Source organism: Ictidomys tridecemlineatus, chromosome 9, assembly GCF_052094955.1.
Source record: "Ictidomys tridecemlineatus isolate mIctTri1 chromosome 9, mIctTri1.hap1, whole genome shotgun sequence".
Lineage (NCBI taxonomy): Eukaryota > Metazoa > Chordata > Mammalia > Rodentia > Sciuridae > Ictidomys > Ictidomys tridecemlineatus.
In genome coordinates, this window is record NC_135485.1 from 117,506,963 (window position 1) to 117,651,141 (window position 144,179).

General features: G+C 35.4%; 2 protein-coding genes and 1 pseudogene across 3 annotated transcripts; 2 read left to right on the forward strand and 1 right to left on the reverse strand.

The window, feature by feature from the left end:
* Positions 1 to 6,396: 6,396 nt before the first annotated feature.
* On the reverse strand, positions 6,397 to 12,096 carry LOC101958119 (cyclic AMP-dependent transcription factor ATF-4). Its single transcript, XM_078020748.1, is given in 3 exon segments — positions 6,397 to 6,594; positions 6,596 to 7,126; positions 12,043 to 12,096. Coding segments are annotated over 3 exon segments (783 nt in total).
* A 6,888-nt stretch (positions 12,097 to 18,984) lies between these two features.
* Positions 18,985 to 78,836, forward strand: Gask1b (golgi associated kinase 1B). Of its 2 annotated transcripts, none has more exons than XM_005330932.5 (5): positions 18,985 to 19,155; positions 20,371 to 21,514; positions 44,866 to 45,080; positions 71,520 to 71,746; positions 75,940 to 78,836. In XM_005330932.5, exons 2-5 carry the CDS (start codon positions 20,605 to 20,607, stop codon positions 76,145 to 76,147), a joined length of 1,560 nt encoding a protein of 519 aa, XP_005330989.2. In that variant the 5' UTR covers positions 18,985 to 19,155; positions 20,371 to 20,604; the 3' UTR covers positions 76,148 to 78,836. The 2 variants fall into 2 exon arrangements, with proteins under 2 accessions (XP_005330989.2, XP_013216467.2); XM_013361013.4 differs by lacking the exon at positions 18,985 to 19,155 and adding an exon at positions 19,453 to 19,688.
* A 44,040-nt stretch (positions 78,837 to 122,876) lies between these two features.
* LOC101957834 (rRNA-processing protein FCF1 homolog pseudogene) lies at positions 122,877 to 123,515 on the forward strand (annotated as a pseudogene).
* Positions 123,516 to 144,179: the final 20,664 nt, after the last annotated feature.

Consider the following 144,179-nt stretch of genomic DNA (forward strand, 5'->3'; position numbering starts at 1 on the left):
TGCCTCATCCAGTGTTGATTGGTAAACTACTTTGTCTTTCCCTCATTAGTCCACCCGGATAAGATTTCAAATCCCAATTTTTGTGCATGGTAAAAATGGAGGAAAAGATACTTCCTGCCACAAAATCACCATACATGGTTCTGGAAGAAGGGATACTCGTCTGTGGCTTTGTGCTTTTGAGTGGTACCAAATAAAATTATTCTCCCTCCAACCTTTCAATAACATCTACCTTGTGACTGCGTTTTTAGTCAATTCAAGCATTAAAATATTTCTCCCCCTCTGATTAAAGCATTATTTCCAGATGGGAGCTCTGATACATTTTCTCAGACAAGCTGTCAAACCTATGCTTCATCAAGTATGCCTTCCTCCAGTAATGACTTGCATCTTTTTTGAGTAACATATCTGCAGACTTGTGAAGTACAGGTAGGAGGTAATATGTTAGTTCCTCTCATCAAACTGCATTGATGTGAGGCTCTAGAGAGGCATTGGATTCTGTTTCCATGGCAACTGCTTCACTGCTCAAGGGGAAAACAGGACAGCAATTGAAGTCTGTGTTAATGGCAGCTCTAAAAATAATCAGTAATGTGTTGAAATCAAGTGAAAGACCTAGGAAGCAATAGGTAAAAATTATAACCATGCAAGGTGGGATTGAACAATAAGGTATTGTACAAATATTATTACAAGTATACTATGCTTCAGGAATTACAGGAATGGTTGGTGACAAATATATTTTCAAAGAGAATCAAGTATTCTTCTATTTTTTTCATTCATTCAGATGACTGTTGAATATGGATTACATGCCAGCCATGAAGAAGGACCTGAGAATGTAGAGCTGAGTCAGTACTGTCTCAGTCTTCCAGAATCTCATGGTTTTATTGGTGCACTATGCAAGAAAATCCACTGTGATTACTATAGACATTTTGTTTGCCTATCCAAGAGATATTCTAGCCATTCTCTATTGTTTAGCAAGTAGGAAATTAAGGATTTGTGTGGGATTGATCACACAGTAAGCTCCAGGGATTATTAAAAATCATTTCTAGCAGGTAAGTCGTATAGCAGTGAGAATGTAGACCAAAGTACAAACCTGGATGACACTCTTATCTGTAGAACTGACTTTGGCACAAAGCTCATAAACCTTTGGGGCTTGTGAAATATTTATCATCTCCTTTGCCTGAACATGAAAGAAGGAGACTACAGTGTCTGCTGCCTCAGGAAGTCACTGTGTGATCAAGATGTAAGTCAGTCTAGGGATGAAGCCAGAACTTGGACAAAGGGCGAAGCCAAGAAAATCACAGAGAAACATAGTAAGACTTAACTGCATGGAAACTTACTGTGCTTCTGGATGGTCTTGTGACATTAAACCAGTAAAATTGATTTTGGTGGAGACTTGAGTTGAGATTCATATGTTTTCTGTTGCCTGAAACAAGCAAAACAAAAAGCTTTCAACTAATAACCTTAGAATAGCTTCCTGTGTTGTGAAACTGAGAATTCAGCTTAGCTGTCTAGCATAGCTCCTGATTGTCCAACTCTATATAATTGTCAGGCTGCTGGTAAAATGGGCCCCTTTTAATCCAAGCTCTTTGCATAAGTAGATTTATTATGAATCTAAGAAAGGTTAAGTTCAAATGCTCCTTGGTCACTCTGCATCTTTTGGTTTGGTGTGGGAGCAGCAGCTATAGTTGCAAAGTAGCTTCTGGGCTGTGCCAGCTTACAGGTCAGTCTTAAAGGTGCAGTGGTATCCCCAGGGTGTGAATTGAGTGAGAGTGTATCTTTAGCACTATTTCTACATTTGACTGACCTCCAGTAACAGCCCCTTGTATACCCAACTGAGTATTTGTGCCTTGTCTTTAACCCCAAAAAGTAGGATACGAAATCCTCCTTGCTCTCCTCTCTGGGAACTAATAACAAGATCTCATAACTAATCTAACATCACAAATCCCAAACCTAAAAGAGTGAAGAAAATAGATGAAACCTTGATGAGCTGGACCAGCTGCTGGAGGAGCCATTAATATGTGTGTGTATGTACATATGTGTGTTTGTATGTGTGTATGTGTGTGTATGTGTATGTGTGTTTGTTGGGGACAAGCATACTGAGCTATATCATAAAGCTACAATTTTCTGGGGGCTTAATCTCTGACCAAAAAGTCACCTGGTTGAGAAACTGGAGGAATTTAGAAGAAGCAAAATTCTATAATTAGTTGTGAAAGTGAAAGGAAAACTTCTAAACCTCAAAAAATAGTAAAAAAATAGATTGCAATAAGCTATATTAAAAGCCAGATTATTTTTCTATCCTCTTTAGAGGTATTAAAAATCATTGCCATATTAAGAACTTATCAAAGAATACCTGTCAAAAATATAGGATAGATATTAGCTGTATCAGGGAGTTATTTGATAATATTAATAACAATAATTTTAAAAGTGTGTGAATTGATGTTGTTCGTAGCATTTGTCAACTTCTAAAAACGTGTAATTGATTTTTTATGTTTTTTCTAGTATTCATTTTAAGATACAATTTTGTATTCTTTTAAATTTAAATATAATCTCCTAACTTGTGTAACTGTCAGACCCACAAAATCTGAATATGCCCCTTGTTTGTATGATTAGGTTATCTTTAGTCTTCTTCAGATGAGTAGGTTTGAACTAAAACTTCTCTTTCTAGAATTTTCCTGCAGTCTTTAGGAAGTAGGAACATGATCAAGTACTTGTATATGTTTTATTTCAATTTTCAAAACCATCTGCCTTGTTAGGTACATGGTCTGACTCCTAAAATGCATTAGGCAATGTTTTTACCCACAGCTTTATTACTGCATGCATTAGTTTCCTGGAGCTGCTATTACAACTTACCACAAGGTAAGCAGCTAACAACATTCTGTCACGTTTTTCAGATGTCAAAACATCAAGGTGTCAGCAAGACTATGCTCCTGATGAAGGCTCTAGGGAAGAATCCTTACTTGCCTCTTCATAGCTTTTGGTGGCTCTAGCAATCCTTTGCATTCCTTGGCTTGTAGTTGCACTACTTTGATTTTACATTGGCTTCTTTCTTGTGTCTCTGTACGTTCTCTTTTTATAAGGGTATCAGTCATTGGATTTTGGACCATTCCAATCCAGTATGACCTTAATTTGCAAAGGCCCTCTTTGCTAATATGGTCACATTATGAGATTCCAGGTGGACAAGAGTTTTTAGGAGACATTATTTAAACCAATACAGTACATAACAGGGATGTTAAATACCCAGATGGAGATGGAGGAATTTCACTGTTCCTATTCCATCTTGGACTCAGCCAGTTCCACATAGTAGGGCCTACATTCCACAGGGTTTCAGTTTTAAGTATAAATCTTTGCATCAGATGAAAATTTCTGAATTTCAAGGGATTAAAACTCAATTTGAGCTTATCAGGCAAAAGTGTATATTTATAGGCTTACCTTAATAGTGGAAAAGGCAGGGAAGATGGAACATAGAACTTTAATCTGTGTCATTTATCCTCTTCCTTTTCCCTTACTTATTTTTGAATACTGGCTTCATTTTTCTAAACTGGTTGAGATATGGCCATTATCAGTTTCTGGCTTCATGACTAGAAACTCATGACTTCATGACTAAAGAGTGAACATTTTGAACTTAAAGGCCATAATGAGAAGCCTAATATTACAAGCTTGAATGAGGTTCCCAACCCTGGACCAATGGCTGAATAAGAGTGAGGTCTATGGTTTTTGTCATAGCCGAGTCATGTCATCTTTCTCACATCCAGGGGTGCAGTGGAATCTGTTTCCAAAATAAAGGAGGAAAAGTGTTAGGTCAACAAAAGTTAGACGGCTGCTATCAATAAATTACAGTTCCTTTCTCCATTCTCTCCTTAGTCCTTCCCCTTTCAGAGTACAGGGACTGGATTAGAAATTGCATGGATCTCAAAACAAGTAATTGTTAAAGCTAACACAAAGTGAAAGAACGGTGGTTTTGCAGTGCTCAAAAGCCTTTTGTAAACAAAAACAACAAAAAACAAAACAAAACTGAAAAAGCTGAATAAGAAAAACATTGTCACTTGAAAGTTGAGTGACCTAAATTTTAATCCTTGTTATATCTCTAAAATTATGTGATCTTGTACAAGTGACTCACCTAATACTCCTTTTTCTCACTGTCAACATGTTAGGCAATATATAAAGGTCAGCAGGAACACTTTAAAAATAGTTTAGGAAAATCTATCTTTGAAATGATAGAATGATCTATATCATCTGATAATGATTCTGAGATAATAAAATCAAATGAGAGAAAATTTTGAAGTGAAAAGGTCATTAATTTGAATTCAAGGGTTCTGATTCTGGATGTGCCTGATCTGACTTTCCTTAGGTAATTTACCTGTGTAACTCTCAAGCTGTTCCCTCTATAAAAATCACTGAATTTTATTAATTTATTTCCCAGAACTCATCCAGTTCTAAGATCTTTATTTTTTTTAAACTACAATTATACCTCAATTGTTCAAATTTTATTTTGTTTCCATTTTACAAAATGTTTGCTTGTGGCATTTTTTGAACATGAAATATTCTTGGCCATTTTCTTTTCAAATATTATTGTTGTTCCACTTTTTCCTCTCCTTTCTCTCTGTGTCACATATAGATCTTTTCACCATGTATGATGTCTCTAATGCTCCTTTCTCTTAACATACTCTTAACTGTTCATGTGTCAATTTGGATGTTTTTCTTTTGGGCAACTTTTCAGATTACAATTCTTGTTCTAGCTATATTGATTTTGGTTTTTAGAAAGTTAAAAATACGAGGTGTTTAGTGGTAGTGTTATTTGTAGTTGATCTTACATTGACTCTGATGATTGTCTTGCATCTTTGATATCTTTTAATGTTGGAAAATTTTTTGTCATTGTCTTTTCAAATGTTTCTGCCATGTTGTTTTTCTTGTTTCTTTTGGACATCTAATCACACATACCATTGACCTTTCAACTGTATCCAGTGCTTTTCTGCAACATCAGGTTCTATTTTTTCTCACACACAGTGCTATTTATTTTTCTCCTTGATATTTAACTTTTATATTTTCTAGATCTTGTTTTTGATATCATAAACCTTGTATTCTGCTTTGTCAACTTTGCCAAATTTTCAATTTTAGATTTTTAAACAATTTTTCAGATTTCGAATGTCCATTTGATGATGTTTCACAAGTTCAATATCCTGTTGAAATTCTTTCACTCCTTATTTTTTGTCCATACTTTCATAATTTTTATATATTAAACATATTATTTTAAAGTCTGAGTTACCTGGGCATCTCTATCTCTCTGTTTAAGCTATTATTTCTATTTTATAGAATGTGAAAACTAAGAAATTTCATGAAAAAATAAATCCTTTGTAGAATACATAGTATAGTTTAAAATCTTGAAAAAGAACTCCTATCTCAACCATATATCTCACATATAGTCAATGAGCATTATTTCTCATTTTTGTTGAAGAAAATTACCTGTATTAAATGTACTGAAAAGAAACATCATTAAGCACCATTAAATGAAGAATAACTCTAAATCTCTTTAATCTATTTGCATTCATTAACTAGCACTCTAGGGTAAAAATAATTATGGCTATTGTTATGGCTTTAAATTCCTTTAAAATACTGACTAAAGTAAATTTCCAATTTGGGGACAGATAAGAACTAATGCCATTTAGTTTTAACAGGATTCTAATCATAAAGCTAAAGACATAAATGACATTATCACTTAAAAGTTACCCCACTTTACTTCCTTTTTACCATTGAATCAGACACTCTTACATTAATTCCAACAGAAAATCTAAGAAATTCTTGGATCCACCTCCAAAACACATTAGGTAATACCCTGAAAAGTCAGAATAATGGCAGAAGAACATCTTATTTTAACTTTTGAGATAATAGCACAAAAATATACTTTTTGCTAAATAGATCATTACTACTTTTAACTGTGGCATACTATAATATTTGAAAATTAAAATAAGCAAGAGAAAACCACAGTACGCTCGAAATAAGACTATATTGAATTTTCACAGGCACAGTTTCAAGCAAGACTAATTAACCCTCATTATTCACCAGGACTATTTCATTTAGGGCAGCTTACAAATAAGGAAGACTTTACAAACAGCTCTCACTTCAATAGGTCTTAAGATAAACATTCTAGTTTTTCAATAGTTATATGGATACCACAAAGATACTTCTTATCACTACTACTTGAAATTTCTTGCTGTTCTTCATGATTTCTTCAACTTTTTTTAAATAGTGGATAAACGATTTTCTAAAAAGTCTGAATATTTTCAGTATAGCTCATCTCTTTTTTTTACTATTATTTTAACTACAAAATAATTTATTCCAACACAGCTTCAGCACGAGAGACATATGTACAGGCACAGCACTCCTGACTACCCTACTGAGGGACCCTTATTTCCCCTTTGCCTTTCGGACCTCTCCTATCAAATCTTTCAGATACTGGATCTCCTTGGCCAGAGAATCTGCCTTCTCTTTCAGAGCCTCATTCTTGTTTTCTAGCTCTTTACACTCACCGGTAAGAGCTTCCTGTTCTGCCCTCTTCTTCTGGCAGTACCCAGTAGTTGCTGTCTTGGTTTGCTCCATTTTTTTTCAATTTTTTATCCATCTTCTTACCTTTTACTTTTGCTATAACCATTTTATCTCCAGGAAGGTCATAAGCTTTGGGGCAGTTAGACCCACAAGGACCACTTGGAGATGGCAGGCTGACATTAGCAGAGCCTCTGGAGGTGGAAGGGCTATGCTGAGGAGAGCCCAGGTCGGACTCTGGGCTCATACAGATGTCACTGTCATTATCTGGGGGGGCATCTTCCTCCTTGACACACTGAGGGATCATAGTACCATGAGCAGCAGAGTTGGGCTTCCTCTCTCCTTCAGAGATATCCACTTTGCTGCCTAGCTCTAAGCTAAAGGAATAGTCTTGAGAAAGAGCCCCAGGGGAAAGGGAAAGAGGTTGAAAGAATTTGAAAGGGGCAACCTGATCTGTTTTTGTTAAACTTTCTGGGAGATGGCCAATTAGATTCACCATCTCGGGGGGCTCCTTATTAGTCTCCTGGAGTAGGGGGGCAAAGAGATCACTGAGCTTCCTGAGCAGCAAGGTGTTGGCCGGGGACTTGATTTCCCTCTTTGACCAGTCGGGTTTGGGGGCTCAAGAAAGCCTAGGTCTCCTAGATGACTACCTGGAGGTGGCCAACCACTTCAAACCTCATGGGTTCTCCGGTGACAAGGCGAGCTCTTCCGAATGGCTGGCTGTGGATGGGTTGGTCAATGCCTCAGTACAACTCTCTCTACATAAAAATTGGAGTTCTCCACAAATTAATAATATACTTGGCAATCATCCTTTCCTTTCTAGTGTATAATCAAGTAAAGTTGTGCAAGTCAGAAATGGGGGGGAAGTTTTCATATTTCACATAACTTTAAATAAATTTATTTCATAGAACTGTAGGGGTGCCAGCAAGATATCTTTTGAATGATACTTTCAGATGATCACTGGCATCCCTCCACCTCTGCCATATCCTGGGAGATGTCAGCAACTTTCACAGGTAGCACAAAAATGAGAGCCTTTCAATAGAGGTGGCCTATGGTGCTGGAAAATGGTAGGACCCTGGGAGTCCAGTAGCTCAGTGCTGGAAGTTGGCCTGAAAGTCAAGGTGCATGCACAGGAATAGGAAGTGATGCAACAGGAAGTGACACAAATCTCTGTGGAGGCTGATGCACAAGATTCATGTGCAGGCTGAAGGGCAGTATGCTGACCTCCTGGAAGACATGGCAGATGACACATTGGTGGTTTTTTTTTATTTATTTAAAATATCCTTTCCTTTCTGTTTATTTTGGTTATTTGCTTTTGCTATTTTAAGCTTGTTTTATAATCAGTTTTCAGATTACAGATGATAAGATGTAAAGACTCTGATATTCCCACAAAAAAATGTTAATTTTTGTTTTTTTAGTAATAAAGGGTTTCAGTGGATGACCTGATCCAGTCAAGACTTGATTTTAAGCTTTGTTATGTCTGACCTATTTCATTTTTGCTAATTATAGGATGTGATCATTTCTAGGACATGTCTTTTCCCAAGTCTCTGGGTTTGGCAAGTCTTCTCCACCTTGATTTCTATTCTTGAATTTCCCCAGGGTCCTTCAGCTGCGGAAATCATGGCATTAGCGTTATCTGTTTGCTGTTTTCTATATGTTTCTTAGAGGCTTGCTTTGTCATAGCTTAGATGTTGACTAACAATTTGAGGGTAAGCTGAGTGCAGAGATTTGGGTGCTTTTCCAAGTTCCTTTCACTTCAACAGTTTGTTCCTTAAAACTCAGCTCTGTTAGAATCCTTAACTCCAGCTCCTTTCCTTAGATGTATGGGACTGCTGCTTTCTTCTTGGGTTTTCCTCACTTTCACTACAATTTGGAAAATGCCCTGAGGAAAATTCCAAGGTCAAGGTTAATACATGTTGTATGCTTTCCTTTCTCAAGAATTCTAGCTGCTCAGTGTTACTTGGCACAAGTCTCTAATGCCTTCAGAGGATTGTTTATATGTTTTTCCAACTTTTAAAGTTATTTTTGGTAGAAGAGTTAATTCAGTATATGTTACACTCATGGATCCAGAACCCAGCATTTTATTCACTGAATTTTAATTTCAACAGTTACTTTTATCATTTCTAAATGTTATTTTTACTGAAGGAAGACAAAGTGAACATGCAAAAAGAATTAAAAAATGACATGGCACATGTTGCAAGCATCCTTTGTCTTCCTTTAAATATTGTATATGTACATCTGTAGTCGAATTCTGTTTCTCTTTTTCTTTGTACAGATTTTTATAGTGATTTTTTTATGTTCATCTCATATAAACTGATGCCAATTTGTGGAAGTTTTAAATTTGAGAATCTTTAGGATCTTGCAAATGATTGATTAGATGCATTTTTCCTTATTCATTATGAGTCTAGGCTTAAAATAACAGAGCTTTTGAGAATTTCAAGACTGGCACACTGAAGCAAAATTTATACATTTTAATTTTGAATTGTTTTCTCCATGGTAAACTTGAAAAGTAATAAAAATGTTTAATAACCTTAGATTCACCAAGTTTCTCCCTTATAAGCTATACCTACAGAAATTCCAAGCCCATCTTATTAAACATTTTTGTTTATTTTTTAAAATATGGATTTTAGAAGGAAAGCTGTTAACTCAAGTTCAACCAAATTTAAAGACTTTTTTCTCCCCCCACCCCCCCTTTTTTTTTGTACCAGGAATTGAACCCAGGAGTGTTTAACCACTGAGCCAAGTCCCCAGACACCCCCCTTCTTTTTTGCATTTTATTTAAAAACAGATCCTCTCTAAGTTGCCTAGGGTGGCTTTGAACTCATAATCCTCCTGCCTCAGTATCCTGAGCTGCTGGGATTACATGCATGCACCCCATGTCTGACTAGGATTTCTTTTTTCCTTTTTGAGGAAAAGGAGAATGACTTTTTTCCCCTAAGATCCAGTGAGCAATATGTGAAAATAACCTTTGGTTCATTTAAAACTTATGACAGATTGATGAATGAATTATTTATCAACTAAAGTGAATTATCTACACAACTGTTTAAACCATTCCAGTACTGTCCCTTGGTAGATGACAAATTGGTTATGATTAAAATTATTGTATTTGAGGCTGTATATAGGTATGATGTACTGAATTAAAATGAAATAAAAGGAATTGAGACCTGAAATGGGACATTTCTGTTAGGTATGGGCTCATTCTAAGGGTAGTAGATGGGGGAGAAGTTGGGGAATAGAGTAGAGTAGAAAGTGTTAGCAGAAAGAGACCACAAATCCCTTGACTGTTAGGCCATTGTTTATCTTTTTTACTGCTACATCCAAAGTAACTTGACAGTCTATCACACAGTAGTTGCTCCAAAAATATTTTTAAAATTCTTTTTTAGCTGTAGATGGACATAATACCTTTATTTTATTTATTTTATGTGGTTCTGAGGGTTAAACCCAGTGCCTCACACAAGTGAGAGGAGCACTCTACCATTGAGCTACAACTCCAGTTCCACCCTCTCCAAAAATATTTGAACTGAAAATATTAAAGATGGACTTCAAGACATAACAACAAATACCTCTGTCTGTGATAGGCTGCCACATGTTTCTCCATAATAGGAAGAGATATTTCTAGGAGAACTGGCTAACTAAAAAGATCTAATAATTGGTTGACCTCTCCCCTTATCAATGGACTTGAACAACTGTGGATCTCTTATTTTTTGGTCATAATAAATGAATATTTATGAATCCTAACTTTCCCTTCACAGTGTTCTTTCTGATAATGACAAAGTTAACTTCTTTTTTGTATGATGAGGGCTTTCAAGTATGCATGAATTTCATGTATTCATAATAAGGGCTTTTATATATTAATTTATACAACATTCATATAAACCTATGAGATAGGTGCTACTTAAGAATAGTAAAGAATAGTAAAATTAGTATTAATCAACCTAATTTACTATTGTTGTACTAAATATTTTTTGTTCTGGTAATATTGTCAGAGGCCTAGGGAAGTGTGTACAATCAGCCTGAAGAGGTCAAACCACCCCAGAGGAAATTGTCTAATTTCTGATCTACACTTAATATCTTTTTAAACAAATTCCCTGGCTTTCCATTATATTGCCACGGATTCACTTTACTGTAGTTTCATGTACTTTACTTTACCATATACCAGTTCTAAATTTCAAAAGCAAATAACCAAAGATTTACATTCAAATTAGCATGCAAAATACACTTCTGATTATCTTTTAAGTCTTTTAAGTATAGAAGAAGATGGTGAAGCAAGTTCTGGATAATTTTCTGCCTAAGTAATTTAGTAAGTTGACAACTATTTCATGAACCGGAAATTGTGTGCCGATCAATTAGTTTTATCTGTCAATGCCTTCTTGTGGTTTCCTTAGAGAGTACTTAGGTATCAGCAGCATCTTTGCAAGAAAATGAGGACAAGTGAATGAGCAATTTCTTACACACTATCAAACACTGCAGAAAGTGTTTAATATGTAATGAGTAATTTAATTATTAGAATCACTCTGTGAACTAGATATAACCCTAATTTTTCAGATGAGAAAACTGAGCAGAATGTAGCATATTGTGACAAGCACCAAGCTAAGAATTTTTTTTTTTGTTTACAGATTCTCAATTGAATTGAATTGAATGCAAATTTATGGTCATAAAGACTACATTGTCTGGCTATTTCTATGTGGTAAGCAATTAGTGCCAAAATAAAACAAGGAGTTGCCTCTGAACTGGTGATTACCTTAGTCACGAATGGCTTCATTCCCTAAAGAACTGAAATCCAATGTGCATTCTTTACTAAAGCATTGGTCATTTCCTGTGGAAAACTAATTGGGGTGTGTTCTATTTAGAAAAGTGATATATTCATTCTTACAAAAATATTTAATTTTCTTCTGTTGTACTCTTTTGTATATTTTCTTCTTTTTCATTTGAGAACCTACTCTAGGCTTCTAACCAAAAGCTTTTAGGCTTATAATTTTTGGCTATGCTACAGGCTTCATGACCATGGGAACCTGATGACTGCCCTTTGGAAAACAGTGTGATTTTACTATAAAAGGCATCTTTATGGAGGCATAACTGGTGATGGCCAGTAGAGGTTTGATTTCTTCTGGCAGTTTTCCTGAGGTAGTTCCTCCACCCAGCCACAGTGCTCCAGGTTTTTATTCCACAAGCTGTGAATTGTAGTCTATCTTAAATTTCTTCTTTCCCAAGTATCTACACACCATGAACTTGCTCTAATAAAGGGGCTTAAGTCTGTAGGGCTGGGTATGTGAGGGTGGGTGGCTGGACAGAGTATGTGATATTGACACATTGCATTTTTGTCAATCCAATGGCTGAAATGTCAGCAAAGAGATGGAACTCTCACAAAGAGGGTTAGGTTTAGAACAACAATAGATAAATTGCACATGCGACTTTAAATATTCTTCTTCTTCTTCTTCTTTTTCTTCTTCTTCTTCTTCTTCTTCTTCTTCTTCTTCTTCTTCTTCTTCTTCTTCTTCGTCTTCTTTTTACTTCTTCTGTCCTTCCTCTTTTGGCATCTTCCTGTTTTCCTTTGGCTGGCCCCATTCTTCTTGGGTTTTCTCATTTAGGTAGCTGTTTTCATACTTTTGATCACCTGGAGGGCTTTAGACAATATAGGTTGTTGTCTCCTTCAGTGTTTCCTTCAGAATTTCTAATTTAGTAGATCTGAGGTGGTGATGGAAGATTTGCACATCTTACAAATATCTAGGTGCCTGGACCCAAAGCATCAGCACTACTGATGCCTTGAGACCCACTGGTCTAGGAATTAGGCTTTATCTCTTAAAATTTTCATTCATTCATTCATTCATTCATTCATTCATTCATTCAGTATTTATTGGGATACTACTGAGCTAAGCAGTGCCTTTTAGACATTGAATACCTTTCATGGAACCCACCTTTAGTGATTGGCATTTAATAAAATTTTAATAAATGTTAAATGGCTTTTCCATCTGTATTTCCCCAAATCTGACTAGCTTATGGATTCCAAGAACTCTTTAGTAGGAATGATTCAAATTGCGCTGACTCTTTCTCTTGCATGAAATGAGACCTCTAGCATCTCAATAAAACATTCAATTTTATCTCAGGGGTGTCAGAGCTTGTCACTCATGTGTTTATAACCCTAGTTCTAGTTCCCATGCATAAGCCTCCCTCATGGCATGTTTTCTGTCTGTGCACCTACTTCAGGGCAATTTAACTACTGTACCTGCTGTTGCTGCTGCTGCCTTCTGTGGGACCATGACTTTCATGTCAGAGTGCTACCCAGCATGCTCCCAAAGAAGCACACATAACAGTGCCTGGATAGCGATGGAGGGAATAAGATGCTGCCTGATGCTGCATTCCACTTCCTCACCTGAAAATTAAAGTATGATGCTGGTTCCTCGGTATCTCACAGAATAATAGATGAAAGTATCTTCCTCACTGTCTTTCTATATTTCGTGGTACTTGAACCTGTTAGGTCTGGGTAGGTGGGAATGGGTGGTTGGAATGGGTATGTGATATTAACCCATTCTTTATTTTCTAACCAGTTTCCCTGTTGGTTCATAAAATATGTGCATGGTTAACATACTCCAAAAAGTTATCTGATATGCCATGTAGTTTGAATCCTACAGGGTGACACAAAGGAGTCTCAAAACTTCTCTTCACTTTTATGGTATTTATTTATAACTCCAAGGCATTTCTAATGTGCCAGATTTAATCTGGTACAACCAGGGGTCTGTTTTAGTCCGTTTTTTTCACTTCTGTGACTACAAGGACTCAACCAGAACAACAGAGGAGGTAAGTTTATTTAGAGGCTCACGATTTCAGAGGTCTCAGTTCATAAGTGGCTGGCTGTCTTCCTTGGGGCTCAAGGCCTCATGGTGGAAGAGTGTGGCAAAGGGAAGCAGCTAACATGAGGATCAGACAGCAGAGAGAGAAATTTCCACTTGCCAGATACAAATGTATACCCCAAAGCCATGACCCCAATGTCCCACTTCTTCCAGCCACACCCCACCTGCCTTCAGTTACTACTCAGTTATTCCCACCAGGGGATTAATTCACTGATTGGGTTAAGTCTTTCACAGCTCAATCACTTCTCCTCTGAACCTTCTTGCATTGTCTCACATATGAACTTCTGGGGGACACCTCACATCTAAACCCTAACAGGGGCCTCTCTTCCTTGGAATGTAACATGACAGCTTATTTTGTTTCATATAAACTGCACCTTAAGTGAAGAGAAAAGAGAGAATTTGCTGCTTTGTGCTAGCGAAGATCCCAAGGACTGAGACAGATTTGTCTACTGCAATACAAAGGCACAAAACACTGCTGCACGTGTTATTCTCTCTAGACCAAAAATGACCAGGGACCAGCATGTCCTCTGTGTGCAGTTTGGTGGCAAGAATGGCAGACAGGGGTTTAAGGCCTCAGTGCCCTCTTCTGCCCACTCGCTTAGTTGTCTAGATTGTTTGGGGGCGCTGAGTGGAAGCTCAGGCCAACCACCAATCTACCTATTTTACTTTTAACTCTGTGATGGCTGTATGAATTATTCTCAGAACTATGAGAAAATGCTAATTATCCTAATGTGAATAAGTTGTGTAATTTATTAAGAGATGATCAATAACCTTAAAATACTTGTCATCTCAAATATAAGTCAAATTGTTTGTTACACTTTTTGTCTATTTATTGTTTTACCCTCTGTTCAGTTTCTGGTCATGTGGCAGAATCATCCTTACACACATTTTTAAGGAAATTGAACAGACATTCCTAGGGAGATGAGGCTAAATGGTTTATTGCAGGAGATTTCCATACTGGTAAAAGGCAAGGAGCCTCAGTATTCTTTTAAGAGTAGAGAGGAAAGAACACCCACACAAGCAAATGCAGGCTCTCATCCCCTGGAGTCATTCCTACTTGGTGCTTTCTTGGTCACATATCAGAGATTAAGCTATGGCCCTCAGTGTTGCTTCATGGATTTATAGCTCTGAAATAGGTGAACTTCTAAAGTGTTTCTCCTACTGCAAATGTATGCATAGATCAACAGGAAAGATGTCCTTAGGGTGAACAATCATGAGTCATATGAATATGCACATATTTTAATAAAACAATGCTATATGAATTCTTTTACATACAGTTTAAATACATAAACCAGGGAGTATTATTTGAAGCATTGAAAACTCCTTGGTATCATTTAAACATCCTTATGACAAAAGATTATTAGGAGAAGGGCTTTTCAGTGGCAGGATAGGGCAGTTTGGTGCTATCCAGGCCATATGTTAGAATGAATAGCAGAAGTATTAGCAAATTTCATATGGCAAACAGGACAGAGGTTATATTAGGCTAAAGCTGGGATAATTGTTCTAGAAAGGGGTGTGGGTTTAGAGGTCAGTAGGGTGGTGAACTAGGGTCAGGGACACAGTGAAAGTTTTTGATCAGCCTAGAACCAGGTTTCCATCTGCAGGTTTGTAATATGCATAGCAAGCATGGTCCACAACAAGGGAGAACTTAGTACTCAGCTTTCCAACAATTGGAGAACTTATATATTTTTTCTCACTTTCGGAATGGCTTTCAGCAGGTGGGTAAACTTGAGCCACACAGCAAGTTTTACCCATGACAGGAGAGGGGGGAAGTAAGGTGCAATCGGTGGGGAATATGAAGGCTTACTGTCTACCAGTCTAGGACTTTTTCCAGGCTGAAAGCAAAACAGCCTTTACCACACTTGAGTCTTAAAATTGGAAGTCTTGAAAGATTTACAGATTTCATTGCCAGTGAAACCTAAGACTTATCATTTTACTGTAAAAAGATGCTTTGGGAACAAGCTATTTTAGCTCTTAGAATAGTGAACCATCACCCTGAACATTGTAAGTTTTTTTTTTTTTTTTTTGATGTATATGAAGACCAGGCACTTTATTTATTTATTTATTTATTTGAATTTTTTTTTATTGGTTGTTCACAACATTACAAAGCTCTTGACATATCATATTTCATACATTAGATTGAAGTGGGTTATGAACTCCCAATTTTACTCCAAATGCAGATTGCAGAATCACGTCAGTTACACATCCACAATTTTACATGATGCCCTATTAGTAATTGTTGTATTCTGCTACCTTTCCTATCCCCTGCTATCCCCCCTCCCCTTCCCTCACATCTTCTCTCTCTACCCCATCTACTGTAATTCATTTCTCTCCTTGTTTATTTTCCCATCCCCCTCACAACCTCTTATATGTAATTTTGTATAGCAATGAGTGTCTCCCTTCATTTCCATGCAATTTCCCTTTTCTCTCCCTTTCCCTCCCATCTCATGTCTCTGTTTAATGTTAATCTTTTCTTCCTGCTCTTCCTCCCTGCTCTGTTCATAGTTGCTCTCATTATATCAAAGAAGACATTTGATATTTGTTTTTTAGGGATTGGCTAGCTCCACTAAGCATAATCTGCTCTAGTGCCATCCATTTCCCTGCAAATTCCATGATTTTGTCATTTTTTAGTGTTGTGTAATATTCCATGGTATATAAATGCCACATTTTTTTTTTTATCCATTCATCTATTGAAGGGCATCTGGCTTGGTTCCACAGTCTAGCTATTGTGAATTGTGCTGCTATGAACATCAATGTGGCAGTATCCCTGTAGCATGCTCTTTTAAGGTCTTCAGGGAATAGTCCGAGAAGGGCAATAGCAGGGTCAAATGGTGGTTCCATTCCCAGCTTTCCCAGGAATCTCCAAACTGCTTTCCAAATTGGCCGCACCAATTTGCAGTCCCACCAGCAATGTACAAGTGTACCCTTTTCTCCACATCCTCACCAGCACTTGTTGTTGTTTGACTTCATAGTGGTTGCCAATCTTACTGGAGTGAGATGGTATCTTAGGGTGGTTTTGATTTGCATTTCTCTGACTGCTAGAGATGGTGAGCATTTTTTCATGTACTTATTGATTGATTGTATATCCTCCTCTGAGAAGTGTCTGTTCAGGTCCTTGGCCCATTTGTTGATTGGGTTATTTGTTATCTTATTGTCTAATTTTTTGAGTTCTTTGTATACTCTGGATAGAACATTGTAAGTTTTTAAAACTATGAATTCCTGGGGTCCACTCAGATCAATTTAATTTGAATCTCTGGGAAAGTATGTGGCCTATGCAACCATATATTTTAAAAGTTTTAAGTGATTTTATCGTTCTGTATCTCTAAAATTTAATTTTAAAACAATAAAACTAATATGGAGTCTCCATAGCAAATAAAAGATATAGAAGATTTTATTCTCTTCTCCTCTTATAAACATAAATAAAATTCATGGAGTATAAACATTATAATATGAATACTGGTTTATCCACGAAATCTTTAAATTTTATTGAATGAAAAGATATATAAAAAAATATGTAAATGTGAAGAAATAGCTTATTACCACAACCCCCAGTCCTCACTCATATTGCTTCTTTGTGACTATTCATTCCTTCCTATTAAGATGTATTCAAAACTCCCCAGGTAAGTATAATGAGCTTTACCCTCGTCTTCTTATATTTATTTATTTATTTTTGTATAGGGGCACTTAACCACTGAGCCACATCCCTAGCCCTTTTCATTTTTGATTTTGAGACAGATGTGTTAAGTTGCTTAGGGTCTCGCTAAGTTAATTGTGTACTTTTTGACCCTTTTTTTTTTGGTAGATAATTTTTATAGAAAGTTAATCTAATCATTTTACCTCTGAACATTCCTGTATTAGCACAGGAGCTTTTGAGAGACACCTCATATCCAAAGCGTAATATGGGTATACATGTATTTATATGCCTATAACAATGACTGAAGAACCTAGAAGAAATCTAAGTGTAACTAGAAAAGTCAGGTAACCTATCTGAGATTGCATCCAAGGGGACTGAAAGAGCTACTAGGGACTGGGGATTTAGCTCAGTAGCACAGCATTTGGTAATCACTTGTGAGGCCTTGGGTTCAATTCTCCAGTAAATCACACTTCAAATCAGGTTTGGGCAGCGGGAGGAGTGATAAAATTGGATGAATTCCATTCTTTTTCTCAATTCTACCAAAATACCTTGGTGTAGGGAGGGTCTTTGAGAAGTTTGATAAGGTGAGTGGATTGTGGGGGAGATAAACACTTTGCTGACTATTCCAAACGACCACTCCCTTGCCATTATCTTATTTTAATCATTACGAGAAATCCACCACGGGCTGAGTGCTATTATTCTTCTTCCCTTAAAGATACGGAGACAAAAGCTCAGACAATATAATTACATGTCCCAGGGCACCACCTATAGCAAATGAAGGGGGAAGGAGAACTTGAAGCTGGGCCTTCTCCTCTGCAGCCCATTTTCCAATCATCATATGCTTTAGCCTCCTCTGTAGGAGGAGGAGGCAATGTATTTCTTTTTTTTTCTAATAGAGACATTTCTGAGGGGATTCAATCAAATTTACCAACTCAGACAAATCTACTTGCTTTCCAGTCATTTCTCTACTTAAAAAGTTGCTTTAAAAATAGTTGGAGGAGACTTCTGCTTATCATCATCTGGCCTTTACCAAAGACTCTTTATTTTTTATCTTTTGTGGCGCTAGGAGTGGAACCAGGACCCCCACCTACTAGGTAAGTGCTTCACCACTGTACTATAACCCCAGCCCCCCCACCTTTTTAGTTATAGGTGGAAACAATGTCTTTTATATTTATGTGTTGCTGAGGATCGAACCCAGTGCCTCACGCATGCTAGGCGAGCGCTCTACCTCTGAGCCCTTTTAATTTTAAAAGATTCAGGTCATTTCTTCTAAATATGTGAAAATTATTAGCTACTTATGAGAAGCAGGTGTGCCATGGTTTCCTTTTAAGAAGTTCATATTTACTTTCTAGAAAATAATTCTGTGCTTATGGAAGTGTGTGCTTTAAGAGTTTGGGCTCATACAGAAAATGGCTCTGATACCTGCCTTCTCTTGAAGTTAGTAAAAACCTCCAGGTACTTCTAGGCTACTGTCAATATTGGAATTGTTCTTTCCCTTTTCAGTAGGAGAATTTTTAAAAAGGAAAAAGGTCTGAGTTTAAAAAAGCTGAAATAACAGTCCTGTTATAATTTGTGGTTTTTTTTTAAACCACTTTGACATTTTCTCTTTCCTTCTCTACCTATTCCAACTTCCTAGCACTTCTTCTTCTTCTTCTTTTTTTCATTGTAAAATATAGAACTTTTAAAACCTTACACCATGCTGTAATCTCTTTCCCACTTTACTTCCCAGTGTCACAACCTTTTTTTTTTTTTTTTAGTAGGGAGAAAAAAGTCCTTTGTGCCTTTTTGACTTCTGATTCCCTTTGCCATACAAGCAAATAAAATAAGCCAAAGTGAGAGCCCAAGGTCATCAGCTCCCCCGGCTTTGTACCAAGACTTGCAAACAACCTAGGCCAATCCCTAACCTGTTTTTTTTTTTTTTAAAAAGCCTCCAATCAGAGAGGCCCCATGACTGCTTTTTGTGAACTGCTGCACCATGTAACTGCTCACTATAAATGTCTCTCCCTATCTCTGCACTCTTATCTCACTGTTCTATTTCTCTCTCATTCATAGTAACCCTTTCTTAGCTTTTCTGATCTTCTAGGCCTTCTCTTCCCAGAACTGGGAGACAAGTGCTATTCTGCAAATGGCCAGGATGGTGAGGTAAGTGCTAGGTCCTGGAACCCTGGTGCTCCACTCTCCAGATACGTGGGATGGACAGAGGGGCAGTGGCATTCTTTATTTTACAAGGTATTTATTCAGCATGGGCTGCTCCACCAAACTAAACAAACACTCCAGATACTTTTTAACCTCACAAGGCTGACATTTCTGAGTCTGTTTGCAAACAGGACACTAGAGGGCTCCCAGGGGTTAAAAATAAGCGGAAAGTTGTTTGAATGAAAACTGATTCTGTACGGCATTTGTTTTTTTAGAATATAAAACTGAAGTTTATTTTTCAAATCTTCTTTACCAAATCCCTGGATGTCTGAAAAACGTCAGTAGCTAGTTTACAAGTATCCATTTTGCCTTGCCGTCGGTGATTTTTGAGGGAGTTTTAAAGCTGAGCTGAAATGTTTGAACTGTGGAACACTCTTGACCATGAAATATGTTCTACTTACATGCCTCAGCCTTTAGAAGTTCTTTGCATTAGAGTCAGGGATTACATTCTTCCTGGAGCCAAGCTTGAGTCCAGCTGTGTAAGTAAGATTGCTTACGAGTTTCTTCTTTTCTAATAATGTGAAGAGATTGTACTAGAGATTCTTTTGTTTTCTTTCAGCTGACTTTGGTGGAAAGAAAATAAATGAAAAGTAGTTGGATTTGTGTTTGGTGTGTTTGTGTGTGACTGAATAAATGTAAGTGCTCCCGTGCTGTATAGACATTTATGGCTTTATATTATAGTAACATTTAAAATAAGATAATGGAACACATTGTGAAGAAAAATCTGTATACCATTAGATTAAGATAATATGTTCCTGAGTTTGAATGTTAATACTTTGTGCTCCTGCCTAATTAGTTAATGCATGATTTTTGAAAATAATGTAGGATAGCTATAAATTTTTAAAAGCCATCTGTCTTAAGTTATTTCTGCTGTGAAAAAAGGAAAAGCCCAGGTTGGTCAAATTTTACTGCTTTGCTTCAGAATCAAATTAAAAGACTCTAGCTACAAGTCATAAATATTCTTGGATTTTTCGTGGCTTATTTTCACAGCTTTAAACTGAATATAAACCTACACATCTATTTTGCTTTCATTTTTTAAACTTTACGTATTTAGTGGTAAAATTTATGGAAGGAAAGGGTTACTTTTTTTCTTTCCTCCTGTAGAGGAACTGAAACGGTTTGAGATGTGACTCAGTTAACTCTGTTTCCATTCATTCCCAGAATCAACTCTCATTTCTCCTTGGGGAGGTTGATAGAAGTTTAAAAGGTTTGTTGTGGCGAGTGTCAAAAACATTCTCAGCTCTATCACCAAGACTTCCCTTCCACTTCAACCCACTGGAGACCACTTAGATAACCAACCGGACACGACAGCTGAATTCAGGAAACCATGCATCGTATCAGCAGGAGCCAACTGCAGACCTTAAACTCTGTTCAACATGTGGATACAGCAGAGAAATGACCTGTCCAGACAAGCCAGGGCAGCTCATAAACTGGTTCATCTGCTCCTTGTGCGTCCCGAGGGCGCGTAAACTCTGGAGCAGCCGGCGTCCCAGGACCCGGAGGAACCTTCTGCTGGGCACTGCCTGTGCCATCTACCTGGGCTTTCTGGTTAGCCAGGTGGGGCGGACCTCAATCCAGCACGGACAAGCAACCGACAAGAGGCCACCCCGCAACCGCGACTCTGCAGAGGCATCCTTTCCTGAGATCCCCTTGGATGGCACCCTGGCTCCTCCTGAGTCCCAGGGCAATGGGACCACTTTGCAGCCCAACGTGGTGTACATTACCCTACGCTCCAAGCGCAGCAAGCCTGCCAATATCCGTGGGACTGTGAAACCCAAGCGCAGGAAGAAATATGCAGTTGCATCTGGTATCCCTGGTCAGCAAGCATTGGTTGGACCGTCCTTTCAGACACAGGACGCTGCAAGGGCAGCTGATGCTGAAGTGCTTGGGTATGCTCAGGGAGGAAACCTGGCCAAGATTGGAGAACCATCCTGGAGGCTGGTGCGGGGCCCTGGAGTCCGAGTTGGGGTCTTAGACTTCCAGTTGCCCAAGGCCAGAGAGAGCAACATCAGGATCTACAGCGAGAGCGCCCCCTCGTGGCTGAGCAGAGAAGACATCCGCAGAATGCGCCTGTTGGCAGATGGTGCGGTGGCGGGCGTCCAGCCTGTGTCCTCAAGGAGTGGTGCCCGCCTGCTGGTGCTGGAGGAGAGCACAGCTGGCTCATTGCCTCGCTGTGGCTCTAGCCCCTGTGGTTTGCTCAAGCAGCCATTGGACATGAGTGAGGTGTTTGCCTTCCACCTGGATAGGATCTTGGGGCTCAACAGGACCCTGCCGTCTGTGAGCAGGAAATCAGAGTTCATCCGAGGTAACAGATTCACGTGTTTCGTTATTTGCAGCTGTTGGGGATTCGGGTTCCTTTTCCCTTTTCCCTTACTTTTTTTTTTTTTTTTTTTTTTAATGATTTCTCTCCACCCACGTTTCACATTTGGACAGCAGCAGCAGCAACAGCATGTCTTTCCATACGCTTGGCATTCATTATTTTCCCAGCCTGGGAGGATATGAGAGTTCCAGAGAAATGCTGTGCTGGACATGCAAGAGTAAGCCCACACTGTGTAATCTTTGCTCTCCATTTCCCTGCTGCACTTCCCAGTGGCTTATTAAATCTAATTAAAGCCAATGGCAATTTGCATGATGAGGAGAGGAAGCCAGGGTGGAGCGGTGGAGGTAGAGAACTTGCTGACAGTCAGGCATGTTATTATAAGATACTGTGAAAGTAGAATTTTTTTTCCCCCCTTTGGAAGTTTTTAAAAGTAAGAAGGAAATGAGTTATCTTTCTTCAGTAGACAGAATCTTTTCAAGAGGTCCAGAGCCAGACCATGTTAGTCTCAATGGCTTGATGTTTTTTTTCTCCAATGGATTTAAACACTTTTATTTAACAAATAAAGAAAAAGAAGCAAAGACATTTGATGTTGTTCAGCATGGATACTAACTAGCCACTGGTTTCTTCAAGCTTCATGATGTGGTTTATTGAGTCTGATTTACCAGATTATCTCTACCTGGGAGACAAATGTTTTGATACATTATAGGATAGTTAGCCTATTAACTACAGTTGTAGATGAAAGTATTGATCTGTGGTCATGCCACACCACATAAAGGATATTCTCTGAATGTTGAGGTTATTCCAGGATTTGAATCCAAAATACAGCAAATCAGTGGCTTGTGTTTGAATGCAGAATCACCTCAGAAGTTCTACCTGTGAATCCAGGTTGACCTAAGAGGCTGAGAAGGGCCCCAAAGAGATTGTAAACTCGAAGGATGCTCCTTTCTTCCTGTTAGCATTACCTTTAGCTTTTCAGGAAGGTTCCCAGGGAGCTTGGAATGGAACAAATTAAAGTTATTGGGGGTAGCTGAAACCAAACCACTATTCCTTTAGCTTTGGGATTATAATTTAGTTTTAGAATGGATATTTCTTGACGTACTAATGATTTGCTTACTGGCCTTCCTTACACTGCTTCATGGCTAAATGTTCAGGATTTACAGGTACATTTTGATATCTCAAGTTCATAAAGTGGTTTCCATAATTATGTCAATGTTGCTCACATCAAATATTTAATTTAATGTTGGTAAAAGCTAAATTTTGTTGAGTGCACCATTTACTATGCTCTATGCAAATTGATTCATGTAATTCATACAATCATGGATCCCTATAATTCTCATAATGATTCTATGAGGTAAGTGTTATTGTTATTCCCACTTAATTGATAAGAAAATTGAGACTTATTCAGGCAAAATAGTTGGCCTCAATTTACACACCTAGTACATGGCTTCACTGCAATTCAAACAAGGCCAACAAACTTCAGAACATAACCTCTTAACCAGTAGACTTAGGTGACTGTATAATTTGTTTATCAGAAAAAACATTTAGCATTTGGTTTTTAGGGATTGGCTAACTTCACCTAGTATTATATTCTTCAACTCCATTCATTTACCTGCAAATGCCATGATTTTATCTTATCTTTTAATGCTGAATAGTATTATATTGTGTATATATACCACATATTTTTATCCATTCATCTACTGAAGGGCATCTAGGTTGGCTCCACAGTTTAGGTGTTGTGAATTGTGCTGCTATAAACATTGATGTGGCTGTGACCCTGTAGTATGCTGTTTTAAGTCCTTTGGGTATAGACTGAGGAGAGGGATAGCTGGGTCAAATGGTGGTTCCATTCCAGTTTTCCAAGGAATCTCCATACTGCTTTCCATATTGGCTGCACCAATTTGCAGTTCCACCAGCAATATGAGGGTGCCTTTTCCTCCACATCCTCACCAACATTTATTGTTATTTGTATTCTTTATAGCTACCATTCTGATTGGAATGAGATGAAATCTTAGAATATTTTGGTTTGTATTTCTCTAATTGCTAGAGATGTTGAACATTTCTTTCATATATTTGTTGATTTTTTATTGATTTTATTTTTTAAATACACGATAGCAGAATGCATTACAATTCTTATTACACATATAGAGCACAATTTTTCATATCTTTGTATATAAAGTATGTTCATGCCAATTCATGCCTTTATACATGTACTTTGGGTTTTTTTGCATTACAATTCCTTTTATACATCTATACCACAATTTTTCATATCGCTGTTTGTATATAAAGTATGTAGACACCCAATTTGAGTCTTCATACATGAACTTTGGATAATGATGTCCATCACATTCCACCATCCTTGCTAATACCCTGTCCCCTCCCTTTGCCTCCCACCCCTCTTCTCTATCTAGAATTCATCTAATCCTCCCATCCTCCCCCTCCCTACCCCACTATGAGTCAGTCACCTTATATCAGAGAAAACATTCAGCATTTGTTTTTTTGGGATTGGCTAACTTCACTTAGAATTATCTTCTCCAGTGCCATCCATTTACCTGCAAATGCCATGATTTTATTCTCTTTTATTGCTGAGTAAAATTCCATTGTGTATATAGGCAACTTTTCTTTTATCCATTCATCTACTGAAGGGCATCTAGGTTGGCTCCACAGTTTAGGTGTTGTAAATTGTGCTGCTATAAACATTGATGTGGCTGTGTCCCTGTAGTATCCTGTTTTTAAGTCCTTTGGGTATAGTCTGAGGAGAGGGATAGCTGGGTCAAATGGTGGTTCCATTCCCAGATTTACAAGGAATCTCCATACTGCTTTCCATATTGGCTGCACCAATTTGCAGTCCCACCAGCTATATGAGTGTACCTTTTCCCCCACATCTTCTCCAACACTTATTGTTGTTTGTCTTCATAATACCTGCCATTCTGACTGGAGAGAGATGACATCTTAGAGTACTTTTGATTTGCATTTCTCTGATTGCTAGAGATAATGAGCATTTTTTCATATATTTGTTGATTGATTGTATATTCTCTTCTGAGAAATGTCTGTTCAGGTCCTTGGCCCATTTATTGATTGGATTCTTTGTTTTTTCAATGTTTAACTTTTTGAGTTCTTTATATACCCTAGAGATTTCTATCTGCTGTGTGAGGGGTAAATATTTGCTCCCAGGATGCAGGCTCTCTGTTCACCTCACAGATTGTTTCTTTTGCTGAGAAGAAACTTTTTAGTTTGATTCCATCCCATTTATTGATTCTTGGTTTTAATTCTTGCACTATAGGAGTCTTATTAAGGAAGTTGGGGCCTAATCCAACATGATGAAGATTAGGGCCTACTTTTTCTTCTATTAGACTCAGAGTCTCTGGTTTAATTCCTATGTCCTTGATCTATTTTAAGTTAAGTTTTGTGCATGGTGAGAGATAGAGGTTTAATTTCATTTTGTTGCAAATGGAGTTCCAGTTTTCCCAACACCATTTGTTGAAGATGCTATCTTTTCTCCAGTGGATGGTTTTGGCACCTTTGTCAAATATAAGATAATTTTAATTTTGTGGGTTAGTCTTTGTGTCCTTTATTCTGTACTATTGCTCTACCAGTCTGTTTCAGTGCCAATACCATGTTTTTTTGTTTTTTTGTTTTTTGTTTTTTTACTATTGTTCTGTAGTGTAGTTGAAAATCTGGTATAGTGATGCCACCTGCTTCACTCTTCCTGCTAAGGATTGTTTTAGCTATTCTGAGTGTCTTATTTTTCCAGATGAATTTCACTCTTGCTTTTACTATTTCAATGAGGAATGCCATTGGGATTTTGATTGGAATTGCATTAAATCTGTGTAGTGCTTTGGTAGTATGGTCATTTTGATAATATTAATTCTGCCTATTCAAGAGCAGAATCTTTCCATTTCTAAGGTCTTCTTTGATTTCTCTCTTTAGAGTTCTGTAGTTTTCATTGTATAGATCTTTTACCTCTTTCATTAAGTTGATTCCCAAGTATCTTATTTTGTTTTGAGGGTATTGTGAATGGGGTAGTTTTCCTCTTTGCTTCTCAGAAGATTTGTCACTGATATACAGAAATTTTGATTGATTGTATATCTTCTTCTGAGAAGTGTCTGTTCAGTTCCTTAGCCCGTTTATTGATTGGGTTATTTTCTTTTGGTGTTTATCTTTTTGAGTTCTTTATATACCCTAGAGATTAGAGCTCTGTCTGATTTGTGAGTGGTGAAAATTTGCTCCCAAAATGTAAGCTCTCTATTCACCTCATGGACTGTTTCTTTTGCTGAACAGAAGCTTTTTAGTTTGAATCCATTCCATTTATTGATTCTTGATTTTTATCTTGTGCTAAAGGAGTCTTATTAAGGAAGTCGGTGCCTAATTTGACATGATGGAGATTTGGGCCTATTTTTTCTTCTAATAGGTGCAGTGTCTCTGATTTAATTCCTAGGTCTTTGATCCATTTTGAGTTGAGTTTTGTGTATGGTGAGAGATAGGGGTTTAATTTTATTTTGTTGCATATGGATTTCCAGTTTTCCCAGCACCATTGTTGAAGAGGCTGTCTTTTCTCCAATGCATGTTTTGGTGCCTTTGCCTAATATAAGATAACTGTAATTACATGGGTTAGTTTCTGTGTCCTCTGTTCTGTACCATTAGTCTACCAGTGTATTTTGGTGACAATACCATGCTGTTTTTGTTACTATTTCTCTGTAGGATAGTTTAAGGTCTGATATTGTGATGCTACCTGCTTCACTCTTCTTGCTAAGGATTGCTTTAGCTATTCTGTGTCTCTTACTTTTCCAGATGAATTTCATGATTGATTTTTCTATTTCTACGAGGAATGTCATTGGGATTTTGATTGGAATTGCATTAAATCTGTATGGTGCTTATGGTACTATGGTCATTTTGATAATATTAAATCTGCTTATCCAAGAACAAGGGAGATCTTTCTATCTTCTAAGGTCTTCTTTAATTTCTTTATTTAGCATTCTGTATTTTTCATTGTAGAGGTTTTTGTTAGGTTGATTCCCAAGTATTTTATTGTTTTTGAGGCTATTGTAAATGGTGTACTTTTCCTTGTTTCCCTTTCAGAGTGTTGTCACTGATGATATACAGAAATGCTTTTGCTTTATGGGTGTTGATTTCATATTCTAGTTCTTTACTGAATTCATTTCTTAATCTAGAAGTTTTCTGGTGAAATTTTTCGGATCTTCTAGGTATAGAATTATATTATTGGCAAATAGTGCTAATTTGAATTCTTCTTTTCCTTGTTCGTATCCCTTTAATTTTTTGGTCTGTCTAATTGCTCTAGCCAGTGTTTCAAGAACTATGTTAAATAGAAGAGGTGAAAGAGGATATTCCTGTCTTGTTCTAGTTTTTAGAGGGCATGATTTCAATTTTTCTCCATTTAGAATGATGATGGCCTGGGGTTTAGCATTGATAGCTTTAACCATGTTGATATATGTTCCTATTATTCCTAGTTTTTCTAGTGTTTTGAACATGAACGGTGCTGTATTTTGTTGAATGCTTTCTCTGCATCTTTTGAGATGATCATATGATTCTCATCTTTAAGTCTGTTGATGTGATGAATTACATTTTTGATTTCCATATATTAAATAAACCTTGCATCCCTGGGAAGAACCCCACTTGATTATGGTGCACTATCATTTTGATATGTTTTTGTATCTGATTTGCCAGAATTTTATTGAGAATTTTTTGCATCTATGTTCATTAGAGGTATTGGTCTGAAGTTTTCATGTGTCTTTGTGTGTCTTTGTGTCTTTGCATGGTTTTGGAATCAGGGTGATACTGGCCTCATAGAATCAGTTTGGAAGTGCTCCTTTTTTTCTATTTCATGAAATAATTTGAGGAGTATTGGTATTAGTTCTTCACTAAAGGTCTTGTAGAACTCAGCTGTGTATCCATCTGGGCCAGGGCTTTTCTTGGTTGGTAGGCTTCTGATGGCATCTTCTATTTCATTGCTTGAAATTCATCTGTTTAAATTGTGTATATCATCTTAATTCAATTTGGGCAAATCATATGACTCTAGGAATTTTTTGATGTCTTCGATATTTTTATTGGAATATAAGTTTTCAAAATAATTTCTATTTATCTTCTGTATTTTTGTAGTGTCTGCTGTGATATTTCCTTTTTCATCATGTATGTTAGTAATTTGATTTTTCTCTTTCCTTCTCTTCATTAGCATGGCTAAGGCCTGTCAATTTTATTTATCTTTTTCAAAGAATCAAGTTTTTTTATCAATTTTTTCTTTTGATTCAATTTCATTGATTCAGCTCTGATTTTAATTATTTCCTGTCTTCTATTAATTTTGGTGTTGGTTTGTTTTTCTTTTTTTGGGGTTGAGATGTAATGTTAGGTAATTTATTTGTTGACTTTTTCTTCTTTTAAGGAATGAGCTCCATGCAATGAACTTTCCTCTTAGTACTGCCTTCATGTCCTAGAGATTTTGATATGTTGTATCAGTGTTCTCATTTACCTCTAAGAATTTTGTAATCTCCTCCTTGAAATATTTTGCAACTTATTGTTCATTCAGTAGAACATTATTGAGTCTCCAGGTGTTGGAGTACCTTCTATTTTTAATTTTTATTTTATCATTGATTTCTAATTTCATTCCATTATGACCTGATAGAATGCAAGGTAGTATCTCTACATTTTTATATTTTCTAAAAGTTGCTTTGTGGTATAATATATAGTCTATTTTAGAGAATGATCCATGTGCTGCTGAGAAGAAAGTGTATTCATTCATTGAAGGATAAAATATTCTATATATATCAGTTACATCTAAGTTATTGATTGTATATTGAGTTCTAGGTTGTATATTGAGTCTCTTTGTTCAGCTTTTGTTTGGATGATCTATCCATTAGTGAAAGAGATGTGTTAAAGTCACCCAGAATTATTTTCTTGTGTTCTATTTGATTCTTGAACTTGAGAAGAGTTTGTTTGATGAATGTAGATGCTCCATTGTTTGGGGAATATATATTTATAATTGTTATGTCTTGTTGGTGTATGGTTCCCTTTAGCAGTATGTAGTCTCCTTCTTTATCCCTTTTGATTAATTTTAGCTTGTAGTTTACTTTATTTGATATGAGGATGGAAACCCTTGCTTGCTTCAGCAATCCAAATAAATGCTGTGATTTTTCCCAACCTTTCACCTTCAGTCTGTGGATGTCTTTTCCAATGAGATGAATCTCTGGGAGGTAGCATTTTGTTGGGTCTTTTTTTTTTTTTTTTTTGGATCCAGTGTGCTAGTCTATGTCTTTTGATTGGTGAGTTTAGTCCATTAACATTTAGGGTCATTATTGAGACAAGATTGTATTCCCAGCCATTTTTGTTTATTTTTGGTATTTAACATGACTTGGTTTCTCCTCTGATTAGGTTTTTCTTTAGTGCAATCCCTCCCTCTGCTGATTTTCATCATTGTTTTTCATTTCCTCTTCATGGAATATTTTGCCGAGGATGTTCGATAGTGCAGACTTTCTAGTTGTAACTTCTTTTAACTTTTGTTTATAATGAAGGTTTTTATTTCTTCATCAAATCTAAAGCTTAATTTTGCTAGATTTAAGATTCTTGGTTTGCATTTATTTTCTTTCAGAGCTTGGTATATGTTGTTCCCTGATATCCTGGCTTTGAGGGTCTGAGTTGAAAAATCTGCTGAGATATGAATTGGTCTCCCCCTATACGTGATTTGATTCTTTATTGCGTCCTTTAGGATTCTAACCTTATTCTGTATGCTAGGTATTTTCATTATCATATGCCTAGGCATAGATCTGTTGTAATTTTGTACATTTGGTGTCTTGTAAGCCTCATTTGATTTCCAATTCATTTTTAATGTTTGGGAAATTTTCTGATATTATCTCATTGAAGAGATTGTGCATTCCTTTGGTTTGAAACTCGGTGCCTTCCTCTATCTCAATAACTCTTAGATTTTGTCTTTTAATGCTGTCCCATAATTCTTGGATGTTCTGTTCATAGTTTCTTACTATCTTCACTGTGTGGTCAACTTTATTTTCCAGATTGTATACTTTGTCTTCATTATCTGACATTCTTTCTTCCAAGTGATCTAGTCTGTTGGTGATGGTTTCTGTTGAGTTTTTTTTTTTATTTGGTTTATTGTTTCTCTTATTTCAAGGAATTCTGATTTTTTTCAGAGTGTGTATCTCTTTCTTGAAGTAATCTATTGCTACCTGTATTTGCTCTCTTATTTCTTTGTTGGAGTGATCAATTTTTGCCTGTATTTGTTCATTTAGGTCATTCTTTGATTCAGAGATCATTTTAATTAGGAACATTCTGAACTCCTTTTCTGACATTTCATCAACTTCACTGTCCATAGGTTCTGTTATTATAGTGTCCTTGTTTATTTTGGGCATTTTCCTCCTTTGATTTTTCATGTTGCTTATGTGTCTTCCTTTCTTGCAGTGTGTATCTGAGATATTATAGTTTCTACCCTGTAATCTTGTAGTTATCCATGCAGATTATCTGTATCACACCTCAATTCTGGGCTTCCAGACCCTGCAGGTGTCCCATGATGGATGCTACTGTAACTGAAGGTGGTGGTGGCAATAGGGGAGGTAACATGAGATAGCAGTGGAGGTGCCCCAAGATGAATGCAAGATCTTTCAGAGATGGGGTTAAAAGGGTTGGCATTACACTGGTTTTGGGATGCCTGCTCCAAGATGCAATTGCTTCTAGGCCCAGTCTGTTGTCAAAAGGTAGAGGCTATTATGTGGGAAAGTCTATGGCAATGTCTGCAGTGGCCTAAGATGGAAGTGGGTTAGGCCTAGGCTCCCAGGTTGGGGAGTGGTGATGAACCTGGACCTACCCTGGGTCTGGCTCACACACAGGTAGGCAGAGGCAGATCTGGGCTGGGCCTGAGCTCCAGCAGGTGTCTACTGGTCAGAGAAGGTGGTCCTGTGCCAGAGCCTGAGCTCCAGCAGGTGTCTGACTGTGATGGGATGGACCTGGGCTTGCCATTCATTTTTATATTATAAAATTTTCAAAGAAGAAAAGGTGAACTTTTGGATATACCTCAAGGCTAAATACACTGATATATCTTTTGAGCTTCCTGAGGACCCATTTCTTGGATAGAAATTGGGAGAATAAAGTAGTAGCTAGGAGCCTGACTCTGGACCTGGATTGCCTGGGCTTGTGTTTTCCAGCTGTATTACCTGGAAATGTCAGTTTCTCTCTTTGCCTCAGTTTCCTCAGCTTGACAAAACTGCCTACCCTGTGAGGTTTTTATTCAGCTCAGACATGGACAACACTTAGTTCTTGGCACAGAGTTAATCTTCAATAACTCTTGGTTAGGGTTGTTACTATACTAAGCACAGAAAGGACCAAGTTAATTAAATTTCTCACATAGCCTTCAAACCTCAAAGACTATTTCTTTATGTTAAAAAAAGACTGAAGCCTTTGTTTCTTGACTGCTTAATTAAGATTTTTGTTACCAATATTCCTTTTAGATTTCAGATATTTAATTCTGTGCTCTTAATTTTACAGCATCTTAGAGAATAAAAATTCAATTTGAAGAAGGGGTTTATAAATGGAGCGTTCCTCTTTCCATTCATAAAGTAATGGAAATGATGGAAATAAATCAATAAAGTCACAGTGATGTGACTGAATTTGAGTTAAATCTTCAAGATTACACGTCAAACAATATCAGACCTTCCTTAGTTTTCTTTTTGGCATCTTCTCCCATTTAGTTATTTAGAGTCATGAACTCAGGCCAGTTTCCTCAAGAACCTATGATGATTTACCTACAGTTTTAAACACTTTGCATAATATAATTCTATTCATTTAGACTGTTACTGTTAGGCAAAGTACACAAATAGACCATTTCTGGTCACTATGTAGACAATCATAGGTTCTCAGTACCTCTCTCTACCCACTTTTTCCTGGACTCTTCTTGATTTGTGTCTTTTTTTCTCCTAATTTGCATGAAAGTATGATTTTTTTTTCCAGAGCCCTCCTACTTTTCTCTTAGTCCAAGCTTAGCTTTTTTTTTTTTTTTGAGCCTCTCTGTCCACCCAAACAGGAGATCGATCTTATCTATCACCTATTTGTGGCTCATTCTGTATCATCATATTGCATAATACACATTTTTTATCATATTTGCTTGTTTAGTCATCTTTTCCTTGCCACTAGTCTCCAAGTACGGAGATATTACCTGTATTCTTTATTGTTGTAATTCTGGATCCTCATGGAGAATCTGGTACATAGTAGGTGAGATAGATATATGGGTTTTTTGGGGGGAGAGGTTACCAGGGTTTGAACTCAGGGACACTCAACCAGAGCCACACACTAGCCCTGGCTTTGAACTTGCAATCTTTCTGTCTCAGCCTCCCTAACTTCTGGGATTACAGGCATGTGCCACCATGACCGGTTCAATAAATATTTCAAAGAAATGCAGAAATGGATTCCATCTCCCAATACTCAGAACAAGTACTATCATTTTTAGTCTGAAATCCAGACTGGGATTTCTCCTAGAGTACCCATGAAAATCATTCAACATTGTGGAGGTAATTACAAATGTCCTTGGCTGCCTCCTTATAATGCTATGGTCTGTTGGCATTGTACTGTAGTATAATTTGATAATGGGCTTTCTGTAGGAGGAACAGTAGGATTTAATTTAGTATATATTTATTTGATGATCTGGCTTGATGTTAAAGTATATCTTTTAATATCAGGGAGAACAGGGAGCCAGCAAATTCTATAAGTGATATGGACTACATGTTGTTTCTGTTCTTTGGCTTTTAATGTTTAGAGAAAATCAATTCATGACCATTACAAAAAAGGTAGCTGATCTAAATTGCAAAATGAACATTAACTGTTTGAGATACCTCAGTTTATCTTTCTAAAATCTTATGCAGTAGACATGTAAAATCGTGTCATTTAGAGATAAGAGAATGGCAAGCAGACTGCTCACATTCACACAATGAGTTCAAATTCTTGAGTCCATCAAACACTTATTTTCTAACTTCCAAGTCTTTCCTCTTTTTTTTTTTTTTAAAATCAATTTGCTTCTCACAACACATCTTTTAAGGGGCCATGGAGTGTGTCTTCTTTCTCCATGATCACAGCCTGTTTGTATATCTGATTATTAATATAGTGATCCAGGTAACTAACAATGATGCACAGACACAGGATATGGGCACCTCTCTTCTCAAGGAGACAACAACCTTGGTCATAACTGAGAGCTACTGAATGCTATGATGTACAGGCACCGTTCTGTTCTAAGATCTTTGTTTCTATTATCTTGTTAAATCTTCATAAAATTCTGGAAGGTGTACCTAGGTATCCGAGAGCCTGGAGGCTCTATGACAGGCATTTTGTGGAAATAGAAATTGAGGCCTGGAAGAATTAGGCACCTTGCTCAAGATCTTACAAATTGCCTGCATATTAAAGGGATATATGTGATATAAATAGAAATATGGGAGAGAATCAAATGCTACCATCTGAGTGTCTGGTTTGACCTCTGCTTCTCAGGTTAAACTTTTCTCCATTGACTCAATCTAAAGACCAAGAATCAGATGCTTCTCTACTTATCTTGGGTTATGACTTGATAAGTTTTGGAAGTCGAAAATGCACTTAATGTACCTAATGTTTTAGTCAGCTTTTTTTTTTTTTTTTGTTCTGTCACCAAAAGACCTGACAAAAGCAACTTTAGAGGAGGAAAAGTTTTTTGGCGGGTCTCATGGTTTTAGAAGTCTTAGTCCATAGATGGTCAACTCCATTCCTGGGGGCCTGAGGTAAGGCAGAATGTCATGGAGGAAGGGTGTGGCAGAGGAAAGCAGCTAGGATCATGGCACTAGGAAGCAGAGAGAGCTCCTCTCACCATAGACAAAATGTATATTCCAAAGGCACACCCTAAGGGGCCCACCTCCTCCAGTCATCTCCTACCTGTGTGCAGTTACCACCCAGTTAATCCCTATTAACAGATTATTTCACTGATTGGGTTAAGACTTTCATAACCTAATCATTTCACTGATAAACTTTCTTTCATTGTCTCATACATGAGCTTTTGGGGGACATCTTATATCTAAACCATAACACCTAACTTACTGAATAGTGTAGCTTAGCCTATCTGATCTTAAAAATGATCAGGCAGCTAGCACATGAGCCTAGAAGGGCAAAATCATCTAACACAAAGCCTGTTTTATAATACAGGCTTAGGTACACACAGAGAGGGGCATTTTGTGTGCATTATGGGATATGGAAATCAACACACAGTATGCAGAAATGCTGGCAATGCAGAACACTGTGGAGTATCTGCTGTCTGTCCTGGTGATTGTGTGGCAGAATGGGGTGCATTGCCACTGCCCAGAATCACAGCGGAATATACATGATGTATCATCATCCCAGGGAAAGATCAACATTCAAAATTTAAAGCACACTTTCTACTGAAATTTGTAAGCTGGATCATGGTAAGCTGGGAACTGTCAGTATGCAGTCCATCTTCAGGTTTTTTTTCTTAATTGATAAAACTTATATAGGTGATCCAGTTATCACAGTGTCTCTAGCTAAGGTTAGTCTGGGGCAAGTAATTGGTTTTATGATGATGAATTCTAGATGATCTTCTGAATATACAAATAGACATTTGAAATTGGTGGTCTAACTAGGTTCATACTATGTACCAGATCATTTTCTAACAGGTGTTACACCAAAGATATCCTGGAAAAGAAATGTATACTTGGGGAAGGACAAGGTTGTAATTAGGTAGGGAGTGACAGCAGTGTACCACAGTACAAAAGCCAGCAATTATCACTGGTGCAGATTCTCAAGCTCTGTGTATCTGTAAGGCACATGCAATACTGAAATAAAGCATCAAGTGTCCTTTGTTTAAAAACAATTCCATATTTTTTTGCAATTGGATTCAGTTGTGAATCTATAAAGAATATAATGTTATGCATCAGATAGTGACTATACTATATTTGATATCTTTTGTCTATTATGCTCTAATAAATCTGTATAGCAGACGTTACTATTATTTTAAATTACTGGAATGCTAAGGCTCAACAAAACCATGAAAATATCCCCATAACCTAGCTAATGAGCAGAGGAATGGCAATTTGTATTCTACTCTTTCATACACTAATGTCTCAACCTGTTGCTTCTATTAGCCCACACCATTTCTCAAATATAATGTGGTGTAATTATGGGATACTGACCAAAATGGCCACATTTTAGCATGGTGGATTTTGATTTTACCAGTATGCCAAGATTTCTTTTCAATTTCTTTTTTCAACTCAACAATATAACTTTGCTAATTTTCTTACTCAAGGGACTCTGAACACTGCTACAAGTAATTTTTTTTTAATGCAAGCCAGTGCTCCAAGACTTAACAGATTTCTTTGTTTTACCATAAACAACCATATGTATGCAAATGTGACTGAATATATCAGTTTGTTTTCTGCCTTTCTGTACTTGTACGAGTCTCAAATCATTGCAAAAGCCACCAGACATTGTGTGGTGCTGATACATTTGGATAATCTTTTTGAACAAAATAGATGAAAGTATTTGTTTAGGAGAAGACAAAGCAGACTATGTCCATGTAAAAGTCAAGAGCATGAGAAAAGAAAATCAAGTACCCTTCTGTGATCTTTGATTTAGTATCTTTGCCAAAGCTTCCTTTATCGTTTTCATAGTCACAGTAATGTGAATGAATCTCGGGGGACACCATTTGGGTAGCATTTAAGCATTGGTACTATTTTTCATGCCCAGCATGGAAGATGCATTATGTATGCTTTTATTTTTAGGAGACTGCTTTATAGCCACAGAACTGTCATACTGAATTAAGGTAGCCTAGTTCCAGGAATTCTGTGTGGCAGGCTGCTTTGATGACAAACTACAGGCACCCCACAAACTTCCATTTAAATTCATTGTAGATCCCAAGTCGCTCACTGTTTTCCAACTTGCATTGCCTCTTCTTATTATAGAGTAGGAAAAAGACACTGTGTATTTTTCACCGTTTTTTCAAGTCCATTTGAGCAGCATTGTGAATTCTGGATGGAGCAGTTGCTAAGGCCAAGGGATGGGATGGCAGCTTGGCAGTTTATAGTTTCTGTCTTTCAGGTAAGGAGAGAGTCCAAAAGGGAGCAGGGAGTTTTGAGAATAACTCAGATGCCCCTACTACTTAGAAACATGCTGGCTTCCAAATCTTAGAAATCTTTGACGCATCTGCAAACTTTCTTAAAATATTTGTTTGGGGGTATATAAACATGCTTAATTTTGAAAATTGGGATTGAAAGCATATTGTATTCTTTATCAGAGAGGCCCCAAGGCTATTTCTTTAGCAATCAAATTGAGCTGGTCTGCTTAATACTTGCATTCATCAGTGAACAAAGGTCTACTGAGCATCCATTCTCAGCAGCCTCTGCCGCAGTGAAATCTTGTTTGCTCACTACATACCTTCATGGACAAACTGCGGGAGCCAAGCAACCTTCTCTGCTGTGCCTCTGGAATTTGTCCCTTGATCTCACACATGGCTGGGAGAGAAGGGGCAATGAATGGTTGTCACAGTACCCACAGTGTAGAGAATGTTTGTGCCTTAACTCCACACAATTTGTTTTTTCTATACATCACATTTATCTTTATTACTTTAACATATATTTATTGAGCACCTGCTATGTCCCAGCCACTCTTCTAGTCACCAGGATTGCATAAATGAACAGAATAGTCAAGAATCCCCACCCTCATGGAACTGACAATAATGGGTGCTTAGAGAGTTCAATGGCCTGAGGGGAATCTTACTGTCACTGATTTCAGAATTTACTCAGTACATCTTGAGCTCAAGGACATGACCTCTATCAAAGAGGACTGACTCTGCTGCAGATCTGGCTTAGTCTAAAGACCAGGAGACTGCTTTATTGCCACAGAACTGTCATACTGTGCAGTAGGACTTCCTTCCTAAGTTAATGGGCAAATATTACATCATACTGTGCAGTAGGACTTCCTTTCTAAGTTAATGGGCAAATATTACAGTTTCAATCCAATTCTGTTGCAATCAATTTAAGGAATAATGGCATTTACTTCTATGTGTTAGTAGAAACCACTGTAGTTTCTAATTTATATATAGTTATGTAGTTAAAGGTGTTAACTCGCAATGTAGGCTCCCTGAGTTTGAATACTGATTCTGTCACTTCTACTTTGTGACCAGAAGCAAGTTACTTAACTTTGTACTTTTGTTTTCTTCATTGGTCTAATAGGGATGGTGATAATAACCCTCCTTAGATGTGTTGTGAGAATTGAGTTGGTATGTATAAAATATTTGTAACAGGGCCTAACACATATTCATAAGAGTTGCCTTTCATTTTCATTCAGTTTGAAGCTGATTTAGCTCTTTGTGATATGTTTCTTTAGGTTTTATTAGTTTATTTATCTAAATTGATGTTTACTTGCACTAAATAAATGGGCACCAAAATGTTTTATTTAAACAAAGTTCTTGGAATAATGAATAGCAATCTCTCAGTTGTTGAGTGCTAAGCACTTTACATTCATTATCTCATTTAATTTCACAACAGTCCCATACATCAGATATTCTTGTATAGATTTCTGGTAGGAAACCTGAGGCTTGAAGATTTATATATGACCTCCAAAGGCCCACAGGTGGTGCACAGTGGGGCTGCGCTACAGACCTGAGTTGGGGGGAGTCAGTAGTCTTACTCTTTTTCACTGTGCCTTACTGCCTCCCATTGTCCCTCACATCCAAGAATTGTACCTGTGGCCTTTCCCTGTTAATCAGACACCCAGATTACAACCTGGTTTCCCTCATTTCTGTAGTCTAATTCCTGAATATGTCTCTGATGTCTTTAACTCTTCTCTGATAGTGACCTTGGGTCAGGAGGTGAGGCAGGAGGGATGCTCCTACCTCTTTAATTTTCCTTGTTCTAAGTCTTATAGAATTATGGATGAACATGGGAATGAATAGTTGAGCACAAGCTGGACTGAATGAGGACACGGAAACATCTCTACATTCCTGGATAAGTTTTTCAATTTTTTTTCTCTAATCCTTCTCAATTTATTTACAGTAAGACCATTGAAGTCACAGATTTCCAGGATGTCACAACAACGAAATTTTTATTCTGGGTCAACTGGTCACTGCCAAGAACATTGTGGAGTTCTGAAAATTTTATTCATCCATTTATCAAATACTTTGAATGTTCTCTCTGGTTTAGATATTGCTCAGGACTTAGAGATGCAAAGATGACTAAGCAGTGGTGTCTGTTTTTACAGGGCTCCCAGCTTGGAAGACAAGAGACAGCTAAGCAAACCCACCATCCTAGAAGGGTATGATAAACTCCTCAATGGAGATATTTTTAGGAAGGCCTGCATGCCCAGAGAGCAAGCAAGATAATTTAACCTAGATTGTATAAATAGAATTTTGGAAGAGGTAATTGGCTCTTAAAGAACAATGTGGGTGGAGTATGAGATGTGACAGTGTAGGCAGAGGAGAGAGAATAGATTGGAAAACTTGTGAAGGAAGTATGCGTTCAAAACTGCAAATATTTCTGAAAAACTGGAAATTGAGGTTTGTGGGAATGAAGTGAGATAAATCTATGGTAAGTGGAGAGTGAGTTATGTTTTATTTTTATGTAAGGAGTACGAACTTCATCTTGCAGATGATGAGGAATCACTGAAGGGTTTGAAGAGGGGAGTGATGTAATTGGGCTTTGCATTGTAGAAGGTTGCTCTGGTCAGGAATTCATGGCTCCTTGAACTACAGTAATATGTACTAAATCCTGAAGGAATAAATCATTCTAATATACCCATGACTTTGTCTGCAAAGATTGCTTGTTTCTGTATTCTGGCATAGTCATCACATTGTCACCACCCGAAGTCAAATTTGATTCCTGTTTTTTTTTTTTTTTTTTTTTTAATGGAACATTGAGACAGGAAGAGTGTGGAAGTTTCCATTTATATAGCAGAAGTCTTTTGTAGCGGATGTCCAGGTCAGGCCTAGAAAGTTAGAAGTTCCTGCCCATTAGTCAAAAGTTCAGAACAAAGAAGGACACTCTGGTCAGGTGTGGTGGTGCAAGCCTGTAATCCCAGCGGGCTGGGGAGGTTGACACAGGAGAATGGCAAGTTCAAAGCCAAAGGAGAATCGCAAGTTCAAAGCCAGCCTCAGCAAAGGCGAGGTACTAAGCAACTAAATGAGACCCTGTCTCTAAATAAAATACAGAATAGGGGTGGCTCAGTGGTCGAGTGCCCCTGAATCCAATCCCTGGTTCCAAAATAAATAAATAAGTAAATAAATAGAAGGGCACTCTGTTTTTAAGGTAGAACTGATGGTTTAAGCATTTCACTGTTTCACTAGGTCGTCAAAAGAGCCTGCCCAGGTAGATTTGAAAGATACTTTTGTTTCATCTTGGGAAAATTAGTGCCTTTGTGGGGACCAGTAATAATACCAGGAATAGAATCAATGACTTGTGACTCCTTTCTTAACTCCACTCACCCCAAACCAACTCTCAGTTCTCTTTCAGCAAATGTTCTTCCCCTTATGAACCCTGGCTTCTGACCACATTCTTGAGACACAGCGTTTCTGGATCTCTTGGTTTAATCACAAGAGCTCCATCTTTAGTTCTTCACATTTCCTTCAAAACATTTGTTCACCTGGTGGACATCTGTGTGTACCTGTCTATTCCTATTCAACTCAAAGGCTTTGAACTTGACTGAGAGTAGGACCTTATAAGGCCACATTTTTAACACAGCTGTCTGAATTTTTTCTATCCCAAACCTGAGAACCAAACAGGCCCAGACAGGTAGCAAGGAATGCTTGTCTATCCTTACAAATCTATAATACCTAATGAATAAATGAATAATACCTAATAAATAAGTGAATTAACAATACATAAAATACTGAGAATATATAAAATTTCCATCTAATTTTCAAACTCACTCCTCACAAACCTTGCATTAGTCTTCTGCTCTCCCTCATACTTACTAATTTGCTTATGTTCACCAACCTCATGCCAAGAGATCTTACTCTGCTTGTTCATACTTCAGTCTAATACTTCTTTAATTGCCAAAATCCTATCATGGTTAATGTTTTAGTTAGAGATTTTTTTTTTTTTTTTTTGCTACAGTGACTGAAAGACCTAATAAGAATAATAAAGAGGAGAAAAAGCTTACTATGGCTCAGGTTTGAGAGGTTCAGTCCATGGATGTTTGACTCTATAGCTCTGGGCCTGCATGAGGCCATGAACAGAAGGTTATGGTGAAGCAGAGCAGCTAAAGATGGGGCTACAGGAAGCAGAAAGAGAGAGCTCCCCTCACCAGGGACAAAATATATACCCCCAAGGCATGCCCTAGTGACCTATTTCCTGTAGACACACCCTTCTTGTCTGCAGTTATCATCTGGTTAATCCATGTCAGTGGATTAATCTACTGATGAGGTTACAGCTGTTGTAATCTAATCATTTTTACCTCTGAAATTTCTTGCATTGTTTCAAAAATGAGCTTTTGGGGGACACAACATATTCAAACCATAATATAACAAACATAGTAGAAAAGGAGAGCTGATCCCTTAAGGGATCCCTTAACACTTAGATGCCTGCCACAGTATCGTGAGGGTTGATTCAATGTTAATAATTGCCTTTTCCAAAAGGAGACCTGTAGCATGAAAAATGTCCCTCAAAGCATTGTTGATAGTTGTGATGGAGCCCAACAGAATTTGTTTCCTATAGCAAAGATGCTCCTCATTTTGTCTAGTCTTTGTTTTCTTTAATGAGTTTTAGAAAGTTGTTTTCAGAGAAGGTGAACCATCTGAGCTGGAACGTCACTTCCTTTACATCTTGGTCAGGGGAAGTCTTGGAAATTGGTCCATACAATAAAAAGGACTTTTGATTTCAGAGCTCAGTAAATTTTTACTTATTTTTTCAAAGTAACAAATACTGATAGACATTTAGCCCTCTGCCCAACATGCTTAGCATTCACCTATAGTGCAACGAAACCAGTCAGCCAGTGTTCAAAGTGAAGGGCATTTAATAAATCTAGACAAAGAAGATTGTGCAAAGCATTTATTCTTGGTTAATTTTCATGTTCATCTTTTCAGAAGGATGTCTTCTTTGTGCTTTTGAATAGAAACATGACTTGAGAGAACATCAAAATTCAAGGGAAATATTCAGATATCGGATAAAAGTTTTACTTGCAAATCTCATTTTTTAAGACAGCTGTGTAACCTTTAATTCACATGAGCACTCACGTATCTTTTAAAACCTGCTTTCTCACCAAACTGACAGTTAGAATTTTATCTCTTCACTGTTAAAATTTCTCCAGAGAGTACAGTACTGCATCATTTTGACAAACCCGAATGTGAAGAGATGAATGGTCCTTATTCCCCAAACACTTCAGGGCAAGTTGCTTTAACCAGATACCTGTTTTCAGAGGTGATTTTTCTGTCATCAGTTTAAATCTATCAAAGTTCATTTAATTCTTTTAAATGCCATATTTCATATAAAGTGGAGTTCTCCTCACAGTAGTGAGTACTTCTCTGAGATCCTGAGCCATTCTGACTACTACTATTCCCTGCAAAGGCCACACACTCTCTCACACATAGCAAGAAGACCTGGGAATGAATGTGAAAAAGAACCTCATCATCTTGGATTCAAAAGTCTGCACATTGCTGTTCTCTCCACGTTCTTCATATGCTTTGGAAATCCCCTTTCCTGAGGTGCACGGATTCCTGCCAGGCCAGGAAAGAATGTCTTTATGTGGTCGTCAGCATTCAAAATATTTTGCTGAGGGGACATGGATGGTTATAGAGAAAAACCACAGGATATTAATTGAAAAGCAGTTATTCTTTCAGTTGAACATCAGCTTTGGCAGTTTGAGAACAATTTTTAATTGCTAGTACAAAAACTGTACCACTCAAAGGATCTAATGAAGGCTGGGTGTGTAGCTTAGAAATAGAATGCTTGCCTATGTGCATAAGGCCCTGGGTTTGATCTCCAGCACCCACTTTTCCCCCCAAAAGAAATTTGCTGTTCTAAAGTAGAGAAATGGTAAAGGAACCATAGTAAACTCATGTCTAGCAGGGAATGTAGGCTAAAGATGGCCTAGTCTGTATTTTTATTTTATGAATTAAGAGTGGTTTCTGTAATTTTAAATGATTGAAACATATCAAGAAAGTAACATTACTATGACACTTGAAAACCATATGAACTTTCAGTTTCAGTGTTCATAATAAAATTTTATAATTCCAAATGGTATTTTTTTCTTTGCATATATTTTGTTTCTTTTCCTTGGTAGAAATGTACACTCCATGAAAGCAAATATGTATTGACATTTATCTTATTTATGCATTTAAATTTGGGTTTTAGAACACTGATGGAGAAAATACTCAAGAAGCAATAAAGATCAGTTGAAGACTGATGCATTATATGACTGTATAATGTATGTATGTGGTAATAATCACCACAGGATATTTCTGGGGATGCATTTATGTTAGGCACCAGGTTGAAAGCTTTATGTATTCTTTTTTATGTTTTTCTTCTTATTTGATACATAAAACATAAAAATTATACATATTAATAATAACCATGTAGTGTTTTGATACATTTGTACATGACAAAATGTTCAAACCAGGTAAAATGTATCTATCATATCTGCCTTTGCACAGCTGGTTGACTATAGGTAACAATTATATACTTCAACAAGTTAGAACAAAAGAATTCTGAATGTTTCCACCATGAAGAAATGAAAAAAAAAAGTTAGAGGAGAGAATTTTAAATGCATGAACTCATTTAATTTCAACAAATCAGTTATCAGCCCCATTTTACAGAAGAAGGGAGCAAGGGTTAGAGGAATTATATAACTCATTTGATGTGACAAATCTAAGTAACCATAATTCAAAAAGTCTGTTGGTTTCCAGAATTTGAGCTCCAATCATAAGCTATTCCTTTTTCTTAAATTTCTAAAAGCTTTTTACATATTCAGGTGAAAAAGAAAAAGATAGGAAAATACTGGAGGTAAATATACACATAATAGAACCAATTACTGGGTTGTAGATGGTTTTGGTTTTCTTAGCTGTACATTTTTATGTTTTTCCACATTTCCTAAAATGAGGGTATTTATGTTTAGTTACTTTTACAATAAAAACTGGATATTTCTAAAGGGAGAAAAAGCCAAGGCTTAAACTGTTTATGCAGAGCATTTCCTGTTCAGCTGAGGGTCTTGTGTGAATTGCTCAGGAAACTCTGTGATCCTGTCTGTCCTGTGTATTGATCTGTGTTGTTGAAGTTCAGTATTGGGTTTCAATTCCTTTTGAGTACTTCCTAGCCCCTAGAATAGAAAGCACTTTTGGAGTATAACTTTGGTGGAAAGACACTGATGGAACTTCTTGGTAATTATTTATCTATCCGTGCTGGGGATCACAGAAGGGTTAGAGAAACTTTTTTTTTTTTTTTTCATTGCTAAACTGTATAAAGAATGAGAAGCCTTATTGAAGTCATCATAAACAAGAAAGACCATCATGGGGCACACTGAATAAATACTTTAGGCTTCAAACCAGTAATGTCATTCCCAAGGCCCTGTTTTAGCCAAATAAAGTCACAGAGATGGAGTTGAGAGGGTAGGGCTCTACCACTGTGTCCTAGCCCCCACCCCCACTCACTGGTTCTCATCTTCAGACATCCCAAGCACAAGTCTTGGAAAGCTGAGTTGTGTTTTCTATTCATATTTAGTCACAGTGATCCAGACCTGTCTGCAACCACACGCTGTGGGCTGATTTCACCTGGAATTTATTCTTTCTCCCTTTTCACTGGCACGGTATTTGAGGTCCACGTATTTAACATGATTTCATATAAGAAAACAATTAGATCCCAGAAGCTCTGAATCACTTAATCAGGTACAAAGACATAGAAAGGAGAAAAAAGAATCTTATAAGTGAAATTCCCTAGTGATGGCTCATGTTTCTTTCTCTGTTTTCTCTTAATTGTGTGTTGGCATATTTTGTGCAATTCAAGGGATGTTTCACATGCCCTGGCCTCAATTGCAAAGTGAAGGGAGAGCAAACTTCCTTTTAAATAAAGCTGGAATGCAGGTGATTAGAACGATTAAGTGAATGCAATTAAAATTATGGAGGGTAGTATGGCCCCTAATGCAAGAATGGTTAGTGAACAAGACTGTTTCTTGTAGATAAGAATGTCAGAATAAGGCCCAAAGGTGGCGAATTAAAAGTTTCTAGCAAACAATGAATGAAGTTATAGGTTGAGAACATCTGAGGCTATTTAAAAGGGCTTTTAAAAATTCCTGGGGCATGTCTGGACATTCCAGTCACAATTTCAGACACCTCTGTTGTTCAGACCTGTTAAGTATGCTTTTTCAGTTCTTTGTAACTCAGTTTTTTTTTTTCTTCCAAGAGCATCATACTGATTTTTGAGTTGTAAGCAGAGCTGTTCAACTCCATCTCTTTGTGACTTTATTTAGCAGAAATGGGGCCTTGGGAATGATGTTATTGTTTTAAGACTGAAGTGTTGTTCAGTGTGACCCATCATGGTCTTTCTTGTTTATGATGACTTAACTGGGGCTTATCATTCTTTATACAGTTTAGCTGTGAAAGAGATTGCATCTCTTCTATGAGGAATGAGTGAGCCTGACACAATTTGACACATTTGAGAAAAAATCGTGTGTGTGTATACACATGAAAAAAATGACATTTAAAAAAATATACTTTATGAGATTATGTGTGGATAAATGATCCATTACCCAGAGCACCATCTGGCTTACACTATTTCTATCAGAAAAGAATAAAAAATAAATAAAATTCTTGCTTCTTTTTTTTTTTTTTCCTTCTCTGGAGATTATAGTGATTGGTGTGGACCATACAATTTCACTTGGAAATTTTTGACTTCTAAAAATTCTTTTTCTTCCACAAAAAAAATTCTTTTTTTGTGGCCTCAGAAAAATCAGACAGTTGTTATTACAAATAGAGAACAGCTCCACTCAGACATTGAATAGACAATTATAAATGTCTGGATTCTTTCCTTTTCTGTGGTGGCTGCTTTTAGATGTGGAATAAAACCACATTAGCCAGAGGACGTTGTTATTGGTGGTTAGTGACCTATTCCTGCCACATCTATAAAATATCTTGTTTAAAAATTTTTTTTCATTGTCTAACAATAATTTTCCACTTTGTAAGATTTGTAATAGGAAGCATCATTGCGGTATAAAAAATATTGAAATTTTAGAAGACAAAGGGACCATAAAATATGATGAATCAATCTCTTGCATTGGACAGGTGAGAGAGTGAGGCAGTGTGAGGGAATATCCTGCCCCAAGGGCAGCCACAGAGTCGATAACAGAATGCTGAAAGTGTATTTGTCCATCTGATTCCACAGATGGCCGTCCATGTCCTATCACTCTCTGGGACTCATCTTTATCTCCAGCAAGTAATGATACCCATTCTTCAGTCAAGCTCACCTGGGGAACTTATCAGCAGTTGCTGAAACAGAAATGCTGGCTGAATGGCCGGGTACCCAAACCTGAATGGGGCTGCACTGAAATCCATCACCATGAGTGGTCTAAGATGGCGCTCTTTGATTTTTTGCTACAGGTAAGTTTATCAAGCCAGCGATTGGTTATCTAAGACTGACACTTAGTTATATATAAGCCTGACCCTAAGAAATTTTCAGTGCCAGGAGTTTTTATGAAGCCAGAGCTTCAGTTCTATAATGCTGTATTTGGCGAGTGTAGTATGCCCATTATGAAATCTTACATTCTTTTGGGACATAATCATAAATGTGCCTTGGTCTTTTTATGAGTTTGTGAAGAGGCAATTTACTGATCATCCTGCAATAGTCATGCTCATCATAGCTACAATTTATAAGACTATAGGGAGTAGTCTTATCCATTTGGAAGGTGAGTAAACTGATGTTTGGTGCCATTCATTACCTCATCTAAGTTCTCACAAGTACAGAAAGCTAGAGCTGGGATTCCCTGGGACCTGTTGGTGGTATCAGTTTATCTGCTTTCCATCATCCCACACTGTGTTTCAGCAGCCATCTAGCTTACAACCACCTGTTCCCTTATTTTCTTTTCAATATTATTTTTTTGGAAATATTTTATTAATATTTGACATTGGAAAATGATAAATGTTGACCGTCTATTTAACTGGGTGACTCTTCACATATAATATGTTACTTGTAACTATTCTCTGTTTCGATGAAGATTTCATGACTCTCTCTCTACTCCCTCATTTTGATTACTGTCTTTCCCTTCTCCTAGTTTTTAAAAACTGGTTTTTCTGTTGTTGTTCTGTTAATGAGTATCCCTGGAAATTTAGGACTGTAGGACATTTGCAAAACATTCTCCTTCTGATAGTTCAGTGTGTGTGTGTGTGTGTGTGTGTGTGTGTGTGTAAAAGGAAGGGATACAGAGGACCAAAACTTAAGGAGAAAGCTAGCATAGTGCAGAGTCTAGGAAATAGGAACTTTGATGAAGGAGAGAAGGACCTCTGGAGTCAGTGTTGCAGAGTGACCCATGAGAAGTGAGCTGGGAAGCAGGTGAGGAGGCAGCCAGTGGTCACCAAATACTTTCCCCTTGAAGAGCAATTGGAGACCAAGTGTGAGGCTTAGACTGGTTTTAAATATTTCACATGAATCATCTCATTTTTCTATTTTATTAACATATTAGCTCGGTGATCTAGTATCTTCTCTCCTTTTTACATGTAGGGAAACTGAGGCATAAGTTATTATCAAGAACTATGAAGAGTGGGGTTTTATTTGGTTTGCAGGTTAACAGCCTACCATAGCCTACCACAACTTAATAGATGGTATCCTGGGTTGGAAACGCATGACTTTATTACTCATGACACAGTGAGTGGTATGAGCCTTATGCTTCCTTGCCCTTCTAGTTCCATGGGGATGATGCAGAATGGTTGTGGTGAGTGTTTCATATAACGTGTTTGTGTCAGTGATGAGGAATCTGAAGCAGAAATGCCACAGAGAAATACCTTTCAGTAGTTACCTAACTTGTTTTGTGTTATATAACCAGGAATATCCTAAATAAGATCTCAGCAAGTCTAGCTAACTTTAGATTATGTATTCACCTTCATTGCATAATAATTACTAAATTATCCTTGGGTTAATGAAACAAATTGGTATGATAAAATATAATAACAATAAAATGTGGTACAAATGAAGAGACTGAGGGTTAAGTAGGTAAACAAACTGACTCTGAGGTCAGATATTTGGGGAAGAAGTTAGCATAAATGTTACAGTTCCTGAAAATGATGACTGGAGGTATAAAGGAGAAGAAGTCCATGAATCAAGTAGCAAAGTCTATGGAAAGTAATGGCCTTGAAGTTTGAAACTGATGAACATAAGAACTAACCTATAATGAATAGATAGCAAACTCTGGCTGAAATACTTTAATGACATGTGTTTTTATTCTGAGACCCTCAATTAAATCTATCCTACTGCCTTCATAATTCTCCTTTCTATCAGAGGAAATTATTACTCAACCAATAAAATATATTTATGCAATGTTTACTATGCATAATAAGGGCCAGGGGTGTAGAACATTAACCAAAGTCAAATATGATGATTATTCTCTCTACCACACTCCAGGGTTTTTAAAAAAGTATTCAGTTGGGAAAATATAATATATGAATCAAATGATAGCTCCATTTAAGAATGATTGGCTGCATATAAGTTTTAATTGTCCTGAGGTCAAAAGGGGAAAAATACTTTGCCATCAAATAGCTAGTGAAGAAGAGGAATTAGAGTAGGATCACAGGGCTCTCATAGATAGAATAGGGAAAGCAAGAGGGAGAATATAGGATTGGTGATGCCCATTTAGTGTTTAAGACATTCTAAATATAACATTTGAGGTGGAGAGTTGCTTAAGGGAGCAACAGTGCTTCCTGCCTCAAAGGCTTATGATGGAACATGAAGGAAGAGACCTATTTTCACAAGATGGGTGTTTACCTGGTCATTCTTCTGTTCATTACATGGACTGTGCAGGAATAAATTCCAGGTAATCTCATGGATAGATATGGGCATGTGAAATCACTATGATGAATTTTTAACAAAGAAAAATATTTCAAATCTCTTGAAATAATACTACTAATAATCTAATATTCATAGAACGTTTGCTATGTGCCAGGCACTCTCATAGGCACTTAGATTCTAAACACTAAAATGATAACATGTAGGATCCTTCTATCCACCCTATGATATTAGTACTATCATTGTTAATATTATAAAGTTGTAGAACCTGAGGCAAAAAAGAAATAGGTAATCTGATCAGGGTTACACAGGTAATGTGCAGTAGTCGTAGAACTTTGGCTTAAGAATCGAACTCCCTTGTGCATGTATGAATATGTAAAAATGAATCCTATTCTTATGTGTAATTATAATGCACCAGTAAAAAAAAAAAGAAAAGAAAAACTAAAACAAAACAAGAATCAAGCTCCCAAGCAATGCTGCCCTTTGTTCATTTCACGGGGGAATAATAACTTTATCATTGAATTTTCCAAGTCAAAAACTTTGGAATCTTGGGCATTATGTAAAATTGTGGATGTGTAACCGACGTGATTCTGCAATCTGCATTTGGGGTAAAATTGGGAGTTCATAACCCACTTCAATCTAATGTATGAAATATGATATGTCAAGAGCTTTGTAATGTTGTGAACAACCAATAAAAAAATAAAAAATTAAAAAAAAAACAACAAACAAACTTTGGAATCATATAGGTAGTCCTGTGATACCCCTTCATCTATTTGGTGACCAAAGTCTTGATATCTCTTACCTCCTTTTGTTGTGGGGCAGGTCACTCAGAAAACACACCAAGTCCCAGTCTTTATTTAGCCTGCCAGCTGGTGACTGCCCCCTACAAGATCCATAACTGTCTCTGCAAGGAATGGCCCAGAGCCTGAACATTTTAGGATATTTACTGACAAAAACCACATCTGGGTTGACGTAGCTGCAAGCAAACAGGTACAGAAACTGAATTGGGCAGTTAGCAAGACAATGCAATGGGTACCTTGATATTTCCCATGGGACTTTCCAGGTTGACATAGCAGCAAGCAAGCAGAAGAGAAGTGGGTTAAAATGACCCAGTTCAGTACAAGTTAGAGAATGGTTACTAACATCTAGACAATCAATCTCTGACAAGGTACATTGCCCAAGAAAAATGGAAACCAAAGAGAACAGTTTTACAGTGTATAAGAATTGCTCTTTTGTGTTGCCAAGTATGTTATGCTAGGTAACTATTAATGGATAAAGAGGTGGGGCTTTCCCAAGGGAGAAACATTTCTTACATGATATGGAGTCTCAGGGTAAAATGGAGTCTGTTTGGTCATTGCCCATATAGCCTGGCCCATAACACTTTTATGTTTAGATATGCTCCTGTCTTATTTTATGTGTTGCCCTTTCTTACCTGGATGACTCCCTCCAATTCACTCAAACTGGGAGCATTTTCTAATTCCATGAGTAAGGTATGAAAGTGCCTGTTTCCCTCTTTTTTTGCCAACTCAGGGAAGTGGAAGGAAAATTAATGTTTTTGTTAATCTTATGGACCAGGGGTTTGAGGTCTTGTTTATAAACTTTTAGTTTTTCATGATGAGTGAGATTGAGAATATCATTTTTCAAATACGTATTTTGTTTTCAGTGAACTGTTGGTTCAAACCATTGCCATTTTTATTTCATTTTATAACTTTTTCTTATTGTTTAACAAAAAGGTTTTATATCTTATGAAAATCAGCCTTGATAGTCCTATAGGTCTTCAGGAGTCTGCTTTTTGTCACTATAACAAATACTTGAAAAAAATCAACTTATGAAGAGATAAAGTTGATTTTGGCTGACAGTTTTACAGATTCCAGTCTATGATTGATGGGCCCTGTTGTGTTGGGCCTTTAGTGAGGCAGCACATTATGGGAGAAATGAGTGGTAGAACTTGTCTCATGGCTAAGAAGTTAAAGAGAAAGAGGAAGAGCCTGGGGTACCTAATCCCTTTGGATTCACATACCCAGTGACTTGAAGACCTCCCACTAGGCCCCACCTTTTAAAGGTTCTACCTTCTCCAAGTAGCACCACCCTGGAGACCAAGACTTTAACATATGGGCCTTTAGCCCGTATTCCAGATCCAAACTCTAGTGATACCCCAGAAATAATTTTTCTTAATTTGTTGTTTATCTTTTGACTCATAGATTTTACTCCAAGGTGTTGCACCATTATATAAGACCACATCTTATTTGTATTTGTTTTGCCTCTATATTTAGCATTATAAAATGTTCATAGAAATATACTAATTGAAAAAGTTTATTGGAAAAATGAGTGCATCAACAAATAGGTCATTTTTCATGGTTTCATAGTACATAGTTATTTTTTTTTTTTTTTTACAAAATACTCTGTCTCATCACTGACACTGATATTCAGGAATGTATTGGGTGGATTTTGTGAACAATCTTAGACAAATTATCCTCATAGCAAAGTAAAATCACTTCCTCTGTGATACTCGAAAGGGCTGGGGAATACAGAACCCAGTTGTTACTTTTCTGTATACAGCATTCTTTTTGTTTCACCCAATTAATGAATCTACATTCACAAAGGCTATGCATGCCATTTACTGGCTCTGTAAAATGTGAGAGACAAGTAGTCTTTTATTCTTGAAGCTTGGGGGGTATGAACTGCATAGATTAAAATTCTCCACTGTTAGGAAGACAAACAGAAGGATTCTAGAGAATGTTTGAGTTTCTAAGATTTGGTCAAATTTCTCAAGATTATATAAATTGACAGGAACAAATTTGAGATGAAGACAATTGTATTTTGATCTAAGGGACATTGTAGTATGATAGTTAATGTAGACTCTGGAGCTGGTCTATAAGTTTGAATCCTGAGTCTGTGCTAGTAATTCCTTACTTGAGAAGTTGCTGTAACTTCTTTCTGCCTTGGTTTCCTCATCTGTAAAAATAGGATGGTTATAATGCATATATACAAGGTTATTGGGAGGATTAAATACTTTTTTTTTTTACACATAAAGCATTTAGAATAATGCTTGGTACATAAGGTTGCAAATAAATTTTAACATTTCTTAAGCAAATTGGTCATCCAGAAACAAGAGTAGCAGTAAATAAAAATTAAATAAACTATTACTTTAATTTTGTAAATTGTAAGTCATTCCCAAATAATTTCATTTTTTAATTCTCTTATGGTCTTTTATACTTATATGATAGGTCTAAGTCCATTAAGATTTAATTATATTTGACTAGTTTGTCTTTTCCAGTAAGCTGTGAATTTCTCAAAGGTAAGGCCCTGTCTTATTCAACTTTGTAACATTTCTGTTAGCAGTAGAAAGTCTGAAAATGTCATAAGTACTCAGGGCATTATTTTTTGATCAAAAAATTTACCTAGTTATATTAAAATATTAAACCCCAGATGCCAGATATGAAATATTAAAAACTGAAGAAATAAAAGTATACTTGTAATATAGGAGTAAGTAATTTTTGTTAAAAGGAGAGAATTAGAATATTAGAAAATAAAAGACTGAAATGAATAGACATTGTTTTTACTATTTAATGGAGTAAGTAAAATATAAGTAAATGTACTTATATTTTCCAAGAATACATTATTATTCAATGAGAAATTAATGGCTGTTCACAGAGGGGATAACAAATCCATATCTTGGAAAATATTTGCTTCTACCATCAGCAAAGAGAATTACATAGTTCTTTCCACTTGAATTTAATAAACTCTTTTAGGTTCTTATTGTTCTAGATACTGAGTAGTTTTACTTCTGGTGATAAAAATACGAATGAGACCATCTCTCTGCCTTCAAGAGTTATACAATCTAGGTATAAGAGACAAATAATGACACACTATATCAAGCACCATAATTAAGTCTAAAATTTTGCAGAAAGAAATAAGGTGCTGTCAATTCTTGTGGAATTAGAGGTTAGAGAATGTGAACTGAGAATATAACACTTATGACACTTAGCGTGAAAATGAAAGAACACATGGAAATTATGTGAGTCCAAGGGACAGGAAAAGATTTTAAGAGAGAAGGATCCTAGCAAAGGGCTAAAAGTGTGAAAAAGTTCATTGAATGGGGAAAAAAAACCCAAAAAAACGATGTTTACAGAAACTTCCTGTTTCCAAAAGGTAGTTTTGTCTCAGATGGTTGTGAGTAATAAACTTATGTTCATATATTCAGCAAGAAACCACAATATGAACTGGTATGCCTTGTCCCCTAGAGTGGTCTCTTTTCTGTTACCTCTACCTTTCTTTTAACATGGCTTGTAAAGATTATTTCCTGAATCTAATGAATTTGATTAAGGAGTGTTAATCTTTGACCTCTTCCCTTCTCCTTTGATCCTATGGGTTATTTTTCTCATTTAATACTATGATAAAAATAAAAGTTAAGATTTCAACCAACTCTTTTTTAAATATGAGGAAATATTATTTTTTTCCTAAAAGGATATTTGTTTCTTTAGGAACATTCTATATGTTAGTTAAAGAAAAATTCTGATTATGGCCTTCTTGGTACATTATGAAATTCTCCCAAGCAACCCTCCCTTTCTCCCTTCTGCTTCATGATAAGAGTCTCACTTCTAGCTTTCAAAAGCCAGTGAAGAAAAACACAGCCAGGGGCTCTGTCAGCAAGAGGCATACTGCTTCAGAGTCTTGGACATTGGTATTTCAAATAGTTGGGTCAGTCTTATTGTTTCACAGAACTAGAATATTGCCAATCTAGATGACCTCCAGCTATGTACTTATTGATCAATCCAAGAAAGAAACTGATATCATTGCTCATTTATTTCCTAGTGAACAATGAGAGATGAGGTAGTCAGATAATTTCTTGACTCCGAGTATCGAAGAGATTCTGGATTTAGCTTTGGCAATATTGGTCAGCATGATGAAATGGCTGGGATCCGATGAGCAAAGATTACTGAGGATCAGAGGGTTTAGAGAATGAAATATTTCTGCTTTTTATTTTTTTGTTGAGATATCTTCCCAATTTCTTTGTGTGGAGAGAATCAGAGAATCTAGTGGTTTGCTTGGTTACAGGGAGTTTTTTACTAAGGTAAAGGATCTGGGGACTGTGTGATTCTAGACATCACAAATGATAAACTTAAAACTTTGCAGGTGTGGCCATGCTAAGCACTGAAATGTATTTTATATGTTATAGAATTTTCATTGTATACAACAAACTTTGTCCTTTGTCATAAGTGAAATTGAACATCATTTCAATATTGATGATGCTAGTTAATAAGATCAAGTTATTTCATCTAAAAAGGCCTAAGAAGACTTTTAAAATTATGACACCATCATTTCATTCTTCTGAGTATTGCTTACAATAACTGAGCAAATTGGCCAAAAACTTTGATATTTATTGGGTACTAGAATGTGTTTCTTGCTTTTTATGTTTAAGTATATAGAGATAAGGAAGTGATGGAGAAGAAGTATACAGATCTACTTATGAGACAAGGAAACAGATTATTGCAAAGAAAAGGGTATAAATGAAAGGGCTACAACATGCCCAAGAAATTGTTGTTATTAGAGAAAGATTTGAACTATTTTAATTTTAAATCCAAGATTTGTCTCACTTTTTATTTAATTACATTTATTTCAGTAAGTTTAATATATGATACTTCATTTTAAAATGAGTCATCACTTTTGAGTAAAAAGCCACAAAAGTTATTATTTCTATGCATGTATAGCTAAACAATTTCCTTTAAATAGCATTTGGTCATTTCAGCTGCTTCAAATTGATGTCTGGAAGCAAATCTGTCACCCCATCCCCTAATGATTTGCCCTCTTGACTTACCTATTTCTATTCATGACATTTCTATTTTTAAATTTGCCAGGTATGAAAATTAGAGTCACCTTTTAATCTTCCCTTGCTTAGTGCCTCATATTCAAGTAGCAGCAGACTTTGACAGCTCCTCATAATCACCCCTGTCATATTTTCCTTTTCATTCTTATTAATGCTACTGGAATTAATAAGACTTTCATCAATACAGTCAGAATGTTGTAGGAGACTCATAATGGATCTCCTTGGCTGTAGTCTTCCTCATCTGTCATTTAATGTGCAAATCATTGCTCAGTTGATCTTTCCTACTTCCCTTTTAATCACTTTGCCTTTGTCAAAACAGACAAAGGCTACTGGAATTAATAAGACTTTCATCAATACAGTCAGAATGTTGTAGGAGACTCATAATGGATCTCCTTGGCTGTAGTCTTCCTCATCTGTCATTTAATGTGCAAATCATTGCTCAGTTGATCTTTCCTACTTCCCTTTTAATCACTTTGCCTTTGTCAAAACAGAATCTCCAAAGACTTCCATTTGTTTGGAAAATAATGCATTAAAATTATTATAGAGGCTTAGTGTTAGAGCATGTGCTTAGCATGTGCAAGACCCTGGGTTCAATCCCAAACACCACCCCCCAAAAAAAGTGGAAAAATTAAACATAACAAGATATTATGATGAGCTCTAATGTACCTATCATCCAATTGTAACAATCATCAGCTCATTACCAGTCTTGTTTCATCTCTACCCTGTCTAATTCCTGTGCCCATGTTAATTTGAAGCAAGTCATTGACATCAGGTTATTTTATCTGAAAATATTTCAATATGTATCACTAGAGGATGAAACATATGAGTACATTATTACACATAAGCACATTATAATACCCTAAAGAAAATGTATCAACAATTCCAGTCAAATATGTACTTAGTGGTCAGATTCTTAATTATTTCATAAATGCTATATATTTCAGTTTATCTGAATCAGAATCAAATTAAGCCTACCCCTGTGATTGGCTGGTCTGTTTTTTAATTTATAGACTCCACTTCTCTTACTTTCCCCCCATTCCATTTACTTATTGAAGAAACTAGACCTTTGTTTTGTGGAGGTCACACACTTGATTTTTCTGGTTGCACTTCTTTGGTGACTTTGTTTTATTCTCATGTACTATATTCCGATATTTTTTCCATGTACTATATTTTTGTCTTTATTCCATGGACATTGGTGTTAAATTTAGAGACTTGATAAGATTTGCCTTTATTTTGTCAAAACTTCATTATAGCTAGTGCTGCATTCTTTTATTGGGACACAGTTAATATCCAGTTAATCATTTTCATGATATTAGCAGTGACAGATACTCACAGTGATCCATCAGTTCATTCAGGCATTGGGAAATGGTGATAGCCTCATTCTATCCTACTTCTTTACATATTAGTTCATTTATTATTTTCCTTTGAAGATAAATTTCCCCTAATCTCCTGTTTGATTATCCAGTAGAACTGTTTATACAGAAAAAAAGACAATTGCTTTTAAGAAATGCTATAACCTGACCTTCTCACTTCCTTTCCATCCTGTCACCATTCCTTTTCACTGTGTGCATGTGTGTGTGTGTGTGTGTGTGTGTGTGTGTGTGTGTGTGTATTGTAGAGCATGGTCTATCTGCTGTCACATTCCTGACGTATTCTTCACTGCAGCACTACTCCTGCAAAGCTTTCTGGGACTCACTTAACTGGATTAAGTGCCCTTCTTCTTCTGGACATCTCATATAATTTTAAAATAAGTTTATATTGTATTTAACTTACAGAGAAGTGACAGAATATTGCACATGTAAAACAGATTTGAGTTCAAATTCCAGCTTGTTTAATAGTAGAGAGTTCATAATTTTTCTGAACTTTAATTTATTATTATTATTTATTTATTTATTTTTGGTGCTGCAGATAGGACCCAGGGCCTTATTAATACTAAACTACTAACTCTAAATGGATCAAGGAGCTTGATATCAAATCAGAGACTCTGCGTCTGATAGAAGAAAAAGTTGGCTCCGATCTACATATTGTGGGATTGGGCTCCAAATTCCTTAATAGGACACCCATAGCACAAGAGTTAATAACAAGAATCAACAAATGGGACTTACTTAAACTAAAAAGTTTTTTCTCAGCAAGAGAAACAATAAGAGATGTAAATAGGGAGCCTACATCCTGGGAACAAATTTTTACTCCTCACACTTCAGATAGAGCCCTAATATCCAGAGTATACAAAGAACTCAAAAAATTAGACAATAAGATAACAAATAACCCAATCAACAAGTGGGCCAAGGATCTGAACAGACACTTCTCAGAGGAGGACATACAATCAATCAACAAGTACATGAAAAAATGCTCACTATCTCTAGCAGTCAGAGAAATGCAAATCAAAACCACCCTAAGATACCATCTCACTCCAGTAAGATTGGCAGCCACTATGAAGTCAAACAACAACAAGTGCTGGCGAGGATGTGGAGAAAAGGGTACTCTTGTACATTGCTGGTGGGACTGCAAATTGGTGCAGCCAATTTGGAAAGCAGTTTGGAGATTCCTGGGAAAGCTGGGAATGGAACCACCATTTGACCCTGCTATTGCCCTTCTCAGGCTATTCCCTGAAGACCTTAAAAGAGCATGCTACAGGGATGCTGCCACATCGATGTTCATAGCAGCACAATTCACAATAGCTAGACTGTGGAACCAACCCAGATGCCCTTCAATAGATGAATGGATAAAAAAAAATGTGGCATCTATACACAATGGAGTACTATGCAGCAATAAAAAATGACAAAATCATAGAATTTGCAGGGAAATGGATGGCACTAGAGCAGATTATGCTTAGTGAAGCTATTCAATCCCTAAAAAACAAATATCAAATGTCTTCTTTGATATAATGAGAGCAACTATGAACAGAGCAAGGAGGAAGAGCAGGAAGAAAAGACTAACATTAAACAGAGTCATGAGATGGGAGGGAAAGGAAGAGTAAAGGGAAATTGCATGGAAATGAAGGGAGACCCTCATTGCTATACAAAATTACATATAAGAGGTTGTGAGGGGAATGGGAAAATAAACAAGGAGAGAAATGAATTACAGTAGATGGGGTAGAGAGAGAAGATGGGAGGGGAGGGGAGGGGGGATAGTAGGGGATAGGAAAGGTAGCAGAATACAACAGTTACTAATTGGGCATTATGTAAAATTGTGGATGTGTAACCGACGTGATTCTGCAATCTGCATTTGGGGTAAAATTGGGAGTTCATAACCCACTTCAATTTAATGTATGAAATATGACATGTCAAGAGCTTTGTAATGTTGTGAACAACCAATAAAAAAATAAAAAATTAAAAAAAAATACTAAACTACACTCTACCACTAAGCTACAATCTATTCTTTTAGTGGGAGAATAATTCTATCTCCTTTACATATTTATTATGAAAATAATATAAAATAATGCACATAAAGTACTTAAAATGCCTGGCAGATATCAAGAACTCAACCAGCATATCTACAACTGCTCCATGTATAAAGATTTGAATTGCATATATGTATATATAACTATCATAGCTATGATTTTCTGAGTCTTCAAATATGGCAAGCCCCTAATAGTAGGGATTATATTGGTATTTCTTTGAATTTTCTACAGTGTAGGGATTCCTATTACAGCAACTGGTGCTGAAAGAATCCACAAGACCACATAAGACCAGTTTCCTTGGACCTGTCATTCAGGTCAGATTGGGACAGAGACTATCATTTTTATATAGACAAAGGAACTGCAGAATACCTCCTAAAGTATTTATTAACTGTGGGGTTCTCAGCCTACAGAATTTGCAAACTCATTTGAGATTTTATTCCTAGATTCTGTTCCAAGGTTTCTATTCCTTTTATTCAATCATAAAAAATACCAAAGCATAAAGAGTAACAAAACAAATACCATATTTCTCCTATCCAGAATTATTCTGTCAATGTTTTTTTTTCATTCTTGCATTCAGAGATAGAAAAATAAGTTGAAGTTCCCTTTGACTCATGTCACCCTCTACTCTTCTCCTGCATTTTCTCCCCACAAGTCATCCCTCTAATGAACTCAGTACACATCTTTCCAGTCAATTTAAAGATCATTTTGCATGCATGTATGCATGAATCCATGCATAATAAGTGGATATCTGTGTGTATTTTAAAAATTTACCTACTGTAAAGGCAATTGTCTATGTATTTTTCTTCAACTTGCTGCTCCTAGGAAAATACTTAGTCTAGCCAATATTTAGTTTGGTTATGGCAGAAATAAAGGTGTGGTAGGAGGTAGATAATAGAGAAAATCTATTCCTGAGAACATATGTCTATAAGGCAGCAGCCAAGAATTATTCTCCAGACTATAACCAGAGTCTTAATGTGACAGATACTACAGATTATATATTTCTTGGTTTTGGACATTTTAACATCATATAAAAAGCTTTGTTTGGCTTTGTAGGTGTTTAATTTGAGTAGTTTGCTTTATAGTTATTTGTTCTTTTTTTCTGTTGGCATAATTCAGTACTTCTTATTTTACTTTATAAACAAAACCAGGAATTATAGACATACAGGAAATTGTTTAAGGGATTCAATTAAATTAAACACATCTGAATGGAGGGATTTCTATGTTCTATCTGGACAATTTCCACTTAGTCTGTGGGCCTGTGTCATTATTTGAGATTTTTGTAACTTGTCTTTTGAATCTGACAAAATGTCATTTTCATGCCTGGGAACCAGTGTTTCTCAGTGGGGTTCCTTCCCAGCTGTTTTCTTTATTGATCTGCACATCTAATTCCACTTTAACTGTCTACAGAACACATTCTGTTTCCACGTGGGAATTCCTTTGGATTTAACCTTTCAAACAGCATCTGATCTAGGAATTCTGAAATATCTCCCTTTGCAGAAGTTGACCTGTTTCCTTCTGAGTGTTAGGCCTTCTCAAAACCTTGGGGAGATTAGGAAACCAACATTAGAAATATATGGTCCTATACTTCAAAAGGCAAATGGTTTTCCTTTTTTATGAGCATTAATGGAATCTTCTTCTCTGGTGCTCGAATTCCCTTCCAAAATATCACAGTTTTGGAAAGTAAATACAAAGGCCAATACCTATGAATCGCCCTTTTGGGCTTTGACATTATTTTTCTAGTTGAGATATGACATTTGGGGACCATGTTCTCTCATTTCACAGATTTTAGCTATTTATTTGAGTTTTCATGTCCGTAACTTCGAAGAGAAAAGGTGGTTCAGCCCCACTGAGCTATATTTGACATAGAGGCATAGCTTTGCTATCTAACTGGTCTCTGCAATCAAAATGTACTTCTCTGGAGGCCAGCACACTTTCTTTTAAAAGTTGCCTGTGAATCAATGCATATCTCTCTTGTTAAGGAGCACACAATTCTTCAGATATTGGCTTCCACCATGGAATCCTTTAGAACGTTGTGCATTCCTTTTTAAAAACATTTTCCTAAAATTTTTAATTGACACATAATACATGTTTGTACATTTTTGGATATAGAGTGTGATATTTCAAAAAAATATGTAGTGATCAAGTAAGGTACATGGAATATCCATTGACCTTGAACATTTATCATTTGCTTCTACTAGCTATTTTGAAATGTATGATTAATTGTTGTCAACCATAGTTAAACCCTACTGTGGTAGAGAACATTATAAGTTATTCCTCCTATCAGTCTTTACACCCTGTACCTATTAATCATCTTCTCTCCATTTTTCCTTCCCCCCGCAACACTTCCTAGCTTCTGGTAAATATTAGTCTACTCTCAACTTCTATGACACCACCTCTTTGACCTCCAGATATGAGTGTGACCAAATGGTGTTTTTCTTTTCATGTCTGACTTATTTCACTTGCTATCACATCCTCCAGTCTATCCATATTTTGAAAAATGGAAAATGACAGAATTTAATTTTGTATGGTTGGATAATGTTCCATTATGAATGTGCACCAAATTTTCCTTATCCATTCATCCATCAGACACCTCAGTTTGTTTCACACTTGGCTATTGTGAATAGTGAGGTCATAAACATGGGAGTGCAGATTCTCTTTGGCATACTGATACCATTTCCTTTGGACATATATCCACTGGTGGGATTATTAGATCATATTGTTATAAAGATTAATATATTTTTTCACTTACTGTTTACATTCATTTTCAGAGATTATTGGCATTGATTGTTCTAAAGCCTCATCTATATAAAAAGTAGACCAGAAAACTGGTTGACCTTGGTCTTTGCTCTTGTCTCTGTCAAAGGAATAATTAAAGTGGGATAATATAATATAATAAATCAAAGTGGAGCACATATTATTTAACTATATATTATTTTTGTTTATTTCCACTCTTCCACAAATATTTCAGGATGATCAGTGCATAGTTAGTACATATTAGTCAGTAAGTCTAAATACATATAGCTGTTGGAGAGATCACAGATTTGAGAATGCCTGTAAGATTCTATGTACAACCATTTGAGATTCAAAGATTGTTTAATACATTACTTAAACTAGCTTTGGAACTGGCTTTCTCACTACCTGTGCCATTAAACCATAGACTGAAACCAACCATGGGCTGAAACCAACTTTACTGGTATGTTCCAGGGAAACAGGAGTTTAGTGCATTGCCCCTCTAAGTACATCTGCAAGGAAGCAAATTAAATGATGGGAAAAACTGACTTGATAGTGTTTCCACAGGAATACCTGGGAGGGCACACAGATATTCCTTAGGTTTTTTTTTTTTCCTTCTCTCTTTTCTCCTTCTATATATATTTGGCTACTTTTTAAAAAATTATGGTTCATTATTGGCTAATGAAGAAGTAGACTCAGAATGTGAAGAGTTAACTGAAAGTTCACCCAGTGCAAAAGTGGGATAAGGATTCTGTTAGTCTCATTCTCTTCCCAATCACATTTATATTGTTTATGGACACAATTTACTAAGAGATATATGAACTTTAAGGAATCATTACTGTTGCATGGGCAAATTGAATGGGACTGTTTGTAGCAGTGTGTGTATGTGTGTGTGTGTGCGTGTGTGTGTGTGTGTGTGTGTGTGTGTGTATATGTGTGTTTGCCTTTTTTGGGATTCCATGAAGTCAAAATTATTTTCATAATAATACTGAAAGCCTTTTTTTTCTATTTCCATTGTACTGATAGTTGCACTAGTGGGTCAATCTGTTGATGTTTTAGCATGAATTAAGACAGACACTAAACTACTACTAGTAAGTACAGTCTTGTTTACCACTCTACTCACAGGGAAAAAACACATGAGCTAAATGACAGATTCACTTAGAAGTGTCCTTTATGAAGCAATAAAAAACATTAATATCACTAAATGTTTACCATAAGTATATATCATTTTAATATCCACAGTGATGAGAGGAATGTATGAAGCATATGTATTGCATCTCTTAGTGCAATGTTTGAATTGAAAAAAAGCACTCATGTGATTATTGGAATTTAGAGCTTATATTCCATTGTAACTTGAAATAAAAATTTTGTTTCTCTTAAATTTTCTTTGGAAAGTATAGCAATTTCCTCTTGAATATGTTAATTATGATGAAATATAATGTTTTTTTAAAATATCTTTTAAAATTCTGTTTATTCTTAACATGCCAAATAACCCCCATAAATAAATTCTCTTTAGGAGTCCTTAATGATTTTAAAAGTGTCCTGAAGTCAAGAGTTATAAACCACTGCCCTCGGTTGACTTTTTATGAATAGGATCCCCTTTGTCTGTACAGTAAGTTCTTTGTTACTTCAAAGGTATTACATTTCTGTGATTTTAAGATTCTGCAATTTTAAGATTTTTGAGATTTGTTTGATTTTATTTTTTACAAGAGACTGTACAGGGGGAAGCATGGCTTATGGCCTAATTAGACACCTTTTAGTAGTTAGCTATTTGAACTATGTGAGTGAGCTCCCAATAAGTGAGCCAAATAAAGCCAGTATTCATTCTTTCATTTTCTTTTTTTTAAATATACCTACTAAGTTTGTTAGTTAGTTCAAATTCCTACTAAGTTTGTTCACTTTGCGAAATATGATGCTGGTCACTGGAAAGGAAACATAGAGAAACATAATTGGAGGCATTAGTCTGTAATCTCCATGAAAGCAAGAACACTGTCTGGTCTACCCAGGGAGGCAGCAGGGTAGGTGACCCGGGTGTCTGTAAAGTCCTCATTGGTCACTTGTTTCTTCCTCTAGGCAGGCTGCTTACCCTCTCTGAACTTTTTCTTCATTTGAAATATGGTTAAAAAAAGATACATGCCAGTTTAGATTATTTTGATGATTAGAGGCTTTATATTATGAAGTACATCAGCATTTTTTCTGGAATGTCTTAGCAGGTTACCTAAAGGACTTTATTTTATAGCAACCTGTTAATTCAAGGAACATATAAACAAGTACATCTGAGAATGGGAAATTCTATATGATATGTAAAATAATTTTTGAAAAAAGTTTAAAATTTATTTTTAATGACCAAAAACTAATCAGTGTCAGAATTAATTTGTTTATTAAGAGAACTGAGTTCCATGAAAATGCATGCATTTAAATAGTTGTTAGATTTGTTATATTAGATTTGGTTAACTATAAACAGAGTTGCATTTTGCTATAATCATTCAGTTTGTCTTACTTTTGTTAATTTCCTTTTAATAAAATCCCTATTATAGGAGAAAATAAAACTGATGAAAATTCTATGTAAAACCTATGTAAAAAATTGGTATGTTTTTTTAACTCACAGTAATGTCAATTTTTTAACTCACAGTAAGTTAAACAAAAGATAAGTTTTCAGGGATAATTTCCTTTCAGATATAAATGAACATGATTTTTAGCTTATTTATAAACTTATTTAATGAAAAGTTAAAAATAATGTTTTACTATATTGAAAGGAAACATTTTATTATGATAAGCTTGTTTCATTCACATTTAATATTTATTTGCATAGTATAAATTCATTATAAAATCAGAATTTCATAGAATGTAAAAATTATTGTTTTAGTCTGCACACTCTTAAAATCTTTACAGGAAGGTGGATGTGCCTTTGGCAAGAGGTTATTTTCATGCAGTTCTGTTTGTTCAAATTATAGAACATGAACTTTCCTTCCTTAAAAATAGATTGCCACTTGCTTAGTGATTCTATCTAGAGTCTGTGATATAGTGATGCTTGACTGCATCCAGATGAGGTGTGGTGTATGGGTTTAAGTACTGTGTCCACAAACCAGATCCCCAGATCCAAATATATTGTAGCATTAAAAATATTTGTACTTATCCACAAAGAAATACCACTGTGACTTGACTTGTGATTCAGTAATATGAAAGACAGTAGAGATTCTTCCTTGAATTCGTGCATATTGATATTTATTTTTAAATGTGGAATCTAGAGATAGAGCAGCGCAATGATTGCTGTTTACATCAGAGGCATGGGAGCCTGTGGTTTTTGCTAGATGTATATATGGGAAGTAGATTATTTTTACTTTTCTCTTTGTTCATCAACTGCTCTGCCAGTCACATTTGCATGGTTACTACTGTAACAGGCACCCGTTGTCATGGCAGCACGGAACAAAAATGATATCCATTATTTCATGAGGTGAGCATTCCCAAGTGATCCAGGTGTAGGCGGATCTGTGGGCTTTTGCTCTGTGTAGCTCACAGAGTGGCTACATCTGTATTGACAAGCACAGGGGACTGTGGGACTTGTCCAAGGTTGCTCTTCCCTATGACCTGGTGTACTTTAAACATTCATTAGACTACCAGGATTCAGCTCCAATTCCATTAGTAACCTTGTAACCATACACTGATGTACATCCAGAAAAACTCGTGTACAAGGATTTTCTACTCTGAGTGATTAGCTGATAAACAAACAAACCTATGTGGTTTTGCATCTCTACATGCCTGAGGTGGTGCTGAAGAGAGGATTGTGTTTTTGATTTTTTGGCTTTGTCTTTTTGAAATAATTAGGATAACTATTGAAAAAGTAACTATTTTCTGCATACATTCTTAAAACCAAATGAGATGTCCAGTGAGGTAACTTGGATTCAAAGGAGTTTTCCAGAAAACTGCTAATTAGAGAGAAGAATTTCCTTTTGTTATTTCTGTTACACCTGCCTGTTGTGTTTTTATCAGATGCTTTTTCATGCAAGGCATTATGTTGGACTCTCCTCAAGATATGAGAATTCATAATCCATGGTTGGTGAAATTAAACCCACACAAAAAAAGCTAACTAAGTTAAGTGATAAGCATAGGCAGTTCCATTGATTACCCTGTTTATTTTTTTTTAAATGTTTTTTGCTCCATTTGCTGGAATCTACTTTAAAAAAAAAATCTATGCTTTAGATGGGTGTGGTGGTGCACGCCTATAATCTCAGATGCTTGGGAGGCTGAGGCACGATGATCATGAGTTCAAAGCCAGCCTCAGCAAAAGGGAGACACTAAGCAACTCAGTGAGACCCTGTCTTTAAATAAAATACAAAGTAGGGGTGGGATGTGGCTCAGTGGTTGGGTGCCCATGAGTTCTATCTCTGATGTGCCCCACAAAACAAACAAAAAATCTATGTATACCACCATCATTTTGTTAGTCTGACCCTTCCCCATAAAAGATGATGCTTTGGAAAAAACTTTGTAGATAGGCAAAGATAATGTGACTTCTACCTTTCACTAGATTTTATTCAGTAAAATACACATTTATTGAATGCTTAGTATATGCTAGGTTTTGGATGAATTGTTAGATTCTACCAATTACATATTTTATCTAGTACTTAAATTTTTTAAAGTACAACTTTCTTTCTGAAGGTGTAATTTTTTTTCAGGTAAATGTTTAACATCGTTTATAATGAATTTTACTTTTTTTTAATTTCCTCATCTTTTGACTGATGCATTATAGTTGTACATATTGATGGGATTTGTTAGATATTCATATATGCACAATATTACAATATAACTTGGCCAATATGACTCCCCAACATTTCTCCTCTTCTCCCTGTCTCCCACCCCTTGGTCCCTTTCCCTACTGGTCTCCCTTTGATTTTTAGCAGATCCATCCCCACCTTTGTTTTCCTTTTTCCTCTCTAGCTTTTGCCTATGAGAGAAAACATGCCACCCTTAACCTTCTGAGTTTAACTTTTTTGCTTAACCAGCCCTCTCGTTCCATCTGTTTTACTGCAGCTGCCATAATTTCATTTTTCTTTTTGGATGAATATTTTCCATTGTGTATATACACCAGATTTTCATTATCTATTCATCCATTGATGGACACCTAAGCTGATTCCATAGTTCGGCTGTTGGGAATTGTGTTCTGAAGGTGCAATTTTTAATAGTAAAAACAAATTGGAAAAAGAAATGTGTAGAATCTTAATATACTGACTTAGCAAACTGGAAATTCACCTACTTACGTAAACTCCCATGTACATGCACTCACTCAGAACTTAAGGAGGCACAGAAAAACACAGGCACAAAAAATATACAGGTTTATCTAATTTTAACCAATATAATGAAAAACATTTCAATAATGGAAATTTGCTGTTAACAAGAATATCCTCATTTTGTTCTATCTTCATCTTCCAAGTACGTTCTCCTTTAGTTTTCATTTTTTAAATTATTTTTATTTTTATTTTGAGAGAGAGAGAGAGAGAGAGAGAGAGAGAGAGAGAGAGAGAGAGAGAGAGAGAATTTTTAATATTTATTTTTTAGTTTTGGTGGACACAACATCTTTACCCTATTTTTATATGGTGCTAAGGATCGAACCCAGTGCTCTGCGCATGACAGGTGAGCACATTACCACTTGAGCCACATCCCCAGCCCTAGTTTTCATTTTTTTAAAATGTTTTCACCTGACTCCCACTCCCTTGCTTTCTCCTTTTCTTCAAATTCTACAGGAGAAAATGAGGAAACTTGCAGATATAATTATTGTTAAATTTTTCTTATGGGCACAATGCTCACAATCATCTTTTGCTCTGCCTGCCTGCCTTCACGTCCCTTACTCCTGGCACCATTAGTCTTATGTTGTGCTGTGCAAAGTGTGAACCAAGGATGCAAGCCACTTCACACCAGTCCAAGATAAGATAAATACTCATACTGCAAGTAAGCATTCAGAAACTTCAATACCAGTTTGGTAGAGCAATTTTTGTTGACTGAGTCTATTTTTTTTAGTGTTTTGTATTGTTGAACATTTTATTTCTCTTTTTTTTTTGTACTAGGGATTGAACTCAGGGACACTCTACCACTGAGGCACATCACTAGCCCTATTTCGTATATTATTTAGAGACAGGGCCTCAGTGAGTTGCTTAGCTCCTTGCTTTTTACTGAGGCTGGCTTTGAACTTGTGATTCTCCTGTCTTGGTCTCCTGAGCCACTGGGATTACAGACTTGCACCACTGCACCTGGCCTCATTGCTCTAATTTTTACTGATTAATTTGTTAAAACAAATTAATAGTCCACGCGGAGAAGCATCGGTCTAACATACTATGTCTACAGATTTCTTACCTTTATGCTTTTACCTGTTTTCTAGCTAATACTTAATACTCAACTGTAAACCTGTCCTTCCTGAGTTTTTCCTTGAATGCCCACACTGAAGTTCTTTGTGTTTCTACTAAACCCTGTACAACCATATTTACTGAATGTAGTATCATTTAACATTCAGTACGAATGTACTTGCTTTTTTTGGCAGTATTGCCTGAGAGACTCCAACTGAGAGATATAGTCAGGATGGATAAATGCATGGACCTCAAAGTCATGTGCATCTGGGTTTGAATCCTGAGTTCTGTCCTTTAAGAGTTGAGATTTCTTGGGGAAGTCAACTAGCCTCTTTGCACCTTAGTTTCCTCGTTTATCAAATGGGACTATCTGTAGGACCTATTTGTTAAGTTTACAATGAAGATTAAAAGAAACAATACATGTGATACTTTAAGTATATGGTTTCTGTCCATACTCAGCACTTGATATATGGCCACTATATTTTCCATTATTAATATTAATGGCACAGTTTGTATATTTTCTTTTCATTTGAGTAGTTTTTAATTGAAAGTTGTATATAAGATGCAGTTATTCATACTCATCTCAATGGTTTCTTCCTTATACCTGCTCTTTCCCTTTCCTATTTGGTGAGATTTGGCTTTCCATTCAAGGATCTTCTTGCATCTTTGTCCAGTTTTAGCCTGGTGACAACCACCTTGCTGGGATGAATGCATACATGGATGGCTGTACCATTAACCTTTTCCCACTACACCTATTCAATATTCATGCCATATTTCTTCCTGTAAACCTGGACTACTTGCCAATCTGCTGACCTTTATAGTGTCCTCCAACAACATAAACTTCACCATCCTTTCAGACGGGCAAGGACGAAGCCCTGTACTTCTGCTTCAGTTCTTTGGACAAGGGAGAAGATCTATCTTCCTGCAAGTGTTAGGAGGTATATTGAAATGTCTCCTTTGGCTCTTGCTTTTTTTCATAAGTCACAAAGCCATTGAACTTTATTTTGGTTGTTGCTATTTTGGTTATGGCCACAAAGGGAAGAGCTAATATATTTTATTACCTTTATTCAGGCATTGCCTGAAGTTAGTTGTTTAATCACATTGTCTTGAGGAAAAAGAAGCTATAAAGAAACTAACACAATTACTTGATTGACTGATTTTTGAAAACACAGCTAGAATAGGTGGTGTGCATATAGTTTGAAAGATATAGGTTCTGCAGATTTCTAATGGGTCTTGTTGAGCCAACTCCTTAGAGCATGGGTGCCCTCATTTTGACACTACAAGAAAAACATGAATCACTTATAAGATACTTTTTTCCTATAGGCAAAACTGGGACTACCAAAGGAAATTTGGATTAAGAAAAATAAATTTCAGAAGGAAATATATCTAAAAATATTCCACTAGGCTCCTCCACCCCAATTGGCTGGAACACCTGGATTTTTATAAGTATACTTTTAGCTAGAGAAACACTGAAAAGATACATTTTACTAAAAGAGAAAAGAATGATTTTCTGGAAAATTGTGGTTGGCAGTCTTCTTCAGATGTGGAAGAGCAATTTTGCAAAAATATGTATTTGTTTTAAAGAATAAGTTGTAAATTCAAGTACTGCCATGCTGGTGACTAAAATTCACAATTGCTTAAGTGACAAAATTTATACCCAAATTTCCTTCTTTGTAGGATAATTAACAGATAATAGAGGCACAAAGATATGAACTACAGTGCTTACTCTTGTAATAATTAAATGAAATGATTGTTTTAATGTGTGCACTAAACAAGTATATTAAAACTATATTATGGATTCATAGCTATGTAGGATGTGCTTTATTAGGCTTTAAAAAATAGGTAAGCCATCTTAAATGGAAACAGGGATATGTTCAATATATAGCCAAAACAACTGCCAACCAAAATGGCACTGAATTTAAGGAAGTGGATTATAGTTTTGTGGTGTTCATTTCTGGTGTATTGAATGGGAATTCAGAGGAAGACTATTAAAAATTCTAAGAAGAGTTAGCATGATTTAAGAGGCAGACAAGCCTCTTGCTGGACCATGGCAATAATATAAAGACATAATTTAGTATAGTTGGAGGATAAGATAAACAAAGTAAGATTATTTGAGACCTCACAGTCTTATTCTATATCTCTCAGTGTGCGCACACACACACTCACACTCAACATGTGAGCATTAACATTTTGTAGAAGAGAAGTTGAGCTGAACACACAAACTCATTTTTTGTGATAATGTCTGTTAGACATGAATGTCACAACAGTTGGCCAGACAAATGGTAAAATCATCACAGACTGTTGAGTGATTCAAAAGTAGATCACAGAAAGAACTTTACAACATACTGTAGGAAACAATGTAATGTTGGTGAAGCAAAAAAAATATAAATAAATAAATAAAAACCTGACATCAGTCTTTTCCACTGATAACTTTTAATATTTTCATGTAGTTCAAAGTTAGAAATTTACAGCATTTATAAAATTATTAAAGGTTAGGACCTAAATGCTAAACCTATTGTTTAACATCAATATATTTACTATACATGGCTTTTGCTAGTTTGGGCCTGAAATACTCCATAAAGACCCATGTGTTGAAGGGTTGGTCCTCAGCTTGGTACTTTTGGAAAGTGGTGAAACCTTTAGGAGAGGGACCCTAGTGGTGGGAATTTAGGTCATTGGGGTTGTGCCATTGAAGGGGATATTAGGACTCGGTTACTTCTTCTTTCTCTCTTTTGCTTCCTGGCCCTGAGGAGAGTGGTTTTGCTTTACTACATTCTCTTGCTATAATATGCCACCACAGGCTAAAAGCAGTAGGTTCAACAGACAGTGGACTAAAATCTCTAAAACTATGAACCAAAATAAACCTTTTATTTTTATAAATTGATTATTCCTGGTATTTGTCATAGTGATGAAAAATAGACTAACACAGCTTTTTTGTAGAAACAAAATTAGCTATGTGTCCTACTTCTTTCTCCACCACCATTAACTCAACAATAAAGGAGATTAGGGTTCAGAGCTGTTGTAAAAAATTTGGCAGATTTTGTCCTTAAGAGTTAAATTCTAAACCCATACATTTAATGTAATAGATCTTGTTGTTTTGATCAAAATTTTAAAAGATTTTTCTTCATTTACAGATGTCAAATATAATTGAACATAAACATATGGTGATGGAAAAATTCTATAAAGATTCTTTGGTAATGATTATTAATGTTTATTTAAAAAGGCAGAATTGGGTAAGAAGTTGCTTTTAGAAAAGTTATTTTTTTTATGTTCTCCCTGACCTTAAAGAGTTGTCAATCAGATGCAGTCTCTTTTATAATTTGATTTCTCTTTTATTGAAAAGCCATGGTACTACGTGTAATGAATGAATCATTTGAAGATAAGAGGCTAAATAAATTTTCCTAATAGTTTTAAATTTATGCTTTTGTTTTTCAGTCCATATGCTCTTCTAACCTACAGTGATTTGCTTGGGAAACCCTGGCTCACCCTGTGTAGGCTCATGTCAAACAAATGCACTTTAATCAATGGTGGTGACTTATTGTTCCCTGGAGTGGTTATTTAATTTTGCAAACTTCAAAAACTGGGCAAATGACCTTTCTCTGTTTTCTAGATGTAAATGAATTTTTTTTATCAAGTGCCATCCTTTGAGAACAGTAACTGTGACCTTTTGGTTAGGTTTATGGCCCTATAGATGAGCTGCTTGGAAACAATCTCTTATTACTTCTAAACAAGCAGTGTACCCTCTAAGCTTTCCAAATGCTCATTTGCTCATTGACCACCTCTGCCATATATGATAAGCTTTACTTAAGCTTTGTAGAAAATTGGTCTATAATAGCTTCTCTTCCAGTCCCTGCTCTTCAAAGCATGAAATTTGATACAAAATTTATTTACATTCAGAAAACAGAGAGGAAGGTCATTTGCCCAATTTTTGCAGATTGCTGTCGTAGCAAAGGAAAAGTAAATGACCACTTCATTTTCTTTGCAAGTATGAAGGTGAGGAGGTGCTGGCCATAGGGAACTTTGGCCTTGTTGTCCTGTCCACTGATGAACTGTAGTAGATGTTCAATCCTTGTTTATTGAGTTTTAATGTAAGATCATTCCAAAGTAGGCTAAATTTTGGCACTCTATTTCTGTGTCACTTTCTAAGTAGCTGGCCTCCCACAGGAACCAGCCCCATGGGAGCTGCAAAAACACAGAAAGAGGAGAGAAGCATGGGAATTAACTATCCAAAGAATAAAAGTCAGTGTCTGTGTCTACACATCTTTTGAATTATGAGCACAGATAGAATCTTTGGTCTCAAACATTCAACAGAATGTGCTAGGGGAAAATTGTGGCATTTTGGAAATAAACAGATCTGTGCCTATAGCTTAACTCTGTTACTTACTAATATTGTACCCTGGGCAGGTTACTTAACCTCTCTGAGGTTCAGTTCTTCTTATAAGATGGATGTATTGCACTTTATTTTGGAATCTTGTTATCTATGAGTTCTTCAACAATAGTAGAGTTTCAATTTTTTTTTCTCCAGGTTTGCTTTAGTCAGACTTCCAATACTGTAACAAATACCTGAAGCTTATAAGAAAAAACGTTTATTTGGACTCACAGGTTTGGAAGTTTTAGTCCATGGCCAGTTGGTCTTTTGCTTTTGGGGTTATGGTAAAGCAGTAAATCATGGATATTGCATGGCGAGGAAGGGTCTGGAGTCCCAATATCCCCTTTAAGGGTCCACCCTTATTGACTTAAGACCTCCACTAGGCCCATCTCCTAAAGGTTCTACCTCCTCCCAATAGTGCCATGCTGGGGACTAAGTCATTGACACATGAGTCTTTGAGGCCACTCAGAGTCCAAACTACAGCAGGTGTCTCCTAGATGCTTGCATCAGGGCTGGAAGGTATACAACATTTTCATTAGTCTTCCTACCAACTATGCAATGCAGATTGTACCATTTCCTTTATATAACGATTAAATGGAGAGATAGTGTATAGAGGAATCTGTACAAGATTGTGGAGCTAAGTGTGAGAGCAGAGAATTGATTTTAAATTTACTTAATTTGTAGATTTAGGCTTTATTTTACCCTGATTCATAAAGATTTATTTTTCTTTTCATTCCCCAAATGGAATTACACAGTTTTCTAATTAATCTGTTTATCCTCTTCTGAAAGGTGGCAGTCCTGTTACCCATAACGAACTCCAAGTATCTCAATAGTTTTCATTATTGCTCACTTATTCAGAATCTACCACCACATAGGTAATGGTTTTAGTTTTCATTATTGGATCTAAGATCTTTCCAATAGGTTTCTTCTAAATTATTTCAGATTAGCTACTTTAATACTGAAGTCCAATGCAATTTAGGTCAGTGAGATTTTGAATAATCCTACCTGAGGAAGAAAGCAAGATGTTACCTCCTGGATAAGTAAAAAGTACAATAGTGTCTTGTCTTTTCTGAATAGTCAAAATCCTGCTGGCCATAAGTCTACATGTGATGTCAGTGGGAACTTTGAATACTCAGGGTGGAGATTCCTAACTTGGATGATCTGACTCTGGAGCTATTAGCAGAAGCTGGAAATGCTTACAGCCATGGATGAGTCAGAAGGCTGTGAACCCTGGACTTATTCTGACAGTTGTCTTTAATTGAAGGATTCTGGCAAGTCAGCTATTCAGACAGCACCAGCTCTATGGAAATCTTCTGACTTTCCCAAGTTTTATTTTATTTCTTACTCAGCGTCTTGGATTTTGTTTCTGTTTTCCATTTTCAGATTTATAATCGCTTAGATACAAATTGTTGTGGATTCAGACCACGCAAGGAAGATGCCTGTGTACAGAATGGATTGAGGCCAAATTGTGATGACCAAAATTCTGCGACTCTAGCACACATTATCCAGCGAAAGCATGACCCGAGGCATTTGGTCTTTATAGACAATAAGGGTTTCTTCGACAGAAGTGAAGATAACTTAAACTTCAAATTGTTAGAAGGCATCAAAGAGTAAGTTTGTTGTGGGAATAACATCCTCTGGATGTGGCATTTATGTTAAGTAAGTGGTAAGGTTAGGAGAAAACTCACCATATGTCTGATAGCTTTAACCCTTGAAAGGAACTGTGAATGTGAATCTGGGAGTGGTGAACTGGAGAAAGGACGGATGTCTAGAGTGCATTGGGGCATCAATTAACAACCTGCACGGGTGTGTTGCTTGGTCCTCATTATGAAAATCCACATGGGTTAAGTTGGAAGACCGCAGGATGCCTGGAATAAGAAATGGCCAAAGAGGAATAAGCAGGTGGCAGAGGCTGTGTTATTAGGGCATGTAATAGGACATGGTGGGAACTAACAGATATGCAGATATTGCGATGGCAGGATGTCCAGATTCATAATAAACTCAAGTGACTTTTATGAAGGCTGTGTAAAATTAAAGCCAATCTGGTGTGTAAGGTACAATATCCAAGGGACAGCTGGATATTTAAGTTTAGGTAGGAAGCTTTTTTGGGGGTGGGGGGAGTTGGTACCAGGGATTAAACCCAGGGGTGCTTAACCACTGAGCAACCTCCCCAGTCCTTTTTATTTTTGATTTTGAGACAGGGTCTTGCTAAGTTGCTCAGGGCCTTGCTAAATTGCTAATGCTGGCTTTGATCAGGTAGGACGGTTTTGGGGACACTTGAAAATCATTTAAATAGACAAAGATTTTGGAGCAAAGTGTTTGAAATCTAAAAGGGAGGGCTGATGAGAACCGGATAAGAGAACAAGTATAGCTGCACTCAGGAATGACCAAGAATTTAGGGGAGACCTCAAAAATCTGGTGACATTTGGCGGGACTTAGAAAGAATGCAGGGTAGAGTGGGGACATATGTGGAACTAGAGAAAATGAATTCTGCTTTGCAGAAGTTAAAGTTAAAATACAATAGGAAGGTGGGTATAAGCAAAGCATATAATACACACGTGTGAAAATGTCACAATAAAACCCATTATTTTCTACAATTATTATGCACTATTCATAGTAAGTAACAACATGATGGGCGCTTATGGAATACTTGATCTTACATTTATTTAAAACGAGGAATGTACATACTTAATAGTGGCAGGAACTAGCTATAAAGTTTGAGCTATTCAACCCTAGCATGGAAACTGACTATATTTCAAGGTGATGAAAGATTTCAAAGAGAACCATCTTCTCTTTGCTTCCTACCTTGGTCTAAAATCAGATTGACTAGGACACTGAGGTAAGTTGGAGACTTACAAATACAATGATACTTTAGTACAATAGTAATTCTGTGAAGTTAAGTGACTGCTGGAAAGCATACCAGCAAGTCTGAAATTGTCAAAGTGGTACATGACTGAATCCCAGCTATTCTAGATGCGGAGGCAGGAGGATATTAAGTTTGAGGCTAGCCTGGATCACAGTGAGATATCACCTAAAAAAAAAAAAAATACAGTTGAAGTTAAAACTCAGTTCTTCCAAATCCAAGCCCAATATTTTTTTCTTGTAATAATATGTGGTGTTCATGCTTGGTTACTATTACTTTTCTCAATAAAGGTTAAATGGAGCTCACTGATAGAGAGCTTGCCTACCATACATGAGACCCTGGGTTCAATCACCAGCACTGCAGAAAACAAAAGCCGAAATAAAACAAAACAAAAACACCTAAAATTTCTTGTTTGTAATACTCTGAAGCATATTTTGATTATTCTTCTGAACTCTAATACTTAGGTAATGTGGATTTTATATACTTTAAAGATTAAAAGATTTTATATACTTCAAAGATTAAAAAGTGAGTTTTGTGAGACCAATTTCATGACGTTTTGTCATGTTACCTATCCTATTGACTATTGATACTTGTTCTTCAAGTTATTTTATTTTATTTTATTTTATTTTATTTTGCACCAGGATATGAACTCAGGGGCACTTAACCACGGAACCACATTCCCAGCCTTTTTAAAATTTTATGTTTGGAAACAGGATCTTGCTAATTTGGCTAGGACCTTGCTAAGTTGCTGAGGTTGGCTTTGAACTTATGATCCTCCTGCCTCAGCATCCTGAGCTTCTGGGATCACAGGCATGGGACACCTTGCCCAGCTTCATGTTCTGTTTTTGTATTGAAGGTAGAATATATGACAGATTCTATTTTTTGAGTGTCTAAACTAGGGAAATTTTATATGTAGGAAAATTTACATTCCTAAGACATCCCTTACTTAATTGATATTACAGGACCTGAAATTTCTTCTCAGAATTAAAAGTTCCAGCAGAATATACTCCATCCACTTTAAACATTCATGTAGATATAATAGTCTTATTTGTTTTTTCAGAGAAAATTCAACTTCAAGTATATTGTGAGGAACATTGGGTTTAAAGCTAAATCTTTGAAATATAATTCACACATTGAGAAGTTAAATGAAGACTTCACTAATTCCAGATTTATGCATTGAATATTCCTGTTAATCAGTGTATTGCAAAGACCAGTGATATTTTTGTTTTCCTTTATGAAGAGGATTAGTCACTAAAGAGACTTATGGTTTTAACAGTTTCATCTCTCATATTCTGCCACAACTAAATTAGTTGAAGGGCTATAGAATTTATAAATGGATTATTAATACTTCATAGAGTAAAAAGGCTACTCAATTAATATTGTAGCCTACTAGATCATATAATAAATGTCTCAGGAAACTCAGAGCATCTTGTAAGCATTATGTCATTCATTCCACATGTCTCAGAATTATTAAACATGCTTAGCTCTGGGGCCTTTGATTTTCAGGTAGGATCAGAATGGCTAGAGCCCCTAGATCCCTTGAATCCATACTTCCCATGTGCCATTCCTCCTGTGACTCATCAAAAAGAGGTGGCCGGGCATGGTCGTGTATGCCTGAAATCCCAGCGCCTGAGGCAGGAGTATCGCCAATTCAAAGTCAGCCCCAGCAACTTAGTAAGAAAAGGAAAGGGCTGAGGATGTGGCTCAGTGGTTAGGTGCCCTGAGTTCAATCTCTGGTATTAAAATGGAAGAGGTGCTTAGAAGGTCTGAAATTTCTGGCAGTGTGTACCCTTTAAGCGAGTAAGTATTCTTGCTATAGTTTTAAAGGTACAACTGAATTTATTTTAAAATTAGTATTAATCCTAATATTTTATAATACTTCTGTCAAGATTTTAGTGAAAGCTGGGAAAGACCAAATGGTATTTTGTACCCTCTTAAGGTAATGCAACAAAGACCCTTCCAAGCTGGCCTTAGGTTTACCCAGAGAGATGTCGTATGCAGTGATTTGGCTCTAAAACTTGTGTCACTAAATTTATTTGAAAAACATTTGTGCAAGTCAGCTTTCCATGACGGTAGCAAATACCAGAGATAATCAATTTATTAAAATGAAAATTTTCTTTTGGTGTATAGTTTTGTAGCTTTCAATCGATAACCAACTGGCTCTGTTGTTTTGGGTCTGTGGTAGCCCAGTATATCATGGAGGGAGTGCATGGAAGCGTAGTCCCATCTACCTCATGGCTAAGAATCTTAAGAGAGAGGAAAAGGAAGCGGGCAGGACCCCACTATCTCCTTCAAGGTAGCAATCTAAAACCTCCCACTAGGCCCACCTTTTAAAGGTTTTACTGTCTCCCAATAGTACTACCCTGAGGACCAAGCTCTTAACAAATGGGTCTCTTAGGGGACATTCTAGATCAAAACTGTGTCCAACGTTAACAATCCACTAAATATAATGCTCCCAGAAATCCCAAATGTATGTAGTAAAATGAGAAATTTTCCTCTCTCAGTTGTATAACTTCTACTCTTTGAGAACACTTTACTGAAACTGTCAGCACTTTGTTCTCACATTTTCATACATAAAATCCCACCTTGTCACTGGTGAGGATGTTGATGAAATGGAGCTCAAGACTGAAGAAAGTATTTTTGCTTGTCTCAAGGAAACCTAATTCTTTGCCACTCTTTGCCTACATACAAATGACCTTAAATAAGACATTAGTATGTCAGGTTCTCAATGGGTTAGGAAATTCAGTTCATTCGAAACACATGCTTCTACTATATTATTATTAAGAGAAGTGTCATCTTGGCAGTGACAAAAATGTTTTGGTTCTCAAGGTATCATTTAATTACGTGATCTATGCGGGATGAATGAATGGCAGGGCAGTTGGGAAAGGACTCATATTTCTAAGCAATTACTAAGGATGAAATATCACGTTGTCTTTTCAGGTTTCCAGAATCTGCAGTTTCTGTTCTGAAGAGCCAGCATTTACGGCAGAAACTCCTTCAGTCTCTGTTTCTTGATAAGGTTTACTGGGAAAGTCAAGGTGGTAGACAAGGAATCGAAAAGCTTATTGATGTAATAGAACAGAGAGCCAAAATTCTTATCACTTACATCAATGCACATGGGGTCAAAGTGCTACCTATGAATGAATGACAAAAGGGTCTTCTGTGTACACTGCTGGATATGTTTATGCATTTTTGTTTGTTTTGAAATCAAGTACATCAACCTCAAGTCCTCCTAGGAATGAGACAGTATATCTGAATATAAAAACATAAAATTAATTTAACCTGAGCACTATATGCAGACGTTAAAATGGTTTAAAAATGCATACAGCTCAAAAATATTCATTTATATTTTTGTCTAACATGGCATGTGTATATCAACATCTGGCTATGGGAGAGTTCTAATTATTATTCCAACTAATTTGGAAAAGCATTTGTCATGTCACTTAACAGAGCAGTATAAACCAGAAATACTGACTCCTTTAATAAAATATATTTTATGCCGTTTGACTTATCTGACCAACTACAAATGGGAATGGTTCTTGAGGTTATTCTGTCTCTGATAGATGACAATCCTGGCACTGCCCAGAGGCAATTCTACATTGGGAAACTGAAGCACATGATCTGTGAAAGCAGAGGAGGCTCTAAATGTATTCTAAATAGAATTGATGGATGAATTCCAAAACTACCAGTATATTTTCTATAGTATCTAAATAATCAGCCATCATTGAGAAGTAAGAATAACATTCAATTGTTTTTTTTTTTAAAAACTTACTTTGTTGTCAGTATGGAAACATCCATATCTGACAGTGTTATATGTTGGTTAGCTTTGCTTTCTCAGTTTTGACCCAATTTATGTTTAGTGTTTTAGAAATTAAACAATTCTAAAGTCTGATGTTACCTATTTGAAAATACACTTAGTATTTTTTCAATGAATACTTTAAAAAACTTTGTCATTTTACCAAGAATATAATTACTGTATGTTTTATTAATAATAATGGTTTTGTTCTATGTAATTATATTTAATCAGATTTAATTGATTTTGCCCAGATAGTGACAATAGGTCTAAAAACAGAGTGAGTTTAAATTTATTGTCTATTTTATTTCAATATGAGAAGTACAAGCAAAATAAATTAAAACTTTACTCTGATCAGTTCTTCTCAATGAGAACACATAACCACAACTAAAACAATGAACTTGGACAATGTTAACCCACAAATAATTACCCCAAACTTCCTCTGTGAACTCTGTAATGAGTTTGGAAGGACTTTGACATAATTGTATCCATCTGTTGGGTCTTCATGTTCCTGGAAGATACCCAAGATCATCTTGTATCATAGGTACTCATAAAGAGGCTTCAAATCTAGAACAAATCATCATTTCCCTCCCACTCTCCCCATCCTGCTCCTTACGTAAAAATTGATTTACTGACTGGGATATAGTTCAGTGGTACAGCCCTTGCCTTGGGTTCTATCCCACAATGTCAAAAACAAACAAACAAACAAACAAAATCAGAAAACAAAGCCAAAAAAAAAAAGCAAATAAAACTAATACTAAAAGTTGGTTTATGGGGTATTTCTTTCCCCAAATATTTCAATATACAAATTATGAATGTTTACAATAAATTGTCTCTTTTCTCAGTTCTCTTATTCTAACATACAGGATGTTTTCTGTATTCTCATCAAGGATAACTCAATATCATTATGAATTAAAACCATTAAAGATATTAGAATATAGGCTGGATTTTAAAAGAAGAACATATGTATAGATTTTAATTTATAAAAATCTATAGAGTAAATTATCAAAATAGGATGTTAAGCACAAAGAGAAGATGGACCAAGGGAGAGGGATCATTTGATTATCAATTTATAACTTGTTTAGGCTCATCTTCAAGTAGTACACTTAGCATCCTTATTTGCTGTATCTGTCCTCTGAAAGTTGCAGAGGGAGTACCTCTCTCTGTTCCCACAAATTCATAGTACTTGTTGGTCCACTGAGTTCTTACTCTGTCTGTTCTGACCCTGCTGTCTATAAATCTTCTCTCATAAATCATTCTCTTAATAGAAGAATTAGCCTAACACAAGTTTGGAGACATTGATGTGAAATAACTATTTTTTTCAATTTGTCTTTATACCTAGTCTTATCAAAGTGAAATATCTGCAAATAGGGTTTTTAAAAATATAATTTACCATCTTAACCTAAATTTGTGATATTGATGGTATGAATTCCAAGCTCCTTAGAAGCTATTGGTCTCAAGCTACACTGCTGCTTTCCTCCCATATGTGAACCTGACTGTATTTGCCTTTAGTTATTCTAAAATATCTAATACAAAATGAAAGGTCCAAGAACACATCTATTTTAGCAACATTAGAATTTTAACAGTGTATTGTGCTTTATAATCAGTGAATAATTCATGATGTATTATTTTTGAATAATGGATAGCTAAAGGCTAAGCTGTTAATTCTAATAGGTAACTTTCTTCTTTAATTGAAACAATGAGAACACTTTGTGCATTTCAGATGCATTCAGATTATGCTGTAATTTGGTTCTCATAAGCAATTATGTGGTTTATTTATAACACTATAACAAATTTAAAATAGAATAATTTACCATGGAAGACATGCAAAAACTTACTCTGTATGACATTTCTTTAAACTGATGATAAGAAAGTAAATATGTAGCTTAAAAATCTGTAATAAAACATTAGATAGTAAATATGTGTGCTATTTTTGGTAAGTGGGTTCATTTTCTTTTCTGTAGATGGGTTAATTTTCAAATGCTGAATATAGAAGAATCTTTGTTACCTTTACCCATGAATAAAGAAATGATTGAACAATTAAGATCTGTACTGAATAATATTTGTGTGTGGATATATTTGATATCATCATTAATGATCATTATACTTTCTCTTGGTGTGTGTGTGTGTGTGTGTGTGTGTGTGTGTGTGTGTGTATACTGAGGCATAATATGGCAAAGTGACTTTCCCCAATTTATACAGATGTTGACCTAGAATCTACAGTGCTGGAAATGACATAGAAAGTTAGAACACCAAAACTTTCTCAAGAGATTTCATTATCTACCAAGACAAAATAAAAAAATTCTAACTTCAAGCATAAGGGTAATACAAATACACACTCATAAGTAGTGATAAATTTAGGCTATATTTTTGGGAACCTGCTGAGAATGAAATAAATAAGGAAGCTACCCATTCTTTGAAACTTGTGAAAATCATATTGTCCAGTTGACTGAACATCTCCCACGTGTTATGCTCTGTGCTAGACAGTACAGATGTTCAAATGAACCAGGAAAGTTTTAATACAGTAGCCATCAGATAAGAACTGTAGTTAGGTTTTAAGTTACACTCTTAGTGGCAAAAGTATAGGAAAGCAATTCTTTTGAGGAATGTCCAGGAATAGAAATCGCTTAAGTCAGGTTTTAGTCACTGTTGGCAGACTGCATAGCTCTGGGTCCAAGGTAAGGAAGAATATCATGGTGGAAGGGCATGGTAGAGGAAAGCAATTCAGAATATGACAACCAAAATGCAGAGAGAGAGAGAGAGGTGGAAGCCTCCACGACCCCAACTTTATAACTTTGCATTCCTATAGAACCAAGACTTCTTGGTTGATGTTAAGATCTGTCATCATATTGAGCTATATCCAAGTCTCCTGGGACTATGACTCAGCACCCTCTAAGTACCTGGGCAACCAAGCACAGTGAAATAACTTCCTGGGTCCCTGTGTAGGGTGTTCAAATTCCTAAAGGAATTTTTACTTTTATACTCTTGAGCCTGAGATGGATAAGGTCTTGCCAATTCCTCAGGTGCCTTCAAGCCATCTTTCCTATTGTTTCTTGTAAAGTACCTAGCATTTTTATTGACTATAATTTCTTCAACAACCACAGCTATTTAGTTCCAGTTTTACTTGCATTTTTTTCTGATCAAACTTCAAGTTTTTCAAATCCTTCTACTCTGCTTTTTTGCTCCTGTTTATTACGGTAAACTTGACTAGGAGCTGCCAGCAATTACATGTCATGGTCTGAATGCTGTACTGCCCTGAAATTTCCTCTGCCAGGTCAATTAGTTCATCACTTTTAAATTCAGTCACACAGAAAGTCTCAGGACATGGGAAAAAATGTAGACAAATTCTTTACCAGAATGAAATTTAAGTGGCCTTTAGTCCAATTTCCAATAGATTCCTTTTTCTCATCTGAAACTTCATGAGCCCAATCATTACTATCCACAGTCCTACTGGCATTGACATTCAGGTTTTTGAACCCCCACTTGAATCACACATTAAACTTTTCTTATAACAATCTAAAGCTTTTACAGCTTACATCTCTAAACTTGTCACAATTCGTATCTCCACAAATCAGGTCCCAAGGTTTTTGAACCACATAGTCAGGTTAGTCATAGCAATGGTCCCACTCCTGGTACCAATTTCTGTTTTAGTCTGTTTCTCATTACTGAGACCAAGAGATATGACAAGAACAATTTAGAGGTGGATAAGTTTATTTTGTCTTGTGATTTCAGAGGTTCAGTGCATGGTCAGTTGACTCCACAGTTCTGGGCCTAAGGTGAGGAAGTACATCAAGGTGGAAGGGTGTGGAGGAGTAAAGCAACTCAGAACTTAGTAATGAGGAAGCAGATTGAGAGAAAGAAAGAGAGAGCTCTGTTTGCCAAGGATAAAATATTAACACCCCTGTGATCTACTTCTTCCAGTCAAATCCTACCTGCCTTGGGTTACCACCCAGTTAATTCATATGGGTGGATTAATCCATCAATTAAATCATACCTTTCATAATCTGATCATTTCACCTCAAAATTCTTGCATTGTCTCACATTTGAGATTTGTGGGGACACCTCATATCTAAACCACAACAGAAATTATAAGACTAGAGGGTTTTTTTTCTTTTGTACTCAGATTAGGAATTTCACTGTATCTGTAGTCTATTTTTTACTACTATTATTCAAAGTGATAATTCCAAGTCATTTTGTGGCTGAACAAATTGACCTAATCACTTTAATATCTTGTGTGCATCTCTGTGTTCCAGTATGATAGGAATGGGAGACAAAAGTAGATATTTGTAATGAATACCATGATTAGTCAAAAATGCGTTAACTTAAGTTCTGTGTTGTACCAGTGGCACTAAACTTTTTATGAGCTCTGATTCACTGAGAAGCTGATTAAAAGTATAGCCTGTCTATATAATTCTCCATATAATTTCAAGGATTCCTCAGATTTGTGGATATCCATTTATGGAAATCTTTCTTGCAGGATCTTTGGTTTCCCAGGTTAACCATGCTTGCTTTCCAGTGTAGTTAAGAGGATGGGAAATTTTATTATGCACTCTAGAAAAATTTTTGCTTAATATATTTTGTTTTTATACCAAGCTGGAAACTTAAGTTTGGGCAAATAATATTTAATTAAAATACTTTATTCACCAGTAGAATTTGAAGGATCATTCACTTTATTGATACTTAAACATTGGCAGCCCATGCTATTAGTGCCCAAACTACTTCCATTTATTCAATATGGAATCCTTTCAAATTTATTTTTGATTAATGCTTTAAGTTATTAAAAAAATTATCAGCTGACTTATTTCCTCTGATTTATATATTGGTTTAGAGTGTGGAAGAAGTTAATGTATAGTATTAAAAGAAGTTACTTCATTTACTGCTTGGAGTTTACTATTACCATAAAGTTCCCACTTTTTATAAAACAATTTCCTAAATAAATACATGAACTTTTGCCAATGGTTTACTACCTTGATATTTATGCAAAGAAGTATATGTAACCCTTTCTTACTGTGGCCTTTTAAAAAAAAAAAACCTTCACTCTTAAAGGAGTTGAGTGTCTATACTCATTTCACCTTTTGCCCCTTTCCCATTTACACACAGCTGTCTTATGTCAAAATATGGCATCTTCCCTACTTTTTAAGCTCTTTAGTCTCCTGGGATAGGGCCCTGCTGTACGAAAAGTCTGATTCAGAGTTGTTGGCAGACTTTTGTTTCAGAATCTAAAAATGCACATGGTCATTGAATGAAGTCACATAAATTCTTTCTTGCAACACCATTGCATGTGGTTACATTAGTGTAATTCTTTTTTTCTTTATGGAAGGACACCTTTTTACCCTAATGATTTAAACACGTATTTAGTTTGTGGATAAAAATATGCACAATTATGGGCACATTAAGAAATCCCTATGTATCTTGTTTCTAAAAAAGTAATCTGTATTTCTTAACAGCACTTGTCAAGATTTTCTAAAGCTTTTGTGACAGAGTTAAAAAATAAAGAAAACCTCCCTTGTCAGTGGCTGTAATCACATACTGCAGAATAGCTAGCTGTGCTATATTTCAAAAGGCAAAATGGGCTTCAGAGACTGGGACCAGTCACTAAATGAGACTGAAACAGCTGTGATTTTGTTGAATGTGCCAACAGTTTCTTTAGCTCCAGGACACCAGACATTACTTCCTTTATAAAGTACCCTATGTTATTGGCTCAACTTCTGTTTTGGGGAATAAGAGATTATGTTCTGTATCCTCAGTTTGGGCCCCCAGGACTATTAAAAATTGAGGTCAGTGCTTTTTTTTTTTGAAATTTGATAGTACTTTATAAAAACTAGATCATGATCCAGATATCCTTTCTAACTTTGTGAGAATATGTTCTGATTAAGCTTGCAAATTTAGTTTTTTTAAGACAACAATGGAATAATTTATAGTTTCTCTTAGATGGATTCAATAGTCCTGTGTTTGAATCAGGTAACAAATCACCCTTAAAGTGTAAGACATTCCCAAGAGTTTTGATGACTATTGTGACAGTGCTTATTTGTAGCTAGTAGTGTGTCATTTCTTTGTCTTACTGTATCATTTCCTTTGCTGGTTGCAACACCAAAATTATTATCTCAAATACAGGAAATGTATAGTATTAATTTATGGAGGAGGAGTATGATAGCATCCAAAGTGACAAATTCATATTAAAGACAAAATTCCTAATTAAACCTTTAGCACAGACTTTCTCAATATCAATCAGTAGAGATATTTTGGATCAGATAATTCTTTGTCATGGGCAGTTCTTGTGCATTGCAGGATGTTTAGTGGCATCTCTGCCATTTACCCATTAGATGCCAGTAGCCACAACCTGTCTAGATGTGACAAATGAAACAGTCTCTAGACCATGCAGAATATCACCCGGAAGGCAAAATCATCCCCCAGTGAGAACTCAGTGTGATAGTTTAGATATGAGGTGTTCCCCAAAAGCATACGTGTGAGGCAATACAATAGAGTTCAGAATGAATGAATTATAAGAGTCTCAACCCAATTGCAGTGCCTTAATCCACTGGTAGGGACTAATTGGAGGTAGCTGTACACAGGTACGGTGTGACTAGAGGAGATAGGTTGCTGGGTGTATGCTTTTGGGACATATATTTTTGCCCTGGTGAATGAACACTCTCTCTGTTTCATGATTGCCATGTTCTAAGATGCTTTCCTCCTCCACATTCTTCTGCCATGATGTTCTGCCTCACCTGGAGCCCAGAGAAATGGAGTTGGCTGTCTGTTGACAGAGAACTCTGAAACCACGACTTCCAAATAAACTTTGCCTCCTCTAACCTTGTTTTTGTAAGTTCTTGTGGTCATAGAAGGAAAAAAAAATAAAAACAAACCAAAAAAAACCCAAAAAACAAAAAAACACCTCCAAACCTAATTAAAACACCTGGCCCATTGAGTCCCCCATAAAAGGTTAACTTTTTGCTTTCTTTCTTTCCCCTTACATTTAGTTTATGCAGATTTTCTCTGTCATATTCCTTTCATTAGGATTTATTGTCACATTGAGGGACAGCAGCAAAAGCCCTGGGAAACCTGATGGTTTAAGAAAATGGATCATTGGGAAAAGTCAACTAAGGAGCATTTTGGACTCTGAAAGAAGATTTTTAAGTGAGGAATAAATGTGGGAGCACATAATAAAATAAATGACAGGGGCTAAAATTTTTTAATAGATTATAGTTGCTGATAAGAATGATTGCAAATCTGTGCTTTATCATCCTCCATCCCAGGGCCCAGCATCTGCCTTTTTTGAGAATATGCCTTAAACATAAAAAAGCTATACTTTCGTCAGGGTCTCAACAACCTTGTAGAAACCTCTTATGAAAAAGGATCAAAGAAGTGGAGGGTATTTCTCTACTATCCAGAGAGTAAGAGAGCAGCAAAATATAGCAAAATAGAATTGTTCTGCCATGATATAGTTAACAGCTGATGGGCCCTGCAGAATCACACTAATTAATGAAAAGGAAGGATGGATGAGTAGCCATAACAGGTTTTAAGTCAGTTTTCTGTCACTGTAATGAAATACTTAGGCAATTAACTTACAAAGAGAAAAGGTTTATTTTGGCTGCTAGTTATGAAGTTTCCAGTTCAAGATTGAGTGGTCCCATAACTTTGGGCCTCAGGCAAGGGAGACTCATCATGGTGGCAGTATGTGTCAGAGAAGAACTACTTATACCCTGAGAGAATAAGAGGAAGAGAAGATGAAGAAGAGATTGGGGTCTCACAAACCTCCCCAAGGGCGTGTAACTTAAGAGGTCCCATTAAGCCCCACCTGCTCAAGGTTCCATCACCTCATTCTAGCACCAATAGCACATTCTAGGGACCAAGTCTTTAATACATGGTCCTTTTAACAGTAAGTTAAATAATTCTTCAGTGACAAAATGAAATCACATCTCAGTGGCTTAAAACAACAAAGTAGATATCTAATGGTACATGTTCATCATAGGTTAACAGGAAAGATTTGTTCTTTTGTGAACACCCAGCTATCCAAGCCTATGGAACAGCCTGGATGTTTCTATCTCTGTGCCTGAACTCAAATACAGTCTGAAGGCACTTCCACCCACTCGACAGAAGGAGCCTTGAAAGAAGCAAAATAAACTAGAAATATCTTGTGCATAACATTAGTAATTATAGCATAAGGTGGAAGTTACAGGTGGTGTCTCAGATTATATTTGAGAGAAATGTAACTTAAACTTGTGTTTTCCCTATAGATTTTTTTCTTGCAGGAGTCCTCTACCCTCACTTCTAATCTCACTTCTGTCCTGGCTTCCAGGCCATAGTTGATAGGGTCAGTGATACACATGTGACTTAAGCTGGGAAAATCAGGTTTTTATTTATCCTTGTTTATTATAATTAGCTGATATTCTCTTAATGTATTTTGCTGGCAGCCATTTTGTAATGTAATAAATACATCATTATCATTCTTCCATTGTTAGTATTCTTAATATTGACCTTTTGTTTTTAACTTTGCCATAGGTATTTTAATTTTATTGGAACAGGTTTCCTGCCTACAATCAATTATAGCTTCTTCATTTCTAAATATTTTGTTTTTCTTCATTTATCTCATTGTTGACTGACTTTGTCATCAAGTGATTTTTTACAAACATACTAATGAGTACCATATTTACTGAGCCTTGCTCATTTGGGAATATCATTTGGTTATCTTTATGTATGTAAACAATAGTTTAGCTGGTACAAAGTTTGGAGTCCATATTTTTATTCTGTAGCCATTGTAGCACTGTCATCTGGCATAGAACATTTCAGATAAAGATTTCAGAGTTTGGGGTTGGTGGTGTAGCTTAATGGAAGAGTGCTTACCTGGCATGCAAGAAGCCCTGGGCCAGTTCCTAACACTGAAACACACCTGTGTGCTCACACACACACACTCACAATTTTCAGAGGTCATCCTCATTTCCTCCACTCCAACATTTCACATGATTGTTTCAGGCTTTAGATATATTTAGATATATTTTCTTCAGTTATGGCTAAGTCTCTAAAAAGCGTATCTTAAGGAGGTGACCTGAGAACAAATCATTGAAAAAGTGTAAGAAGGACCTAGACACACACACACACACACACACACACACACACACACACACACACACCAAATTCAAATGAGGAGTTAAATTGTTTGTTTTTCCTTTTTTAAAAAAATAATAAATAAGTTAATATCTTTCCACTGTTGAGTATAAACCAAATTACTTACTGTATTGAAATTGGAGATCTGAATTCAGGTTGAGATGCCCCACAGCCTCAGAAAAGATTCTGAAAAGATTTCTACCTCAGGATTGTGTGGACCAAGTAGCTCTCAGCTAACTCAAAAGAGTTTACTTGCTAATTGATTTCTCTAGGGCTTTATCACTTCATTTGTGTAACAAATGTTTACTGAGCGCCAACTATGTGTCAGGATTGCTTTAGGTCCTGTGGTTTGTCAGGGAGCAAGCAGTAAGAGAATTTATCTTTAGCCACTTCTTTTCTTCAGGTTAATGTCTGTGTATCTGTGGGATAACAGAAATCAGGAGCATTTGCCAAAAATCATGCAAACCCAAGACCACGTTTATTATATAGAGTTCCCTTACCATTCTTTAAATATTCTTGTTTTAAACAAGAAACATTAATTTTCAGACATCTTTATGTATAAAATCAAAATTTCTCAAACATTATAAAATATCTATAGTGGCTCTGGCCAACACATTTTATTATCAGGAGTTGTGTGTTTTGTACAGTTTTACATCCTGGTCTTCTTCCCATTTTATCTTTGGTAAGAAAAACTACCCTATAAATCATGATAAAGACTACAGAAAGAAAGAGTTTGGATTTTTGCCCATCTTGGTAGCAAACTTTCAAATCAAGGAAATGTTCTCCAAATCAATATTTAAATAGCAAAATGTTCTTCCCTGAATGAAACGGATGGCATTTTTTGAAGAGGAAGACTAATGGAAACTAGAGAACAACGTTCAGGAAGCCATCCTCTTTGAGCTGGCGTCTCTTTCTGGCAACATAATCCATTTCAAGGGCCTTCACATCCCAGATCTCTTTCTCCATGACTCGCCATCCTCTTTTCTTTCCACTTCATTTTTAAGTGCATTGCAAAACTGCTACTTCCATTTTATTTATTTTTTCTAGAAGCTTCTTTAATGCAATTTTTAACTACTTTTTGAAGCAACTTTTTGACAATGTCTCATCATTTCATTTCTGTAAAATTGCTTGCTTTCCCCCCCACCTCTTTTCAATAAATGCAGTGTTTTCTTCTCTTTACTGGAACACCGAGAGATATAGCCTTTAATAGTTTGACCATTCTCATGTTTTCCCCACTTCCCTTCATATTCTGGAAAAACTTTCACCCTGTATTAGTGCTCTCAAACAAATGTATAACTTTGTTTTTACTTCTGAGGCAAATGACAGCCATGCCCTTACTGAACACCTCCACTATCTTTCAACCCTTTAAGAGTTTCTTGTATAAACATTGGATTTCATTTAATCAAAGAGAGAGAGAGAGAGAGAGAGAGAGACAGAGACAGAGACAGAGACAGAGAGAGACAGAGAGAAAGAGGAGAAAATAATAGAAACCTGGATATAATTGGAAACCTACTTAATTGGGCTCATCTTGCATATATTTTTTATTCACATTCTAAAAATAATTGCATATGCACTCTAGACAGTTGTGGCATGGAAAAATGTGGTATATACCCTACCTTAATAATATCAGATACTCATATCAGGGAGGCATAGTATGATGCATGATGCACTCCCAAAATATTATTTACTTTAAAAAATATATTCATAAATTATAGCTTTACATATTTATGGGTTACAAGGTGATGTTGTGGTTTTTAAATACTATGCTGAATGATCCAATTAGGTCAACTAACCTATCAATCACCTCAAACTTTAATCTTCACAATTACTGTCTGACAAATGAAAAAAAAAAAAAAAGTGGAAGCACGGAGAAGTTAATTATTTGCCTGAAAACAAACAGCCAGAAAGTGACCAAACTGATTTGAAGTCAGATCCAAATCTGCTTGACTTCATCCCTTATGCTTATGATGATGAGGATACGTAAGTTTCCCAAGTGCTTTCTCTACCCCATCACACTGGCTTCCCTGAAAGAGTTTGTGTTTCTTACACATTGTAAGATAAAATGAAGCCAGGTGTTTCAGTGAATGAATAGGCATCTGATAGAGTCATCTGCAATGTCACACGATTGGCTCTAATCAAGTATGTGAGATGATGATCTTCAAGGTTCCTCAAAACCAATACCCGATATTTAAAAGGATTATCATATTAGGCCATGTATTTGGGCTTCATAATTCATAGGAGACGAAGAGAGTTTCCACTCTCAATTGCAATCCCAATCCATTTGTCATGATGCTGAGTTACGCAGAACTAGGGCGCATGTAAAATAAATACCTCTTTCTGTTCCAAGCCTCAATGAGCATTTTTCTTGATGCATTTGGATTCCTCGGGTAAGAAAATCACAATGTAAAGCCGTTCTTTACATTTGAGGTTGTGAGTTTGAACAAAGGGCTGTGGGACTGCTATGGTGTGAAAGCTGGCAAAGTTCACAGAACAAAGGCAGGCAAAGCCCCCTTAAAATCACAGCATTCCACTTCATTTTACTTTGTGTTGTTATATTGAAAGTTGAATTTGCTAGTTTGCAAGTAGATATAATGGCCAGTAGAGCTTTGGTCAACTGATTAGTTAGTGTGTTTTAAAGCAAGCTATTGGCCAAAACAAAGAACAGATTTAAACTCATAAAACATCAGTGCTGTAAAGGGAAAGAATTCTCACTTTCATATATGTATGTATATATATAAATAAATAAATATATATATATAAGCACATATATATATATATGCTTATTCTCATGATCAAAAAAGTGATATTTTATAAAATTTGATATTGCTGCTTTGATTGGAATTTTTACTTTTTACTTTTTGGTATTGTCTTTGTTACAAGTTGTAGGAGTGATACCACCCTTAAAAATAGCATTTCATTCTCGATACACATTCAGCCACCAATATCTATTTGCATTCTTATTTAAAATTTCAGAAATTTTATATTAAAAAAATTAAGGAAGATTTGGAGGAAAAAATACATAGATCTCCTTTTTTAGGCAAGCAGAATTTTTAAAGAATACTGGGATTCCCATACAAACATCGCATTATGAGCAGAAAGTAGTATGAAAGCTTAATGTTGACAGGCTTTCTGTGTTTACTTTGTGACACACAGAGCAATATGAAAACCGTGTCTGTAATCCAGTTCTCTGTGGGGAGAGAAGATTCTTTTTCAGAATACTATGTTTATTTCTACAAAGCCACTTTACAGGCAGTAATTTTTGGAAGAGAAAGCTCCATATATTCTGTCTTACCAGACATGTCCTTGGATAGTAATTGATTTATTCTTATTATTAATGTTCTTTCCAATGTCATCCAAAAAAGATTTGACACACCTGGTTTCCAGCTAAAAGTAGCAAAACATTTAAGCTATAAAAATGTTAATGATGATCACTGAAGACCTAAATTCTGGACAATGGAAAGAAAAGAAACTAAGGAATAAAATAATTATTCTGAAGACATTTGGTATTGGATATGGGAACTCATAAAACATACGGGAAAAAAATTGAGCACATCACTCAGGACTAGAACAATAAATATGATGAACATCTGGGGAGAAAATGTCTCCCATATTTCAGTTACACAAAAGTTTCACCAGTTTTTTTTTTTTAAAAAGAGAGAGAGAGAGAGAGAGAGAGAGAGACAGACAGACAGACAGACAGAGAGAGACAGAGAGAATTTTTTAATATTTATTTTTTAGTTATCAGCAGACACAACTTCTTTGTTTGTATGTGCTGAGGATCGAACCTGGGCCGCAAGCATGGCAGGCGAGCACGCTACCGCTTGAGCCACATCCCCAGCCCCAGTTTCACCAGTTTTAACCTTTCTTTTGGATATAGAACAAAATTATATTATGTATTCATATAATAAGATATATAAATTTTACTGTATTATATAATATATACTATTAAACATGCACATTTTGTGTTTATATATTAAATATACTTATATATGCCTAATATATATATGCATATATATTTAAGTGTATATGTATATAAAAATGTATATAATATGTATGTATACGTATTTATATATGTCTACATTTTAACATATATTAATTATTTAGTTATTGCATGTAGCTTATTCCATATTATATGTTTAATTCTTTCCACCTAAAACTTGAAGTCCTTATAAATTCAATTTAATATTGAAACTTTTTGGCTATTAATTACTTATATTAAATTTCTGGAGGCTATTAGCCAATTTTTTCAACAAATATTTATTGAACAACTGCCATATTTCAGTCCCCCCAAAACAGATATAGTTCTTGATTTTTTTGAAGCTTCCATTTGAATTAGAATATGTATAATCAAATAGAAAATTACAGTTGAGTATCATGAGAGATAACAAGAAGGAATGCTACACATGGGAAAGAGGGCATATTTAAATTGAGCTCTGAAGCCTGAGAAGTAATTGCTCTGAGACGTGGAAGAAGAGCATTGTAGGAAGAAGAAATGGCTGAGGGAGAGTCCTGGGGGAGGAAAATGTTTCCATGTCTTTCAAAAAACATAAGAAGGCTGATTTTTGAAAGCATCATGAGTGAAAGAGTGTCACAAAAGGTAGTTTAAGGAATTGGGGGGACCCAGGTCATGACACCCTGCTAAGGAATTTGAATTTTGTCAAACATTCAATGACAGAATTACTCTGAGAGCAGTGTTGAGGATGATCTGGTGATGGTGAGATTGGAAAGAGGGGAGACAGCCTAGAAGACCATTCAGTGAGAGATGACAGACTAGGATAGAGAAAGTAGAGTGGATAAATGGGGTCATACTTAGTGGTTCTTATCAATCAGTCTGGACTATCAAGAATTCAAGAGTGACCACCAAATTTCTGACTTGAACAACTGTTTCATAATGATGCCATTAAGTGAGATGGGAAAGAGGAGGTGAAAAATGGGTTTGTGACTCAGAACATCTGCCATCACATGACAATATGCATTCAAATGGATATGTCAAAAATAAATGAGCAGTGTAGGGTGGGTAGCATCTCTCAGCCTTACACTATTAACATTTTGATAAAAGATAAGTCTTTGAGCTGGATGCTGGTCGCAGGCCTTGTAGGATATTTACCTACCCACTAGGACAAACCAAAATAGCTCCAGACATTGCTAAATAACCTCTGAAGAGTACAACTACTACCCATTGAGAACCACTGGTTTAGGACTATAATTCAGGAGTTGAAGATACATGAAATTTAAAATCCATGGAAGTAGAAAAATAAACCTATGGAGTTTGATTTACTTTAAATGATGTACTAAATAAATGCAGAATTGCTTCATCTTTAAAATACTTGATAATATATAATAATATTAAAAATTTAACAGAGAGCAAAGTAAAGAAAGATAATCCCTAGAAAAATAGAATAATAATGTTTTTTTAAAAGGAGTGGAGTTTAAATTAATAAGCATGGAGCAGACACTGCTGTACCTTTGATAGAGGAGATGGAGAGGTATCTACACATAGAAATATGGGGGTTGAATTTCTGCATAAGGCAAATATTCAGAACTCTTCATGAAAAAAATTCTTCAATAAAGACTGAACCATAGAAATTTTAAGCTTCAATGACAGGGAGCATTAAATATCTGCCCTTTCATACAGAGTTTTAAATTTATTAATTTATTTTATTTTAAATTTTTTCTTAATTTTTATATTTGCTTTTATACTCTCTCTATTGCCTTTCCACTTACTTCTTTCCCCCAAATCACTTTCTCTCTTTTCTCCTGCTGCTAGCCAACTTCTTTAGATTCCTCTTTCATGCTTCCTCAGATCTAATAACTCTAATCCTCACCTCCTACCTCATTAACGTCTCATCCTAAAACCCATTCTCAGTTCTCTTTTTGTCCACATCAGACACCGTAGACCCTTTTGCAAACCTACTGTTTATATGGTAGATAATAATTAAATTCACCATTTCTATATATTGTGACAAAGCTGTAAATGTCTTAATAGGAGCTATTTGGCTTAAGGCTGTATATTGTTTGTATTGGGCTCTTTTAATATTGATATCCCCCTTATTAGAAACCTGCAGGGACACTATAAGCCTATAGGGTAAAAAATGTAACACCTTGGATCTGAAGTGCTAGAAGGGAAGACACACGAACAATATGAAAAATGCAAGGAAAGAAAATGCCCCAAACAAACCAAGATACTACATTATTAGAATCCATGGCCAGTACAGCAAGAGAAATTACAGAGAAGGAGTTCAGGATGTACATAATTAAGGTGTTCTGTGAATTAAAGGATGATATAAGAGAGCAAATACAGGCAGCAAAAGATCATTTTGATAAAGAGCTACATAAGCAAATATAGGAAGCAAAAGATTACTTCAATAAAAAATAGAGGTTCCTCAACTATCCCCCCTCCCCTCCCATCTTCTCTCTCTATCCCATCTAATGTAATTCATTTCTCTCCTTGTTTATTTTCCCATTCCCCTCACAACCTCTTATATGTAATTTTGTATAACAATGAAGGTCTCCTTCCATTTCCATGCAATATCCCTTTTCTCTCCCTTTCCCTCCCACCTCATGTCTCTGTTTAATGTTAATCTTTTCCTCCTGCTCTTCCTTCTTGCTCTGTTCTTAGTTGCTCTCATTATATCAAAGAAGACATTTGGCATTTGTTTTTTAGGGATTGGCTAGCTTCACTAAGCATAATCTGCTCTAGTGCTATCCATTTCCCTGCAAATTCCATGATTTTGTCATTTTTTTAGTGCTGCGTAATACTCCATGGTGTATAAATGCCACATTTTTTTTTATCCATTCATCTATTGAAGGGCATCTGGGTTGGTTCCACAGTCTAGCTATTGTGAATTGTGTTGCTATGAACATCAATGTGGCAGTATCCCTGTAGTACGCTCTTTTAAGGTCTTCAGGGAATAGTCTGAGAAGGGCAATAGCTGGGTCAAATGGTGGTTCCATTCCCAGGAATCTCCATACTGCTTTCCAAATTGGCCGCACCAATTTGCAGTCCCACCAGCAATGTACAAGAGTACCCTTTTCCCCACATTCTCGCCAGCACTTGTTGTTGTTTGACTTCATAATGGCTGCCAATCTTACTGGAGTGAGATGCTATTTTAGGGTGGTTTTGATTTGCATTTCAAATCAAATGACTACTAGAGATGGTGAGCATTTTTTCATGTAGTTGTTGATTGATTGTATGTCCTCCTCTGAGAAGTGTCTGTTCAGGTCCTTGGCCCATTTGTTGATTAGGTTATTTGTTATCTTATTGTCTAATTTTTTGAGTTCTTTGTATACTCTGGATATTAGGGCTCTATCTGAAGTGTGAGGAGTAAAAATGTGTTCCCATGATGTAGGCTCCCTATTTACCTCTCTTGTTGTTTCTCTTGCTGAGAAAAAACTTTTTAGTTTAAGTAAGTCCCATTTGTTTATTCTTGTTATTAACTCTTGTGCTATGGGTGTATTTGGGGTAAAAATGGGAGTTCATAACCCACTTGAATCTATTGTATGAAATATGATATATCAAGAGCTTTGTAATGTTTTGAACAATCAATAAAAAAATAGAGTTTCAGAAAACAAATAAACAAACAGAAATCCTTGAAATGAAAGAAATACTAAACCAAATTAAAAACTCAATAGAAAGCACCACCAACAGATTAGATCGATCACTTGGAAGACAAATTTCAGAAAATGAAGACAATATATGTAAACATACATAATCTTGAAAATAAAGTTGACCACAAGTGAAGATGTAAGAAACCATGGGCAGAACATTCAAGAATTGGGGGATAACATGAAAAGACAAAATTTAAGAGTTAGTGGGGTAGAGGAAGGCATAGAGTTCTATACCAAAGGAATGAACAATCTACTGAAAAAAATAATATCAGACAATTTCTCAATCTTAGAGAATGAATTGTAAAATAAAATAAGAGAGGCTTACAGGTTCAATTGTACAAAATCACAACAGATCTACAGTAAGGCACATTATAATGAAAATGCCTACCATACAGAATATAGAGATAATTTTAATAACCACAAGAGAAAGGAATCAGATTACATATAGAGGGAAACCAATTAGGATCTCTACAGATTTCTCAATTCAGACCCTGAAATCTAGAAGATCCTGGAACAAAATATATCAAGCTCTGAAAGAAAATGGTGCCAACCAAGAATTATATACAGTAAAATTAAGTATTAGATTTGATAACAAAATAAAAACCTTCCATGATAAACAAAAGTTAAAAGAATGTATAATTAAAAAGCCTGCAATACAGAACATCCATGGCAAATATTTCATGAGGAGGAAATGAAAAACAACAAAGAGAATCAGCAAAGAGAGGTATTACAATAAAGGAAAAACCAACCAAGTCAAGTGAAATACCAAAAATAAACCAAAATGGCAGGGAATACAAATCATGTCTCAATAATAATCCCAAATGTTATACAGCCTAACCTCATCAATCAAAAGACATAGACTGGCAGATTGGATTTAAAAACAAAAACAAACAAACAACAACAACAACAAAACCACCCAACAATATGCTGCCTTCAAGAGACTCATCTCTTAGGAAAAAACATCCACAGACCAAAGGTAAAAGGTTGGGAAAAAACATACCACTCACATGGAATGGGGAAACAAACAGGGGTTTCTATCCTCTTATCAAATAAAGTAGACTTCAAGCCAAAGTTAATCAAAAGGGATAAAGAAGGATATTACATACTGCTTCAGGAAGCCATACATCAACAAGACATAACAATTATAAATATATATGCCCCAAACAATGGAGCATCTACATTCATCAAACAAACTCTTCTCGAGTTCAAGAGTCAAATAGACCACAACAAAATAATTCTGGGTGACTTTAATACACCTCTTTCACCACTGGATAGATATTCAAAATAAAAGCTAAACAAAGAAACTATAGAACCCAATAATACAATCAATAACATAGACTTAACTGACATATATAGAATATTCATGCATCAACAAATGAATACACTTTCTTTTCAGCAGCACATGGAGGCTTCTCTAAAATAGACCATATATTATGCCACAAAGCAACTCTTAGTAAATATAAAAAAGTAGAAATAGTACCCTGCATTCTATCAGATCACAATAGAATTAAATTAGAAATCATTGATAAAATAATAAATAAAATCCACTCCAATACCTGGAGACTAAATAATATGCTCCTAATGAATGATGGATTGCAGAAGACATCAAGAAGGAGATTAAAAAATTCTTAGAGATAAATGAGAACACTGATACAACATATCAAAAACTCTGGGACACTCTGAAGGCAGCTCTCAGAGGAAAGTTCATTGCATTGAGTTCATTCCTTAAAAGAAAAAAAAAGTCAACAAATAAATGACTTAACATTACATCTCAAAGCCCTAGAAAAAGAAGGACAAATCAACATAAAAAATCAGTAGAAGACAGGAAATAATTAAAATCAGAGCTGAACTCAATAAAATTGTAACAAAAGAAACAATTGAAAAAATTGACAAAACAAAGAGTTCGTTCTTTGAAAACATAAATAAAAATTGATAAACCCTTAACCATGCTAACAAAGAGAAGGAGAGAGAAAACTCAAGTTACTAAAATCTATGATGAAAAAAGATATATCACAACAGACACTACAGAAACATAGAAGATAATTAGAAATTATTTTGAAAAGTTGTACTCCAATAAAATAGAAAATATCAAAGACATCAAAAATTTCTAGAATCATATGATTTACCCAAACTGAAGCAAGACAATAAACATCAGTTAAACAGATCAATTTCAAGCAATGAAATAGAAGGCACTATCAGAAGTCTACCAACCAAGAAGAGGCCAGCCTGGATACACAGCTGAGTTCTATAAGACCTTCAAAGAAGAACTAATACCAATACTTGCCAAATTATTCCAAGAAAAAGAGGGAACACTTCCAAACTCATTATATGAGGTCAATATCACCCTGATTCCAAAACCAGGCAAAGACACATCAAAAAAGACAACTTCACACCAACATCTCTAATTAACATAGATGCAAATTTTATTAATGAAATTCTGGAAAATCAAATACAAAAACAAATCAAAAAGATTGTGTACTATGATAAAGTGGGGTTTATTCCAGGGATGCAAGGTTGGTTTAACATATGGAAATCAATAAATGTAATTCATCACATAAACAGGCTTAAATATAAGAATCATATGATCATCTCAATAGATGCAGAAAAAGCATTCAACAAAATACATCACCCCTTCATGTTCAAAACACTAGAAAAACTAGGGACAATAGGAACACATCTCAACATTGTAAAAGCTATCTATGCTAAGCCCAAGGCCAACAGCATTCTAAATGAAGAAAAATTGAAAGCATTCCTTCTAAAAATTGGAACAAGACAGGGATACCCTCTTTCACCCCTTCTGTTTAACATAGTTCTTGAAATTTAAGCCAGAACAATTAGACAAAAGAAATAAAAGGGATATGAATAGGAAAAGAAGAATATAAGGATTCTGGCTGTGGAAAAGTACAGGACAGCATTTCTCTGGTAAGCAAACTCTAGGGGGTAATAGGCACCCTGTTCTCCACACTTGGAATATTCTGCAGTTTTCCCCAGGAACTCGTAAGGTAACAAATATATGTGCAATGCCTAGCTACTATGGCAATGCCCTGCATGAGGAGGCTGTGTGCTAGTCTTATGAGCCTCAAACTTGATCTCAGGCACTCAGCTCCTGGGAATTCTCTTGTTAGACAACCTCAATGTTTCACAAAGCTCTGCTGAGCCTGAACCTGTCCAATAACAGTAACTTTATACAATGAACTTTCTTGAGGGCTACACAAAGCTCCTAACATAGCACATTGCAACTATAGTATGTAACTGAGAAATAAGCGGCATAATGTTGCTAACTCTGTAACCTGCCTAATGACACAGTGAACAATAATGTACTATTGATGCCAGAGACCTAGCATAACCTGTTGATATAAATAAGGCTAGCAGCTTGGACAAGGGCTTTCTGCCTTTCTGCTCGTCTGTCATACTGCTATTCTGCCACTTTGTCACTGAACCTTGCTTCTGTCTCCTTTTGATTTTTTTTTAAATAGAAGAACTTAAACTATCACTATTTGCTAACAGCATGATTCTATACCTAGAGGATCCAAAAAATTCCACCAGAAAGCTTCTAAAACTAATAAATGAATTTAGCAAAGTAGCAAGATTTAAAACCAACACCCATGAATCAAAGGCATTTCTGTACATCAGTGACAAATCCTCTAAAAGAGTAACTGAGAAAACTACCGCATTTACAATAGTCTCAAAAAAAAATATTCAGGAATTAACTTAGTGAAAGAGTTGAAAGATCTCTACAATGCAAACTACAGAATACAAAAGAAAGAAATTAAAAAGGACCTTAGAAGATGGAAAGGTCTCCCTTGTTCTTGGATAGGCAGAATTAATCTTGTCAAAAAAACCATACTACCAAAAGCACTGTACAAATTTAATACAATTCCAATCAAAATCCAAATGACATTACTCATAGAAATAGAGAAAGCAATCATGAAATTCATTTGGAAAAATAAGAGATCCAGAATAGATAAAGCAATCCTTATCAAGAAGAGTGAAGCAGGTGGCATCACTATATCAGAATTTAAACTATACTACAGAGCAATAGTAACAAAATCAGCATGTTATTGTCACCAAAATGGACTTGTAGACTAATGGTACAGAATAGATAATACAGAGACAAACCCACATAAATACAGTCATCTCATACAAGAAAAGGTGCCAAAAACTTAGACTGGAAAAAAGATAGCCTCTTGAACAAATGGTGCTGGGAAAACAGGAAATCCATGTGCAGCCAAATGAAATTAACCCCCTATTGCTTATCATGCACAAAACTCAACTCAAAGTAGATCAAGGACTGAGGAATTAGACCAGAAACCCTACGCCTAATAGAAGAAAAAGTAGTCCCAAATCTTCATCATGTTGGATTAGGCCCTGACTTCCCTAACAAGACTCCTATAGTGCAAGAAATAAAATCAAGAATCAATAAATGGGATAGATTCAAACTGAAAAGCTTCTTCTCAGAAAAAGAAACAATCAGTGAGGTGAGCAGAGAGCCTATGGAAAATGGGAGCAAATTTTTACCACAGACACATCAGATAGAGCACTAATCTCTAGGATTATAAAGAGCTCAAAAAATGTAATACTAAAAAGAGAAATAACCCAATCAATAAGTGGGCCAAGGAATTGAACAGACACTTCTCAGAAGTTGACATACAATCAATAACAAATATATGAAAAGATGTTCAACATCTGTAACAAATAGGGAAATGCAAAAAAAAAAAACTACTCTAAGATTTCATCTCACTCCAGTCAGAATGGCTGCTACTAAGAATACAAACAACAATAAGTGTTGGCGAGGATGGGAGAAAAAAAGGCACATTCGTACATTGTTGGTGGGATTGCAAATTGGTGCAACCAATCTGGAAAGCATATGGAGATTCCTTGGAAAACTTGGAATGTAACTACCATTTGACCCAGCTATTCCACTCCTTGGTCTATACCCAAAGGACTTAAAAATAACATACTACAGTGACACAGCCGTGTTTATAGCAGCACAATTCACAATAACTAAATTGTGGAACCAACCTAGATGCCCTTCAATAGATGAATGGATAAAGAACACACACACACACACACACACACACACAGGAATATTCAGCATTAAAAGAGAATAAAATCATTTGCATTTTCAGATAAATGGATGAAGCTGGAGAATATCATGTTAACTGAAGTAGCCAATCCTAAAAGCTCAAAGGCCAAATGTTTTCTCTGATATGTGAATGCTGAAAAATAATGGGGGTGGAAGGGAGCATGGGAGGAATGGAAGAACTTTGGATAGGGCAAAAGGGAGGGAGAAGGGAGGGAGCACAGGGGTAGAAAAGATGGTAGAATGAGATGGACATCATTACCCTAAGTACATGTATGAAGACACAAATGGTGTGAATGTACTTTGTGTACAACCAGAGAAATGAAAGATTGTGCTATATATATGTGTTATGAATTGAAATGCATTCAGCTGTCATGTATAACAAATTAGAATAAGGAAATAAATTTTAAAAATAAAAAATAAATATAAGCAATGTGAATTTATAGTTTTCCTAATGAGCCTTTCTAACCTGGAATTTAATTCTGAAGGATTAATGAATCTCCCAAAGAGACTAACATGCCAATATTGCAGTTTATTCTATGGAAGTGCATCCTATTTGACCAAAAGAAAGCAAAAATTTGAAAAAAATTCTCTTTTAATTTTTGTCTTTCAAAATAGAAACTCTTGGGATGAAGCCTGACTCAAGGTATTCCTATAACCCCAGTTATAAGGGAAGCTGAGACAGGAGGATTCTTTGAGCCCAGGAGTTCAAGGTACCTTGGGCAACATAGCAAGTTCTAACTAGGTGATCCCTACAATCCAAAATGGTAAATTTGGGACAAAAATTACTTTATGAAATTCTTCCTTGTGGAAGATTTCACTGCTTTTAAAAAATGAGCTTGTCCTTTTATCAGGAGTAAGAATGAAGAAGTGAAGCAGTGACAATTTCTTACCTCTATTCCCAGGTTCTGTGTGCTGGTAGCAACCTCTGGTCCTCACTGAGATTGAGTCTGAAAGCTGGAAACCCTAGAAATGGATCTAGGATTTTTTTTGTGTGTGTGTTTGTGTGTGGTGCTAGGGATTGAGCCCAGGGCCTCATGCATGCTAAGCAGATGCTCAACCACAAAGCTACAGTTTTAGTCCATAATCTGGATATTTCAAAACCAAGTTAACACGAGCAGTGTCAGATTCGCATAAATAAATAAGCACTTCGAAGTGCTAAAATCACTGTTCATTCACATGCAACAGTTGGTCAGGAAGCATTTGTTTATCATTTTTTATGAATCATTACATTTCCAAATGCTTCTACAAAATTACTTTTATTAAAACCAATTAACCACTCACTAGATTTTAGTTTTGATCCCAGATAACCTTTATATTACGTTCATCTTTTTTCTTTTGCTGAAGATTAACCTATTCCATAAATCCAGATATAAGGGAGAAATATCTAAACAATTTGTAAAAGTGCAGCTTTTGAGTGCCATTTCCTCTCATATGCTTTTGTGCAGATGAAACAAACTTTATCATCCCTTTCAGAGATTTCTTTCCTAACAGCAGACATATCCCACTTACTTCCAATTCTTTGACATTGGATGAATTTCTCATTACTTGATCTCACTGATCTTGTTCATCTCTCATTTTCTGTATTTTTTTCGTCTGTAGTTTACTGGATTTTTTTTCAGATAGCTCTGACCTTGGAGTGTTTTATATTCCTCAGGATAAGAGTGCAGACAAGCATCTGCTTCTGCCATTGCTAATGCCAAGGTTATTTGTCAAGAACAGAACACAGGTTTCTCAACATTTTGCAAATAAATGACTCTTAATAAAAACATTTCATGGGAATGAGAATATTTTTCAGTTAAAAAATACAGAAAACATATTCACTCTTTGTGGGTATGAATGATATTCATCCATTATATATTTGTTTGTTGGATGAGAACAAAATCTGTATCTCTCACCTGTCTACATTAGATCTTATAAAAATTTCACAATGGTGTCTGAAACAACAATAACATTCATCATTCAGTTTAGTAGCACAAATGTCTGTAGGAAGTAAGCAACTCTTTTTCTTTTCATATGTCTTCATTTTAATGCACTTCCCAAATTCATGCACCTCCAGGGTTACTTATACTTTATCATTGATGTAAGTAACATAGTGTGAGACTTATTTCAGGAGGATAGATAGGGAGGTAACTCCTGTCTGGAGGAGAAAAGAAAAAGACATTATGTGCATCAGTTTTAATGCTTAAAACTCCACTTCTCATATTTAAGAAAATCTATGGCTACACTTGTTTCTCATATAGATGGTGAGATTGAAGGGGCTTGGATCAAATGCTTTGCATGTATGATCCCATTACATCTGCATGAAAACACCTGTTAGAAAGGTATTATTTGTTTTTTTATATACAAGAAAGTTAAAGGTTTATAAAGGTTAATTTGTTCAAGGTTATATGTTTAATAAATTGGAATATCTGACCTTGAATCCAGGAAGTCTAACTGCAGAGCTCTTCCTTTGAATGTTATATTGTTTTGTGTCTCTTGGAAGCTTATGTCAAGTGAAAATAAAGCTTTTTGACAATTTCTAGAAAAAAAATGCTACCACATTTTATATTGAAGATAGAAGTCATGGGCTCCAAGATACTTTATACAAAATGATGATATTTTTCAAACTGATTGGTCTAATTATTATCATCAAAATTCATGTTTAGCAATATCCTTAGGTTTTATTTGCTGTCATAACTAAGTTAAAATGTGATTAACTGTACTGCTTTATCTCTAATGGGACTAAATTTTTCTTTGCCCTTGGTAGTTTCTTAGTCTTTCTTTTCACTGACTACAGACAACTACCTTAATAAATGAACATATTTTTCAATGCAAAACTTTGTTTTTTTCTCTGTTGAAAGAAGGAGTTGAGGCAAAATTAATCTCTTTCCTTTTAAAAGTTTATTCCACCAAATACAAAGCAATGTGGTGCTTGAGATTTTGATCATACAGAAAATGGAAATTGGAGACAGGTTAAATGAATTGTAGGGAATAAGGTGTAATTTATATATAAAAAACAGTCTGAATTTTTATTGCTCAGTTTCAAGGACATAAATCATTATTTGATTAAGACTATGATTGCTCGGTGTGTAGCTGTCTTTTTTTATATTCGAAGCTAGGCATTAGCAGGTGTCCACGCAAACCCTTCAGTGCTTTTTTGGGCAAATTGAAATGCTGAGAACTAGGAGAGGTGCCTGAAGAAATTTGAATTTGAGATGGTTGAACAGCTGCACAGAATCTGAGAGAGATTTTGGCTTTCACTTATAAGCTTATTTATTAGGTAAAGAGGAAACGTTTCTTGTTTTATAATGTACATTGAGTCCTTTGAATGATATAAAAAGGGGCATTTTCTCTCCCGGAGACAAAATTGGAAATCCTCTCTTCTGGTTAGGGATTGGAAGCAAAAATCAAAACAAAACTGCACCATGCATCTTTTTTTGTGAGTTATGCAGGCATCATGGTGGATACAGAAATAAGTATAAGTTAGGTACAATGATATGTGAGAAGATCTGAAGCTGTCAGAACTGGGGGTTAACATGGGTCATAGTTTCATCCTCCAGGCAGAGTGAGATGATTGCTTTGGTCTATCTCTTCTAATAATCGGTATTGGTGTTGAGCTCTTAGGAGGCCATAGAATAGCTGCAAATTGATTTGCAAATCAGATGTAGGAGTACCTGAGGCCTGCTGGCCAATACAAGGGAAAAAGGAATACAGGCCTTATTTAGTTGGTGAAGAAAATAAAAATGCTACTGAGGAAGAGAAGATTCTACATTTCATATATTAATGGCCAATTCTTGAGCTGAACATTTCCATGATCTCTATCAGGGCTTTTATGCATTAGCCATAGAATTCTAAAAGTATCCAGATAATCGGATCTAAATAGAAACCTAACTTCAATGGTTCTTAACATAATTTATAAATTATTCTACAGCTATAGGGTGGAGTCATGGGTTAAATTCTGTCCCCTTCAAAAAGATAATTCTGTCCCTTTCACAAGGATGTGTTGAAATATATACTCCTGACACCTGTGAATGTGATCCTGAATAAGGTCTGCATAAATTTAATTGATTTAATTTGAGTTATTGAGATGGACCTTAATCCAAAATGACTGGTGTTAAGAAGTGGAACATTTGGATATAGATACAAATGGGGAAATGAGTAAAGATGGAATCAGACACTGGAGTGATCTGTTTCCAAACCAAAGGGTACTGAAGATTGATGACCATCACCAGAAGCTAGGAGAGATACTTGGAAAAAAAAATCTCCCGCAGAAACAATCAATACTGCTGACACCTTGATGTCAGACTTCTAGCCTCTAGGACTGTGAAAGAATAAAATTCTATTGTTTTAAGCAACCCAGTTTGTAGTTATTTGTTATGGCAGTCCTAGGAAACTAATGCAAATAGGAAACTTCCTATGAGTCATGTTGTCTCATGTGATGGACCAAAAACATATCTTAGTAACAGAAATGAGCTCAGGTACTTAGCTAAAGCTGAGCATTATGACTGTGAGCTCAATGTTCCCACTGACTGCTAGGAGGGGTGTCCTCTTATTTCCCCTGTATTTAGAAACAGGTCAAAAGTCCTCACAATGTCCATAGCTTATGAAATTTGCAAGATCCTCTGGTTTCTACTCTCATAGTGAAAAATATTATAAGGGTTAATTATTTCAATATTAAAAGATATAAACATGCCTATGATTTTGTATTCGAGTATATATGTATAGGTGTATCTGTGAAGTTAAATAATGGCAAATCAAGGAGTTTTATTAAGGCTTAGTAGTTTTCCTACCAACTATAAGACATCATATTTCTCTTATACCAATATGTCATGGCAATTATATGATACATCCTCTGCTATGTCTTCCATGTTCACTTTTCCCAATCATACTGGGGGAATTATTGGAAGATCAAATATATCTAAATTAGTTAAAAAATACAAAATGAATAACAACTAATTGGTCGACCAGGTATATGATTATGAGCTGGCACTGTGTCAGGTACTTGAAAGAACTAAACAATACTAAGGCATAGTCTCTGTCTTCCAGATATTGAAAATGGCATAGAAAGCAGGGATCAAGAGTGTTAGACCTAGAGTCTGGCTTCCCTGACTTTAGTCTTACCTTCACTCATACTCTTTCTAAAATGCTGGATAAATTACTCTCTCTATGCTTTATTTTTTTCATTTATGAATAAGGACCAGGTACAAAGTTTTACTTGAATAAGAATAAGAGATTTTGAAGTCTATTGCATAGTAAATAATAACATTGCATATAATAACTAAAAGTAACTTTTAATGTCTTACTATAAAAAATGAAAAATAAATAAGATCATGGCAGTATTAGTTAGCATGATTTAATCAGTATACCTTGCATTAAAAATATCAAATCATCACATTTTATTCCTTATAATTTACCAAAGTAATATAAATTTTTAAAATAAAACAATGAGAGTAACTACCTCTTATAACAAAGGAACCATTTATGCTTGTATTAATCAGATCTGTACAGAGAAACAGAACTCATAGAAAATATTTATATATATAGATTATAGCATAAATATATGTATATATGTGTATATATTAGGAGAGATACAGTGATTGTTATAAACTATAGTTTTATATGTATGAATATACTATTTGTTTGTTCTTTAACTCATTTTAAGGCATTGGCCTACACTATTATGTCAACTAACAAATCCAAATCTGCAGAATGAGTTGGCAGGCCAGAGACCCAGGAATAGTTAATACTACAATTGGCAGGTGAATTCCATAGGCAGTTTGTTGTAAAGCCAGGAAAAACCAACACCACAGATAAAGTCCAAAGAAGGTCTATTGTAGAATTCTCTCTTACTTGGGGGAGGCTCATTCTTTTTGTTCTTTTCAGGCTTCAGTGGACTGGATGAGGCCCACTGATTCCATGTAGGACAAACTTGTTTTACTTAAAAGTGTACTCCCTAAATGTTAACATAACCTGCCCCCCCCAAAAAAAAAATTCCCACAAGAATTCCTGGAGTAATATTTGACAAACCATCTGGGGACTCTGTGATCCAATCAAATTGACACATGCAATACAAAAAAAACATTTCAATATTAAGTGAAATGTTTGACTTAGGGTAATTAATAAATATTGTGTATTATTATGTTACTGGTAATGATTACTTATAAAATTGGTTTGAGAAACAGTACAAACGCTTATGAAAAATAATTAGAGGTGACTCGTGGGAGCAGAGGCTAAAAAACTTACTGTACCACTCTGGAATAGATAGACCTTGTTACCTGCTGGTCTTTGTTATTTCAATCTTGATAAGTGGGAAAGAACTAATATCATGAGCAAGAGAGGAAGGCTTATCAGTGACTAGTGTAGAGAAAGCAGTCTTTCCAATTCATTTTTTTTTAAATAACTGGATAGAAAGAAAACCTGGAAAATTTCTTTTCTTAAAACTTTTCATTTGACAGTGGTTTTAAAAGGATTTCCCTGAATGTCATTCTCATTGTGTAAAAGTAAACAGAACAGTAATATTTAAGCCACCCAATGTCAGTTTTGGTAGGCAGAATAATGACCCCCCTAAAGATATCTACATCCTAATCCTTAGATACACTAAACATGTTACCTTATATGGCAAAAGGGACTTTGCAGATGTGATTAAATCAAGGATCTGACATGGATATAGCATCTTGGATCATCTAAGTGAACAAAATCTGATCACATAAAAGGTGCTTAAAAGCAGAACATTTTTTCCCTACTATGGTCAGAGGGAGATGTGACTACAGAAAACCATCATGCAAAGATGCTGGAATGGAAGATGGAATAGGGTGGTCATGCGCCAAGGCATGTGGGTGGCTTTTAGAAGCTGGAAGAAGCAAGAAAATGGATTCTCTCCTAAAGCTTCCAGAAAGGAATGCATCTCTGTTGTCATCTTGATTTTCACCCACTGAGACCTGTGTCAGACTTCTGACCTACATAACTATAAATAACAAATCTGTATTGTTCCAAGCCTCTAAATTTGTGGTAATTTGTAACAGCCTTTGATAGAAAGCAGCTATTGCACATTATCAAAACGAGGTAAGGAGAGGAAAATTTTCATCTCTTTTCTGCCCTATTTTCTTTTTCTTTTGTTCCTTTAGTTGTTTTTTTAAAGCATAGGGAAAAAAATTCTTTTCTGCCTAGGATATAACAACAGACACTGAAAATATCCCCTGTCTGACAAAAGTGAAATAGACAAAACAAACCAGCCAATAAAAACTGTTTTCAAGACACTGACATAGAAGGACAGTGATCCCTAAAGGAAACAAAGTGAATTTAGTCTTTTCTTAGTTTACAACCCCCAGGTTGCAGTACAGGATGGGGAGCCCAGGTAAGGCCCAATGGACTCCTTGGGTTGAGGAATTAGAACTGAGGGTCTGGAGAGGTTGAAGAGGTTAGAATCCTCAGGACAGGGTACAGGAAGAGAAGAAAGCTGCAGAAGGTTAGACCCCTGGAGATCTGGAGATGGCTCCCCGGAGTGTTTAGACCATGTGTTGTGAAATAATTATCCAAGACTAAGGAAATGGTCATCTGAAAGATTTGAGAGAAAAGTGCCTGACACTCACACAGAGTTGCAAATAGTTCCAGCAGTCAGGCTGAAAAAACTCGTAATTTAAGGAAGAATTTGCCTGAGAAATAGGAAATTATTATCCATAGAGGTAGTACAAGAAAAGAAAGGCCAAGGAAGCTTACATTATTTTCATGTAATTTAAGTGTATCCCAGAATAAAGCATCAAACCAGGGAGTCTGCCCTTAAAGGGGATGTGGAATCCTGGTCTCTTCTTTCATCTCTTTTGCATCCTGGCCATGAATTGAACAGCTTTTCTCCATCATATGCTCCCACCATGATGTGTGCCTCACCATGGGCCTAAAATCAATGGACCAACCAATCCTGATTGGAAACCTCTAAAACCATTGGACTTGATAAAACTTTTGTCTTTGTAAATTTATTATTTCAGGAATTTTGTTGCAGTAAGAGAAAGTGATTAAAATGAAAGTATAAAGTCAGCAAGGGTATAGAAAATATCTATTTTTTAAATGTTTCAATATCTATTTTTCAATTTGACTTATTTGACATTTAAATAATATTCTATGCAACATCAGAAGACCATGTGCATGGAATATTTACCAAGAGAAACCATGTTCTCAGTCATAAAGCTAGTCTCATCATATGTAAATGATTCAAGTAAATAAAGAATTTTTCTGATTTAAATTATCATGACTAGAAAGAAAGACAGCTACAAAACCCCCAAATACGGAGAAAAAAAAAAAAACAACAAAGAACACATATACAAATAAACCATGGATCAAAGAAGAAATCAAAATGGAAATTAGAAGGTATTTTGAACTGAATAAAAGTGAAAACATCAAATATCAAAATGTGAGTGATGTCTTTAAACAGTGTTTAAAGACTCAGTGTTCTAAAGTCTGCCTAAAGAAATTTTTAAAAACAGAACAATTTCAGCTCAAAAAGGCTGAATACAAGAATGAAGACCCATGTGAATATCAATGAAATAAAAATCAATGAGAGAGAAATTAAATAACCCCAAAATAAAATCTATAAAAGAGAAATTAAATAACCCCCCAAAGAAGATCAACTCTAGCTATACTGACTAGGTAATAAAGAGAAGAAAAAGGAGAAGTGGAAGAAAGAGAAGAAGAAGCAGGAGGAGGGAGGAAGAAGAGGAGGAGAAGACAAAAAAAGAAGGATGTTTGCAGTTTACACTTACCAGCTTATTCAATATTGTGGAAAGTTCTGGTGGTATTTTGGGGAAAAAAATGCAAACTGAAAATAAAGTGAAATTGTCTTTATTTGCAGGTAGGGTCAGTCTATGTAGGAAATTTGATGGAATCTACAAAAAAACTTTACTAGAAATAAAAAGTTTGAGGAGAGTGTAGGAAGTAAGTTCAGTAATCAAAAAAATTGATTGTATTTTTATGGTAACAATAAATAATCAGAAATTGACATAAGGAGTACCACTTGCAATAGCATCAACACATAAAAATGCTTAAGCATAAATCTGACAAAAGATATGAAAGATCCATTTACTGATACCTATAAAATGTTGATGAAGAAATTAAAGATTACCTAAATAAATGACAAAATATATCTTCAAATGCCAGTTCTCAAATTCATGAACAAATTAAATGTAATTTCTATCAAAATCTCAGGTATGTTTGCAGAAACTGACAATCTGATTTTAAAACTCATAGGAGACAAACAACCTAGAATAGTCAAAATAAGTTTGAGAAAAAACAAGTTTAGGGTAATATAACCTGGGTTAAATACTTCTCAAGAAAGCATGCAAATTGAATAGTGTGGTATTGCCATAAAGACAGATAAATATATCAATGGAAAAAAAGAGAGTCTGGAACCAGACCAACACATATGTGGACAATGGATTTTTAACAAAGGTGAAATAACAATTCCATGTGGAAAAGATAATCTTTTCAACAGTTAGTGATGGAACAACTGTATATCTCTAGTGTGAAAAGCAAAGCAAAACAAAACAACAGTTTGATCTATATTACATCCCATCATATGCAAAATTAAAAGAAACCTAAACATCAAGAGTAAAGTGATAATAATTATTGATATAAACACAGCAAAAATCTTTATGACCCTGCATTAGTAAAAGAAATCTTAGATCGCCAAAAGCACAAGAGAAAGTTAATGAATTTTATTAATTTTATTAATAAATTAATAAATTAGACTTTGTCATAATTTAAAAATATGTTCTTGAATAGATTGTTTTGAAGAATGAAAGAACTATCAGTATACTGTGAGAAAATAGAAGAATTTACCTACAATATGTAAAGAACCTTCAAAACTCAATAATTATTTTAAAAATTCCAACCCAATAAAAATATTCAAAAGATCTGAAGAGACACTCCACAAAAAAAGATTTACAAGTGGTAAGTAAGCATATGAAAAGATGGTCACTCATTAATTATGAGGCAAGTGTAGGTTAAGACCACATGACAGATGTTACTCCAGACGTTGTAAAAATGACTAGAATTTCAGACTTATCATACCAAGTCTGGGCAAGCATGTGGAGAAAGGAACTTTGATACCCATACATTGACGGTAGGTATGTCAAATGATTGTTCCAATTTGGAAAACAGTTTGGATGAATCTTTAAAAGATAAATAGACAACTACCATCTTTCCATTCCTACGCATTAACCCAAGATAATTACTCAAAGATTTGTAATCCTATTTATCTGTGATAACCAGAAGCTGAAAAAAAATCCAAATGTCTCCCAATATGTAAAGGGATAAAATAGTGGTGTTATACCCATACAATGTAATACCACTGAGCAATAAAAATAAATGAACTGCTGAAAAGAATTAAAATGGATGAATTTTAAAATAATTATGTTTAGGGAAAGAAGCCAGACAAAAAAAGAAATTATATACTTTATAATTGTGTTTACATGTAAATCTAGAAAATGCATACTAATCTATAGTAACACGGACCCACGTTTACTGGAACAGGGAAATGGGAGAAGGAAATTACACATTCATGAATGATGACTATAAACATGATGCTGACCATAGAGATGAGATTTACTAGTGTGTACATGTGTCACTCATTATAGCCTGTGAGGAATAAGTGCCTAGAAGTGTATACATGGAAAACCCTCCAAATGTGATGCAAACTAAATGCTTGCAAGTATTAAACATTAATACCGTGTCTGAATTGAATTATTTTCTATATCAGAGTTGTTTTTTTTTATTTTCAACTTACTTGCTCACAATTAGAAACTTCATTTTCATTGTTAGTGGTTTTGTTTTGCATCCTCTGCCTTTCATGAGTTTTTTTGTTGGCATATTTTTTCACTCTATTCTAACAATAAGTCCTAATTCAGTGGGAGTCTACTTCTTTTGCTATCACCAGATTTCTTTGTTAATAAACGCAATGGGTACTCTAATGGTCTCCAGATTTAAAGATCAACCTAATTAGTATCTTTAGGATGAAAAAAATTATCACAAAACAGATGAACAGAACAACCCTGCTTTAAACAAACTCTTATTAAGGAGGTTTTATATAGTCAATCAGATTTTATATTAAGAAATCTAACACTTAACATGTAATAAATAATAACAGAATTGGACTCACTCTTTCAATAATAAAAATAGTTAAGTACTAGGAGACTTGATTGTATTGTACAGTATAGAATAAAAACTATTTCTTAATCCTGGTTCTTAGATTTATTCATTATTTGTGGCTAATGAAAGAACAAAATAATCTACTAAATTCTATCTGCTAATAGGTAGCACAACTTGGACTCCTTTAAGGATATGTAAAATATTTTAGTCTTCTTAAATTATTCAGAGATGTTAGAGTTGAGTTGGGAGAGAGGTGGATTATGGGAGCAAGGAGAATTATCAAGTGGAACTCAAATAATCCATTCTTCATATTCTGTTTTTGCTTTCAAATATGGAAAGGAGACAGAAACTAGAGAAATCCAGAATAAGACAGCATAATTGTAGTAATTCACCCGTTTAGGAAGGCCTGTGTTGGTGGCACAAAATAGTGTAGCAATTTCCTTTCCATTAAATGAAAGAGAAGAGAAATGGAAAGAGTAGTACTTAATACAGATTAAGAGTGGCTAGAGTCAAATAGCATTTCATCAGTGCCCTGTAATCAGACCTTTCATTCCTCATGTGTAGTCAAACATATAAAAAAAAAAAGGAAATGTTCATGTAAATTTAGTTTCACGAACTGTTTTGTAGTTTGTAGGGCATGTCTGCTGAATAATTAAGTGGCACAGCAGTTCTCTTTGGTTGGACTCAATCTCAGCGGCTGACATTAGATGTATGAAGGGAAAGGGGTAGAGTCCACTATTGTTATCAACATCGTGGACACTTGAGGTAATGTGGAAGTGCTATTTTTAGATAGAAACTCATGAATTTTCCAGTATTTGTGGTTGATTGCTTTAGAATATTGTGATTTATCATTTCCTTGTTGCTAATAAAATTTCCTTTCTTTTAGAATTGCTTGTGGCTATTATATTCTAGGTGGTAACCACTATTTCTAGACAGTTTTGTTTATTATGTGGGTGAAGAAACTATAAAAAGTGTTTCCATTTTGGGCTTTCCGTGTCACCATGGAAACCATCCCTGAGTTAAGCGTTTGTGAGTGATTTTCAGTCTTTGAGGAAACAAACTTTGAGCGAAAGAAATACCTTCGTGACCCACATATTTCTTTACGTGTGAAAATTTCAGAGTATTTCCCTGCCCCCCCCCAAGATTCAGTGTGCATTTTAGTTCATTTTTGTTTCTTTAGTTCCAGATGAGCTTTTTAGTTTTGTTTTAGCTAGCACACTCGCTCTTGGCAAACTCTTTTCTCTCTCAGGCAGTTACATAGTGATGCAGAGTGGCTGTCACAGCCTGTTTCCGAAGTGATCATTCTTGATCTAACATATTATTTGCTGCAGAGAGTTGCAAAGAGACAAACATCCTTTTAGCACCACATCTGGCCAAGGTGCTTGTTTATTTTTAAAACAATTTCTTAGAACCAAATTAATTTTCCTTTCATTTTATGTACTGCAAATTTTAGAAGAAGCTAAACTGGTAGAATATTTTTATATAGGAAGTATAACCAAAGTATTTGAATAAAGTATCTAAAATATTAACTTCTTCAATTCCTGCTACTTGTTTTTATTAACAGATTTTTAAACATCTGTGCTTACTATGTATGCATTTAATTTTATACAGGAATATAGGTGGTTCTAATATTTTTGTCAATAGTATAATAATTGCCATGTTCTAGCACTAACCTTAGAAGATAATAACTTATTATTTAAATATTCCTGTAGAGCTCTAGCAATACAGACTGCAATCGATGAAAATTTGTGTCAAATACGCCATTGTTAAACTGATAATTGCTCAATGATTCTGAGAAAAAATGTAGGTGACGAATTAATAGTTTATATTGTTAGGAAATGTTTAACTTATTTAAAGAAAAACATCACTTTATATTTGGGTTTTCAACAGAATTATTTTTAACCAATTAATATAATCTTATTCACTTTGAAGCAACTTCAATGGTCAGTCTATTTAGCAACTTTTCTCCAATATTTTTTTTAATTACGTGTTACTAGACAAGAAGGAATTGTACTTTTGAATGTTTTATAATTCAGATATTTTTAACAGTTTTACTGAGGTTTGATCATAACATAATTCACCTATTTAAATCAGTTTTTTGAAGAGACATCCACACTCCCATGTTCAATGCAGCACTATTCACAATAACCAAGAAATGGTAACAACCTAAATTTCCATGAATACACGAGTGGATAAAAAAAAAATGTGCTCATCTTCACAATGGAATATCATTTGGCCTAAAAAGAATGAAATTCTATCATGTATGACAATGTGAATGGAACTGGAAATCATGTTAAGTAGAATAGACCAGGCTCAGAAAGAAAAGTATAATACATTCTCACTCACATAAGAATTCTAAAAAAGATGATCTCATAGAAGTTGAGGGTAGAATGGTGGTTACCCGAGGCCGAGGAGAGTAGAATGTAGGGAGGGATAGGAAAAAGGTCAATCAACAGGAACTAAATTAGATGGGAGCCAGAAATCGGGTGTGGTGCTGCACAATAGGGTGACTATACATAATTACAATATACTGTACAGTTAAATATCTAGAAGAAGGGATTTTGAATATGTTCACCCTGAATGACAGACTTTGGAGAAGATGGATGTGTTTATCCTGATTAAACATTATGTAATGTATACATGTATTGAAACATCACATGGGGACCCATAAATATGTGCAATTTTAATGTGCTGATTAAAAATGTTAAAAGAAAAATAAAGTGTGCAATACAGTGGTTTTTTAGTAGATTCATAGATTGGAGTAACCAAATAATCTCAGAATGATTTCATTACTCCATCAAGAAGCCATATACTCCTTAGCAGTCACTCAAAAGTCTTCCTTACTCCAGACCTAGGCAATTATTGATCTACTTATTGTCTATATAAATGTACCTCTTCTGAAATTTTATATAAAAGGAATCATGCAATAGGTAGTTTTTTGTGACTGGTTTCTTTCATGTAACATAATGCTTTTAATGTTCTCCATATTGTGTTAGGTATTCACATTCACTTTTTTTAATTGCTGAAAAAATTCCGTTGTGTGAATATGCAATATTTCACTCTTTTTTATTGCTGAAAAATATTGCATTGTGTGAATATACCCATTTAATTTATTTATTTAATGATTGATAGACATTTGAGGTATTATTATTATCATCATTTTTGAAGAATAACACTATGAAAATCTTACAAAAGTTTTTTTTAATTAAATTTAATTTGTTTGTTTGTTTGTTTGTTTGTTACTGGGGATTGAACCCAGAAGCACTCAACCACTGAGCCACATCCCCAGCCCTATTTTATATTTTATTTAGAGTCAGGGTCTCACTGAATTGCTTAGTGCCTCACTGTTGCTGAGGCTGGCTTTGAACTCATGATCCTCCTATCTCAACCTCCTGAGCCTCTGGTTACATAAATTTTTGTAAGGATATGTTTTCACTTTTCTTGGGTATATGCCTAGCAGTGGAATTGTTGGGTCTTATTGTAACTCAATGTTTATCCTTCTGAGGGACTGCTAAAATGTCTTCCAAAATGGCTACACCATTTTACACCCCTACCAACAATAGATGAAGTTTAAGTTTCTTCACATCCTTAGAAATGCTTGTCATATCTATTTTTTTTTATTATGGCCATCCTAATGCAGGGGGAAGGGTTTTGATGTGCACCTTCCTATATCTCAGGAAGTAGGCATCTTGACAGTTTATATATCCCTTTGGAGAATGTCAATTCAGAGTCTTGCCTACTTTTTTAATTGGGTTGTCATTTATGATTAAGTTACAGTTTAAAAAAGAAACAAACCTCTTTTTAATTTGGTGAGGGTAGCTTCTCCAAAGCTATTTTGTAATTGATAAGGTTTAATTGATTTAAAAAATGATTTATACCCCTTATGCAGAACATGTTCTACTTAAGTTTAACATACAAAATGACTTTATATAGAAGTATCAACAATAATTTTATACTTGATTATTATTATAGCATAACACAACTTCATTAACTCATACTTTAAAAATAATGCTATCTTCTCTGTTATCTCTTCTTTGAAAGACAATGTTTCTTAGAAAGAAATAGGCAGAGAATATTTTAGAAAGCAAAAACTGCTTATTGGTCGAAAAATTATATGATATTATGAAAATTTTTACAGCGCCAAGAAGAACTTGTAGTTAGACAGCGACAGTATTGTTTGAAGAAAGGTCAGATTTTTGGTGACACTAACTTTTTCCTACTCTGCTTTGGAAACTTTCCCCTGAACATCTGTGTAGGAAGATTAACAATGTCAACACCAGCTCAAAAATTTGAAGTTGGCTGCATGTCACAGTAGGAAATAAAATATTTCCTGTATTTTAACATACTGACTATGTAGAAACCTGGAAATACATGCATGATTTTCCACATGGAAACTTCTGTAGAGGGGTAAGGTAAATTAAACTATGTATAAAAATATTAAGAACATCATTTAGAAGAAAGCTTGCAATCTCAGTATGTGTTTTAAGACTATTCTCAAAGTATCTCCCAGAACAATAGTAGTCGTTATTTGAAAAAAAAAAAAGCATTATCTTCTTGTCATTTTCTCATTTACACATCTCTTTTGATTTAGATTACTATGTTTAAAAAAATCCATCGTCACAGATTAATGTAGTTTTTAAAAAATATCATGTTTAATGGAAACATTTTTTTTTATAACCTCTAAGTTTTCTGAGAGTAGAGATCTGTGCTACAGATCCTGGAACCTGTCATAAAATAAGTACTAAATACATGTATATTGGATACATTAATTAAATGTAAAATGAGTGTTTCTTTTTTTTTTTTTGCCTTAGGAAATCTTTTTAGATATAGCAGAGGACCCTGGGGTCTATGAGAATAACTGATGAAATAAACTCTGAACCCTTGTCTATTTATTTTTCTGGCAGACTTGCAGCTTTTGGAGTAGCCATCTGTGAGACTTCCAACATCCAAGCCCTCAGACCCTGTGAATCACAAGGAGACCCCACATGCTTACTAACTTGCAGCTTCTCTGCATTCATATTCAGTCCTTTGGAGTCTCCTTGGGAAAGAAAAGGAGGAGAAAACACATTTGCATTCTTTATCCAACCATTTAAAAAACAAACAAGCACTGATTACCACAGGAAAGATTGTGGCCCATGGTAAACCATTTGTCCTGTACGAATATATATATATATATATATATATATATATATATATATATATATATATTTTTAACAAATGCCAAATGAGCCCTTCAGCAAACCTGTGTAACAATGACTGCACAAGTCAACGTGGAGAAATACTAAAAATTGTAAGCATTTGGCTGGCATCTAATCAATTATTTCAACAATTTTCTTCTACTTGGAAGAATGTAAGAAATCTGAGGCATGAGTTGGTATTTTCAGAATCCTAGTTATGATAAGCCTCTTTCAGTGTAAGGCTCAATTAGGAAATTAAAATTATGTAGAAAGAAACAAGCATGACCACAGACCTCAATTCATCTCAATCATGAACAAATAACATTTCTTTCTCCCTAGTGGTACAGAAAGGCTGTGGGTAAGATAATTAAATTTTAAGAAGATTGAGGAAGTAAAATCTGGAAGAGATTTTTGGGTAAGAGAAAGGACCTTAGAGATGTATGTAATCTAGTGATTACACAACTGTTCCTATTCTGCAGAAGAGGAAATTTAAACACAGAAAAGCCCATTTCACAAGAACATACAGGAGGTACCGGGCAATAGATCTAAAAACAGATTACAGCAACAATGAACTACAGTACATCTATCAAGGAGAAATAACCATTTACTAAACAGCGACCACAAACATGTGGTTTAAAGAAGGGTTTTGCTCAAACACTGCCCATGTTTCTTGAGACAGAATTTTCAGCAAATTTTCAGGGGATTTCAAGTCCGTCAGTGATTAGAAACAGAGATTAAGATTGAGGATAAAGGCTTCGCGTTTTTCCACAGCAGCAAGAAGTGATAGATGTTCTGTCAGGGAAAATAAAATGACTCTTTATCCTTGATTGATCAATTTTTAACATCCTGACAAATTGGTTTTGTTTTATATTCTCTCTCTCTCTGTCTCTCTGTCTCTCTGTCTCTCTGTCTCTGTCTCTCTCTCTCTCTCTCTCTCACACACACACACACACACACACACACACACACACACACACACACACACAGTGTTATAGTTAACTGAATCATTTGGTAATATTGGTAATACTTAATGTTACCATATATGTACCCTAAGAAAAAGAATGTTCTCTTCTAAACCACAATATAGTTGGTAAATTCAGGAAAGTTAACGCTTTGGTCTAACCTACATTTTATCCTGTTGTGGCTCAGAGGCAGTGAGCTCGCCCAAGACATAACTCATACTAGTTTCTGATTTATTCTCTCTTTGTTTTTGAGAAAAACTAATTTTTCCTTAAATAAGCTTGCTTTGTAAAAATCCATGAAACATAAGTAAATAAAACACAGAGCCAATTTTGAAGTAAAATTGTCTTAGCAAATTTTGAAAATTTTTTTTTCTTTCCTGTATCTTGTTTTGTCCCCTTTGTACCCAACCCTTAGAAAGCCTCATAACATAAAGCAACCTTAATTTTCCAAGGACATGATGCTGTTAGCAGTGAGGAATCAAAGAAAGGTTCCAAACAGATAATTACTACTATCAAATCTAAGATTTAGGAAGCGGACTGTGGACAGTTGTGTGAAGAAGATAATAAAAGAGGGAGACAAGAGGTTGGGAGACAAAGTTATAAGGTCATTGTGATTTTTTCAGGTAAGGTGTTAAAATCTGAATTAAGGTCATGGTAGGAGAGGTAGAAAAGAGAGACAGGTTTGTGATCTGAATATGGGTAGTGAATAAGAGGAAGGCGTCAAAGATGCTACTGAGTCTTTTTTTTTTTTAGTAGAATTGTTTTTATTCAGGAAACAAACAAACAAACAACAACAACAAAAACATTTTCCAGGCACATACAAGAGGGACAGGGGTAGGGGAATGTTTGTCCATGGAGCCTCAGCCTTCAGCCCATGTGGTTTTGGAAGTCATAAAGGGAGTGATAGTGTCCCCCATTGCAAATAAAAATGGTTAGATGTGGGAAGGAGAGACATGCAAAAGCTGAGGGAGAAGTGAGAGAAAGAGACAGATGAGGTTAATACTGGGAACTGGGAGCTAGTGAGTTTTATATCCTTGGAAAAGATTGCTGTCATTACCTGAACTAGGAAACAAGGAAGTAGTAATGGTGGTGATGTTTGGGGAAAAGATGAATGGTTGGATTGTGAATCTGATTGGTTTAGGGTATTGATGTCCCATCCATGTGGAGATGTTCAAGGCATCAAATAAAAATGTATAACAATGTAGGAAAAATACAAAATTGTTCTTAGGAGTGGTTGTTGAGGTTTGCTTGATAGTTGCATTTTTAATGCATCTTCTCCCCTTTGGACCTACAATGAGCAGGTGTGGCTGTTCAATAATTGTGACTTCATGGTTAAACCAGGAGGTCAAGGTAAAGCACCCTGGTCTTAGTTTTCTATTCCATACACTGGTATAGAATTATTTAAAAATCCAGTCTTTATAAGGGAAATATTCCGTATCTCAAAGGCATTTTGTAGTATTGCATCTGGGTGTCTGCAATTGAATCGTTTCATTTTCTCCTTATAAGACCTGAATTATACCTGAGAATATAATATGTGAGATTGAACAAATATCTAACTCCTAGCCCCCCCTTTTTTTCCCTGTGGAAACACACATTTTTATGGAAATATGCCAAACCTCTATTATTACTCAAATTCTTTCCAAGGAGAGTAGATTTTATTTTTCTCTACTTATAGTTTCCTTTGGTACATGGAAAGGAAATGCTTTCTTTGTTTCTAGCAAACAGGCATGGATGGGAAATGGAAACCGTGTTTCACTGGGGGAGAGGACAGCTTTGGTGAGATTCCCAAGCGCCTTAATTTTGCTTCCCTCCCTTCTCTACGGTCACTTTTGGTATCATGAGTTCCGAGTTCCGAATTTGCGCCTTATCAATACCTGGCTAGGCCATGAGTCTGTAAGGAGAAGCACAACACAGGATGTGGCAGAGGGAAGAAATACCAAATTAGAAATGGGATGACAGTGTTCTTCTTTAGATCAATTGATGGAGACACTGTGTGACAACCTTGGCATCCTCTCTTTGCCAACAGTGCAGAGGAGGTGCTAGAACCTGGAAGCCCTTTGCTCCTTCATTCGCCTTGAGATGTGAGGATACCTGAGGACTGATGTCTGGGCTTCACCACCTTGTTGCTATTTGTTATTCTCACTGTATAGTCTGACTTGGACTTTATGGATGACAAGATGTGGGGCACCAGCATAGTTCATCATGATTATAACTTTTTTCATTTTATTAAAACTTTTTTTTTTTACTTTTTAAAATTTATATATGACAGCAGAATGCATTACAATTCTTATTACACATATAGAGCACAATTTTTCATATCTTTGGTTGTATACAAAGTATATTCACACCAATTCATGTCTGCATACATGTACTTTGGATAATAATGATCATCACATTCCACCATCATTTATAACCCCATGCCCCCTCCCTTCCCCTCCAACCCCTCTGCCCTATCTAGAATTCATCTATTCCTCCCATGTTCCCTCTCACTATCCCACTATGAATCAGCCTCCTTATATCAAAGAAAATATTCAGTATTTATTTTGGGGGGATTGGCTGAGTTCATTAGCATTATCTTCTCTAACTCTATCCATTTACCTGCAAATGCCATGATTTTATTCTCTTTAATTGCTGAGTAATATTCCACTGTGTATATATGCCACATTTTTTTATCCATTCATCTACTGAAAGACATCTAGGTTGGTTCCACAGTGTAGCTATTGTGAATTGTACTTCTATGAACATTGATGTGGCTGTGTTCCTGTAGTATGTTGTTTTTAAGTCCTTTGGGTATAGACTGAGGAGAGGGAGAGCTGGGTCAAATGGTGGTTCCATTCCCAATTTTCTAAGGAATCTCCATACTGCTTTCCATATTGGCTGCATCAATTTGCAGTCCCACTAGCAGTCTAGCAGTATATGAGTGTACCTTTCTCCCCACATCCTTACCAGCACTTACTGTTTGTCTTCATAATAGCTATTCTTATTCCATACCAACCATTACATTAACATGGTGCTGGTCAATTATCTTCCTTATTCTCATCTAAAAAGGGTAATTATTTTCTAGACTTTCAGAGGAGAAAAATATATTTTAAATGTAATAAAACCCATCTTACCAGTGACATGGGAACCTTGATTATATTCATTTGTATGTATATTATTGTGTGTGTTTTTATGTTTTTATTTTTATTAGACTTGCCTATTTTACTTCTTGAATATCCTTTGAACATTCCCACCTCTGGGTCGTCTTTTGTTTCTCCATTGTACTTCTTCTCCATAGTTCTCTGTTGTAATTTACCCAACTTTTTCCATCCAGCTACATGTTTCTTAATTTTGAAGATTCAACTGAGCCATATTTTGCTTTATACCCTCACACCTTTTTATCATAGATACCTTTTTATTTTATTTTTATTAATATATATTTTAAATTTATACGTAATAATTGTACATATTTATAGGGGAGAGTGTGGAATTTTAATTCATGCATGTATTGTGTAATTATCAGATCAAGGTTTATCAGACATATTGCTTTGTGTTAGAAATCTTAAAATTCTATTAGCTATTAAAAAATAGTCACTTAATTCTTGTCAACCACATTTATCCTTCTGTGTTATAAAATATTAGAAGTTATTCTTCCTATCCAACTGCACTCTTGTTAGAGTCTGTAAACAAGTCAGGATGGTGCCTGGCATTTTGCCAGGGGGAGTGGTTTGTGAGGCGGCGCCAGCGAGCCATTAAGTGTGGAGATTCCTTATTGGTTGACTGCTGTATCTAGTTTATGTTAATTAAGATAAGCTGTGTGGAATGTATATATATACCCCTCTGGTCCTACAATAAACAGCTCCCACTCCTGCTGTGTCAATCTACACAAGTTGCTGTCACCCCCCGGTTATTTTGCTGCAGCCGGACTGCGGCACACTCTCATACCCATAAACCATCTTTTCTCTTTTCTTTCCTCCCTACACACTTCCCAGATTCTGGTAATCACGTGGTCATATTTTGTGACTCAGAAATTATCTACTTTTTGCTGTCTATGCTATATATTTGACAACTATACTACTTTGTATTGTAAGTTTTTCTGTTCTGCTGTCCAGGCCTTGAATTTCTAAAATAAATGTTGTCAATAGGGTAATAAGCAAGCTCATGAGCTTTGAAGCTAGACTTAGATTTGAATCTCAACTCATCTGCTTAGCAAGTGCAAAATCTGAAAGTTTTAAAAATCTATTTTCAACTTAGTTTCCTCACCAGTAATGTGAGCATAATCACAGTAACATAAAACTGTCACAAAAATTAAATGAAATAATATAGGAAAAAGATGTACATCAATGATTGAAAAATGGACCTAATATTTGCCCCAAATCCTTCATTTGAACACATTTTTAAAATAATTTGAAAATTCCATAAGCAAATCAATAAAACTGTGATACAGTATTTGGAAATGAATGACCACATGCCAAGGTGATAACTTGCTTAAAAAGTACTGGGACATTTTTCTACGGAAGACTATTCCAAAGTAGAAAAATTTTTCATGGAGGACTAATAATGGCATTAATAAACATCATTCCTTCTTTCAGGATTATCCCAGATCACTCTTAATTGTTAGAAATAAATTCCCAGACAATGGCAAAGTGCCTTGCCTTTTCTCAAGACTAAACAAATCAGGTTAATGGGGTGTATATATTGATGTCATTTGTCTTTGCTCACTAGCTAGTAAGAGCTGCAAATGAGTTTAACTTTTTCCCCACTGTGAACTCAAAGCTCTATCTACTTCAGAGAGAAAATTCTCACTAAATGACTTCATAGAGAATTCAGGAAACTGTCTCCTGACCTCTCCAGGTACATGGAGATGAGAACAGCAGATCTCTGCCCTCCAGCTTACTGCCATGAGAAAGCCTCATTATTTTTTACCCTAGTTTTTAAGAACCAGGCTCTATTTATCCTGCCCTTAAAATTGTTATTAGATAAATTGCTTTAAAAGTCCTTTCCTTGTCTATGATTTTATCATTTCCACTCCTGGTCTTGATAACTGTGTCTCAGTCCAGTGTTTCTGAATTGCACCACCTCCTCCACACTGGAGGATGACCCGATTTGCTATGTTTAGATGCACATTCATAGAGTGCATTGTGGTGTGCACATCTGAGGACTATTAATTGTAATGGAGTTTAATAGACTGTATATCTAATAGAAAGGAAAGGACATTTAGGTTCTAATTTAAGATCCATCATTAACTAATTTTCTGATTTTGTATGCATCATTTAGCTCCCCTGGAGCCAATCTCTATCTGCAAAACAGATATATGACTATCTATTTTAACTACTTCAGAGAATTTGAAAGAATAAAACATGTTCATAGTGGTGAAGTCATTTGGAAATATCATGTTATGTAAATACAACTGCTAAATCAATTTTTTGCAGTGATCTGGAATAGACAAAAGTCCCCAATAAAATGTACTGAGCCAGATAATTATTCCTATACTTAAAAGATCTTTCCAGACAAAATATTAATCTATATATTATCTCAATATATCCTAAACTGATCAGGTAAGTTCATTTGCCACACAGGGCACAACAAAAACTTTTATAACTGCACAATTTTGAGAAAAATGATTGCTATTTCTTATGAAGAGTGAAAACACAAGAGTGAAGAAATAAAAGTAGAACTAAAATAAGATGTATTCATATCTGTTATGTACCACTAACAATCCTATTACCTAAACAATTTCTGTACACCTCTTGTGATTTCAAAAGCTAACACAGAATTAAAAAGACCTCCAGAAGAACATCCAAAATGCATAAAGCTAACATTGAATTTTTGCTTATTTATTTGCTTTTGTTGTTGTTATTTGCTTCTTTTTTTAAACTTGGTCAATGAAAAATGAAATAAGGCTAGATTTCAGGTTCTTTCTCATTTATAACTTTTTAACAACTTTATCTTTCCCTGAAAAACTTAAATAGGCTATAAGAAACACAAACAAAAACAATGTATAATGTTTTCTGCACTTATTGTTAATCTTTCAAAGCATGTTTTTCATTTAATCATGCCTTTAAGAATCAACAATTAAAATCCATTTAACTAATTTTTATGAAATTAAATCTAATTCAGTGACTTATTTAGCAGATATACCTTTAACCATGTCGAAATGTTGCCTTCACTCAACTTCTCTCCAGCTAAGCAAGATGGCAGAGTGGATCTAGGCATCAACCTTTGACTTCTCTACAGTCCAGAAATGAAACAATGAACGAAGAAGAGCTGACTGTTTGTTCTGACTGAGGGATGACAGTGTGAACACTCTACAAGTCAATATTGGACAGCTTGAGACTTGGAGACTTGGTTACCAGCACAGAAAATAAAAACACTTAAAATTTTTTTTTTTTTTAACCCAGACCCTAATCAGAGAGGGTTTAGGAGAGAGGTTTACCAAAGAGGGAAAGAAGGAGAGGAACATCCCATAATGTTACTTCCTTAAAAAAAAGTTTTGAAGAAGAGCAAAGCACACCAAGTTTAAAACAAAAGAAGGGCAGCACAGATTACACAGTTTAGCACAAATTGTAGGCTGAACACCGTGTGGGGCAAGGTTGCCTTTTTGAGTCCACAACTGGCAAACCTCACTGAAGGCAATTAAATCCATACAGCTTCTCCTCACCTACAGACTGTAATAGAAAAAGCTGGAGAGAATGCCTCTGAAATGGGTTGTCTCAGTAATACATCTAGAAAAAAATTGTAAAGCAATTATTGCTAGTTGAGGGTTACTTAACCATGCCCCCCAACAGCCCCCTACCTCCTGCCCCAGAATGCTAACCCTAACCTAGCTCTTCACATAGTCTTCACAGGAGCTCAGGCAAAGAAGGATCAATAGACATCCTACCTCCATCATGGGGATTGGTAAAACCCTAGTGATCTTCAGTAGTCAAGGTGGAGGACTCTGTGCTACAGATTGCCCACAAAGAGCCTGCACACATAGGATCCACAGTTACAGCCAGCCACCAGGTGTTAGGATACCATCTCTGATCAGGAAGAAATGGGTGTGAGGCGTGAACATGGGGAAGTAAAAGAAAGCAAGGAAGTATGTGACTGTGAAGTGAATGCTTAGTTTCAGAGATGAGAGGCTTAAAGAAAAGGATGGATTAAAACCTAAAAATAAACAAAAGAAAGGTCCCAGTGCACTGAAGGAAAGAAAAGTCCCCCATCACCCTTCCTGTTTATTCTTCCAATATAATACACACCTGGGCCCACCTTATCATATCCTGGTTGTTACCAACTTTATCCATTTTTCCATTAAAGCCAAACTGGACTTAGTGCAGTTGTTGATGGACTGTCTGTATGCCAAGTGTATCCCTTGTGTAACCGATTGGTAATGACTGAAATTGAGAAATTGGGGCAAAAGTATTGAGTGGCTTTAAGGATCGAAAAGAATCCACAATTTGAACAATGATCATGAACACAAAAGGAACCAATGCAGAGGACTGCTTAGTATAAAGAGTAACTCAGAACAAGTGTTACATTGGGGTCACAGTTGACTGTGACCCAACTGTGACCTTAAGCGAAGAATCTGGAAGATCCCTGGAGTTCCTATCATGCACATTTTTAACTATAGATACAATATTGAGTGTCTGCCAGTTGATTATGGAACCCTCGGTTCTGATCTTACAAGACAAAGTTCCTCTACTTTCCTTTGACCAACTTTCTCTGTTGCTAGTTCAGTAAACATGCTATAGCATATAGAATAATTCATATAATGTGAATTATTTGCTCTATTATGAGCTGAGTATGTTTAAATATATTCATTTCTTCATGCTTTTTGAAAATGATATTTTGTCTCATTTAAAAGTTTGCTGCATTTTTTACATAAATAAGATGCTTAAAAAACAAAGAAAAAAGAAAAAAAAAAGGTAGCACCTCTACAAAGAAGCGAAGCAGAGTGAAGAGAGCACTCAGTGATTCACAACCATGAGCCATAAGAGCTCAGATGAAGGTGGGCAAATTTTCATTCTACTCCGGTCACAGAAATGGTAGCTTGTTGATTCATGTTAGCCAGGGTAGACATTTCTGCATTCCAGACCAGCCACAGAGAGCCTGCATTCATAGGCCCCACAGTTTTAGTCAAAAAGCTCTATGACACTATATAGAAGCCCTTGCAGAGGGAAGTGTGTACTCAGTGACAACCCTGGGTGCTTCACCCTGCACTCCCAACATCCAACAGAAACAGCAAGCAGATACTGCACTCTTCAAATTTGCAGACTTGGGCCTCTGGGTTGACAGAAAAGCACTGGCTGGTGAGAAACCAGGAAAACAAACAGAGAAGTAGCTCCTGTGTTCCAGCACCTCTAGGAGGGTCTATACCTGTAAGTGCCAGAGTTATTAGAAAATTGAGTTGTCAACTCAATTTTCATTCAGACACATGGACCCACAGAGGGTAGTTATTGAGAATAACCCCAATAGCCAGAGGAAGACCCTGTGCAATAGCTGTGGACTTCACAAAGGGGCTTATAGAGAAGCATCCCACAGACCAGTCACCACCCAGTGTACCCAGACACAAGGCCACCAACCTGCAACCTGCACTCCAGAGGTGGCAGCAGCGCCTAAACACCCCACAGACCATCCAGTGATACATCAAACATATTAAAATATACCTGTTTTAGAACATCATGCCTCTCATACTCTGAAATATACACAAGAAGCCAACACTGGATTAGACAGTGCAGCATACATGGAGCTTTACTTCAGGAAGGCATACAAGATTATTTCTTATGTATATTTCAGAGTATGAGAGGCATTGCAGCCCTCAACCCATTTATATTTCTCCTAATATTTTGAAGCATTGACTGGAATCATTCTATCTTCATTTTACTAACTTGGGTTTAACACTTGCTCTTCTCAGTCTTTTTCCTCTTGTATAACCTGCTCTTGCCTTAAATCTTCCCTTCATCTCTTTTGCTTCTTTTTATCTTTGTTTGTATCATTATTTTTATATTTTTCTATTTATTTTTCCTTTTCCCATTTTTTTTCTCTCTCTCCTGTAACCATTACATAGTATAATAGTAACTTTACTTTCTTTAATAATTAATTTCTCAACCTGTTCAAGAATATTACAATTTTATGCCCACATTACAATAACTGATCATTTTCAATAAGAGTTTTCCCTAAGGTTAATTAGTACATGGCTCTGCCTCTGAAGTGATTGTAGTTAATAGGATTTAGCATCTCCTCTCAAAGTGCTGCTGATACTAGATGATACACATTGAGGGGAAATGTTGGTATTTGGATATTTACCCAGACTAGGACACTTAAGAGAAAGAAGCCCATTAAATATACCCTTACATAAAAATAAAAGAGATTATCATCCTGTAGATGGGTAGATAAACAATATAAAAAAGCAAGGAAACAAACCACCACAAATAGTCCACAACACTTCAAGAACTGCTTCCATTGACACCACAGTAGAGGACACATCAGTTAAAGAATTTAGAAAGTTCAAGTTAAAATGTTCAATGAACTAAAAGAAGATGTAATAAATGAACTGCGAAAAAATACAGGCATGAAAGATCATTTCAATAAAAAGATAGGGATTCTGAAGAAGACCCAAACAGAAATCCTAGAAATAAAAGATTCAATAAATAAAATTAAAAATTCAATTGAAAGCACCATCAGTATATTAGGCCACATAGAAGACAGATCCTTAGGCCACAAAGATAAAGTATATAATCTTGATAATGAAGTCAACAATAAAGAAAAGATGATAAGATATCATGACCAGAGTATTCAATAAATATGGAACAACATTAAAAGACCAAATATAAGAACTATTGGTGTAGAAAAATGTACCAAAATACAAACTAAAGGAGTATACAACATTTCCAATGAAAAAATACCAGCAAGTTGTCCAAACCTTAGCAATGAGATGAAAACCCAAATATAAGAGGCATTTAGAACCTCAATAGGCAAGATCAAAAAGGATCCTAAGACACATAATAACTAAAATCCTAATATACAAAATTAGAATAGAATTTTTAAAGTTGCAAGGGAAAAAAGGCAGGTCACATTTAGAGGTAAAACAATTAAAATTTCTGGTTTCTCAGACTAGAGTCTAAAAGCCAAGAGGGCTTGGAAGAATATACACCAAACCCTGAAAGAAAATGAATAACAACCAAGAGTCTATATCCAGCAAAAAATATCCTACAGATTGAAGATGGAACAAAAACCTTCCTGATAAACAGAAACTAAAAAAATTCATAACCCTAAGCCAGAACTTCAAAATATAGTAAATGAAGTACTTCATACCGAAGAAATGAAAAATAAAAATAAAATCCAACATAGGGATGAATTGCATTAGCCGAATAGTCAATTGAAGGAAAATCAATTCTGCATTATGCATTATGAATAAATCAAAATGCAGGACATAAAACCATTTCCCTGTGGAAACACTGCATACAAATGGTCTAAAGTCTCCAACCAAAATAAATAGATTGGCAGAATGGATTTAAAAATATCCAATTATATGTTGTTTACAAAAGACTCAACATACAGGCAAAGACATCTACAGACTGAAAGTGAAAGAATGGAATCAGTCCAGGTGCCAGTCAGCAGATGAATGGATCAAGAAAATGTGTTAAATTTACACAATAGAATTTTACTCAGCCACAAAGAAGAATGAAATTATGTCATTTGCTGGTAATGAATGGAACTGGAGAATATCATGCTAAGTGAAATAAGCCACACTTAGAAGGTCAAGGGTCAATTTTTTTGTTTAATATTTGAAAACTAGAACAAAATAAGTAGATAGAAAAAAAAGGTGAGGGATTCCATGAAATTAAAATAGAGATTGGAGTACAAGAAGAGGATAGAGGGGGAGGGAAGAAGAATAGGAAAAGGGAAAACCTGCACAATGAAATCAATCAAATTATGCCATGTACATGTATGAATGTACCATAGTGAATTTCACCTTTATGTTTATCTATAAAGCACCAATTAAAAAACAATAAATAAATAGAATGAAGGCCTATAGAAGAGAGGAAGTGGAGTGGGGAAGGGAGAAGGGAAGGAAAAGAGTGAGTACTAGGAACTGCAATGGAATTAATGATATTCCATGCATGTATTATTGGGTCAAAATGAGATGCATGGGGACTGAGGTTGTGGCTCAGTGGTAGAGCATGTGCCTTGCATGCTCAGCACCACATAAAAATAAATAAAGATATTGTGTCCATCTACAACTAAAAATATTAAAAATGAGATCCACTAATTATGTATAACTATAATGTACAAATAAAAACAAATTATTTTTCTTCACTTTTTTATCATATATTTATACTTCCTATTATAATGTCCTAATGAGATTCTATAAAATATTTTCTTTGTGAAATATTCATAAAAGATCAGAAAATATACCATAAAATTTAAACAAATTAACCTGCCAATTCTATTATTTACAACTATTATAAGTATCCTATGGGAGGATTCAAATATAGGAGTAAAATGGTAAACCAAAAAATATCAGATGAGTAATTTTGTCCCCATGAATCAAGGGTATACTGGTCACAACAGACAAACTGGTGAGATTTGGGGCTTAGGAATATTTTTTTTTCTTCAAAAATAGATTTACTAAGCAAATAAATATATCAAATTAAGCAAGTTAGGTAAGTGACCACAGATTGTATTTGGCTTCTATAAATAAAGTTTTATTGGATCTCACACAGGCCCATTTAATCTCTTATCTGTAATTGATGCAGTAGAGTAGCAGAACTGAATAGTGACAATGACCATGTGTTCTACAATATTTACCTTTTATGGATAAAGCTGGGTGACTTACGAAGCTGATTGCACAGTTAAAAATGACACAACAAAATAGCTTATCTCATCTTCTTTTTGTGCAGAATAAAACTCAATAATAATTTATTTCATCTTGTCTGTTGAAGTTTTATTTTCATCAATTTTATTATATTTCCAAAGTGAGAAAAACATAATTTTAACTTATCAACCTAAAAATATGGGAGTATTTCTTTTTAAAAAATATTTCCAAAGTTAAGCAATTGTCTCTCTAAATTCTAGCAATGCCATGAAACATCATTACTAATTATATTATATGTTAGCAAATTCCTTTCTCAATTATTAAGAAAGGAAATAGTTGAATATTTTAATTAATATTTTAGAAGCAAAAAGAAAAAAATCAGCTAATTTCTTTTAGCTAAAATTTCTAATCATTTTGAATTAGCCAGAATTGGGAAAATATAAACCTACAATGGAGTTGATCTCAAACTTTGGTTTCTTATTGTTTCCTCATCTTATGTGCTTCCTTAACAGGACAGTGTGAATATAAATGTGCTTTACAAAACCATGACCTGATCACAATGTCCAATTCCTGAGTAAAGGCCATCTTTGATGACCCTTCTAATTATAGATTCTGCTCTAGAAATACTGACCATATAGGGCTTGGGATGTGGCTCAAGCGGTAGCACACTTGCCTGGCATGAGTGAGACACTGGGCACCACATAAAAATAAAATAAAGATATGGTGTCTAAAACTAAAAAAATAAATATATAAAAAATATTGACCATACATACATGAAATTTTTGTGAGATTGTAGCAAGAGAGAAACAGTCCGGATCAGTTAAGTAAAGTATATCAAGAAGCTCAGGAAAAAAATATTGTCATCAATTTAGCGGTTTGGAGCTTTTTGAGTGCAAGTTGATGGAAGTTTGAGAGTAATAGAGAGAAATGAGTAATGATTTATCAGGAACAATTTAAGTGAATGGTTTTGAGGTTAAAATGAATATATGAATGAAAGATCTTCAAGGAGAGACAGTAATTGGAACTGGTTCTTATATTTGTAAACTTCCCAGCATATCTGCAACTCAATACATCTGGCATTGTCATGGCTAATCCTCTGAGTCCCTTAGCATCTAGGGACCCTTAAGTACTTAAAAATGGAAAAAGTATTTGCCATTCTGCTAATTATTTTGAATTCTAAATGAAATCTTGTCTTGGCAAAGGCATAGCTTTACTTTCAGGGATTGTAATGAAGTTAACATCATAAAAACACAGAGTTGTAGGCATAAAGAGTCCTGAATTTGAATATAAATGAATTTGAAATAAAGTTTAGCACCAGGCATGGTGGCTCAGGCCTGTAATCACAGAGGCTCTGGAGGCTGGGGCAGGAGGACTATGAGTTCAAAGCCAGCCTCAACAAAAGGGAAGCATTAAGCAATTCAGTGAGACCCTGTCTCTAACTAAAATACAAAATAAGTCTAGGGATGTGGCTCAGTGGTAGAGTGCCCTTGAGTTCAATCCCTGGTCACTTTTTACAAAATATTGCAATATTTATATTTTTTACTCTTGTCAATAATTTAGCCTAAGTCAGGCATTGTGGATAGGACTGTAATCCCAGTAGCTCAGGAGGCTAAGGCCAGAGAATTGCAAGTTCAAAAGCAGCCTCAGCAACTTAGTGAGGCCCTAAGAACTTATGAGACCCTGCCTCTAAACAAAAATATGAAAAAAAAAAAAGGGCTGGGGATGTGGCTCAGTGGTTAAGCATCCCTGGGTTCAATCCCTGGCACTAAAAAAGAAATTTTATCCTAGATAGGCTCATTATACAGATTATAAAGTAGACATTTTATTATTGGTGTAAGTTTTCTTTTACAATGCATTTTATTTATTACTTTGAATTGATTATGCAAAAAGTACAAAATATACATAGTTTAGGACTTTTACTGTGTGTTAATTATATATGTACATCTTCAGTGGCTCAAATAAACAGACTTTATTCTTCCCTGCGTCACATTATTCTTTCAGACTATATAAGTCTCATCTATTGTTCTATTTTATTGTCCCTTTTCTTTATCCTTGATTTCCAAGTCCATTTCCTTCTTACTCCTCCTTCACCACAGGTATGCACTCTATTGTACACAGTATTTTTCATACATACATAGGTATACATATGTATATGCATTTGTAAACTATAAAATAAGTTTGTGTGTTTTAAACTTATATTCATGATACTATGCTAGTGCTCTATTCCATATTCTCCATATTCCATGATTGCTGTTTCTCTATTGGTACATTGTATTTTTAACACGTATATTTGTCTTTTCTGATATATTTCCTAGAGAAGGGTATATAGGATGCTTTCAGCTTTTATGATCAAATTAATGCTACAATAAACACATTCATAACATTCTTGTATAAATCTGTGCATGAGTGTCTATGTTCAAGGGCAACATTGCTGGAACATCACCTCTGCCAGGATTATGTCCACCTGACACTGATGGGATGCCTATTGTTTCCCGTACTTGACAACGTTTCTTATCACATATTTTGCATAGATTTTATAAAGTGTTAGTTATTTTAAATTGCATTTCCTGATGATTATGGTAATTTAAAACATCTTCTCATGCTTTTTAATTTATAAATTTTCCCTACCTGTTCACATTTATTGGCTGTTTCAACCAGAGATCCAAATGTTTTTCAAATATGTAAGATATTTACATTGCTAAAATATCTAAATATCTAAAATATATACTTATATTTTAGATAACATTAGATTGCTGGGGTTTTTTTCCTGTGCAATTTGCCCCCTAATGTTTCTTTCAAACTTCCTTTGTAGAGTAAACTGTCCCATTTTAATATATGCATATCCATCAATATTTCATCTTGTACTACAATACCTTCTCATGCCTTCTATTTTTAATTTAATCCTAGGATATTACATTTTACATTTTCTTATGCTCATTGTATGAAAGTTTCACTTGTATGAGGTGCAAGGAATAGAGTCCTAATTTATTTTCTCCATTAATCTCCAGTTTTTGTTTGCATCATTGTTTATTTTGTGGCTCCATGTATAATGATAATGGCCTCCTCAGCTCTGTCAGTTTTGGGTGTTCTTATTTTTTTCCATTTTCTAATTTTACTTTTTGTAATCAGACCTACCACATAGTTTTGTTAAATGCCTATGTTGTATGTCTTATTATCCAGCTACAGGATTCCATTTTCTTTCTCACTTTAATGTCAGTAGGTCTGGATATTATTTATACCTATTTTTCTTTTTCCTCAACAGTTTGTCTACGGACTTATCAATTGTACTGAATTTTTAAAGAAGTATTAGCCTTTATTTCCCCTTCCTTTCTTCCTCTCTCTCCTTTTATTCCTTTGTTTTTTCTTTTATTTTTGGTGGAATTGGGGATCACGCCCAGGGCTTCACTTCACATAGGCTAGGTGACTGCTGTATGACTGAGCTACGTCTCCATTTCTTATTTCAGTTTTTAATATATTTGATTTATTTTCTACTACTTACTATTTTTCTTTCATCAATTTCTTTGGAGTTTAATTTATTTTTATTTTTTCAGTTTCTTAAGGTGAAAGCTTAAACTAAATATTTGGCACATTATTCTATTGCAATTTAAGTACTTAATATTTTTATAGCCATTTTGCAATTAATTCTTTGGGCAAACATTTCTCCCCACATTTATTTATCTGAAAAAGACTTACACCTTAATTGTCTCATTTTTTTCCAGGTATACATGACAATAGAGTGTATTTTGACATACATTCATGGAGTATAACTCCTTCTAATTTGTTTTTGTTTTTTTTTAAAGAAAGAGTGAGAGAGGAGAGAGAGAGAGATAGAGAGAATTTTTTTAATATTTATTTTTTAGTTCTCGGCAGACACAACATCTTTGTTGGTATGTGGTGCTGAGGATCGAACCTGGGCTGCACGCACGCCAGACGAGCGCGCTACCGCTTGAGCCACATCCCCAGCCCACTCCTTCTAATTTGGATCACATTCTTGTAGTTGTACATGATGTGGAGTTTCACTAGTCATGCATTCATATATGCATAGGAAAGTTATGTCCGATTCATTCTACTGTCCTTCTTACTGCAGTCTGTCCTCCCTTTCCTTCATTTTCCTTTGTCTAATCCAATGAAATTATATTCCCCTCTGTTCGAACTGTGTGTTAGCATTCACATATCAGACATAACATTCAATATTTGGACTTTTGAGATTGGCTTATTTCACTTAGCATGATAATCTCCAGTTCCAACCATTTATTGACAAATGCAATCTTTTTATTCTTCTTTATGGCTGAGTAATATACCATTTAGTATATATACCACATTTCCTTTATCCATCCATCTGTTGAAGGGCAACTAGTTTGGTTCCATAACTTAGCCATTGTGAATTGAGCTGCTATAAACATTGATGTGGCTACATCACTGTAGTATGCTGATTTTAATTGCTGTGGGCATATACTGAGGTGTGGGATAACTGAGTCAAATGGTGGTTCTACTCCAAGTTTTCTAATGAATCTCCACACTGCTTTCCAGAGTGGTTGCACTGATTTGCACTCCAACTGGTAATATATGAGTGTACCTCTTTCCCCCACTTCTTTGCCAATGTTTATTGTAACTTGTATTCTTGATAACTGCCATCCTGACTAGAATGAGATAAGATCACAGTATAGTTTTAATTTGTATTTTTCTAATTACTAGAGATGTTGAACATTTTTTCATATATTTGTTGACCATTCATGTTTGTTCTGTGAAGTACCTGTTTGGTTTCTTTGCCCATTTATTGATTGGGTTATTTGTTTTTTAGTGTTCAGCTTTTTTGAGTTCTTTATATAATCTGGAGATTTATGCTCTATCTGAGATGCAAGTGCCAAAGATTTTCTCCCATTTTGTAGGGTCTCTCTTAATGCTCTTGATTTTTCCTTTGTTGTGAAGAAGTTTTTAGTTTGATACCATCCTATTTATTGATTCTTGATTTTACTTCTTGTGCTTTAGCAGTCTTGTTGAGGAATTCAGTTCCTGAGCTGACATGATAAAGATTTGGGCCTACTTTGGCTTATAGTAGGCATAGGGTCTCTGGTCTAATGCATAGGTCCTTGATCCAATTTGGATTGAGTTTTGTGCAGGGTGAGAGATAAGTGTTAAGTTTAATTTTGCTAGATATAGATTTCCAGTTTTCCTAGCACCATTTGTTGAAGAGGCTATCTTTTATCCAGTCTAGTTTATGATGCTTTTGTTTAGTATGAGATGATTGTATTTATATAGGCTTGTCTCTGTGTCTTCTACTCTGCAAAATTGGTCATCATGTCTGTTTTGGTGCCGATACCAGGCTGTTTTTGTTACTAGATCTCTGTGATATAATTTAAGGTCTGATATTGTGATGCTTACTGTTTCACTTTTCTCACTAAGGATTGTTTTATCTATTCTGAGCCTTTTATATTTCCAAATGAATTTCATGACTGCTTTTTCTATTTTTATGAACAATGTCATTGGAATTTTGATAGGAATTGTATTAAATCTGTATGGGGCTTTTGGTAGTATAGCCATTTTATCAATATTAATTCTGCCCATCCAAGAACATGGGAGATATTTCCATCTTCTCCCATGTTCTTGGTCTTCTTCAGTTTCCTTTTCTTAGTGTTCTGTAGTTTTCGTTGTAGAGGTTTTTTCACGTCTTTTGCTCGATTGATTCCCAAGTATTTAATTTTTTTGCCAGTTATTGTGAATGAGATAGTTTTCCTCATTTTTTGTTCAGTCATTTTAATTGTTGAAAGATATTTTCTCTAGATATAGAATCCTGGTTTGAGAAGGTTTTCCCTCATATTTTTCTTGTATAATTTTAAATATGTCATTAACTGTTCTCTCACATGCTTGGTTTCTGTAGAGAAGGCTACCATAATTTTTGTCTTCATTTCTCTGTGTGGGATGTATCTTTTTTTTTTCTTTTGACTGTCTTCAAAATTTTCCTCTTTCAGGAGCTTGAGGTGAATATGTCTAGTGATATGGTGTTTTTTTTTTTTAAGTATTGCTTTGAATAGCAAAGGAGATGATTAGGAGCATAAAGAGAAGGCATACAAAATGGGAGAAAAAAATTTCCAGCTGCTCCTCTAACAGAGGATTGTACAGATATAAGGTACTAAAACTTTAGCACCAAAGAGAAAAATCAAAACAAAAAATACAGAAGTATAACAACCCAATCAATAAAGGGGCAAGGGCTGGGGTTGTGGCTCAGTGGTAGAGCACTCGCCTAGCGTGTGTGAGGCCCTAAGTTCGATCCTCAGCACCATAAATAAATAAATAAAATAATACAACAGTTACTAATAGGGCATTATGTAAAATTGTGGATATGTAACTGATGTGATTCTGCAATCTGCATTTGGGGTAAAAATTGGGAGTTCATAACCCACTTGAATCTAATTTATGAAATATGATATGTCAAGAGCTTTGTAATGTTGTAAACAACCAATAAAAAATAAAATAAAAATAAATAAATAATTAAATAAATTAAATAAAGATATTGTGCCAACTACAACTAAAAAATAAATATGTATTTAAAAAAATAAATGGCAAAGAACTAAATGGGTCTTTCTTAAAAGAAGAAATACAAATGGCTAACAAATATGTGAAAAAATGTCAAACATGTTTGGAAATCATGAAAATGCAAATCAAAACTATAAGATTTCATCTCACTCTGGTTAGAATGGAAATCATTAAGAATAAAAATAATGCAGGGTGTAGTGGTGCTTGCTTGTAATTTCAGTGGCTCAGGAGGCTGAGGCAGGAGGATGGCAAGTTTAAAGTCAGCCTCAGCAAAAGGGAGGCACTAAGCAACTCAGTGAAACCTGGTTTCTAAGTAGAATACAAAATAGGAATGGGGATGTGACACAGTGGCAGAGTGCCCCTGAGTTCAATCTCCAGTACCCCCCCACAAAAAATACAATTAATAATAAATGCTCATCAGGATTTGCAAAAATGGTACATTCATAGGTTGTTGGTAGGACCATAAATTTGTACAACCACTTGTCAAATAGTATGGAGATTCCTCAAGAGTCCTGAACTGGAAACACCACATGACCCAGCTACGCAATTTCTTGGTATGTAACCTCAAAGAACTAAAATTGGCATACTATAGTGATATGGAAACATCAGTGTTCACCGGAGCACAATTTATAATAGCCACATTATGCAACAAACCCAGAATCCAATCAAAAGATGAATGGATTAAGAAAACATAATACAGACAGACAGACAGACAGACAGACACACACACACACACACACACACACACACACACACACACATGAGTTTTACTCAATCATAAAGAAGGAAAAAATTATGGCATTTGCCAGTAAATGAATGGAACTGGAGAGTAAAGTGAACTAAGACAGACTCAGAAAATCAAGGGTTGAATATTTTCTCTCGCATGTGAAAGCTAAAGCAAACTAAGTGGGAAAAAGCTGGGGTTAGAATCATGAGCATAGAGGGAAGAACAGTGGAGTGAAGGATGGAGATTGAGGGAGGGGAGGAAATGTAGAATGAATCTGACAAAATTACATTGTGTACACGAACAAATCTACCACAGTAAATTCCACCTTTATATGTATAAAGCACTAATAAAATAACAATAAATGAATAGAAGGAAGGCCAATAGAGTGGAGGAACGGACATAGGAGAGTGGAGGGAAGGAATAGAGGAAGCCCAGGAGACTGAAATGAAGCAAATTAAATCCCTTGCATGAAGGATTATGTCAAAATGAACACCCCTATTATGTTAAATGCAATGTATTAATAAAAACATAAAATCTTGCTTTGAATTCTTTTATCATCTCAAATTACCTTTTTGATGCTTTTATTTATTCTTGGAAATTGTATCTTCAAATATTTCCTCTGTCTTGTGCTCTCTATTCTCCTTCTGGGTTTCTAATTTCAAGTATTTAAATGACTTGAAATTATCCTAGAGCTCTTTGATACTCTGTTCTGTGAATTCTCATTTTTTTTTCTGTTCTGTTCTTTGTCTTTATATTTTGGTGATTTCTGTAAACCCATCTTCAAATTCACTGATTCTCTCCTTGGATAGGACAAGGCTATTGCTGAGCCTGCTGAAAAATTTCTCCAGTAGATCTTTTCCTTATGCCCCAGAGTTGACAGGTTTCATTTCTCTCCCTGGGTGGTTGCTGCATTTGAGACAAGGAAATGGGCAGGGAAGCTGGAGTTTTGTCTTTGCTGCAGGGACATTTCTCCCCTCCTCTGTGGCTTTACTTCAAAGGAGGTTCTCTTAACTTTATCTTCACTGCCAGTATTTCTATTGAACAGCCATCAAATGTCTATGGAAAAGAGCTTGTGAGCAAATCCATAGATCCCTTGTATTTGGGTCTATTTATGTAGCTGTGCTGGCTCTCAAGAAGTTTTCAGTTAGTTGCTAAAGTGATAGTTGATTCCTTCTTACCATCCTGTCTGATGGCTCACTCTACTTCCTGTATTCTGCCAGCAATGAGGCAGTGTAGTTATCTTCTCTTGTGGGAGCCAGTCTCAAATTGTATTTCCAGATTTCCAGGAAACTTAGTTACTCGGTGACATCCGCTTTTTAATGGTTCAAGAAAATTTACTTTGCACTTTACCTGTTTTTTTTTTTTTTTCTGTGATAGAGTGGGAAAAGACTCCTTCTAGCTCTTTAAATCCTAGGTTCAAGAACCCTTTTTATTAATTTCTACTCTGAAATTTAAGATCAATGTGTATAGTTCCAAAAAGGAATGATTATTGTCATTTCATTTTAATTGTGAATATTTATAAGTTGAGAAGAGAGAATTAACATCTGAGTTATTTTAATTCCTTTTCCTGTATTTTTGAACAGTATAAGTTTCACTTTCAGGTTTGGTAGAAAACACCAGAAAATTATCTCAATATTTGACTTTTGGATAAAATATAATTGTAGTATTCTAGGTTAGCAGCACTGATTTAGTAATATTGTATACTGTTTCTTGATTTAATTTTAATATAAATATTCTCAGAAAATAACCTATTTCAAATAAGTTCTAAAAATTGAGTCAAGGGACAAAATGTTATCTGAAGATTTCATTAATTTCTCTTTTATCCTTTTTTATTTCCACAAAAACATTCGAATATTTTTATTTGTACTCTTACTTTTTTGGACAAACTTTTAATTACTTATCTATTTCATTGTATTTATTTTTTGAAATTTTTGAAAATATTATTTAATTTTTAATTGATGCATTATAATTACACATGGTAGTGGTATCCATTTTGCCATGTTTGTACATCCACATAACATAATATGATGAATCTCATTCCTCAATATCATTTCTTTTAAATAATCTGAGTTTATAATTTAAAGTTTTCCCAAAACAAAGTCTCCTGAGTTCAAATGACTTCACTGGAGGATTTTAACATTTAAAGGAAGAAATTATACTAATTATGTAAAAAAAATCATGTTGCATTACACACAATAATTACATTTTACATTAAATTTCAGTTTCTGTAGTTTTAGTGAAGCTTAGCCATATTTTTTGTTTGTCTGTGTATCATCTAAATCCTACTATACTACAATGGGAAAGTTGAGCAGTTATAACAGAGGCTGTCATTTCTTCTCACTGTTGCTTCATGCACAACATAAATTACAGTGATGCAGTTATAACACAGTCTCTCAAGAAAAGTTTCTGAACTCTGCTTTGTAAGAAAAATTGAAATAACTCCTTTCTCCCCCAAAGGACAAAAATAAGTTCTAATACGATTAAATATCTAAATGTGAAAATATATACATATATACCTATATTTGTAAAAATGTTGATAATTTTTACTGCATAAAGTTTAAGGTATCCTATTCATCAAAAACCTACTGAACAATATGAAAAGATAAATAAGATGGTGGAATTTACAAGTTGTTTACAATAATGCACAAAGAATTCCTAAGAAAAGACATAGTATATCATAGTAATGCATACATGAAAATTTTATATACAGTTCACAAGAGATGTTGAACAAAAAATATATACTCATATTTACCCACAACCATCAAATAAAGTTAAAAATTGAATTACTTTAAACTACCACTATCCCCTACTGGAATGTCTACTAATAAATAGAATGGCAATGCTAATGGTGCTTAGACTTTAGAAAAAGAAACTCTCATACACTTATGATCATAATGTATTTTGGTTAATAACTTTGGAATACAATTGGAAACTTTTTTCTAAATTTGAACACTTGAACAAGTAATTTCCTCATTTATACTCCACAGAAATATGTGTCTATATAACACCAAAAGATGTGTACAAGCACTTTTATAGCAGCATTATTCATGACCTCTCTCTGCCTGGTGAGCAACCCAGATGTCTACCAGAGAAGAAAAATGAGCTGTGGCATATTTATCCTAAGGAACATGTGACAAGGAACATGTGACAATGAACATGTGACAAGGAACTATTTTGATAATGAAAAAAATTACAATTGTAGTGTGCACTGATATCAGAGAGCCTCAAAAAATTAATTATTAGGAAACAAATCCATGGACACACACAATATACCATCTTATTCCATAACTATAATGTGTAACGATAGATAATATTATATTTTGTTTAAAGTCAAAACGAGTGGGAATTAAATGTGGAAGATTAGTGATTGGGAGGCAACATGTAATAAATTTCGCATGTGTTCATATTATTATGGTTTGTATTCTATGTGGAAACTGTGAAAATTACTTTACATTGTGATAATTAATCAAGTTGTTTGCATATTTGTGCACGTTTCCCACATGTGTATTATGTTCTTCATATATTTTAATTAAAAAGAAGTGGAGTGATTCAAAATAAAACTCTTTGAGGGTTAAGGTACTGTGGATTGTACCATAGTGATTTCAGTTATATCAGTCTTTACAAAATTTTATTCCTATCTTTATAAGTTAGATTCACATATATCAAAAAGCTTCTTCTAATCATATTGCATCCAATAAGTTTTCCTATATGTTGACATGGAACACAACTATTGAACTATCTGGCAAGTGAATAATTTACATTTAATTGAAAGTATTTAAGATCACTAAACTTCATTTGGAATTTTCTTACTCTAAAACAAGTAGTTTCCTTTATTCTTCTATCCTCTAATATATATATATATATATATATATATATATATATATATACACACACATCAGTGAACTTTCTTCTTCTTGTTGTGCTGGCCATGGGTGGTTCCTTCCAAATTGTTGCACATCTATGATCCCACATATGTGAGAGTGGAGTCTACACAACTATTACAAAATAATAATAAGGGAATCTCTTCCAAGACTCAACTTGGATAACCCTGAACACTGATCTATTTTGTCTCATAGGAAAGTACCAGTCTACAGAAGATAGAAATCCAAAATAAAAATACATTTAGTTTCATCCTTTCAAAACTCAGAAAATTTATACATGTAATGGTATTGATATCAACTCTTACCTCTACAGTTCAATTATATAATACATAGTTATTAATTATTTTGCAGTATTTATTTTCCTCTTTTTAGTAATGCTTTCTTAGTATGTATTAATTAATAATTAATTAATACATAGCCGTACTAGGGATTGAACCCAGGGCTGCTCTACCACTGAGTCACATCCCAGCACTTTTTGTTTTTCACTTTGACACAGGGCCTCACTGAACATCCCAGGTTGGCCTTGAACTAATGATTTTCCTGTCTCAGCCTCTTGAGTTGCTGAGGTATAGGCCATGGTGCCCAGTTTCTTAGTGTTTTCAATTGGTCATTTTGCATCAGTTCTGTTCAGTGTTTTACTCAGTTTTGCATTGCTGTGACAAAATTACCCCCTTTCCTATATCACCAATAATTTCTGATGCTTGTCCATTCATCTTTGTGTCTTGAAATTTGTGATAATTGTCTTAAATATATCTATTATAGAAATCTATTGATTATCTGTTCCAAATTGTACCTCTTCTTTCCTAGGTCAATTGCAAAGTGTCATATTAAGATTTCTCTTCATTGCACTATTCTTAATTTTCATTTACTTTATTTCCAAAATTGCTTAGTTAATGTTTCTGAGGAATCTAGGGAGACATGGTAACTGTGCAATATAGTACCCTGAATTGGGTCCTGCTATGTGGAGCATTGCCTTCACTCTTAGTGGTTGTTTGCATCTTGAAAATTGTTTCATCATTTTTTTTTTTTGGTCAGATGTTTTCAGAGGTTCAATCCACAGATGGCCAAAGCTCTGGGCTGGAGATAAGGCAGAACATCATGGTGGATGGGCATGGTGGAGGAAAGAGGCTCAAGACATCTTTTTAAAATTTTGAGATAGGGTCTTGCTAAGTTGCACAGCCTGGCTTGAACTTGCTTTTCTCCTGCCTCACCCTCCTGAGTAGTTGATATTATATATCTGTGTGCCATCATACCTATTTTTGTTGTATTTTAAATAAAAACTTCCTATTTTTATTCTATTTTATTCCTATTTTTATTCTTTTAATTTAATGATTTTTTAATCTACAAGATTCTATTTTTGTAGAGTAACTTCATTTATATGTTGTTCTAATGATTGTTTATTTTTTACTAACTTCTTTAGATAAATTCTTTATTTTACTATTTTATAACTTTCTTCTGAGCAATGCTTCTATTGTATTGCATGTTTGTTCATAACTTGCGACTGAAGCATGAACTTGCATTTCTTTCACATTATTTCCATATGCCAAATACAGCTTCACCCTTGTCTCTTACCGAAATAGTAAAATAACCTTAATGTACTCTAATTACTTTGAAGAGATTCTAGGTAATGATTAAGTAAAAAATTCATTTTCCTGACATGATAAGTTATCAAATATCTACATGGGGGAATAGTATTCTTTCATCTGAAAAAAAGACTTAATTTTATTACAAAGAGCAACAATAGCATAGATATAGTTCATTTCATATTATAGAAATGAACAAACTAAAGTTGGAAATTTGATTCATTACTGTTTTCTTTTGCTTGACCAGCCTCTTGAATATTTGTAGGCCACGAATAACAACCTGTATTTCAACCAATCATTCAGAAATTAGAAAAAAAAAAAACTGGTGACTTGCTGCTGACAGTCTGCATGCACCTACATGCTCCAGGAAGAAGTATCCTGCTATAATTTAATGAGGAACTTCACAGTATTTTATTCACAAAAAGTAATGAAATGGAAAGTTGTGGGATTCTAATGGAAATGGGAAAATACACCTTTTTGTGTGATTCATGTTTACTTTTTTCACTTTAGTGATAACCTGAGAATTAGGAAATTGAACAGGATTTTAGGTTTTGCCTCCTCACATATGCAGTCTGTTGCCTTGTATTCTAAGTTGGTTATGTACAGGGTTAATATTAGAACCAAAAGCCACTGTGGCTAAATGATAATTCTTGTCTTTTGGTTGAAAGTTAGTATTTTGATGTTCCTACATACATTTTAATTGAATGCATGGAAAAAACTGTGTTGAATTATGCACTCCCCACCATTTCCCCATTCCTCATTTATTCTGTGTGTTATGGTTTAGATGAGTTGTCTCCCAAAAGCTCATGTGTGAGAAAAGCAAGAAAGTTTAAAGTGAAATGATTGGGTTATGATAGCCTTAACCTAGTCAGTGCATTAATCCCTTGATAGGAATGGTAACTGGGTGGTAACTGTAAGCAGGTAAGGTCACTGAAGGTATGACTTTGAGGTATATATTTTGTCCCTGGTGAGTGGAGCTCTTTCTGCTTTCTGATGGTCATGCCCTGAGATATTTTTCCCTGCCACACCCTTCTACCATGATATGCTAACTCACCTAGGACTGAGACCTCTGAAACCATGAGCCCTGTTAAACTTTCCCTCCTCTAAAATTGTTCTTGTCAGGTCTTTTGGTCACAATAGCAAAAAAACTGACCAAAACACCAAAAGCTGGATAGTAATTTCAAGAACAGTTAATGTCCTGAGTACTTATATGCTGGTGTTAGGTTATGATTTACATTTAGAACCTACTTAATCCTTTCAAAAAACCCATGAGGTAAGTGCTATTCTTGTGGTAAGCAGTAAAATGGCTTCCCAACAATGTCTAGTTCTTTGTATCTTAAACCTGTGGAGAGGCAAGGGGATTAAAGTTTTGAATGGGATTAAGAAATGTAATCAGTTCCTAAATACAGAGCTAATCCTGGAATATGTAGGTAGCCCCAATGTTATCACAAGGGTTCTTTAAATGTGGAGAAGGGAAGCAGAAAGGCAGAGTCAGGGAGAACTAAAAATACTGTACTTCCCTGAAAATGGAAGAAGAGGTGCAAACTAAAGAATTCAGGTGGCCTCTAGAAGTTGATAAAAAGCAAGGTAAACTGGAGTCAGTTCTAGTGAGGTAGAGCTTGGAGCACTTTCCGGGGGGAACTGTTCTCATTCATGAAGCCTGTACCACCATCATGACCTAATCATCTCCAAAATGCCTCACTTCCAGTACCATCCCATTCGGGGTCAAGATTCCAGCATATAAATTTTACACAGGGGAAGAACATTGTTAATTGATCTCTTATCAGAAATAATGGAGGCCAGAAGGCAATGTGGAATGACATATTTAAAAAAAAAATGAGAGAGAGAGACAGTATGTGATCAGTGCATGCTAGCTATATGCAGGAATGGAAACATCATACTGAACCCCATTAATATGGACAATTAAATACATGTTAATAAAATTCATTTTTAAACATTAAATAAAAATTAAGTCAAATCAGAATTGAAGTATTTCTTGTGGAGAAAGCATAGAAAGACAGGGCTTCCTTTTCTTATATAACTGGCAATCTTTTCCCTTTAGCTTGGTGTTTAGTCTCCTCTTAGAGTAATTATTACTTTACAGCCAAAGACATAAATAAGTTGAAAGTAAAAAGATGGAATAGGTTATACCATTCAGTTACTACAAGGAAGCTTCAGGAGCTATGAAAAGAAATAGTACTAGAGATACTGTTTTTCCTATTGATAAAATGTCCAATATGTCAGGAAGACCTAGCAATTATAAATGTACATGCTAAAACAGAATCATTAAATAAGTTTGGCCCAAACTTATAGAAATGTAAGAAAACAAACTCAACAATTATGGGTGTCAATTTCAGTGCTCCTTTCTCAGTAATTGACAAGGTACTAAAATTAAAAGCAATAAGCTAACCCTAACCCTAAGTAGAATAAGATAAAACACATGCTTGCATAATTATCAAAATGAATTCTACTGTCATGTATAACTAAAAAGAACCAATTAAAAAATAGCGATAAGGATACAAAAGAGTTGAAAAACATTAAATTCCAGCTTGTTCTGGCATAGACAAAGTCTTTTCACTCAACAATAGCAGAATCCACATTCTTCCAGTGCACATGAATCATTCTCTAGGATAAACTCTACACTAGGACATAAAACAAGTTTCAATATCTTGAAGTGGATTGAAATTGTGCTGAGGATATCCTCCTACCACAAGGGTTTAAGTTGGAAATAAACAACTGGAAGAAGTCAGTGCTTAGAGGTAAATTTATAACGTTAAGTACTTACAGTTGAAAGGAAGAAGGATCAAAAATCAATAATCTCAGCTTCCACCTTAAGAAGCTAGGAAAATAACAGCACAAAATCCAATAACAAAAAGGAAGATGGAAATAACAAAATTAGGGTAGAAATCAAAGAAATACAAACGAGGGAAAACATTAGTGAAAAATCAATTACGTGAAAAGTTGATTCTTCAGAAAAACCAACACAGTTGGTAGATATTGAGCCAGACTGAGAATAAGAGGTAGGAATAGAAAGTAGAACAGGAAAAGGACAGTTGACTGTTAGGATGTTAATCCAGACTTCCTCTCTCCTGAAAACAGACTGTAGGAGGTGGAACCAACAAGATAAATTTGGAAATCCAAAAATGGAGGTCCCTGGTATCTCATGAGATGTTCCTCAGATACTTTTGCCGTCATAACCTGGAAGGAGTAGAATGGAGATGGTTTCATACGGTATTGGTGAAAGAGAGGGCCTGGAGACACCCACAGTCTCTTGCAATAGAGCTTTAGGAGAACATCCACAAAGAGTTTTAGGAGGACATTCATATTCATTATTTACACCCTCAAGAAAAGTTTAGAGCATAGCAAAAACAACAAAACAAAACAAAACAGTTAGCAAGAGGATTGCTGTAATTCGTTTGTGCAGTGTCCTTCAAAGGCCCATGTGTGGAAGGAATGGTCCTCAGCTTTGAACTATCCTGAGGCTGTGGAAAGTTTAAGAGTTGGGTCCAATTGGGAAGTCTTTAGGTCACTGGAGATATGCCCTTGAAGGGGGTTGTGTGTCCCTCATCTCCACCTCTCTCTCTTTTTCATTCCCAATCACGAGGAAAGTGATTTGGTTACACTAAGTGCTTCTGCCATGATGTGCTGCTGTGTAGCAGGCCCAGAGAAATGAGGCCAATTGATCATATCTGGTTCATAGACTGGAACCTCCCAAAGTACAAGTCCAAATAGACCTTTTCTCTTTTAAGTTGATTTATTTAAGGTATTTATTTTAGTGATGAAAAATTGATTAACAAAAGGATTTTCTATATTTTGATGAAATGCTCAGGAAG

Coding starts and splice junctions, on each gene's coding strand:
- Gask1b (XM_005330932.5), top strand. CDS start 20,605: ATGACCTGTCCAGACAAGCCAGGGCAGCTCATAAACTGGTTCATCTGC. Junction 45,081..71,519: donor TCTTTGATTTTTTGCTACAG/GTAAGTTTATCA, acceptor TTCCATTTTCAG/ATTTATAATCGCTTAGATAC. Junction 71,747..75,939: donor TTGTTAGAAGGCATCAAAGA/GTAAGTTTGTTG, acceptor TTGTCTTTTCAG/GTTTCCAGAATCTGCAGTTT.